Source organism: Mastigoproctus giganteus, chromosome 10 (assembly GCF_048544385.1).
Source record: "Mastigoproctus giganteus isolate SK-2022 chromosome 10, ASM4854438v1, whole genome shotgun sequence".
Lineage (NCBI taxonomy): Eukaryota > Metazoa > Arthropoda > Arachnida > Uropygi > Thelyphonidae > Mastigoproctus > Mastigoproctus giganteus.
The window spans coordinates 14,351,877-14,477,124 of record NC_143584.1 but is presented as its reverse complement, the minus strand read 5'-3'; the positions used below and the strand labels follow the sequence as shown (position 1 = coordinate 14,477,124).

General features: G+C 37.3%; 1 protein-coding gene across 1 annotated transcript; it reads left to right on the top strand.

The window, feature by feature from the left end:
- The first annotated feature begins 18,735 nt into the window (after positions 1-18,735).
- Positions 18,736-122,691, top strand: LOC150078774 (lipid scramblase CLPTM1L). The gene is made up of 16 exons (XM_090382561.1): positions 18,736-18,804; positions 24,931-25,093; positions 38,724-38,824; positions 45,715-45,925; positions 47,671-47,804; positions 55,012-55,084; positions 55,243-55,360; positions 62,354-62,448; positions 69,417-69,605; positions 72,363-72,428; positions 72,544-72,594; positions 76,934-77,016; positions 81,981-82,015; positions 107,232-107,332; positions 116,840-116,955; positions 122,607-122,691. Exons 2-16 carry the CDS (start codon positions 24,941-24,943, stop codon positions 122,689-122,691), a joined length of 1,611 nt encoding a protein of 536 aa, XP_090238687.1. The 5' UTR covers positions 18,736-18,804; positions 24,931-24,940.
- Positions 122,692-125,248: the final 2,557 nt, after the last annotated feature.

The window sequence follows — 125,248 nt, the reverse complement described above, 5'->3', positions numbered from 1 at the left end:
TCAAAATGACTCTTAATTAAACTTGGGCAGAATTAGTTGGTCTCAGTGGAATGGAAAGTATTACGGTGGAATATATTGGTTTTTCATCTGGGAAGATTAAGTAACCTAAAATCGAAGCAACTGTGTTCTCTAGTAGATTTGCCCCCATTGCTGAACGAAAAACCTTAGTTTTTCCGGGGGGGGGGGGGTGATATAAATATTGCTATCTACTCCTGAGACCGACTAACTCAGTCACGGAGTAAAAAAAAAAGCTCATAAAAGTTCCTCACATCATCGACGGGATTCGAACACAGACCTTGCCCACCCAGTGTGGGGACGACTATACCACTGTACTACCTAGGTAGACCATCCCAGACAACTGAGAAGTTCGCGTGTGTTAACCTACAGTAACTAAGGCATTAAAATATCACCGTACTGTGTCTATAATCACGTACTGTGATCACTTTATTCCAAAAGTTCTCGTACAATGTAAGTCCCTATAACAGTTTCATTAGTTGTCCCAGGGCAAGCCTGTAAATATAAGTCATATTTTTCAGTCACCTGTTGCTGGATGAAGAGTATTTTTCGGAGATAAAAATATACGATCCGCCCCAAAGACTGACTAACTCAGCCACGTTGTAAAAAACTAAAAGAAATTCTTCACGTTGAGATAAAGTTCACACCCAAGTCTTTGGCGAACAGCGTGGAAGGAAAGCAGTGCTAACCGCAAGGGTATCTGACAAGTAGAGGATAGGTCATATATCAATTTACTTGGAAATAATTTGTATAATTTAAAATTCGAAGTCAATTTCATTCTGCTATTAAAGTTATATTTGTATGGTTAATGTCAATTAGATGAACAATTTTCGGTAACTTACTTTTTGGTAGTGTTTTATTTATTTATTATTATTAGCCATATGGTGCAAGAAAGCCTGAGGCTTATGCTGCACCAGCCAAAAAAAAAAAAAAAAAAAAAAAAGTTAGCAGCTCCTCCAGGTAAACTTACATGGGCAAGATTCAACTCTGCTTTTGTCTCTATCACAGTACGCAGCTCTGTAAAATAACAAAAAATATCAGTGTTGTGTTTCTGCACTGTATGTCTTCTAATGTTGTTCAGTTGTTTATAGCGACTTTCTTACCAAGATTGCTACTTACCAGTACCAGTCCATTCCACGAGGAAGTGGGCCACAACTGTACCCTCATTGCCTATTATGTGTTAAGAATTCAAAGCGACTAAACCTATGAGGCACCAGTAAATTGTCTCCGTAAATCTGTCGGTTTGCTGAACGAAAAATCCGGTGTAAGTGTTTGTGTACTTTATTTTGCTCGCAAATATGTGTCCACCATGCGAAACTAACAATTCCAAGGTAAACACTGAATCTTAAGACCCAGCTCTGGAAATAACTATTCAAAATGTTCTGTTACTGCGTCCATCCATTGAGAATTTCCAGAAGAGGGTATTTCTAAAAGAATTATACGAGATTTAGCATAAGCATTAGGATCATTGGAAAAGAACTATGGCATTTCAAAAAACCAAAGTGAAATGCTAATAGAGGCATATGATGCAAGAAATCAAGCTTATAGAGCATTAGCCAAAAAAAAAAAAAAGCATTTCCCATTTCACCCATCCATTTGCTCCAAAAGCTTGTCCATTTCTTCCTTAAATTTAAGCTATGAAGTTCCACAACGACAGACAAAAATCTGTTCTAGCAATCAACTATCCGTTAGCTAAAAGGCAAATTTCCGCATGTCTATATTTCAATTGTCTTTCCTCAATTTGTATTTATGCCCCCTGAGATGCGTAGTCTGAGCAAGAGGAAGAATTCCATCAGTATTGAGCTTGCTCAAACCATTCAAAGCCTTATACACCTCAATCAGTGTCACCTCGCAGATGCAAAGTCTCTGGACGCTGCAATTTGCAGAACTTAAGGCTTTCTTGGTAAGAGCAACCCTTTGTTCTTCTCACCAATCTTGTTGCCCTTCTCTGTACTCATTCCAGCAGTTATACATCATTCCTAAAATGAAGCCTCCAGACCTGTATGCAGTACTCAAGGTGTAGACTGACCATTGCCTTATACAAAGGCAAAATCCCGTCCTTAATCCCTGCTAGCAAAGTTTTTGTATATCATCGACCCCATAGCTGCTCTGGCAGCCTGTCTGCATATCTGACTGCACAATTACCCAAAGGTCTTTTTCATTCTCCAATACCCTGAGTGTAGTACCACACAGTGGAACGTTACTGTGAGATCTTGTGTAGTACTTTGCATTCGTCAATGTTAAACCTCAGTTACTACCTCTCAGCCCATCTACACAACTTTTCTGGATACTGTTACAGCCGCGTACTGTTATTATTGTCATTAACAACTCTGCTAACCTTCGTATTGTCTACAAACTTGGACATTAAGCCCAATATACCTTCATCAATATCATTGATGAATACAAAAAACAACAATTTCCTGTTTCTTAGTATTTGGATTTACCCTACTTTAAAACAAATGTTCAGACAGATGACGCTTTTGTTCTACAGTTACTACATTAATAATCATCTTATAATCTGAAAGAACAACGTGATTCATCAATAAAAACACGAATTATATGTCTTTCAAGCAAAATATAATTGCGATATATTTTTTTCTCAATCACCAAACAATTAAACTACACAGATCTCTTGTTTAAGAGCTATTTACTTTTTACTAAAGTGGCCACTTTCGTTAAAACTTTTGATCTTCTTCCTTTTTTTTTTTTAAATAGATCTCTAAATTAAATTTTTCAAGAAAATTTTGTCGAAAATTGATTACTCAATGTTCTTTAAACTTTTACTTGTTTTTCTCTGTGATCCACTTTGAAATTTGTAAAAAATAAGCTTCAGTAGGATTCCATCAGTAAATAAGAGTTTACGCTCATCGTTAATTCTTTACGAACGACGATGCCGATATTTTTCTACTTATTCCTACAGTGCTTTCCTTCCATTTCTTCTCTTCCATTTGAACCCTTTAAAGCACTCTATAAAGACCTGTTATTTATCTTTAGTGGGATTCTTTAATTATCAATAGCAGGCAGTGTTCTTCGCTTTGCTTTTCCCTTTGACCAATGAGAAATTAGTGGTATAGTAGTAATATTTACGGTAAGGCGCCACCGGTGGTTTCCCACAATGAGAAATTGTACCGTTTTCACTTGCCACAGGCGCCGCCTAAAATAGGAGCTGCTCGATGCGCTACTGCATGTACACCGCCCTAGCATTAATATCTGGACCTCCTTCCATGGATGGGGAAACAGGTCCTATGCATGCAACACTTAACAGAACCTGCTCTACACTGATGAGCCAAAACATTATGACCAGCGAGTCGTTATGCAAATCGAAGCTACTGCAGGTGAACTGAGGCGCGTGCGAGGGTCGGGTCAATGCATAAAAAACACCTGATACTGAGCTCTGTTAATCGGTGTTACTCTTGTTCTTCAGATGAGAAAGACAGCGTACTTAAGCGAGTTTGACAAAGGCCAAATTTTAATGGGCAGAAGACTGGCTCAGAGCATATCCGAAATGGCACGGCTGGTGGGATGCTCATGGTCAGCCATGGTTTGTACCTACCGAAAGTGGTCCGAAGAGGGAAAAGCCACGAACCGCCGGCGAGGTGTTGGACGACCAGGGCTCATTGATGCTCGACATGAGTGAAGGGTCTCCCGGATGGTACATGGCAACAGATTGTGGCGCAACTTTCCAGTAATTGGAAGGCTGGTGACGGGAGTAATGTGCCACAACACACAGTACATCGAATCCTACGGAAAATGGGGCTGCATAGCGTAGGCCGCTCCGAGTGCCCATGCTAACCCCAGTTCACCGGCGACAGCACCTACAATGGATACGCGAGCATCGAAACTGGACCTTGAGTGATTGGAAGAAGGTCGTCTGGTCCTATGAATCACGTTTCCTGTTGCACCATGTGGACGGCCGGGAACGTGTGCGTCGTTTACCTGTAATGCCACCTGGATGCACTGTGGGAAATAAACAAGCCGGTGGCAGTGGTGTCATGCTTTGGGGGTGTTTGCTGGGATACCCTGGGTCCAGTAATCCATGTGCCGAGCACTCTGACGTCTACTACCTATCTAAACATCATCATCAGCGTATAGCTCCTCGCAAGCTTCTAAATTATTCTAAAAAAAGCTAATAACTTTTTTTTTTAGGTTTAGCCACTGAAATCCCAGGAAAGTAGGCGGCAGGACCCACCAGTGTATATACGTAACACCCGGCCGGCCTCCCCGTGGCGAGGTAGGTAACTTCGGGTCACATTATGGGCCCAGCGGCTAACAGGACGGATGAACAATGGCACAACATTCTACATACCACATAACTCATGTACTTTTAAATCTCTGGTTTGTCCAATACAGTGTACATACGCGGAGATGGGAAAAATCCCAGAACCCGTTAGACCAAATATACCTATACCTATATAAACATCACTGCTGAGTAGCATTAGCATTAGCATTAGTAGAGGCATTTGATGCAAGAAAGCAAGCTTATGCAGCATCAGCCAAAAAAAAAAAAAAAAAAAAAACACCCACTTCCACTTCACCCCTCTGTTTGTTCAAAATACCTGTCCAGCTGAGCCTTAAACTTATTTAGGCTATCAACCTCCACCACAAGGGATGGAAGTCTGTTCCACCAACCAACCACCCGCTGGCTAAAGGCAAATTTCCGCACGTCTATCCTACATCTGTCTTTCCTCAATTTGAATTTATGCCCTCTCAGGTGATTTTTCTGAGCTAGAGGAAGAATTCCATCAGCATTGAGCATGCTTAAACCATTCAAGGCTTTATACACCTCTATCAGATCACCTCGCTGGTGCCTAGTCTCCAGACACTGTAATTTGCAAAACTTAAGCCTTTCTTCGTAAGAGTACCCCTTTGTTCTGACGGCACTGACAAAGGGACCCTTTGTCAGTGCCGTCTTTCAGCAGGATAAAGTGCCATGCAACACCGCCCGGATTTTTCGAGACTGGTTCGCAGAACATGAGGAAGACTTCCAGGTATTGCCCTGGCCTCCAAATTCCCCAAGATATTAATCCCATCGAGCCTCTGTGGTTTGTGTTGGAACAGCAACTCCGATCTGGGGCGTCTCAACCAAGGACCTTACAGGAGTTAAAGTATCTGCTGGTTATGTGTTGGTACCAGGTACCACAAGACACATTTAGAAATCTTGTAGAGTTCATACCTCGCCGGGAACGAGCTGTTTTGGCTGCTAGTGGAGGACCGACATCATATTAGGTAGGTGGTCATAATGTTTTGGCTCATCGGTGTAAATATGTACATTGAGCTTCAAATAGACAATTACAAAAGTGGGCATGCAAGATGACACGTTCAACAGAATTAACAAGACGACGTGGAATTATAGTAGGATGCCACATAAGCAAGCGTTCTGTACGAGACATCGCATTCACTCTAGGGATCCCTAGGTCAAATGGTGTCATATGCAAAAGGCAGAGGAATGGGACTGATTCTGCCAAAAAATTGCCTAGTAAACCCTGAAAACTAACAGAACGGGACAAGAGAATTCTGCGAAGAGCTGTGCCCTCAAATCGTAATTTGCCATTGTCTCCAGTCAGACAAACTCTCTGTGAGAGTATTGGGACTAATGTCAGCACTAGTACAATATGAAGGACACTCCATGATATGGGTTACAGTGGTCATGCAGCTGTTCACAAGCCATCGATCACCTCAACAAATGCTAGATACTGATGATTAACATGGTATAAGGAGCGCGAATCCTGGACTGCAGAACGATGAAGTTTGCTGGCGACAGAGTCACGGTATGGGACCCCTTTCATGGTTTGCCTTGGACCCATTATTGGTTATCGACAAAACTATGAATGCTATGCAATACCAGGACAATCTGGACAATTATGCACTTCCAACGTTATAGCAATACTTCGGGGAAGGCTAATACTTGTATCCCATGTCCTCAAACCATACCTGTGGTTTGAGGACATGGGTGTGGAAAAGATGGATTGGCCAGCCCAGAGTGGTGATCTCAACCCTATCGAGCATCTTTGGAATGTATTGGATCATTGGGTACGTGCACGTTGAGATCACGCAAATAACAGGGCCGAACTGGTGGCTGCATTAAAGGCCGAATGGAGGAACATATCACCTGACAGTTTTAAAAGCTGGTTGAGAGTGTGCCGCCAAGATTGAAGGCCGTCACATAAGCAAAAGGTTTGAGCACAAAATATTAAATGACCAATAAAAACTCTTCTTTTTTTTTGTCTAAAGGCAGGTGTCTGGATATTAATGGCAGGGCCGTGTATACGCATGTTAAGATACGATTTGAATTATGCCCCATGACAAGGTTTTGTCTCAGGCGCCACAAACGCTAGCGCCATTTCTGATTGCCGAAAATCATAATAAACCTTTCTTACAATACGTAAGTTACCAATATATAAGTCACCAAGTTGAATTAACTTCTTTAATGTTTGCTATCTTTAACTAGAGAAAAGTCCTTTTACTCCAATTGTTAAAATACTCAATTTTGTAACTTTAATGTGACCAAGTAGCTTTTCACTATTTTTCATATTGGAGCACCGAATCCATAAATTACTAGCGTTTTATTTTCAACAACCGGCAACCAAATGAAGCATAGCTTCATTTTCTAGTGTTTCCACATTAACAATACGTGACACTATATCTAAACATGCTCTTCTAGTCAACACTAAATTTCTATTAGTGCTGATAAATTGTAATCTATGTCCTTAACAATAAAATTAAGTTTCTCTATATAATTTTAAATATATTACGCATATAGATACCAACAGTTCCTATCCACAAAAGTGGGGTAGTAGAGGATACATGTGGATGGGTCCTAACAAATGAAAGTATATACATCCATAAAATGGGCCCTTGATCTTACAGAAACAAATGAAGAAAGAGTTGCAATTATGTATTGACTTAATAATAGTACATCACAGTGACTAAGTCATTAGTTCTCATGTATATAGTTGAAAGGTCGCAATGCAATTTAATTTAATTATTATCTGTAGTAACAATATTTATGTTCATTGACTGAAGTGATCTTCGTCCCGAGAAAAGTTTAAATACAAAGACATCCGGAGATTGAAAGAATTCCAGCCAGGAAGAAAACAAGTTTCGTTTCTGTTAAAAATGTCGTTAACATGTTGTTAACGTTTCTATTGAAAAATTTTTAACAGAAGAAAACTGCGTGTAACGGAAGTCATTATAGAGTTCGTGTTGGTATTGGATATATCTCCAAGGGAATCATCAAGAAAGAGAAGAATGATGATATCCAGCTCAGGACCCTGGGTGTGCCAAGCCCATATTCACCAGATGTGAGTACCTGGAGTTTGGGGCCACCACCCTATATGTGGGAACAATGTTCCATTGTTGCGCGGATTGGCGATTTGCACAAGATGAACAAAAGAGAAAACACAGTTTTTTAGATGCAGAGGAAGCAATATTTGTAATGTGATTATGACAGGAGATATTAGAAGTTAGAGTAATCCCCAATAGAGATATCTCATCTTGCCTAGAAATCGGAGTGTTATCGAAGATAAGGATGGGAACAGAAGAATACTTTTTGCGAGATATAATACAGGACTGAGTTTTAGAATAATTGAAATGAACTAAGTTATTTTTTCCTCACTGGAGAATTACCTGGAGCTCTTCATTTAAGGAATTGCTAGTGGATATTCGAGAAGCTGAAGCTGTTTGTAGAGGACAAGGTTTCTCAAACTGGAAGGTGGAATGCAATGCGCTATCATCAGCAGAACTATGAATACGATTTTCAGTCAATGGAAGCAGGTCATTAATGTACAAGAGGAAAAGAGTGGGAGAAAGTACTGAATCTTGGGGTATGCCAGCATTAGTGGAGAAGTTAGAAGCAGTGTTGAATTCAGGGGGATGACCGGGGGTGAGTAAAATCCCCCCTCCCGGTGAAAAATGGTAATTTTTATATTATAAAACACGAATTCAATAAATTTATATCAAATAAACAACACAAAAATCACATCAATTAAGTGTGGTGGTACTTGTTAGTGGTAGACGCGAAAATAAATCAGTAAAATTCAAGATACGAAATTTTCAAAATAATTAAATGGAAAATATTTTTGGCTGCACAAATTGTAACTAAATGCCACTGTTTCAAGTGTCCGCATTTTCGTTTTATGGTTTTCAGGTTTCTTTTATTTTCACACAAATGACTTTTTCTTTGTTTGTATATCTCAAACAAGATCGCAGGGGTCGCGAATAGGTTCTCCTGAATTCTCCTAACTCCCCTGAAAGGGGAGTCTGCAGCAACTAATTCAATCGTCGGCAATTTCTGTTTATGGTTTTCACATTCCTTTTTTTTTTTTTTTTTTTTTCACAGCAAGAGTATACTTGTGGCTAATTCTTCTTTTGTGTACCGCAAACGAGACGGTTTGGTCGCAGCCTATAAACAATACATTTTATAACCTTTTTATTATATATGCATTTGTACTGTAATATTGCATGAGTGCATGAAGAGAAGCTGAGGACTCGAATGAGTTATCAGATTGATTAATAAATGATTGACACACATGCAAAGAAAAAGCAAAGAAAAATAACATTATTACAATACAGTACTTGCATGTTTGATTATAATTTGTATAATTTTTTTTTTTTGAAAATTTTAATCGGTGATTTTCATATTAAACTGTGATTATTGTCAGTAATGTGGATTTTGTGAACAGGCTATTAGTATTTAGATGTTAAATGATATTTCCTTTTGTTTCCTATTTTGTTTTCTCTTATTCTCTTATTATAACATCATAAATATAGATAGGCATAATCTGTATATTTTTATTTATGCATATATATACAGGATGTTTCAAAAATGATGGTCAAAAATTTAAAGGTGTAAAGAACGAAAACTATTATTTTTAGGCCATCGAATAATGAAATTCATCTGCCGTGAAGTGTATCTTATGTCTGTTAATTGCGTGTGTTCTGTGGTCGATTTGTCTATTTTGCTTGACGAAAAACCCCAGTTTCTGTGGTGGGAAAACCTTGCTATCTATGCCTGAGACCGACTAACTCAGCCAGGGAGTGAAAAAAGCCCATTAAAGTTCCCGCGTCATCGACGGGATTCGAACCCGGGCCTTTTCCACCCGGTGTGCGGAGGATGGTGACGATACCACTGTGCTACCCACGCAGACGGGTGGGTAGCACAGTGGTACGTATCAACCAGAGCAACGTATCAACTCTGTGGTACGTATCAACACCAGAGCAACGTATCAACTCTGTGGTACTACACTGACAGTGGTAGAGAATGAAAGGGACCTGGGGTTGGTTGTGCAGGCAGATATGAAGTTTTCTAAGCAGTGCAGACGGGCTGCAAGAGTAGCTCATGGTGTATTGTCAATGATATATAGGAATTTTTCTAGAAGGGACAGGGAGGTGATTTTTCCCTTGTATAAGGCAATGGTCAGACCACACCTAGAGTACGGTATACAGGCATGGCGGCCTCATTTCAAGAAGGATGTAGAGCTGCTGGAACGAGTACAGAGAAGGGCAACAAGAGTAGTGAATGGAACAAAGGGGGTGCTCTTAAGAAGAGAGGCTTAAGTTTTGCAAATTACAGTGTCTGGAGTCTAGGCACCAGCGAGGTGATCTGATAGAGGTGTATAAAGCCTTGAATGGTTTGAGCATGCTCAATGCTGATGGGATTCTGCCTTTTGCTCACAATAATCACCCGAGAGGGTATAAATTCAAATTGAGGAAAGACAGATGTAGGATAGACGTGCGGAAATTTGCCTTTAGCCAGCGGGTGGTTGGTTGGTGGAACAGACTTCCATCCCTTGTCGTGGAAGTTGATAGCCTAAATAAGTTTAATGCTCAGCTGGACAGGTATTTCGAACGAACAGAGGGGTGAAGTGGAGGTGGTTATTTTTTATTTATTTATTTTATTTTATTTATTTATTTTTTTTTTTTTGGCTGATGCTGCATAAGCATGCTTTCTTGCATCAAATGCCTCTACTAATGCTAATGCTAAAGAAAGAAGTCAGTCTCAGTAGTCTTCTCCGTTCTGTGCTAGCATAAGTCTTAAAACTCTTCTTCAGGTGGTTCTTTTCTAGTTGCTGAAAACTTCTAATTATTCTCTTTTTTCGGAGAATCCTAACTTGTGTATAATTTGAAATTCCAATGACAGTCCATAGGTAAGAAAATGGAGTATTTTCACTTACAAAAGTTCTCATTTTGAAAAACACGTTTCATTAAGTTCCTGTAGGTTTCAAATGTATGTATGCGTAGTTCATAACTATATGGTCATAGATCTCGATGTCACTTAAGACCACAGAAGGTATAACTGCATAAGTTTCAGAAGAAGTTATGGTTGTAAACTATGTTTCCATCTAGTTCCTTAGTTTTTAATTTCAGGTATCACGCCCCAGAACCAATCAACATTCTTTTGAGAATCCTGTTAACACCTGAGGGTCCCTGTATATCCTCCCATTACAGTTCTATCGAAGCATCCGATCTGCGACTTCCAACCAGCTGAGAACCTAAACGAATAATCTTAGTATAGTTTCTTTAATAATTCATCTGTACATCCTACATCTGATTTCCTCGAGGGTAAAGGGATCTTATTTTTAGTTTTCTTTTAAAAACAGTCACTGAAAATGTCTGTAAAGCATTAAAATTCCTACTGCTTTCGACCAAGGGACATACGTTATCTTCTGTCAGATCCGATCCACTGCTAAACAACTCTAAACGTGCCTGAAGATACTGCGGGCAGTCAAATAAAACATGAGACCAAGTTTCCACACCCCCACAAGCGCAGTAAGGGTCTGGCTCAAGTCCACGTTCACATGACTTGGCCCCCTGAGGGAGCCATGGCCCGTTAATAAGTACGTTGTATTCATCGAAGGAGCAACCCAAGGATTTATTTCCTTGGCCGCAGTAAAGTCCACTTTGGCTATAAATTGCCTCGTAACTATTCCATGTTCGCTGGCATTCCACCAATCCTGCCACACAAATGTCAGATGTTCCCACAATCTTTTCTTCTCTTGTTTGACCTCGTTCACTCAATCAGATGTTATTCCCATTAGTTCAGAAGCGAAACCTTTCCTAAGCCGACCTGTCATCCCCTTGAATACGATATACAGATCCAGGGGAATGGTTCCTGCTAAGACTTGTAATGCGTTGTTTGATACAGTTCTAGGGGAATTTAAAACAGATAATAACATGGATCTTTGAAGAGAAATAAGTTTAATTTTCATTTTAACCGTTATGACTCTATGATACCAAATGGTTGCCACATATGAGACTATTGGCAGAAATATTGTTTTATAATATAAAAACAAGATCCTTTTACTAAGTCCCCATTCTTTCATTGATATTCTTATTATTGAGGCAGTAAAGTTCCTTATTTTATCTCTAAATTTATATACATGTGGCAGAAATCTTAATTTATCATCGATTAGGATGCCTAAATATTTGTTTTGGGATACATATATGGATTTGAGAGTAGTCTATCAAGATCTTAGGAAGTCGATTATAGTTAAAATGAGCTTTGATGGTCATAAATTTGGTCTTTGTTAGTGGTATTTTTAGTTTGTTAAGTTTGGTCCATACAAATAGATCATTTAATATAATTTGCATGTTTTCCTCGAGTATCCTTCTCGAACGGCCCTTAACAGTAATTACTAAGTCGTCGGCGTAAACGATTTTCATAGCCTCCTCGTGGTATTTTGTCATCCACTGATCTAAGACTGCGTTCCAGAGAGAGGCCCCAGTACCGACCCCTAAGGGCATCCTCTTGAAACGGTCGCTGAATACACTAGGTGTTTTGCACAAATTCTAATGGATCTGTCTTGGAAGTAGGACCTGATGATTCTATAAGTAGAGTTGTCACATCTTCCCAAGCGCAGTGACACAAGGGCACTCTCCCACCATACCTTGTCAAAAGCCCCCTCAAAGTCAATAAACACTGCCAACACGTACTTAGCTTGGGAGTTTTCTACATAGTTTTTGGGGTTGGCAATGGCACCTTCTGTTGAAGAACCTTTTTTTAAACCCGAACTGATTAATTGAACATAGATGGTTATTCTGTAACATTTTTGTTTTCTTGGAGAGATCAGCCTTTCAAAAAGTTTCCTGTGAAAAGTACAAACAAAAATAAGCAAAAAAGTCCCAATGAACATCGGGCCTCAAATGAACCGTTTTCGAGATATGCACATTTTCTGTTACGATCCGCCACTGACCATGGGCGCACTAGTTTAGCAAAAAGCTGTGAATCCTTTGCTAAGGGTGGTTTTATTAAACATAAGATAATAGCATTAGCATTTCTAGAGGCACATGATGCCAGAAAGCAAGCTTATGCAGCATCAGCCAAAAAAAAAAAAAAAAAAAAAACACGCTCCCATTTCACCCCTCCGTTCGTTTCAAGTACCTGTCCAGCTCAGCCATAAATTTATTTAGGCTATCAACTTCCACAACAAAGGATGGAAGTCTGTTCCACCAACCAACTACCCACTGGCTAAAGGCAAATTTCCGCACATCTATCCTACATCTGTCTTTCCTCAATTTGAATTTATGCCCTCTCAGGTGATTATTCTGAGCAAGAGGAAGTATCCCATCAGCACTGAGCATGCTCAAACCGATCAAGGCTTTATACACCTCAATCAGATCACCTCGCAAGTGCCTAGTCTCCAGACACTGTAATTTGCAAAATTTAAGCCTTTCTTCGTAAGAGCAACCCTTTGTTCCATTCACTAATCTTGTTGCCCTTCTCTGCACATTCTCTCCAACAGCTCTACATCCTTCTTAAAATGAGGCCTCCAGACCTGTATACAGTACTCAAGGGGATTATCACCTCCTTATCCCTGCTAGAAAAATTTCTGCATATCATTGACAAGACACCATGAGCTACTCTTGCAGACCGTCTGCACTGCTAAGAAAACTTCATATCTGCCTGCACAAATACCCCCAGGTCCTGCACAAATACCACTATCAGTGTAGTACCTGGACAGCTTCAATGAATACAGTGCGCTCGCCAAATTTGCACAAGACTTATTTGCAAGAAGGAGAACACAAATTGCAATCAATAATGCACGCCGTTAGCCCAAAGCTCCCTGCACATGAGCATCCAAACTGAACCAGACTATGGCCGTTTTGGTGGGACCTCACTCTCTCTCCTAGGATTGAACATCCATCGCAAATGATAGACGATCCGACACCATATATGCGGACTCCTACTAGACAATGATCTCTCTCTGGACGGGACTCTTTCTCACATGTGCGACGCAACGACTGGACCACATGACCACAGCAACTCTGCTGCAGCACGTCGCCTGGCGTTCTGAACTGGGCACCTTTTCCCAGTTCACTTTTAAAACCCTATCCCTAGGCAGGGAAGGGGAAGAGATGGGCCTCTGTCTCATCCCCTCCCCTGCCCCCCTTTTCTCCCTGGTGGGGCTTGCTCCACTGACACTCCTGGGATCGCCTTCTCTTTCGTTCCCATACTTCTACCTGTTCCCCCCAATCTTCAGTCTTCCCCCACTCTACCTTTACCGACCGTGAATGTCCCACTGCAAGCTACTAAACTTCAATGTGGAAAATTAAACATAACCTTCATTTAAAACATATCTCGGCCTTATCTAAACCTCTAGTGTCTACCCCATTTTTTTTTTTTTTTTTTTTTTACATAGGCCCTAGCCACTGAAATCTCAGGAAATTAGGTGGCAGGGCTTGCCAGAGTAAATAATGTAATACTGGTGTACCTGATTTGCCTCCACGGGGCCAAGTGTGGGCAACGTTGGGCCTCAGTAGGGGTCCAGCGGCTAAATGACCAGATGAACAACGGTACACGACAGTACACATGTACAAAATCCATACACTTTTAAATCTCTGGCCTCAACAGTGTTCTGTTTCACATGACAATGTATACTACGCGGAGATGGGGGAAAACCCCTGGTGCCGTTTGACACGAATACACTTTACACTTTATCAGTGTAGTACCACAGAGTTGAAACGTCACTCTGGGGTTGCTGCTTCCCATATGTAGTACTTTACATTTGTCAATGTTAAATTTCATTTGCCACCTCTCAGCCCATCTGCTCAACTTTTCTAGATCCTGTTGCACCAGCGTACAGTCATTAGTGTCCTTAACAACCCTGCCAACCTTTGTATTGTCTCTCTGCCAATTTGGACATTAAGCTTGATATACCATCATCAATATCATTTATAAATACAGAAAACAACAATGGACCCAACACTGAATCCTGAGGGACTCCATTAATAACATTATTCCATGATGAGCAGTGTCCATTGGTTACCACTCTCTGTCTTCTTTCACTCAGCCATCCCTTTATCCATAGCAGCAATTTGCGTCCAATGCCACACTGCTCCAATTTGTGCAGCAGTCTTCCATGGTCAACAGTAGCAAAAGCCTTTCTAAGATCCAAATATATGATATCAAAGTTATTCCCTGCATCCAGTTCCTTTGTGACCACATCATAGTATCCAATCAAATCTGTCAGGCAAGACTTTCCCTTAACAAAACCATGCTGTGTCCCAGCTATAACTGAAGTCTTGTCTAGATGATCCTGCAGTGCTTCTTTAACCAGTGCCTCCATTAATTTTCCTGGAACAGAAGTTAAACTAACAGGTCTATAATTATTTGTATTGCCCTTTGATCCTCCTTTGTGAATCGGGGTCACATTTGCACATTTCCAGTCCATGAGTACCTCCCCTGAGTCCAAAGAAGCTCTCATAATTATGGCTAAAGGTTTGCTTACTTCCTTTGCTATAACTGGATAAATCCGTCCACCCCGGATGCCTTTTTTATGTTTATTTTCAACAATTTCTCCTCCACTTTCCTCTCAGTTATTAGAAAATCATCCAGCTCACTGCCAGAATTTAACTGACCTCTGGCTTTCCCCTCCCTGAATAACTCCTCATGGGTGAATGTAGATGCAAAATACTCATTTAGTTTGTTAGCCACCTGAGGAGGATCATCAACAGTTGAACTATCAATATCCAGTGGACCAATCTGATTCATCCCTTTCCTTCTAGAGTTTACATAGGTAAAGAACTCCTTGTTGTTTTTCTTTGCATCTTTTGCCAAGGATTACTCGTAATCTGCCTTTGCCTGCCTAGGCAAATACACATTTAAAATTTTGGTTTCAACACCACAGGATTTTACGGATGTTACATGTTATAGGATATTACAAAAGGTGTTCAAAATGCTGTCCTTGCATCTGTACGCCGCTTTTTAGTCTTCTCTGCATTGAGTTGAGAATCCTTTCAGGCTTTTCCAGGTCATTTCTGATTTGCTGAAAGGCTCCTTCAACCCGACGCTGCAATTCCTCAAATATGTTAATGTCAGAAGTGTACACCAAGCTTTTTACATGACCCCAGATACAAAAATCCATAGGATTTAAGTATTGTGATCTGGGAGGCCACATTACAGGCCTACCTCTACCACCTATCCACCGTTGACTATACCTTCTGGTTATATACCGAGTCACAACTCGAGCAAAATGTGCTATCATGCATAAACCACATGTTCTGGTGTTGCTGAAGTGGAACATTCTGCAGGAACTGAAGGTACAGCTTTCCTGTTAGCATGTTTGGCATAAAATGTGGTCCAATCAGACGGTGTCCTATTAGTCCTGCCCAGACATTCAATGAGAAACGTTGCTAATGTCGTGACTTCTGAATTGCAGTAGGGTTTTCGTCGGACCAAACGTGACAGTTATGAAAATTAATAATACTATCACGAGTAAACCCAGCTTCGTCAGTGAACAAAATGTTGTTTAAAAATTGAGGGTTCAGAACGTACGTTGTTGAATCCACTGGCAGAAGTTCACTGTGGAAGGGTAGTCTGTGTTGCTGAGACCTTGTGCAAGCTGGATATGGTAGGGAAACAGTAATTGGCGATGTAAAGTTCGCCACACACTGTTATGGCTCAGTACACGCTCTTGCAGAGCAACCCTCGTTGAAATTCCTGGATTTTGTTCTATTCTTTGTAACAGTCTGTGCGGTAGCACAGTGGTATCGTCACCGTCCTCGCCACACCGAATGGAAAAGGCCCGAGTTCGAATCCCGTCGATGACTCGAGGAACTGTAATGGGCTTTTTCACTCCATGGCTGAGTTAGTCGGTCTCAGGCGTAGATAGCAAAGTTTTTTCCACAGAAACGGGTTTTTCGTCCAGCATACAGACAAATCGACCAAAGAACACACGCAATGAACAGACATAAGACACAAGGCGGCAGATGAATTTAATTATTCGAGTGGCCTAAATATAATAGTTTAGTTTGTTATTCTTTCTAACAGTCTGTTCGGATAGCACAGTGGTGACGGTGACGATACCACTGTGCTACCCATTAGAGTTACTCGATGCCTTGAGCAACTCTAATGGGCATTTTTCACTCCGTGGCTGAGTTAGTCGGTCTCAGGGGTAGATAGCAATGTTTTTACCCGAGAAAGTGGAGTTTTTTTTCGTCCAGCGAAAAAGGCAAATCGACAAGAGAACACATGCAATTTACAGACATAATATATACATGGGTATATATAAGAAATTACGGGTGGCCGTAATATAATAATTTGTATTTTAATGTTTGTATTCGTTCTAACACCCTTTCCTCAACATCAGGTATTATGCGTCTGGGCCTACTTGCTCGTACTCCATGTGTGAAGCGCCCATGCTCTCTAAGGCGTTGATGTACCCTGATGAATGTGAGCCTGTTGGGCTTCTTTCGGCGGGATAATGCTTCTTGGTACAAACGTGGAGCGTCGAGTGTACTGCCGTTGGCTTTACCATACATGAAGTGCATGTCCGCATACTCTTCGATGCTGTAACCTTTTTCCATGTTGACTGTCCTTTGACAAGTACTAGTATGCCTGCTACGTCTCAGAGTGTTGAGAGAGGGGAAAGGGAGAGAATGAGCATAACCTAACCTAAACAAACAAGTCAGTGGTGGATCCCAACTCTGTACAGTTCACCTTGTCTGTGGCGAATCCCAACTAGAAATGTACAATATCTCGAAAACTATTCACTTAAGGACCCATGTTTACTAGGCTTTTTTTTAGCATATTGTAGTCTGTACGGTTGACTTTTAAATTATTGACCATCACTTTTGAAACACTCTGTATATGCATATTGTGCATAAATTTATATTTATATTTATTTATATTTAAAATTTATATTTATGCATGTTTTAAATTTATATTTATGCATAATTATAAATATACAGATTTGTTTGTAACATTTACCCCTGGATTTGGTGAGTATGGGCTTGGCACACCCAGTATTCTGAGCTGTATATTGTCATTCTTCTCTTTCTTGGTGATTCCCCTCTCTCTCTCTCTCTCTCTCTCTCTCTCTCTCTCTCTCTCTCTCTCTCTCTCTCTCCCCCAGGGAAATCAAATTTTTTTTGGCTGGTGTAGCATAAGTCTCAGGCTTCCTTGCACCATATGGCTAATAATAATAATAATAATAATAATAATAATAATAATAATAATAATGTCTGGTGGTACTGTTGGTCGAGTTCCTCGACCGACAATAACACTAAACATAACAACAACCATCCTTGGTAGCAATACCCGTCACGAGGTGGAACCCCCGATTAGGGAGTAATAATAATAATAATAATAATAATAATAATAATAATAATAATAATAATAATAATAACGTACTTATGTTGTAAATTTTAAATAATAATAAAAAAAATACTACATGTACCCCTGAAGTTTACATCATCCCCCATGAAAACGCTCTGGATTCAACACTGGTTAGAAGACCGGGAGCCATCTACCATTATTTGCAGTGAGCGGTCAGAGATAAAACTGGAAGTGAATGCCCAATTCCAAAAAGCAGTTGGAAAACTATAAGATGGTGCGTTAGAAGAACTTTATTCTTCATTATTTAGAAGAACTTTATTCCAACATTAATTAGAAGAACTTTATGTCAAACACGATCGAAAGCCTTTGGAATATCAAGAGCTTCACCAAATGCTTCAGTTTCACCAAACTTTTCCATGGAATTTGTCCATAGATAGGTAACATAAGGCAGAATATCACCAATAGATCAATACTGTACTGACGGAATCCATACTGGCGATCGTCGAGAAGATGAAAAGTTTTTAGATAGTTTGAGAGTTGCTGGTTAATTGATTTCTCCATTACTTTAGAATGAGTATGAGGTGCAAGGAAACGTAAGGCTCGTGTTACGAAGTTATACTTCATTGTGAAATTATACTTCTTAACTGGGTTGTCACAATTGCAACTCAAGTGTACCTACCCACCGATGATAGGCCAAACAGCCTTGAAATGGTCGTCTGAGTATCAGCCGAGAATAAATAACAATAGTCACTCCACTGGTGAAGCGTTACTTATACGAGTTAGTGCAATATCAGGCAGCTAGTTGGGAAAGTATTCAAAATATGAGATATGATAAAAACGATGCCATTTTACCAATTTGGTAATGCACTAACCTTTTCGTTGTTTTGTACAATTTTAATATGGTCAGGTGGCGTTGTTCTTCAATAAACAGGTGTTATGTTGTGGTTTGAGAACCGGTGTTCTATTTTCAAAACACGATGGAAAGTTTTGTTTTTATTTTATATTGATAATAATTGATGGTATCTTATTGTGGATACCGCATAGCAATAAGACGAATACATAAAAAATAATTGGTTTGAATGAAAATTCTCCTAAATCATTCATAACTTTGAATATTCTAGCCAAAAATATTGAAATATTGTAATAAGCAAATTTGTCGAAAGGGAACAGAAATATTCTTGGAAAAAAAAAAAAAAAAAAGAAAGAAAAAGAGGCGTTTAAGTGTCGGAAGAAAGGTATTTATATATATTTTATTCTAAAATTCTCATTTTAAAAAGAATCGTAATTCCGGCCAGCCAACAGTACTGTAGCTGTAACGCCCCTTGTTGTATTGTAGTAAATTGATAATTATCCAGGCCATAGCATAAATCATCTAGAGTAGCTGTTTATCTGATTAAACTTAACCTTTTTGTATCCATATGTCATAGCCTTGGGCAAAGGGTTTTTCAGACATATGCTAAGATCATGTGTGGCGAAATGCAGAACGTGAAGCGTTTGCGTCTATTCATAACAGCCTTCTTGGCAGTGAAAAAAACCAAAAAAACCCCTCTTCTCTCTCTGCACAATATTATTATTATTAGCCATATGGTGCAAAGAAGCCTGAGGCTTATGCTGCACCAGCTAAAACAAAAAAAAAAAAAAAAAAAATTCCGAGTTACCCTGAGAGAGAGAGAGAGAGAGAGAGAGAGAGTGCCAGAAGTAGAAAGAAATCACCAAGAAAGGGAAGAATGATAATATCCAGCTCAGAACCCTGGGTCTGCCAAGCCCATACTCGCCAGATGTGAGCCCCTGGGGTTATATATTTACTAACAAAAATAAAAGGCTGGCATTTCATCCATTTTCTAGAAATATGTTAATTTTTGTTGTACAAGTGGCTGGAGAGGGGGGGGGGTCGTGGCATGTAAATTTGCCACTTGAGACAAAAAAACAATAAATTAATAAAAACTAAATAATAATACAAAAGAAGAAATGAAATGCACCTAATTAAGTAGGCTTCCATAAAAGTGATATTGCCTGTTACTGGATATTGTGCTTCACGAAGTATTTTGTATTCCGAAATCCAACAGTTGTCTCGCTTTTATAGCCAAGTATATGGTCTCAAAGGGATATGGGGTGTGCTGCCAGCTTGTTAACAAGGAGGCTTGCTCAAGAAGAATTTCAGCTAAGGGTCATCTGTGGTTAAAATAGTCTGTTAAATTTTATCATACTAATTTTTTAAACAAGGGGTGCAGATAATCTCAAAAATTTAACAAGGGGAATTTGTGAGCCTCTTGTTAAATTTTTGGTACATCCTTGCATAGGAATTCTAACTAGAATCAACCTTTTCTGAGGTTTCTTCTAATATCAGGGTCTTGTTTATTGGCTTTGATAAAGCTGGTTTTGTAGTTACTTTTCTTCAGGTATCTTAATTTTGGGTGCTTTCTGAGTGTCTTTTCCACAGTATGATAAGTAATCATCAGCTTATTTATTTCATTTTTATATTCTGAGACAACCAAGAAGCTAGAGGAGCTTTGATTTGAGTGAGCTGCCATAGATGACCTCTCATCCAGAGTTCCCCGTACAGATTTAAGTATACCATATTCTGGTTCCAGGTTTTGTTGTAATTTCTCTGTATTTCAGAATGGTAGAGAAAAAAATAAATTCCATTCACCTCAAAATGGAAATTGTGAGGTGAATTTAACTTACAAAACTATTTAATACTTGTCAGTGTTCTCCCCAGAAAATTTTGCCAGCCAGGCATTATGAAGTAGCTAGGTGGGGAAGTATAATACTTTGCAATATTATAAAATTTTCTTATTTATAAATGTGACTTAAGTGATCCAGAGCAAAAATTAATTGCATAATTTAACAAATGATAATTTGTGCAACAAACATCTAAAAAATTTAATATTGGCTTGTGTTATATTTTTTAACTGAAAAATGAAAATTTCAACACATACACAAACACACTAAATCTAACAAATAAGGTACTTTTTGTTTAAAAAGTAGAATATTTTAATAACAAATTAAAAAAAAAACAATTTTATTAGAATTCAATGTAAAAAAATAATAATGAAAAATGTTTAAATCCTTATAGTAATTTTAACTTAAGATTAACATTTTATATATTAATTCTTCTCTTCTTCTTAGAAGCTCAGTTCTCTGTAGCTTTTTTATAATCAAAGTTTATTGGATTTGGACCTTCTAGTGAAATTATCATCAGATTATTTAGTGTACTCTGCTTCATGTGATTCCTTAAACAGATTTTAATTCATTTTAGAGTGGAAAATCCTCTTTCACATTCAGCAGTGCTTATAGGTATAGCCAGTCCAATGGCAGCTAGTTTTGCTAAATTTGGGAACGATTCTTGAGCTCATTGTTGAAAATTTAAGCATTATTTGTTTCGTTTCTAGATTTTTGTATGGCTCTCCTTTAAACAATTTTGATTCAACTCCCCATTCTAGTTTACTATTTTCGTAGTTTAAAATTGCAGGACTTCCATTTTTAGAATAATGCTCAAAAAGAATCTCAGAAGTCTAATTTTGATCATGGCTTTCTGGATTGATAATAAAAACTCTTGAAAAACAGGAAATGATTGGGATATCTGGAAATCTTGCTTCAGGTGGGTAATAACTGTGTCTATGTATTTATCATAGATTATAGTGGCGCCTCCGTAGCCAGGTGGGAAGGAGCAGCAGTGCGTAGCACACGCTTCTTGATTAGACCGGGGTTCGAGCCCGTCACCACCAAATACGGAGGATGCGGAAAGGTCAGGGAATGACCACCGCATATTCCCGGAGCAATATGGCCTTAGTTGCTAATGCTCCTAAAAACCAAATAACAATAACAATAGATTATAGTCTTAAAAGTGATAGCATTAGCATCTGAACAATCGATACAAAGGTCTGAATATTCACCTGCAAGATGTAGATGGAGATTTTTAAAATGATTAGCAGGGGGTGTCTTTCAATATTCCATAATGCTTAGTTTTGTGGCTTCTAAGATCGGGTCTGTTTCTGTTAAATTAACATCTTGCCTTTGGCAAACTTCAGACAATTTAGACAAATGAGGTAGCACATCTGAAATCATCATAAGTGAAGCTACAAAATTGTATGTTGTCATATATCTGTATTAAACCTTAAAACCTTCAGCTGTGATGTCATTTCATTCAGTGGCTTCTCTTTTGAGTGCAGCAATGACACTCACCAAGGATTCTCTTAAAGACTGTACAGCAAAGTAAACAGACAGCCACCTAGTGTCACTAGCCATTTTAAGTTTAATCTGAGGAATGTTCATTTTACTTTGGATTTTAGTTAAACCAGCCATCCTAATGGATGAATTTTGGAAGAAGAAAAACAGTTGTCTTAAGATATCATTAAATTTTATCAAATAAGGCACCTCAGCAGCTGCTTGGGCACTAGCAAGAACCAGGCAGTGGTTAATACAATGGCCGTTGACTATGAGTCCATCTGTTTCTTCTTTTAGTAGTTTTGCTACTCCTTTGTGCTTTTCAATCATGATCGCTGCTCCATGAGATCCTAGACCCACAAAGTTAGAAGTTTTCAACCCTATATTACCAAGTGTTGCAATAATTTTGTTAGTTATAGTTTCAGCTTTGCCATCAATGATATTATAAGGTGATATAAAACTAACACTAATCTCTTTTTTAAGTTGACAAACATATTTAATGTATATAATAAGCTTCAAAACTGAGATGTCTGTCGTTTCATCGCACAGAACACGAAATAATCTGCAGAATGCACATTTTTTAGTATTTCACATCTAATTTCTGAAGCTAAAATGTCAAGAAATTCTTGCATTATTCTTTCCAAAGTGTAATGTGCATTCTTTCCAATATCAAGATGGTTTAGCATTAGTAGAGGCATATGATGCAAGAAAGCAAGCTTATTCAGCATCAGCCAAAAAAAAAAAAAAAAAACACACCACTCCCATTTCACCCCTCCGTTCGCTCGAAATACCTGTCCAGTTGAGCCTTAAATTTGTTTAGGCTATCAACTTCAACAAGTGATGGAAGTCGGTTCCACCAACCAACCACCCGCTGGCCAAAGGCAAATTTCCGCACATCTATCTGACATCCGTCCTTCCTCAATTTGAATTTATGCCCTCTGAGCTGATTATTCTGAGCAAGATGAAGAATCCCATTGGCATTGAGCATGCCCAAACCATTCAAAGCCTTATACACCTCTATCAGATCACCTCGCCGGTGCCTAGTCTCCAGACTCTGTAATTTGCAAAACTTAAGCCTTTCTTCGTAAGAGCAACCCTTTGTTCCATTCACTAATCTTAAGTATGTACAACCCATAGCCTTACAATACTTGAGCAGTTTTTGCTACACTGTAGTGTGTGGTAGTTAATTTTTTGCCAACCAATACATAGATCTTAAAGCTCCCACAAAAGCATCTTTGTGCAAGTTATTCAAAACTGAAATCGATCGTTCAATTTGTCATAACCCAGATTCTTCAAGTACATGTTCTTGAATTATATCTGAACAGGAATCAGTGTGTAACTTGCTTTGTTCATGGTCAATTAAACTTTATTTTTGAAGTCTTTTACATGGTATAGTCACTCTTTCCGTCACGCGGAACACATTATTCCATTACCTTTACCACTAACCAATTAAATGTTTGAAGCCAGTCTGTTTATGCTGGCGCATTATAGCCATAGAAGCTGATGCACCAGTAAAATATCCAATCAACCAACCAACTGTTTACGCCTGATAAGCAGTGTTGTTTTTGTTATTTTATTTTTCTTAAAGAAACTTAAGAGCATTGTTTTTTTGATTTAACTTCTTACTCATTATGGATTCTTATTTTATTTTATTGCAATATATATTATTATATTTGTGCACCTGTGCAGAGACCAAGACAAACAATGCATCTAATAGTTCACAGAATTTAACGTGGTGTTACTAGCATGCAGAATTATAATACTTAGCTTGTCGTAGAGGTGTCTACAGAGTGAATGAATCGATACACTGAGTTGACTCAGAAAGTGTCCGAAAGATTTGAATAACAAAAGTGAATCTGAGTCAACTAAGTGAATCGCAAAATTCAACCAATGTATCAGTGCTATCAACCGACTGGCATCTGATAGCTCAACATAAAGTACATGACAATATTCTTGGTAATCTCTTAAATTTTAGCCGGGCAGTCAGTTAAATTCATTGGGTGGTGCATCCATTCAATGGGTGCATCACCTGGAGAGAACTACTTGCATCAAGTACCACAATGTTTTGAACTGTAGCTTTGATAAGGCTCTAAACTAGAAATATTTGAAATCTATAGCAGTAAATATTTATCACAAAAGAAAGTCCTTGGAATAATTTTTTAAAAAGTAAATAACATTTAAAAAGTAATTTTTAGTCAAAGTAATCTAAAAAAAATTGTGTATTTTCCTAATAATTTGCATTTTCCTAATTATAACGTTTTCCCAATAAATTTGTTTAGTAAAGTAATTTTAGTTACCAATTAATCTAAAAAAATTTATATTTTACATGTACAAAATTTACAGCATTGCTTCCACACCCCTCCTAACAAATTATCTTTGGGTAAAAGATTTTGAAAAGGTGGCAGTTCTGCCCTTCATAGTGTGTAAAGTTACAGTTTACATAGCATTGAGTTTTTGTGTTTTGTTTGTTTCCAAGTGAAAAACTCCAAGTAACCGGATGGGGTAAGCGAAACAATTTGTAATCTGTATCTGAGATTGACTAATGCTTTATGGGAAAAGTTTTGAAGTGTTGAGTGAAATAAACAAATGGTCACTTGTATCCCTCAGCGTTTCATATCTGAGAGTAAATCTTATAGCTTTTTTGCATGGAAAACACAATCCTCACTAGCATACCATGTTTGAAGTTTTCATGATCAAACAGTAATTATATAATCTATGAAATAATTAATTTTTTTGTTTATATTCTGGAATAGTCGCATGTAGCCAGAGGAGTTTATGATGTAGAGAATATGACATTACCATATTTAGTGGTTGAGTAGGCTGAAACCACTATATTATTATATTCCCATGCTAACTGTTGGCTACATCAGGCCTACATACCTGCCACCTTCTTATAATGGAATAGTTGTCCATCATTTTGTACTATAAGAAATCTTTTTAGCCATGTGTGTTTTGGCCATCACTTGGATACGTTAGAAATGTTATAAGTTATATTATTCAGGAATTATACCAAATTTAGTAATTATTTTTGTTTTTATTCCCCTCAAAAAACATATTTTATTGTTCAAGTGCTATTTAAAGTACAGTTAGTTTAAAGGCTGTTTTTAAAAGTTGGATGGGAAGGTATAAAGAAATAAGTATTATGATTTGAGAACTAGATTAAAGTTATATGAAGTTATTATTATTCATTTTAGGTGATTGAAAATGAGGCCATCTTTCACACTTCTTATTAGTGGCATCTTTGTGGCATATATCCTACATAGTATTTGGAGTATTTACCAGTTATATAATCCAAGTCCATGCCCTCCTGATAAATCATGTATTAGACCTTCTTGGAAGGAGACATCCAAGTTTCAGGTATTTTTGATATAATTGATATCAATAAAATCTGTTTTAACAATATTGGCATTTTATTTATCCATGCTTTTTAAAAAAAGTATAAAGCAATTATAATTTAATAAAGTATATGTTTTATTTGATTACTGTATTTACTCAAATGCAAGAAAGAAGATTTATGAATATCATTGATTGCAATCTTATATTTACGAATACAGTGGACCCCTGCTTTATGATATTAATCCATTACAGAGACACCATCGTATTGTGAAAATATCGTAAAGCGAACCCAGTAACACATTGTTTTTTGGTAATTCATTCCAAGATCTAGGAAGTTGAAATTTTCTTCTTACTGCGCTCTTTAGGGGCCATATTATTAATTTACACAATGTTGTATGTACACGAATTCAATACAGTAAATTTATGTCAAATAAGCACAACACAAAAAAGACAGTCGTAAGCCCATCGTTTACGATGTAGGTACCAACATGATCACTGGTTAGTAGAATCAGCCACTTTGTAGAATCAAATTCAAATCATTAAAATGCACTACACTTTCATTATTGTCATATGTTTGGTTATAAGAATCAGTTTTAAATGCGTTTGTGATATTTTTATAAAGCACATTTTTGGAGATCACTACCATAAAACAATAAAAATAATTTTCAGTTTCTGGTTTATTGGGCTTTTCTGTTAGTGCAATCTATTATAAATGGGTAGTAAACTCGATCATATTGCATTTGCAATAATAGTGATAGCTGGAATTGTGTGGGTTTTTGCATTATTGTGGTGAAATGTATTTTTCCTTCCATGAAATCTTCAATCATATAAAAAACATAAATAAATTTTCAAAATCTTCTCTTAATTTTTGTTACCTGTTAACTTACAAACTTGTTGCGTCGTATCCGACCTGTGCATGTTGTGTTAGTTGTAGTTTGTGCATGCTATGTTCTCTGTTATTGATTGCTTATCTTTTTTACTGTTTTAAATTTTAAACCCAAAAAAATTATCAGTGAACACAAATATCAATTAGTTAGTATGTATATATTTTGCTGTATTAATTAAGCTATGTACTACATAAGCATAAATTTATTTTTATTTTGCTAACCTGTGGGTTAGCAAAATAAAAATAAAATAAAATAAAATATTCTTCCAATTTTCACACATCATTTAATTTTGTTAATTGGTAAGGTAATAAAGTGTAAATTTGTGTTTTATATCTTTACTTTTATAGCCTGTGGATGATATTCCTCCTATTTTCGCTTATTAGTGAAATTTAATAGAATTAAAATTCAATTCGCAAACATGATCACAATGACCGGCTCTTGTGCGTATCATAATAGTGAGCGATATTTTATTATGGACTGTCCATCATAAAGTGATTTGATCGTGCAATGAACCAATAATAAAGTGAGGGTCCACTGTATAAGATTTCATTCAATCTTATGGTAGCTTAAAGAGGAGGATGCTCTAATGGCATAATAATTCATTCATTTAAATGTTAAAAAAATTCAATTAATGACTTTTTAATATTATAGCAGGCATATTAATGTACAAAGTTCACTGTTATTTTTTTTTTTTTTTGTAAGAAGAGGTTAAAAATAGTTTAAATCGTGCAGTTTGCAGTGATGCCATCTGTTATTATTTGTTTATTTATTTGAACTTCAGCAAAACTTTTGATTCTGTCTTGCACCAGATGATACTGTATAGGCTGGAACTTAGATAAATGGCTGTACAGCATTATTATTATAATTTTAATGATTCTAGAGCCTGTTGTGCATATGCATTCATGTATTTGTATGTAGAAGTGTGTGTTCACAAGCTGATGAACCTGGAATAACTTGTGGGAGAACCCTACATCTTCCACCTGAGGTCAACTAGTTACAGCCTTAATTGAAGAAGATTTTAGCAGTTCCTGCAGTTGTTGACAGGAATTAATCCCAGACCTCTCCAAATGAATGGCAGATGGTGATGTATCGTTCTGACTAAGCTAACATAGAGGGTTGGATTAATGGTTGCCCTTCAGAAGTGAATTAACCAGGTTGCGATTAATGGTTACCCTTCGGATTGGGTGGGAAGTGGGATTTCTCAAGGATCATCAGTGCTAGGGATGCTAATCTTTCTGATTTTCTTAAATATATTGATGAAGGAATACAGAACATGATATAAAAATTTGCAGTTAAAATTGAGTGAGTGGTTAATGACCAGTTAATGAGAGAGAGAGAGAGAATTTGTAGTTTATAATCTAGACAGACATGAAGTTTTCAGTTGTTTCATGAAGTTGCAATGATGACAACCCAGTTGTTATCGTTGCAACACCAGGGTGCCTGCTCACCCACCGAAGAAGAACCAATAAGCTCTCAAACGGTGCCATCTGTGTGGTGGTATCTGCTGAGAATAAGTAACAGTAGTCTTCTCTATTAGGGAAGGCATTACTTATTCAAGGTAGTGTAATACCATGGCAACTCATTGTGAAGGCATTCACAGCATGAGACACTTAAATGATGCCAATTTTGTAACTACTTAGTAGTTGATTATGTATAAACATGATGCTGTAGCACAAACCTATACACTGATGAGACAAAACATTATGACCAGCGAGTTGTTATGCAAATCGAAGCAACTGCAGGTGAACTATGGCACGTGCACGGGTCAGGACACGGTATAAAAAACACCTGATACCGAGTTCCATTAATCAGTGTTACTCTTGTTTTTCAAGTTTGGAAAAGGCCAAATTGTAATGGCCAGATGACTGGGTCAGAGCATATCCGAAACGGCACAGCTGGTAGGGTGCTCATGGTCAGCCGTGGTTAGTACCTACCGAAAGTGGTCTGAGGAGGGGGAACCCACAAACCGCTGGTGAGGTGTTGGATGACCACGGCTCATTGATGCTCGATGTGAGCTAAGGCTCTCCTGGATGGTATGTGGCAACAGAAGGGCGACTGTGGCACAACTAGCCGGTAATTAGAATGCTGGTGACAGGACTAATGTGTCACAACACACAGTACATCAAACCCTGCTGAAAATGGGGCTGCGTAGCCGCAGGCCGCTCCGAGTGCTCATGCTAACCATGATTCACCAGCGACAGCACCTGCAATGGGCACGCGAGCATTGAAACTGGATCTTGAGTGATTGGAAGAAGATCGTCTGATCCGATGAATCACGTTTCCTGTTGCACCATGTGTATGGGTATGTGTACGTTGTTTACCTGGGGAAGTGATGGCACCTGGATGCACCGTGGGACGAAAACAAGCCGGTGGCAGCAGTGTCATGCTTGGGTGATGTTCTGCTGGGATACCCTGGGTCCAGTCATCCATGTGCTGGGCACTCTGACATCTACTACCTACATAAACATCATTGCTGACCAGGTACACCCTTTCATGGCAACTGTCTTCCCCTATGGCAGTGCCATCTTTCAGCAGGATGATGCGCCATGCCACACTGCCCAGATTGTTTGAAACTGGTTCATGGAACATCAGGAAGATTTCCAGGTATTGCCCTGGCCTTCAAATTCCCCAGACATCAATCCCATCGAGCATCTGTGGTTTGTGTTGGAACAGCAACTCTGATCTGCGGCGTCTCAACCATGGACCTTACAGGAGTTAAAGGATCTGCTGATTACGTGTTGGTACCAGATACCACAAGACATATTTAGAAATCTTGTAGTGTCCATGCCTCGCTGGGTATGAGCTGTTTTGGCTGCACGTGGAGGACCAACATCATATTAGGTAGGTGGTCATAATGTTTTGGCTCATCGGTGTACGTTAGTTAACTTTTTCTTAACCTGAGGCTATTGCCCTAAACAAATCATGTAGCTTTGGTGTAATTTAATAATTTTAAGTTCTTATATAATAACTTTATTTACCTATCTGTATAAATCTGTGATTTTATATATTAATATTGTTCCTCTAGCAGTGTTTCTTCTATATTATTTTGTTATTAAATAAGAGAAGTTTATTTATTTTACACTAAATATCTATACATATAACCAATGATACTTTTTACGTATCATTGGTAACGTTTCAACTCAATAAAACAATGATCAAAATACAGTTGAATCTCTATATAATGAAATTAATTGTTTGCTTGCAAAAATTCATTAATTAAACAGAAATTTCAGTATAAAGAAATATGACTTTTCAACAATTAAAAATAATTCAAATTTCAGAAATACAGTACAAGATTTGAAATAAACCAGAAATAAGTGGGAATAAATAAATTTTTAACATTTTAAAACAATTTATTAATACATACATAAATGATTTTTTACATACAGAAACAATTTTTTTCATAGTGCATGATGTGCACAATATTACTACACTTAAGAATTATTATTTTGCAAAATATTTGGCTATCTTTTGTTGTACACTGGATTTTAGCATACACCAATCATTAAAAAAATTTCGTATTTGTTTTAACACTCAAATATGTATATGTTCAGGAACATTTTCTTTGCACTGAAGGCTTCAACGAAGTTTCAAAAGCTGTCAACATTTCATGTTTAGAAGGGCTGATATCTTTGTTGATGTCATTTTCTTCATCTTGTCATCGATATTGTCCCTAGTTCTTTAAACTAGTCCTTAAATTTGAAATAAAATTTTTTTTAAACTGTCCAAAATGTCAGTCACTCGGATATTCAACTACTGTGACCATGTAAACAGAAATAGGGGAAATTTACCGCAAGGTGTGGATGATTCACTTCCGTGAAACAATAGATGACCTGTTGTCGGGTTAAAGGAAACCTCTCTCTCTCTCTCTCTCTTGTTTAGAAGGGCTGATATCTTTGTTGATGTCATTTTCTTCATCTTGTCATTGATATTGTCCCTAGTTCTTTAAACTAGTCCTTAAATTTGAAATAAAATTTTTTTTAAACTGTCCAAAATGTCAGTCACTCGGATATTCAACTACTGTGACCATGTAAACAGAAATAGGGGAAATTTACCGCAAGGTGTGGGTGATTCACTTCCGTGAAACAACAGATGACCAGTTGTCGGGTTAAAGGAAACCTCTCTCTCTCTCTCTCTCTCTCTCTCTCTCTCTCTCTCTCTCTCTCTCTCTCTCTCTCTCTCTCTCTCTCTCTCCCCCCCCCTGAATCTCTGACAGGGTGCTCACAGTAGAAGGTTAACCAAAGCCTATTGTCCGTATGTGGAATATGCCTTGATCTGCTCACTGGCTATGGATACACAGAAAGTAGTTGACCAGCCTGACTTCTTGGTAGGGTGTGACAGATAATTGGATAGATTTTAAGGTATCACTGAGTTGCAGATGGTAATCTCTTTAGTTCTTAATTCGTGCTAAGCAACAGCACTATTGCCTAAATTGTTTGCAGGCCGGAGATGTGAATAATGCTTACCCAGTTAAGTCTTTTGTAATCCATTCGTTATTATGGAAAATTTCCTTCATTTTACAGAAACTATTATAAATGTAATTACGAAGGGGAATTCAAAAAAATTTGCTATAAAGAAGTTCGTTAAAATGAGGCCAGACTGTACTTATTGTTATTTGTTATGATTTTACCAATTATCAAAAAAAGCCACTTAACCACGAATTTGCCAAGGGTACCAAAAACTTAGCTACGTCTCTGGTCATGTGGATGCAGGCCATCTACTATATTAACTGAAGCTGTTCTGGTCTGCCATTTGGAACCCTGGTTTCAGAAGCCCTTAAAAAAAAAAACTGCATGAAAAGGAGAAAAATTGGTAGAAGGAAAGGAGAGTGTTTTCTTGGCATTAGAGGTCTGCACAGGCACGGGTTTGGCCCTCAGGCCAGGTTTGGGCCTTGTAACACAAATCATAATCAGACTTGAATCAGACCGAGTAACACAGATAACGTTCAGGTACAGTTGAGTTAAAATTTTATGAAATGTTATAAGTATTTCGGGCTTCCCCAAGCCATTTTATAAATGAAAGAAAAAGTTATTTGTATCAGCAAGTAGGTCAAATAGAGAAAGCAGGGAACATATAGTTATCTGGCATTGTTTGTGTTTCAATTGAGGACAAAATATGTGAACTATAGGTTTTATTTTATTGTATTTACTAAAAAAATTATAAAAGTAATTTGAATTATATTTTCTTTTTAATTATTGTTATTATTGCTCCTTGAAAAGAGTTAACATGACTTTAAAAAGTTGTATTTCGGTAAGTAAATATTTTTGAACCTATGATCATACGAACCTTTTTCTTTATTTTGGGCTGCAGAATATGCTGCCAAAGTTTGTCGATGGGTTGAAGAAACACTGTGTGTAACCATGTGTGCACACGTGATTATGTATACAACACCAATAAATGTTGATTATTTGTGGAAGGTTAACTGGTTTCAGCTATTTCATTATTGTGAGTATTGTTGTGTTGAACATCAAAGGTCCAGTTCTATAGAATTGATAGAACGTATGTACCATTGTACTGCCATTCAAAATATTGTTTGCATCATTAAAGGTTTTCAGCATGACCAACAGCAGATTTATCAGTAGCTAAATGTCTGTTTTTCTTGTTGAAGTAGGCATGTATGTGATGATTTTTTGGAAGTACAACCAGTGGTAGATTTTAATAATGAATAAGCAGGTGCCTACTCTGCCTATTGACAATGAAATTCAGAGTAGGAAGTGTGATGTCAGATTTTTGTTATTGTCAGGGAGTAAAGAAAGTTTTCCCAATAAGATATTTGCAAATGTTATTCTAATGTTTGAACCCACACAAAGTGGCCTTGATATGATAAAAACAAATATTTTATTTGTTTTTATCATATCAAGATAAAAATTAGATATGATAAAAACAAATGTGACTTCAATGGCAAGCAAAAGTGTCCTCCTTAGCAGCTTACTTCTCACCACGTTACTATATTCCACTTGTTTGGAGAGGTCCGTATTTGATTCCCCCCCGTTTCATAATTTTGTTGGTGACTGGAAGGATTTCTAAAGTCTAATTGAATTAAGGCTGTAGCTAGCTGATCTATGGTTTAGGGAGTGGGGTTATTCTGTATTTTTCAGCCTGCATAAACAACATACAAATCAGCCTGTGAACATACTTATACAAACAAAATGTACATTGTGGATATGAGTGACATATTCCAGTGCCATTAGAATAATTTGAGTAGCAAGAAAAAGTCAATATAGTAACTACAGATGAAAGATTTGCCTCGTTGGTAAAGCTCTTTTACCAAAACAACAGTAACATCTTGGCTACACTTTGGAAGTTGTTTGTTTGTCATTTGGTTTTTAGGAGCATTAGCAAATAGCTAATCAAGAAGCATGTGCTACGCACTGCTGCTCCTGCCCACCTGGCTACAGAGGCGCCACTTTGGAAGTAATGCGTTTAAAGAACTTAAGAGGAGGATTCCATTTCCAAGATTGAGTATATATTTTGGGTATTACCCAGCTGCAATAGCTGTTGTTAACAAAATCATTGTTCCTGTGACTCATGATGGCACAAGAAATGTACCGTTGTCTGCTAATGTCAGGGTAGAATTATGATAACTAGATGTTCCATGGGTGTAAGGTGTTTTGGTCTCTTCTACAGTGGCTTCCTTGCAAGATTGATGTGCTGTAACAGTTAATTGTGATCCAATACAATACACTCATTTTGCATTTAGGATTGAAGTGGATGATGTGGGATTAGCATTAGCAGAGGCATATGATGCAAGAAAGCAAGCTTATGCAGCATCAGCCAAAAAAAAAAAAAAAAAAAAAAAAAAAAAAACACTCCGATTTCACCCCTCTGTTCGTTCCAAATACCTGTCCAGCTCAGCTTTAAATTTATTTAGGCCGGTGTTTCCCAACATGGGTCCCACGCCCCACATGGGGGAAATTTGATTGTTCAGGGGGGCAATTCAAAAATATGATGGGCAAGAAAAATGGCTGCTTAAAATTGATGAAAGATGAGAATGCAGAAATGCGTCTTGTGCTTTGTGTTATTCATAGGGAAAACTTGGTAGCTAAAAATATTTCGCCTGTTCTTCATAAAGTACTAAAATCAGTTATAAAGTGTGTCAGTGCTATTAAAGCTAATGCCAAATGTGAGCGTCTCTTCAAGCTTTTTTGTGAAGAACAAAATGCAGACCATGTGAGACTTACTTCACCCTGAAGTAAGGTGGCTCTCGAAAGGGAACTGCTTGAAAAGATTTATGGAACTATTTGATACTATTAATGACTTTTTAAGTGACAAACCTGAAATGAAGCATCTGTTAACGGTCGATGGTAAAGCATTTGTAGTTATTTAGCCGATATCTTTGAAAAACTAAATATATTAAATAAACAACTTCGAGGAACAAATAAAACTCTTGTCGATGCAAAAGCGAAGATATTTGGTTTCATTACATTTATTGAATTATGTCAAAAATATATTTGTAACAAAAAGTTTGAACAGTTTCGTTGGCTGCAAAAATGTGAAGTGGCTGATACCGCTGTACTTGTTATTGTCGATCATCTGAAAATTTAAAAGAAAGGTTTTCTGATTTAAAACAAATTGATTTTCCAACCTGGATGATGCAACCAATGTTAGTGGATTTGTCTGATGTATCAACGCAGTACCAAGAAGAACTCTCAGAAATGCAAAATGATGAGTCAGTTAAAACTTTATTCAATATAAAAGGAGCAATGGCATGGCTTTGGGATGAAACAGAAATTAAATACCCAAATTCAACCAACTTTGCAAGAGAGCTATTGTTACCTTTTTCCATCTTCATATTTAGCTGAATGTGGATTTAGTGCCATAAATGATTTGTTACTAAAGAAAAGAAATCGACTGGATATCACAAAACGGGGAGACTTGAGACTGAAGCTGACTAAATTGGAGCCCAATATAAAATCTCTCTGCGGCAAGCATCAAGCTCCACTCATCTAGAAGTGACCTTCACATGGAATGTTGAAATTATTAAACAATTAAATAATAATTACTAAAAATTAAAATATTATAGAAAAATCTTTCATATAAATTATTTTGTACTTGAATTTTAGTTGTCTATTATATGTTGTGAAAATTTACTTGCTGTTTTTTTCTTAATAATTTCCTAATGATTTCTTCCTAAAACCTAAGTCTTGTGTCCTGAACAAGTTGTAATTAAGCTTCATTTAGGGAATAATTCAATTTTTGAATATAAAAAATATGTATATCGGTGTTTCCCAACGTTACATAGGGGGCATCAGAATTTTAAAAAGACTTAGGTGGGGCACGGTAAAAAAAAGGTTGGGAAACACTGATTTAGGCTATCAACTTCCACAACAAAAGATGAAAGTCTGTTCCACTAATCAACCACCTGACCTGCTGGCTAAAGGCAAACTTCCACACATCTATCCTACATTCCTACAACTGTCTTTCCTCAATTTGAATTTATGCCCTCTCAGGTGATTATTCTGAGCAAGAGGAAGAATCCCATCAGCATTGAGCATGCTCAAACCATTCAAGTCTTTATACACCTCAGTCAGATCACCTCGCAGGTGCCTAGTCTCCTGACACTGTAATTTACAAAATTTAAGCCTTTCTTCGTAAGAGCAACCCTTTGTTCCATTCACTAATCTTGTTGCCCTTCTCTGTACTCGTTCCAACAGCTCTACTTCCTTCTTAAAATGAAGCCTCCAGACCTGTATACAGTACTCAAGGTGCGGCCTGACCATTGCCTTATACAAGGGGATAATCACCTCCTTATCCCTGCTAGAAAAATTCCTGTATATCATTGACAAGACACAATGATCTACTCTTGCAGATGGTCTGCACTGCTCAGAAAACTTCATATCTGCCTGCACAATTACCCCTAGGTCCTTTTCATTCTCTACCACTGTTAGTGTAGTACCACAAAGTTGATACGTTACTCTGGGGTTACTGTTTCTCATATGTAGTACTTTACATTTGTCAATGTTAAACTAGAATTAGACATCTTTATAAACAGATGAGACTCATTTCTGTCTAACTGGCTGTGTGAATATCCATAATTATTGAGTATGGGAGTACATTTTCTTGGTGTGTTATTGCTGGAGTTCTGCAATGCCCATTGTTGTTGTTGTTTAATGTGAGTTCATAACACACTTCACAATCAGACTGTCCTTTAAAGAGATTTGAGCATGTGGTCCTGAAACTTGTAACTTTTCAAGTGAACGTTGCTGTGATCTCTAATAGAATATTAATCCTAACCTTTGAGAGAGAGAGACTGAGAGGATGTTTGAACACAACTGCTTTTAATATTGCCCAGCTTGAGAAACATTTTTAACCACATTTGGTGATAACATTAGTAGAGGCATATGATGCAAGAAAGCAAGCTTATACAGCATCAGCCAACAAAAAAAAACAACCCTTCCCATTTCACCCATCCCTTCGCTCCAGATGCTTGTCTAGTTCTGCCTTGAATTTATTTAAGCTGTCAACTTCTACAATGACAGATAGAAGTTTGTTCAAGCAAACAACCACCTGCTGGCTAAAGGTAAATTTCTGCACATCTGTTTTACAACTGTCTTTCCTCAATTTGAATTTATGTCCCCTCAGGCAATTAATCTGGGTAAGAGGTAGAATCCCATCAGCATTGAGCATGCTCAAACTATTCAAGGTCTTATACACCTCAATCAGATCACCTCGCAGGTGTCTAGTGTCCAGACACTGTAATTTGCAAAACTTAAACCTTTCTTCATAAGAGCAACCCCTTGTTTCATTCACTAATCTTGTTGCTCTTCTCTCCTTCCTAAAACGAGGCCTCCAGACCTGTATACAGTACTCAAGGTGTGGCCTTACCATTGCCTTATACAAGGGGATAATCGCCTCCTTATCCCTGCTATAAAAATCCCTGTATATCATTGACAAGACACCATGAGCTACTCTTACAGACCATCTGCACTGCTCAGAAAACTTCATATCTGACTGCGCAATTACCCCCAGGTTTTTTTCATTCTCTACCACCCTGAGTGTAGTAACACACAGTTGATACGTTACTCTGGGTTACTGCTTCCCATATGCAGTATTTTACATTTGTCAATGTTAAACTTCAGTTGCCATCTCTCAGCCCATCTGCTCAACTTTTCTAGATCCTGTTGCAGTAGCATACTGTCATTAGTGTCATTAACAACCCTGCCAACTTCGTTGGCTACATCATTTCTTCAATTTTTACATGCTCGGCTGCTTTGCTCTATAGACCTTACTCTTGGTGATTTCTTCTTTTGAGAATATCTCAAGAATGGGTTTATCAAGTCAGTATTCAATCTTCTGGCTGAATATTACCTTGATAAAAGCCATCATACTCGATCTCTGCCCTGAATATTGGTAGTGTTGATAGTATGTGCCCGCATTCCATTGATATCCATCTTTTGATGTGATTGCCATTTATAGTATTAATGTCTTACACACAGAGCAGTTTTATCTTTAAAATCTGTAGCTTCCTCATATACTGTATTGTAACTTGATTAAATAAATTGTCATGTCAGTTGTTGGTCTGCATGTAATGCAAATGCACTCTGGTATTACTTTTTTTTTGTGTATGCCTTTACTGTGAGGTTGATCTGATTGAGGTGTTTAAGCTCAATGCTGATGGCATTCTTCCTTTTGCTCAGACTACACACATGAAGAGGACATAAATTCAAATTGAAAAAGGATGGTTGCAGGACAGATGTGCAGAGGTTTGCCTTCAGCCAGCGGGTGGTTAATTGTTTGAACAAACTTCCATCTGTTGTTGTGGAAGTGGGTAGTGTGAGAAATTCAAAGAAGAACTTGACAGATTATTGGAGGGGATGGACAGGTGATGTGGGAGTTTTTTTTTTTTTTTGGCTGATTCTATATAATTTTGCCTTTTTGTATCATATGCTGCTGCTCTTACTGCTACTACTAATAATAATCTAGAACTGTTTCAAATTTCATCTCAGATGTGCCGTGGTATACCATCTGCAGACTTTCAAAATGAGCACTCGAACTATAACTAACCTCTATATATGGCTGCCTCACTGTAGCAATCATATGGTATTCAAAATGGAAACATTAAAGGTATGGTGCTGGGTGGCCAAGGATTTAAGTCCATCTGACTACAACAAATAGATGGGAGTGGATTTTCTTTTGAATTTGGTAGGTAGTGTATCTTGGCTAGAATCTGTGTGCCCAGTGAATATAGCATAAGAGGGATTGAGGCCAAAAGTAAGTTATTGTATCCAACAGCACAGCACTGGAAGAGCCTCGTTTTATGTAAACATCTTCATTTTCTTTTAGCCAGTGAGTTGTTGATAGCTGGAACAAGTTGCCCTTGCAGGTAGTTGAGGCTGACAGTTTGAATAAATTCAAAGGTCTACTAGATACTTACCTGTGTGAGTAGGGAAGTATATAATTTGTGTTTTCTTATCTACTTGGTTGGGGTTTTTTTTTTTTTTTTTTTTTTTTGCCAGTGCAGTGAAAGCCTATGGTTTCTTTGTACTATATGACAAATACTATTACTCTTGCTGGTATTACTATCTTCTCAAATATCTACCAACAGTTTTTTTAAATTCTGATCTCTGGGTAATCTCCAATAAGGTGAAGAGAACTTAGATAATTTTGATCCTTTTAAAACCTAGTCCTGTCTTATTTCTTGCGGAAAAAAAAAAAAAAAAAAACACCAAAAATAATGATCTGCTGCTGCAATGCACATCTTCAACAACACTCATATTTCGACCAACATGTTTCTTTACTGGAGATAAGATAAATATGCAACTTTTACTTTCAGCCAAAGAGTAATTGATTGTTGAAATAGACTGCCACCTTGTGTTGTGCAAGTGGCTAGTTAAATGAATTGAAAGAAGAATTAGACCTTATTAGAGAGGATGAACAGATGAGTAGGCAGTATGTTTTTTTTTTCACTGGTGTTGTATAAGCGCACTTCCTTTCATTGTTTGCTGCTTCTGCTACTACTACTGCTACTACTAATAATAACAACCCTGACTTATAAAATTTTTTGGAATGAACATATCTCAAATAGTGCTTCTTCACTCTACTAAATCAGTTTGAATGTATGTATCAGCTAGCCAGCATCTATTTAGCTATCTCAAATTAAATAATTTATCCTCCTCTCTCTCTCTCTCTCTCTTACCATTGCCTTACTTCTCTCTCTCTCTCTCTCTCTGTAGATAATTCCATGGCTGCTGGACTCACATCTGTAATTTCCCCATTCTCTTTCAAACCACATGCATGTGGTTTGAAGGAAGTAGGGAATGTACATGGGCCTTGGCCTCTCAGCATCCATTGGTTGTACAGAATTAGCTTTTCCTCATTTATTTCTTTTACTTCCATTCTCTGGAACAACCTTCCTTTACATGTATTTCTTGAAATTACAATGTACAGAAATTCAAATTAATGTCAAAAGATATCTTCTCTATTCTCAGCCTTCAACCATGCATAGTACTAAGTACTGTTGGTTATAATACCTTTCGAGTTAAAAAAAAAAAAAAAAATATATATATATATATATATATATATATATATATATATATAGAAGCTAGCCAGCTTCTATTTAACTATATGAGCTAGCCAGCTCATATTCAACTGCTACTTAAAAAATGTGGCTACCTGTGATATGAATTTGACAAAGAAATGAAATTAATGCATTTATTTTGTATTTACTTCTTGAATTGTTTTAGGTAGGCTTAATATATAATTGACTTAATTAAATAGGCTGTTTTTAATGCAAACATTTTAACTTTTTATTTTAAAATTTTCAGCTAATCATTTGTACTTCAATAAAAGCTCATATTCATTCATTATCAGATGTCAATCCAATATGGAAAGAAGATAATTTTGATGTGTTTAATCCTACAGATATGTAAGCTATTTTCTTTTGTTACGATGATTATATTACTCATTGTATGGGTTTTGATTTTATGTATATATATTTTTATTTTATTCTAATAAAAAAATGTCTTAGATATTGATTTGCTCAATTTTTGTTTCTCTGATTTTCTTTATAGAACATTATCTAGCAAACTGCAGAAGAATGAAGCACTTTCTCTAGTGCAGAGAGCAACTCCTTTAACCTTTCAAAATTATTCACTTTTTGTGGTCACTTTGATAAATAATTTCTGTTGCTGATTTCTTTTTGATACATACAAAGGGGTACTGGGTAGAAGATAAGAAGCCTATATGAGCAGCACAGAGTGGGAGCCAAATGAGTTCCTCAGGCCTAAAGAGTTGCTCCTACTATAGAAAGTTTTTTTTTAAAGATTATGCACAGATATGACAACTTGTAGTTCTCCACTAGTATTTTTACTCTGTATTAGCACTTGATTGTTTTATGGAACATTATACTGCCAAGTGAGCACATTTTCTTCTATTAATCACAAATTAGAAATAAAAAAAAAAAACCCAAAAAAAAACTGATCTTATACCTATGCAATACTTTAGTGAATTTTCATAACCTAACCTGTTACACTTTCATTATCATATCTTAGGTTAGGGTAAATAATGATAAGGGAAGGGGATACACGCAATATAAACAACTCAAGCAGGAAGAAACATAAATAGTTCCTTCATGCTTGAGTAAGAGGTGCATAAGGCCTTGAATGGATTGAGCAAGCTCAATGCTAATGGGATTCTTCCTCTTGCTCAGATTACTCACCTGAGGAGACAAATTAAAATTGAGGAAGGACAATTGTAGAATAGATGTGTGGAAATTTGCCTTTAGCCAGCAGGTGGTTGATAGTTGGAACACACTTCCATCTGTTTCACCATGCCACCATCTACAAATGGTGAATAATCACAGTATGGTACTGCAACATGGTGAATAATCACAGTATGGTACTGTAACAATATCTAGAAAAATTAGACATAGGTTGAGAAATGCCATTTGAAGTTCAACATGACAAGTACAAGATACTGTATGTGTGCAGCAGTAATCCTACATTAATGTATCAACTGTGTGATTCTACATTCAGGGTAGTGCAGAATGAAAAAGACCTGGGGATAATTGTGTAGTTAGATGTGATGTTCTTGGAGCAGTGCAGATAGGACACTAGGACAGCTCATGGGGTATTTTCAGTGATATTCAGAAACTTTGCTAGTGGGATAAGCAGGTGATTATCTGATTGTTCAAGGCAATAGTTAGATGACATATTGAATACTGCACATAGTTGTGGAAGTCTCATTTTATGATGTTGATCTGCTGGAATGGGTGTAGAGAAAGGCAGTCAGATTGGTGAGTGGAACACTAGGGTGCTCTTACCAAGGATGACTTCAGTTCTGCAAATTGCAGGCCCTTACAAGTTGGTCTGATTGAAGTGTTTAAGGCTTTGACCACCAGCACTGTGCCTGCTCAGTGCTGGTGGCATTCTTCTCACTATGACTACACACAAGGGTGCATAAATTCAAACTTTGGAAGGATGGTTGCTGAATTGATGTATGGAAGTTTGCGTTCGGCCAGCAGGTGGTTGATAGTTGGAACAAACTTCCATCTGTTGTGTGGAAGTTAGTTTGAATGAATTGAAATAAGAACTAGACCGACTATTGGTGGGAATGGACAAGTGATGTGAATTTTTTTTTTTTTTTTTTTTGCTGATGCTGTATAAACTTGCTTTCTTGCATCATTTGCCACTACTAATACTAAGCATAAATTGGAGAACCAGGAAACTTTGTTAAATTCAAAAGGCAATCTTTGTTTTAATGTGTTCCTTCCTGTTTATGTTGTCTATTCTTAGTTTTTTTCTAACACTGAAAAAGTAAAAATTATAGCAGAATGTCTGGGGTGTTTATTTGATACACTTAATGGCCAAACTAACATTTTGTGACATTGTGTTATTTAAATTATTGGCTTGATACGAGGTGCTACCCAAATGTTCCTGAAATTTGAATGTTGCATGGGAACTACGTCTAGTACGGACTTGTGGTGCTAGGTAACACTGCATGCATTGATTTGTTAATCAGTGTGCCACATGGTGTTAGGCTGGATAGAGTTATTGACTATTTATGTGCAGTTCTTTGACGGCGTATTTCATGTAGTTTGCGATTGTTGTGATGGCTGATCTGAGAGAGCAACATGCTTGCATAAAGTTTTGTTTCCTTCTTAATGATACAGCCGCAGAAACCCATAAGAAGTTGAAACAAGGTTTTTGTGACAATGCTTTAGGCCAGACGCAGACCTACTACTGGTTTAACCATTTTAAAAACCGTCAAATGTTGGTTGATGATGATGATTGCTCTGGGTGTCCATCATCAAGTACCACTCCGGAAAATGTCGCAAAAATTCTGGTGGCGATCCGTGAAGACCACAGGTGGGCCATCCACAACATTTGTGGCATTGTAGGACTATTGAACAGCACGTGTCAACGGATTTTGTCAGATGAGTTGAACATGAGAAGGATTGCGGCCAGGTTTGTGCCACGGTTACTGAGTGAAGACCAAAAGCAGCATAGGATGGAAGTTAGCAGAGATCTTCAAGAATGGGCCAGGAGTGATCAAAATTTCCTTTCTATGGTTGTCACTGGTGATGAGAGTTGGATATAACCCAGAAACCAAGCAACGATCATCTCAGTGGAAGAGTCCATCTTCTCCCTGACCGAAGAAAGCCTGACAAGTGAAGAGTGATGTGAAGTCCATGCTGATCTATTTTTTGGACATTGATGGGATTATCCATAAAGAATTCATCCCTCCTGGCCAGATTGTCAATGCAAAGTTTTACTGCAACATCTTGAGGCAGTTAAGGGAAGCCGTCAGGAGGTGTCCAGAGAAGTGGCACACAAAGCCGTCCAGAGAAGTGGCACACAAAGAACTTGGTCCTTCATCATGATAATGTGCTGGCTCACACATCTCTTGCTGTGGTGCAGTTTTTGGCATCAAACAACATGACAATTGCCCCCTCCCCCCCTTATTCACCAGACTTAGCTCCCTGGGACTTCTTCCCAAGAATGAAAATCAAGCTGAAGGGTCAAAGATTTGACAGCATAGAGGATGTCCAAACCGAATCTCAGGCGGTGCTGAATGCTAGGATGAAGGACTTTCAGGACGCATTCAAATCATGGGAGAAGTGCTGGGATCAGTGTTTGTTTTAAGGTGACTACTTTGAAAGTGATGATGGTGAATAAGACCCAGGGTGAGTCTAATTTATTTTATAAATACATTTCGGGAACTTTTGTGTAGCACCTCATATTTAAAAAGCAAGCCATTATAGATGTTTAAATTGACTTTATTTTGAAGTTATAATAAATACTTTCAGGTATTATGCACTAAATATTTTTTTGCAAACCCAGGCATAGGATTGATTTGCTTTATCATGCTACAGTTTCCCCTCGATTTGGTGGACCTCAATTTCTCGGATTTCGGATTTTCTGGACAAAATTCTGGATAATTGAAATTCCACTATACCGCCATTTTCCAGACTCTGACCGTAATTCACGGGATGTCTGCCAGTTAGCATGCACAGTAGCAATATTGTTTTTGTTGCGCCTGACTGTGAACGTGAGGACAGTACACTTTGTATCAACATTTATCCATTGTTAGTATTATTTCAAATAATTTTTGTGACCAGCAATGTCTTAAAAAAAAAAAAAGTGTTAAAAGAAAGAATGTACATTTGAGTGTTGGTCAAAAGCTTGAGCTGATTAAAAAGCTTGAGAGTGGTGCCTCGGTAGCCAGTGTTTGTGAGCAGTATGGAGTTAAAAAGCAAACTGTTTCCGATATTTGCAAGGCTAAAGGAAAGCTCCAAAGATTTGTATTAAAGTATAATTGAAGGTATGGATTTTGTGAGTGACAGAAAGCACATGAAAGTAAACAAAGATAAAGATCTAGAAGAAGCTGTTTACTAATGGTACATGCAAGAGCGATCATGTGGAGTGAATGTTACTGGTACTACCTTACCAAAAAAAAAAAAAAAACGATTATATAAGGCCACCTGAATATTTAAATTCATCTGCCGTACTGTGTGTCTTATGTCTGTTAATTGCGTGTGTTCTATGGTCGATTTGTCTGTTTCGTGACAAAAAACCCCGGGCCTTTTCCAACTGATCTGGGGAGGATGGCGATGATACTACTGTGCTATCCGTGCATATGAGGTGTTACCTTGTGCACTGCAGCTGAGAAACTGGCTAAACATATGGGCATTAACAATTTCAAAGATAGTGATGGGTGGCTGTGGCGTTTTAGAAATCGCTGTGGCATGTGTAACAGGAAAGAGCATGGTGAAGCTTGGTCTGCTGCAACACAGTCAGTTGACTCTTTCTGACTCCACCTCAATGAACTGATAAAAAAAGAGGGCCCGCTCTCATCCCAGGTGTATAATGTGGATACAAGACTGGATTATTCTGGTGGTCCCTACCAAAAAAATATTCAAGCCTTCAGAAACAAAGACAAAACTCCTGGAAAGAAAATGAGCAAGGAGCGTTTTTCAGCTTTATACTATGCAAGTGCTGATGGCCTCCATCTTCTTAACCTGGCTGTCGTAGGCAAATCACCATGACCATGTGTTTTGAAAGATTACATGACACAGTTGCCTGTTATCTACTATCATTCAAAGAAGGCATGGTTCAATGCCAGCATATTTTCTGACTGGTTTTTCAAGCATTTTGTCCCCAAAGTACGTCGATATCAGCAAGAGGTCTTAAAGGTGGCTCCCAATGATGTTAAAGGCTGAGAAATTAGTCAGCAGTGATGGCAAGATCCATACCATGTTTCTTCCTCCTAATACAATGTCTCTGATACAACCCATGGATCAAGGAGTTATAATTTCATGCAAGAGGCTCTACCAGTGACAGTACCTGAATGAAGTTTTGGTCATCATTGAGGAGGAAGAAGACTTAACTGAAGACACAGGAGGCCAGCATACTCTGGAAAACATAAAAAAATTATAACATCAAGTCAGCAATTTACAACTTTTCTGACTCTTGGAATGACATAAAAAGCCACCACACTGGCTCATAGCTGAAAGAAGTTGCTTTTTGACAGTGACCCTGACATTGATTTTGAAGGGTTTGAGCCTGCTGACTTCCACTAAATGCTACGCCGTGCAGGAGAGAGAGAGAGAGAGATATAACAGTGGAGGATATAACTGAATGGCTAGAGGAAAGTGACGTAGATCCAGGCTACCAGATCTTGACACCAGAGGAGATTACTGATGAAGTGAGAGCAGGTGATTGAGGGGAGGCATCCAGTGATGAAGAAGAGGAAGAAATTATTAACAAACCAAAAAGGACAGCAGTACAAGAGGCACTTGATCTTGTCATTCAGTATGTTAGCCTCTCAGACAACAGTGAAAGCCAGCCCCACTACCACCATTTAAGTACTTTGAGAGAGGCTGTGATAAGGGAAGTAAACAGATGAAAAACTGGACACATTGTTCAAACCTGTTGCTGCTCCTGCCCCATCTTCATCCCAGCCTGCCTTATCATCACAGCAGGCCACTTCAGTGGAGCTAGGGAGATCCACTGACACAATAAATTATTCTGAATCACACTATACGATCGTGGCACAACAAACTCAGTTCTATCTCATTCAAGCTAAGAGAAAATAGTTTTTGTTGCATTATTTATTTATTTTTATATATTGTACTGCTTACATAATTTATAATTAATGTATCTGCATTGTGTGTACACTACCTATTATATTAATCATGTTTATTATGGGTACTATACAGTTAAATGTTTCGTTAAATATTCATTCGGAAAATTCGGACTCCTGGGTTTTTCACCCCCCCCCCCGTTAGTCCGTGAAATCGAGGGTCATCTGTATATCATCCTGATCTATGTATGATATGCCATTTTCCAGTCTAATTGAGTTTCTTTTAGTAGAGTATTTTGTATAACTAATTTAAATCTTAGTTTTCTTAAAATAAGGATGATAGCCAAAATTGTGCTGTTCCGTAATGCATGAAAAGCTTCATGAAGTGGTCAAGGAAATAAGTATTTATTTGCTGTAAAGAAATTATTATACCATTTAAGTATCTCTTTAATTCAGCACTTTACCTTGTTTTGTGTTTAACCTCAAACATTTTTATTAGAATGGCAATTAGATCTGTGTGTCATCTGATGGCACACAGGAAGATTTTTTTTTGTGGTGTGTCAGTGTATATGATATTTTCAAAATTTTCCCTATATTATATTTCGGTTACATGCATGAAGATTTCTAGAGCAAATGTGGCACTTATAAGGAAAAAGGTCTGATTTATATTTTTGATTATAGTACTTTCCTTTATCATTTTTCTTATTAGTGAAAAAGCTTAACTTCTAAAGTGAAATATAAAGTTGATGTATTATTTAAATAAGCATTAAATAAGAATTAAATAAGCAGTGAAAGAAATTATAAATAATATGAATTATTATTAAGTGTTATAACCCTATAGTTCAACTCTAGAATGTGTAATGTATGACAGATGATGTAACCACATTTAAATTCATTTTCTTTTTCTTGTTGTCTGTGAATTTGAGTGAATACCATGAAGTAAAATAGGAATATTTAAATTAAAATCATTCATATCACTGAAGATTAGTCAGAAACGGTAATCACAATTGCATTGATTAATCTGCAATGCAGTATTATTGATATCGCTTGAAAAATGAAGACTTTTATGGCTAAATAGGTTTATTGTTCGCCATCCTGTGTTTTAATCACATTGATGGTAAAAATTTATTGAAACATGTCAATAAATAGTTCATTTTCTTAATAATGAGTAAATTTTCATGTTTTTATTTCCATTTATATTAAATTTTGTTAAGAATATTTTAATTTCTTTAGTGACTTGACCATCTCATTACCTCAGAGAACATTGAGAAATGGATCTTTATACATGCATGCTTTCCTTACTCGGCGACCAGGAGGTCCACGATCTCTTTCAGATGTGTTTGCAGATAACCATCTAACGTCATATGAAAGTACTACTTTAACAAAATATATGGTTCCCAGAACTGATGTCATTAATCTTTTAAGTAAAAATAAAGCACTCCAAGTAAGTAAAAATTATATTCTTTTTTGTACATTGAGCATCATAATATCATAAAGCAAAAGCCATTCATTGAAGCCCAGATTATTTGGTGAAAGTTTAGATCCACAGATATTGAAATAGCTCAATTATTGTTGTTGAAAAATAAACACTAATTTACCTCAAAATAAATGTGGCAAATTAACCATCTAGCTGCTGCATCCCTAAAAGTTATACTGGTAGTCACATTTGAGTCCTCCATGATACCATGGAAAATTTTAAAATAAAGGCAATCAGCAGTTTAAAATTGGGTGCTTCTTAATATATTCATTATCTTGACAGTTGTGAAGTCATTTAAGCAGTGTGGCATCAGTAATTCCTTAGATGGCATAGAAGATGATATTCTGTTTGATGAGAATGACAGCTCACTATCAGAAAGCAGTAGTGATGAATTTCCAGGTTTTGAAGATGAATAAAAACTTGCTTTTTTCTTTTATTGCCCTATTTTCTTATTGTTCTTTACAGATGAATTAGAATAATATTTTTTTATATGAATTTTGAGATGATTAAAATATTTTGGGTTCACCTTAGTATTTATGGTATTATGTAATAAATAGTGTAATAAAATGTTTTTGTTTAAAAATAATTATAAGTAATGTGGTATGAGCAATAAAATAAATTTGTTATTTTTTTCCTAAATAATCTTTGCTAAATTATGGGTGTATCTTATTAGGTAGGAAATATGGTATATAGCGCAGCGGTGTATTTGGCTGGAATGCACCGGAATGATGTTCCAGTACTTTTTTTTTCTAAATGTCATAATAGAAAATCATTAAATATACTTTAATATTATAAAACAGTGGCATACTCAAAGGGAGAAATAATATTGATTTTACCCATCGCTACTAAAAATATATATTAATAGTAATCTTTAAAATTAATAGATTTCTTTAAAAATTTATTTAAAAACAAAAATATAACTTTTGCAATGAAATTTGAACGTTTCTTACTAAAGTACAATGTGTTAGATAAAGACATACAATGAATGAGATATACTGTGATGTGTGTGAACACATTACAGTATATCTCATTAAATCATTTGAAGAATATACATCACTGTGTAAATTAAGGAATTCATTTAATGGACCAATTTGGAATAATGCAATGCTATAATTAATACATAATGTTGTAGCTCTTATCCTGAGAATTAGTCTATCAGTGGCTCCACTATATCAGAGGTGTATTGATAAAAAAAATAGTATCAGAATGCTTGTTCTCCAGAAGACTATATGATCATGCCACATCGAATGTACAGTAACTGAATCAGACTTCAGACTCACGGTTCATAGAACAACCAGTTCTAGCATTCAGCAATACACCTCTGATATAGTGGAGCCACTGATAGATTAATTCTCAGGATAGAGCTACAACATTATGTATTAATTATAGCATTGCATTATTCCAAATTGGTCCATTAAATGAATTCCTTAATTTACACAGTGATGTATGTTCTTCAAATGAAGGCATTGTTCTTTGAAGACGACAGCAACCTCTATTTTTATATTCTGTTGACCTGAAATGATTTATGACTCTTTAAACTTTTATTATATTGAAAGCATCTTTGTTTGATTTGGTTTTGTTCATACTTAGGCTGTGATCATATGAAGCTACTTTGTTCATTATATTAATAGTATCATAAACTTTTTCATAAATTATTGCTAATGATTTGGTTAATATGATTTTCTAAATTAATACTTTTTTTTTTTTTTTAGAATGAATCTAAACAAGATGATGCAGACAAGAAACCTATAACACATTGGAAACCTAGGCTGGCTATTCATGTGATGTCAGAACCTATGTCTTTATTCATGAAAGGAATCCCAAGTGAGATAACGCCATATCTGAAGTAAGTAAGCTAACTATACAAAAAAATTCTTCTCATTTAGAGTAAAAAAACTTAATTACATTTTTAAAAAATGTTTTCTAGTTGTTTCATGAAGAAATTGGTGAAGATATTTTAATATTCTTCTTTAATATAAAATTTTTGTAACTGTTTTTCAGTGCTGTAATATAAATTTCACAAAAAGTTATATAACACTTAAGGTAATATTTAATTATAATACAGAAACTCCCTGACTTATGTAAGGCTTGCGTTCCGTGGAATGCTACGCAAGTCGGATTTTACGTAAGTTGGGGAATTTCCCCCATGCTTGTGCATCACTCGCAACTGTGCTGAATTGATTGAATCAAAAAAGAAATGTTCGACAAACATGTAAATAGAATTATTTATTGTATTTATTCAATTTTTTATCTCATGCACAGGAAAAATTACAAAAGCGTGCAATTTAAAAAAATTTCAAAATTATAAAATTACAAAAAAAAAGAGAGGAGACAGGCATAACATCAGTAAGTTTTACCTCTCGAGCATTGTTGCCAGAATCAACATCTTCAGCTGATAAGTACGCCGCTGCGGAGGTTCAGGGCTGTGGAGATTGGGAAGGGGTCGGCCGCTCAACCTTACGAAAGAACATATTAATGGATGACTGGACAGTGGCTTTTTTCTTTTCATCGTAGATTTCTTTGTAGCAAGCAAACATATCATTCACCCCTTTGTTAACTTTTAAGTATCGTTCACTGTCAGATTCCATATTCTCAAACCTCGCCATTGCCGATACAATTTCATAAAATGCCTTTGCCATCTCTCTGGTGATGAAACATCTCAACTCCTCATTTCGTTCATCTTGAGCTTTGTCAGCATTTTCTTCTTTCACAATCACTGCCTGCAAGTCAATAAGTTCTCCGTTAGATAATTCCTTCTCTTCTTCCTCTATTAAATCCTCCACGTCTTTGGCATCAACCTCCGACTGAAGTAGCTCTGCAACCTTTACAATCTTATCTGTAACTTCTTCAATGATTCGTCTTTTTCAAATCCTTCAAAGCTTTTTACGTGCCGTGGGCATATTTTCTTCCATGCGCCATTTAAACAACTTTTAGTAATTTTCGACCAGGAAATTACTTATTATATTAATTATTAATAATGTGCCATTTCAATTATCAATGTTTAAGATGGCATGGCAAATATTGTAAGATTTCCAAAAGTCCCTTAACGTAAAATTTTTCTCATTGTCTACTGCAGACAATGGCTGAGCAAATGTGTATAAATAGTATGCTTTTAAATTTGAAATAACACCCTGATCCCTAGGTTGGATGAGTGAAGTTGTGTTTGGTGGTAGAAATATGACTCTCGCGTTCGAATTGAAATCATCTAGGTCTTTATTTTGGTGACGCTTAGATGGTGCTGAAATGTGAGGCTCTCATCCCACGTTTAGCCTAAGTCCTTATGTGAGATGACGTTTGCTACAGGTTCCCCTGCGACACACATTTGTATATTGTTCCTTAAACTTTTGTTTGTAAAGGTCATTTGGACTGATTTAGCATGATTAAGTTCTAGACTGAATGGGTCTAGATACATTTCTAGTTGTATTTTTTGATTGGCCAGTTTATTGATGGTAGCTGCTTGATTAGGATTAGTTGATGTTATGTAGAATTTAATGTCGTCCGCATAAGACAGAAAGTCCTGTTGTGATGCAAGGAAGGGTTCAAGGGCTGCAGCAAACAGTAAGGGGGAAAGGATCCCTCCCTGTGGTACTCCTCTAGTGACCAGGCACCTATATTCATAGTTTTGATGAGTGATTAAAAGCTGTCTATGTTTTAGAAGTGCTTGTAAAATTCATAGAGCTTTACCAGTCATGTTGAAATAGTTTTCCAAAATATGTATTAATGCATCAATACTGACATGGTCATATGTTGCTTTTACATCGAAGAAGATGACATCAAATTGTGCTCGGCCGGCCGCTGAGGGTTCTTTGTATTCTGTAAGTGTGTCAAGCAGGTTGGTACTAATAGACCTGCCTTTGATTACTGTGTGGAGGTAGGGAGGCCTGTGGTTGAAGCAGTGTTCTGTAAGTGTTGGCTTAATGACCTTCTCGAAGAGTTTTAGGAATCCACAGCTGATGGCGACCAGCCTGTAGTCCTTCGGTCCCTTCAGATGCTTATGTTTTGGCACTGGGCGCACAAAGTACATGTTCCAGATTTCTTGGGGGATCTGTGCTAAGTGATGATTTGATTGAAAATATGCACCAGAATATCAACAATGTAAATGCTGCATATTTGCACAATGAACAGTGTAAACCTGTCTGGACCTACTAGTGACTTCAGCAGTAGCTTCTTTATGATCTCGATCAGTTGGTCTCTCGAGATAGCAAAATTCGAGAATACAGGGTAGCTCGTGGGTCCTACCACTGGAAAGATGGACTGATTATGCTGCTAATTGGGCTGCTAAAGGTCAGTTTTGCCCATTTCATGAAGGTCTTCTCTTCCATTGTAGACTGATTTGGTGTAAACGCACGTATTCTTTTTGACTGTCGCATCCTGTCGATAATCAGCTTCCTGTGAGCCATTCTTTTTTGTTTTAAAAATAAAACTCTTTCTCTTTTATATGTGATGAGATCTTGTTGATTATTCATCCTTTGCCATCGTTGGTAGGCCTTTTTCTTGCAATGAAAAGCAAGTTTGATGTCTGAATTGAACCATGGGGATGTTCTCGATGTTATCTGAACTTCTTTTGATGCCCCAGCCAGTGCTTTATGGAATATGGCTACACCCCCCCCCCCCCACCTCTCCTGGAGCCTCTCGAATTTACTAGAGCATTGTACTCATGGGTTTGGCGATAATTTTCAGCTGGTTCCCCTCAAGGAGCCATGTTTTGGTAATACAAATTACATCAGACCGCCATGTTTCGGTAATACAAGTTGGTGTCTGAGATCAGTGGTTTCCATTAAGGTCTTCTTTTGCTCTTGCAGTACATTCTTTGCAAGGTGTGGATAGTCATTCCATGTGGAGTGCTTTATTCTGTCACATTACATTTTCAGCTGTAGTTGAAATGCAATGTGTGACAGAAATGCCCAGAAAGCATCTGTGACCAGATGCTTTCTGGGTATTTTTCTATTCCTTAACCCTTTACATGTGGGTGACAAGCTTACTTGTCACCCAGATGTGACAAGTAAGCTTGCCACATATTGGTGAGTCCTCACAATGAATTTTCAATAGCTGTAGGCTCTGTGGAGTGAGATTTTTTTATGAATTTTGCACATTAATCTTTAAAATTAAAATTTTTTGTTAATTTGACTTCATTGCCCAACAGTAGAGTAAATTTATCAAAAATCAAATCAGAATTTTAAAAATAGGTAAAAAAAATTATAAATTTCATCCATGATTACTTTTTTATTCTTTATATCTATTTACTTATTACTCAATTTGGTTTTATAAAATTTTGGATCTGAATTCCTAGAAATTCTTCAATTTCAGCTTTTGTAAGACAAAATTAGACAGTGGTGGCCGACAAGTGTAATTCTTCATTTCAATTTTAGAGTTATTTGCTTCTATAGCTGATATAGGCCAAAGGTAGCCTTACTTTGTATTTTTTTTTTTTTTTTTTATTTGTAATTAAAAGTCATTTTTGCAACCACCTGTATAGATGAATACTTTGTCACATAGTGTATGTTATTAGCATTAGTAGAGCCATATGATGCAAGAAAGCAAGCTTATATAGTATCAGCCAAAAAAAAAAAAAAAAAAACCTTCCCGTTTCACCTATCCATTCACTCTAGAAGTTTGTCCAGTTCAGCCTTGAATTTATTTAAGCTGTCAATTTCCACAACAACAATTGCTAGAAGCTTGTTCCAGCAATTTGAATTTGTGCCCCCTCAGGTACGGAATCTGAGCAAGAGGAAGAATCCCACCAGCATTGAGCTTGCTCAAACCATTCAAGGCCTGATACACCTCAATCACCATGCACGTGCCCAGACTCTGCAATTTGCAGACCTTAACCTTTCTTGATAACAGCAACCGTTTGTTCCATTCACTAATCTTGTTGCCCTTCTCTGTACTTGTTCCAGCTGCTCTGCATCTTTCCTAAAATGAGGCCTCCAGACCTGTATGCTGTACTTAAGGTGTGGCCTGACCATTGCTTTATAAAAGGATATAATTGCCTCCTTATCCCTGCTAGAAAAATTCCTATATATCATTGATAAGACCCCATGAGCCTTTTTGTACTGCTCAGAAAACTTCATATCTGACTGCACAATTACCCTCAGGTCTTTTTCATTCTCCACTACCCTGAGTGTAGTACCATACAGTATGTTATTCTGGGATTACTGTTACCCATATGTAGCACTTTGCATTTGTCAATGTTAAACTTCAGTCACCACCTCTCAGCCTATCTGCTCAACTTTTCCAGATCCTGTTGCAGTAGCATACTGTCCTTACTGTCATTAACAATCCGACCAACCTTCGTATCATCTGCAAACTTGGACATTAAGCCTGATATACTTTTATCAATATCATTGATAAATACAGAAAATAGCAATGGGGGCACCACTAATAACAGTCCATAAAGAGCAATGTCCATTGATTACCACTCTCTGTCTTCTCCCATTCAACCATCCTTTTATCCATAGCAGCAACTTTCTCTTAATGCCATACTGCTCCAACTTGGACAGTAGTCTTCCATGTGCAACAGTATCAAACGCTTTCCTAAAATCCAAGTATATGATATCAAAATTATTTTTTGCATTCAGTTCCTTTGTGACCACATCGTAGTATCCTATCAAATTGGTCAGACAAGACCAATTCCCCTTAACAAACCCATGCTGTCTGAACTATAACTGCAGTTTTGTCTAGATGATCCTATGGTGCTTCTTTAACCAGTGACTCCATTATTTTCTCAGGAGCAGCAGTTAAACTAACAGGCCAGTAATTACTCTTGTCACCTTTCAATCCACCTTTGTGAATTGTCAATCCTCCTGTCTGTGTGGACCCCCCCCCTGAGTCCAAGGATGCCCTCATAATCATGGCTAAGGGCCTGCTTACTTGAATTTAACTGGATAGATCTCATCCACCCCGGGTGCCTTCCTTATGTTTAACTTCAATTTCTTCTCCACTTTGCTCTCAGTTATTACAAAATCCTTTAGCTTCCCATTACAGTTTGATAAACTTCTGGCATTCTCCTCCCTTAATAACTCCTCATATGTGAATATAGATGCAAAATACTCATTCAGTTTGTCAGCTACCTCAGCAGGATAATCAACAATCGAACCATTGATATCGTGGACCAATCTGATTCATCCCTTTCTTTCTAGAGTTTACATAAGTAAAGACTCTTTGCTGTTTTTCTTTGCATCCTTTGCCAAAGATTTCTCGTAATCTGCCTTTGCCTGCTTAACCTCCTTTGTGACTTGATTACAGACCAGCTTATATCTATCATAGGCTTTCGTGTCACTCATTAATTTATATGTATCCCATGTCTATCTTCTCAGTAAAGCTGAATTATATTCCTATAATGAATCCTAAGAACAGTGGCCTCTTTCAATTTGTAAAGAATTTTTATTACATGGGAATGATTATTATTTTTTTTTTCATAAAAGGTAGTTTTTCTGAACAGGCATATGTCCTGAATGAATAGCAACAGGTTTAGATGGGCTTTATTTTATTTTATGTTTTAATGATTGTGACTAATTTCTTGTTATGCAAAAAACAATGCGAAACTTCTCTAACAGTGATATTCTTTTGAATAAAAAATAAAAGCAAATCATATTTTTGCTCCCTAGAAAAAATGAGCAGAAACTGGGAGATTGTGTTGACCATTATATCAATGCATTTCGTCAGGTGAAGAACCCACCGGTGGGTTGCTGCAGTTTTTGATAACACTGTCTCTATTTATTCATTACTACACAATACAAAACAATACAGGGAAATTCTGCAATATTATTTTACTTTCTATGCATTTTGAGGAAATTGATCACGACAAAAACATCAAATATGCAATACATGTGAGGACACCAGTTAGTTGAATTAGCCATTATATCAGTGGCAATTCATATGGTAGCATGACCCACTGACAGGTTGCTGTGGTTAACACTTATTTATTAAATAAATTGGCACTAATTAAGTGGAAAATTACTCTAACTCTCATTTTAAAGAGTCAAATACATTGAAAGGGGAAAAAAATTTCCTGCCAGGATCCACGAATTTTGTAAAAATGCAGCCACCTGTAAGGATAAATATGTGATTTACAGGCCAGTGTGGACATGTTATAGTAATGTCCGCGTAAATTTTAATATACTTCTTGTTGTGGTTTTGACTTTCAATATACATCATCAATAGAATTTAAGTATAGCCGTAGAAAAATCAGATAAGTATTTTCTTATAGCTAATGCATTTGTTCATGTAAATAAAATCAATGTATAGAAAAATATTGAAACCTGCACAAAGTGCATAATGTGTACACTTGTATAAAAAATATTGGTACATCTGCTCAAAGATTTATTGTGAAGGTGTGCACTGGCACAAAAAAAGTAGGTTAGATGTATGATATATGTACAGAATATAATGACATGATGCAGGATAGATGTACGAAAGTTTGCCTTCAGCCAGTGTTAGTCGATTGTTGGAACAAACTTCTTTCTGTTGTGGAAGTGAGCAGTTTGAATAAATTAGGAAGGACTAGATAAATTATTGGAGGGGGATGCATAATTATGTGGGAAGTTGGTTTTTTTGGCTAATTGCCATAGGCTTGCCATTACTAATATTGATGCTAATACGAAGTACACCAGTATGCCTTCGATTTTAATATGTTATAATAATGAATGATATTACAAAATGCACAATTAAAAATTTTTTTGCTTATTTTAAAAGTATGAAAATAGCACATAAAAGTGCTATATGGTTGCATTTAAATTTTTCTATGTATTTGCAGGAGAGTTATTCATATTTTGAGGCTAGTTATTCATATTTTGTCTGGAATGAATTAAGAATATGTTATTTGCAAAATCCAAATAGTAAAAGGATGGATAAATAAGAGCTTGCTGTATTAATTTTATATCAAGAGTCATAACCTTATTAGGTAATGAATTGATTGGGTTAGTAAAAATATTCCTCCATTGTATGCAAACATTAAATGTATTGTGAATGCTTGTAGACTCAGATTTGTGCAGTTCTTTTTGGATTGTACTAGTAAAACAGTTTTTTTTTTTTTTTTTTTTTTTCTTTCCCAGGTTAAACAGCAGGAAAGAATATCTTCCAATAGTGTTTATAAGTAGCCTGGGTTTCAGACTGAGGGATCTTGTAGTATGTTTGCATTTTTCACTAATAAAACTGTTAATTCAAATCTTGCATTCAAATTTTCTTGCTGGTATTTTAAAGGATCAACAAATATCTTTTTATACTTCAGTATTTAAATAAAATTGACATTAAGAAGTGTTTAATTAAAACATGTTTTATTATAGCCAGTAAACAGAAGTTATCCCACCATGCCACTGACTGTTGCTTATACTCCTATTACATTTGGGAGACTTCGTTTAATGGTGATGGTACAACATTCCATGAAAATGTTACAAGAAATGGGTTGGTATTTTATCTTAATATGAAATATTTTAAGTATTGAATTGTTCACAGATTTATTTATATTCTGTTTCTCTTATGACTGTTATTTATCAGCAATGTCATCAAACAGAAGGAAATTAAATTATCTATTTAATTTTAGTAATTAAATGTTGGGTTCCATTATTGTTAAATATTCTGTTTTGGTACTTTGTCTCTGACTATACTTAAAAAAAAAAAAAAAAAAATTGGCACCTGCTATAATAATTATTAAAATTTTATTTTAGCTTGATTGAACTTTATCCAATATCTATCACAAAAAAAAAAAATAAATTTAGACCTCTACAAATTTAATCTTCATATTTTTATGTTCCTCTAATGTGTGAATGAATAAAACATACACAGCATTTTAATAACCTTCAAACTTCTCTTAGCATTAGCATCATCATTAGTAGAGGCATATGATGCAAGAAAGCAAGCTTATGCAGCATCAGCCAAAAAAAAAAAAAAAACCCTCTCCCATTGCACTCCTCCATTCGTTCCAAATGCCTGTCCAGCTCAGCCTTAAATTTATTTAGGCTATTAGCTTCCACAAGAAAAAATGGAAGCCTGTTCCACCAATCAACTACCCGCTGGCTAAAGATAAATTTCTGCACATCTATTCTGTAACTATTTCCTCAATTTGAAACTGAGGAAAATATTTAGTATGAGCAAGAAGAAGAATCCCATCAACATTCAGCTTGCTCAACCCATTCAAGGCCTTATACACCTCAATCAGATCACCTCGCAGGTGCCTACTCTCCAGGAGCTGCAATTTGCAGAACTTAAGCCTTTCTTGGTAAGACCACCCCTTTGTTCCCCTCACCAATCTTGTTGCCCTTCTTTGTACTCGTTCTAGCAACTCCACATCCTTCCTAAAATGAGGCCACCAGACTTGTACACACTACTCTAGGTGCGGCCTGACCATTGCCTTGTATAACGGGATAATCACCTCCCTGTCCCTGCTAGAAAAATTCCTATATATCATTGACAAGACTACACGACCTGCCCTGACAGCCCATCTGCACTGCTCAGCGAACTTCATATTTGACTGCACAATTACCCCCACGTCTTTTTCACTTTCCACTTCCCTGAGTGTAGTACCACAGAATTGGTACATTTCTCTTTGGTTATCGCTACCCATATGCAGTACTTTGCACCACTTCCCTGAGTGTAGTACCACAGAATTGGTACATTTCTCTTTGGTTATCGCTACCCATATGCAGTACTTTGAATCTATCAATGTTAAACTTCAGTTGCCACTTCTCAGCCCATTTTCCCAACTTATCTAGATCCAGTTGGAGTAGCATACTGTCTTTACTGCTGTTAACAACTCTGCCAACCTTTGTATAATCTGCAAACTTGGACATTAAACCTGATATACCTTCATCAATATCATTGATAAATATATACAAAACAACAATGGGCCCAACACCGAACCCTGGGAAACTCCACTAACAACATTTGTCCATGAAGAGCAGTGTCCATTGATTACCACTCTCTGTTGTCTCCCACTCAACCATCCCTTTATCCATTGTAGCAACTTACCCTTAATGCCATACCTCTCCAGTTTGTACAGCAGTCTTCCATGTGCAGCAGTATCAAAAGCTTTCCTGAAATCCAAGTATATGATATCAAAATTATTTTTGGCATTCAGTTCCTTTGTGACCACATCATAATATCCAATCAGATTGATCAGACAAAACCTCCCTTTAACAAACCCATGCTGTGTCTTACCTATTACTGCAGTCTTGTCTAGATGATCCTGCAATGCTTCTTTAACCAGTGATTCCATTATTTTCCCTGGAACACAAGTTAAACTAACAGGTCTGTAGTTACTTGTGCCACCTTTTGAACCCCCTTTGTGAATTGGTGATACATTTGCACACCTCCAGTCCATGGGGACCTCCCCTGAGTCCAAGAAAGCTCTCATAATTATGGCTAAGGGTTTGCTTACTTCCTTTTCTGCCTCCTTTAATATAACTGGATAGATCCCATCCACCCCAGGTGCCTTCCTTATGTTTAACTTCAACAATTTCTCCTCCACTTTGCTCTCAGTTATTACAAAATCACTTAGCTCCCTGTTAGCATTTGATAAACTTCTGGCACTCTCCTTATTGAATGACTCCTCATGTGTGAATGTAGATGCAAAATACTCATTCAGTTTATCAGCTACCTAAGCATGATCATCAATAGTCAACCCATCTATGTTAAGTACAGTAATACCCCGACTTACGCTACCCCGACTTACGCGAACTCGGAGTTACGCGGTTCTTGATTTTTTTCGTTTGGCAACGCTGCCGCCCACTATCTTCAAGGTCGTTTTTCATATGTTATCGATATACGGTGCGACGGCGGAGAATGAGAGCGAAAGATGAACAAAATTCAACTTTGTTGCTTTTATGTTTTTTATATCAGTGAAGGGGAAACACATTTCACCATAATAACGTAAAAACCAACACAATTCCAGCTATCGGTATAATCGCAAATGCAATTAGATCGAGTTTACTACCAGTTTATAACAGATTTCACTATCAGAAACGCAACTGGATTTTTATTGTTTTATGGTAGTAACCCCTAGAAATGTGAGGTGTTAATAGTGTATCTCTGCCTTTATGGTGTTGTTATTCAGTTGCTACATGCGCGCAGCTTTGTTTATGCGTATCAAGCGTGCCTCCTCGTTTTGTAATTGTGCTTTATTCCCTAAAAATGAGTAAAATACTTAATTAAAAGGTGTGAAAAGGAAGCGTCCTGGTGAAGACACTGCAGATTCAGAGAGAAAAAGAAAAGCAATTATCGATAAACAGAGGCGGACTGGGTCAAAAATTCTTACCCGAGAAAATTTATAGTGGCCTCATACTATGGTTTATGACCAAAATCACACTGGCCCATCGGGGTTTCCCCGGTAAGGCTTATGGCCAGTCCACCTCTGTCGATAGAGAAAAAATATGAAATTGTGAAACGCTTTGATGGCCTAAATGAAGCAACGGCGAAAAGCACCTGACAATTGCAAACTTGACAGGCTGAAAATTGAAAAGGGCTCAATTGTAAAGGGCTTAAAAATTTTAGAAAACATAGACTCCAACGAAGAACGCGTTATAGCTACAAAGCAAGGAATAAAAAAAATTATTAGCTTGCTACAAAGAAATTCTGCGTGAAAAAAAGAACGCGCTGTGTCGTCAGACGAATTTGTTAGATTTTATGAAGCCATCGACATCGAAATAACTTTTTTACGTAAGTCATTTGTTTTTTTTAATACATATTTTTATTAATATGTATAAAGAACTGCAATTTTATTAATATTTTTCTTCTAAAGTAGTGTTTTTGTTAGTCCTTGGTCCCAATTAAGCAAAATTTATATGTATTTATATGCAAAGTTGTACCCCGACTTACGCGATTTTCGTCGGTCCCACCTATCGCGTAACTTCGAGGTATTACTGTAGTCCAATCTGATTCATCCCTTTCCTTCTAGAGTTTACATAAGTAAAGAACTCTTTGCTGTTTTTCTTTGCATCCTTTGCCAAAGATTTCTCATAAACTGCCTTTGCCTGCCGAACCTCCTTTTTGACTTGATTACAGACTAGTTTATACCTGCCATAGGCTTCTCTGTCACCTGATACTTTATATGCATCCCATACATTCTTCTTCTCTGCCATGAGCCTCATTAATCCATCTGACATTTATTTAGGCCTAAACCTTGAACAGTATTTCTTAGTTGGAATGAAAAGACTAGTAGCCTCCAAAATTAAGCCCCTGAAGGCTTCCCATTTAGAATTCAACATTTCATTGGTATCATCATCAGTTGATCCCACTGTACAGAATTTAAAAACTATCTGAGACCACTGTAGTCACCTTTATGAAAGCAAAAACCCTTCCCTTTAGCCTTGATGGTAGTTACATCTTTAAATAATTCCCACATCAGAACATTGTGATCACTATCACCCAGTGGTTCCTTTATCTGCAGATTCTTAATGCATGAATAATCACTGCTGATAATCAGATCAAGAGTATTACTCCCTCTGGTTGCCTCTCGAACAAGTTGCTGTAGAAAACAGTCATCCAATAAATCCACAAAAGTCTTGCTAGTGTGGGAGTGACCAACCCACAAGTTTCAGTCAATATCTAGAAAGTTAAAATCCCCCATTATAAGACATTCTGATTTACTGGCCCACTCTATTTCTCTGCACAATTGCTCTTTATACTTATCAGATTCATTAGGCCTATAACACCACCTACTCTCATTTTCCCTTTGCCAGTGCTTATTTCACACCAAACAGACTCAACACTGCATTGTCCACCAACATCAATTGGATGCATTTTCTTTCTTAGATTTTGTGGGTTTCTTAACTAACAGCATAACTCCTCCTCCCTTCCTGTACATATTGTACTCCCCAAATTCCAATTCTGCACTGTTTATATCTGTGTGACACTACATCTCTGATATCCCAACAATATCTGCCTTTGATGTCTTGACTAGCACTTCAAGCTCATGAAATTTATTAACTATACTCCTAGCATTGGTGTACATGCAAGTATACATGCACCTGTTCCTACTCTTAGTTACCCTAACACGCCCATGTATTTACTTGTTCCTCTATGACTCCCAGCAGTCCTGGAAATCTCCATTACCTTGCTTTCCAGGCTGCTGCTCAGTCTAATAGAAGCAGTGCAAGAATCACTTTTCCCTCTGCCTGCAGCCACTGTTAACCTTTTAGTCTGTGTATCCCCCCAAGCTACCAGTTTTCCGACCCACCTAACATTGCCTCGATAGCATCAGCAAATATTCTTTCACCCTTTCTATTTAAGTGTACCCCATCCCTGTAGAAGCAGTCTCTCCTGTCAACAAGCACAGACCAGACTGAAAAAAATTCTATCCCTTGAGCCTTGCACAATCTCTCCAGGGCCAAATTGATTGACAAAGCTCTTATCATATACTCCCTCCTATCATGTCTGGGCAGAATTGCAGACACTTTCACATTCAACCCTAACTCATGATTTTTTTTCAACATTGACCTGTACTTGTTGAGTAAATCTGCAGATCTCTTATTCTTAATGTCATTGGTTTCAACATGTACAACAACATCGCCTTTTATGCCCTTAAAAAAAGATGATATCTGCTTTACAACATCATCAACTTTTGCCCCTGGCAGACATACCCTGGTCCTGTTCCACCTATCCTTCTTGCATAGTATATTCCCTGTCTCCCTGACAATAGTCACCAACAATAACTAGTTCCTTTGGGACCAGCGCATTCTGCCTTGGAGATTGCCTCTGTTTTGCCTGATGCACAGGAGTGAGCTCTGTCATTGAGCTGGGCAGCTGAGAGCTTGATGGGCTCTTCTTATTAATTTCTTCGAGGGCATTTAGCCTACACTTCAAGCTCTCATAGACGCCTATCAGAATGCTGAGTTGAATGCCTAATTTCTCGACACTCTAGACACCTAGCACACACAAAGGCATCCTCCTTGGCTAGATCATGTCCTGTTTTAGAAAGGTCGGCAAACATTTCACATTTTGCACATTTTTTGAGACTGATGCGTTGGAAAATTGCCCCCTTCGTTTCTCCCGCGAGTCACAGCACTCTCGCTAGTCTGTGATCTTTGCTTCGCAGCTCTAGTCTGGGTCATGATTTCCATTTAAATACAATTTAATTAACAATGAATTTTAATAAGCTTAATATTCTTTTTGATTAATTGATAATACTATAATAAGCTGACAGATTCCTAATACAGTGCTTCGTATTACGCTATCTAGTTTTCCTTTATACCTTACACTATCAGTTCAAGATATATGTATGTTAAGCTATTTCTTATTGACTACAATATGGCGGCTAGTTCAACAATATTGGTGCCAACACCTGGAGTCGTAACTTCCAAAAATCGCTGGTTAAATTCAAAATAAGAAGCTAACGAACGCTACTAAATCTATTTAATATCTGTGGAAAACACAATGTACTATGTTAATTAATGAAGAATACGGTAAAAATTTAAAAATACTTATCCCTTTACAGCAGCCAAAAATCCAACGACTGTTCTCTTCCACGACTCTAGTGCCATTCCCTTACTGCTGAGTTCAGAGGTTATTGAAATGCTGTAATTTTTTTTTTCCTCATTTACTGAAGTCTCCTGGTAGAACTGGTCCCTGATGAACAAACTCTTGCTTTATATAACTTTGGGAATTTGTGTTGTCCGGAATTTAATTTTATCGGTTTTATTAAGGCTTTATATATTATTTATGGCTTTTGCACTAATCAGAATTTCCTGAGAAAATGACAATACATGTCTTAACAAGTCGATATTATCTTCTGTTAGTAGTTTTTCATTTTTGTGTAATCTATTTTATTTTACACATTTTCACACTCATAAAATGCACTTGGTAGCAGAAGCAGCAAGGTGGTCTCAGCAAGTGTGTCCTTTCATTGGTGCTTTCCAAAATATTCCTTAAGATCATTGCACTGCAATGTAAAAAATATATATCAAAAACAATGTTTTTTATGCCCCACCCATAAAACATTATGATTGAAAATGGATTCAGTGCTTATCCAATTTGTTGACCAGTTTTGATATTAAATTATTCATTATCTTGGTCTTTGTTTTTTATGTTTGGAGTTTTATAGATTTCTCTTTTTAATCTTCCCATCTGTCTATATCTCTCATCTTTCTTTTCCTTCTTTCTCAATAGATAATGTTCTATCTCATTATAACTGAATTCTAGTGTATTAGTGGATGTCAAGGTTATTATTGGTAACTCCACTATAGTTTCACAGGTTCCAACAAGTACTGAAATTAATGTTTCCGAAAATTAGAAGGTATATCAGCAATTCTTCACCTTCATAAACTTTTTGTTTATCATCTTTTTTTTGATTTATCTGTCAACACCGTAATGTGTATCACATATTGCTTGCTAATTTTGGATATATTTTTTTATATTTCTGCCATTTGTGAAGATTTAAATTGAATTAATATTATTAAATTTTAGGTTTCACTGAAAAGGATACTGATGAAGTAAAAGGAATTTTCTTTGATACCAGCATCTACTTACTCTTGTTGACTTTCTTTGTTTCTGCTTTCCATGTAAGTTTGTTTCTGAATCAGCAGTTTATATTTATAAAATTCCATGATAGTAATGTTTTTTTGTTTTTTTTAAAGGAGAAAAGTGATATACTATTCCAGATTGTAACACCGTATGTGATACACATACGGTGTTAACAATAAATAAAAAAACAATAAATAAATTGAGAATTTAAAAGCAAAGAATTTAATCTGTTAGTTTTTTACTGTGTGTGAGTCTCTATACTATACTTCTAGGAGTCTTAGCAATAAAATGGTATTGATTAATTGATTCAAGTTTTAATGTTATTAAATAAGTAAATTTTATATTGTTCATATATTCAACAGTAATATTTTTATTATCTCTGTGTTAACTTTTATTATTTAACAAAGTGGCTTCACTATTTTACAGGAATAAATAAATATTTGCACATCTTTATGCACAAATATATGACATTAAATTTAAAGTAGGGATCTATACCGAAATATGCCTATTAATTATGGAATTGCAGTCAGTACAGTTATTGTGCAGTTAGATATGTAATTTTCTGAGCAGTGCAGACAGGCTGTAAGAGCAGATCATTGGGTCTTGTCAATGCTATACAGGAATTTTGCTAACAGGGATAAGGAGGTGATTATTCCTTTGTATAAGGCAATGGTGGCTACACCTTGAGTACTGCATATAGGTCTGGAGGCCTCATTTTAGGAAGAATATAGAGCTTCTGGAACAAGTACAGAGAAAGGAAATGAGATTTGTGATGGGAACAAAGGGTTGCCTTACCAAGGAAGGCTTAAGTTCTGCAAATTGCGGCATCTGGAGACTAGGCACCTGCGAGGTGATCTGATTGAGGTGTATAAGGCTAGAATGGTTTGAGGAAAGACAGTTGTAGAATAGATGTGTTTAAATTTGCCCTTAGTCAGCAAGTGCTGATTGCTGGAACAAACTTCCATCTGTCTTGGAAGTTGATAGTTTAAATAAATTCAAGGAAGAACTGAACAAACTTTTGGAATGAATGGATGGGTGAAATGGGACATTTTTGCTTGGCTGATGCTGTATAAGTTTGCTTTCTAGTATCATATGCCTCTATTAATGCTAATGCAGCACAAAATTAACAGGTGTATATAAAGAAAACTTTTTGTCATGTAAAAAGAACAGGAAAAGGTATTCTGTTGCCTCTGGAAATTGGGAATATCTCCAATTACTCTAAGCATTACAACAATACTTTGGTTTATGCTTATGAATATTTAATTCAAGAATATATTTAAATTGTTTGATTATTTATAAATGGTATTAAGTAAGGTAAGTAAGGTGCAGCCATTATCAACCCACTGCAGGATGGAAGCCTCCTCAACAATTCATGCTGAGGGAAATGGACCATAATCTGCCACGCTGGTCCAGTGCGGGTTGGCAGATCGACCGTATTCAGTAGTCAGGGGCTTGAACCCAGGTCTACTCAAAGAGTGTGTGCTACTGCACTCCCGCTCCTGTCCACTCGGCTACGGAGGCCGTTATAAATGGTATTACTTGCCATTAACAGGTTTCATGGTTTCTTGAGAGTCATTTGAATATTCAGTGTGACATGATTAAAGCACAGTATTTTTATGGTTAGTGTAGAGTGTATAAAAATGCTGAAATAAAAATAAAAATGCTGAAACACCATGCTTCAGAGAAAATTATTAGTTTATTAGATATGACTATATAATATCGGTGTGTAGATACACCATAGACAACTCTTAAAAAACTACAAAGTAGTTGTTGTGGGCATCATTTGCTCTTTCTCATATTGTGCTCTGCCGTCATGATGAGTTGCCATGATATTGCACTACCTCAAATAAGTAACGCTTCACTAATAGAGAAGACTATTGTTACTTATTCTCAGTGAGTACCACCACCCAGACATGTTTCAAGGCTATTGGCCTGTCATCAGTGGGTGGGCAGGTATCCTAGTATTGCAGTCATGACGACCCAGTTGTGAAGATAATCACACAATATGAGAGATGCCAAAAGGTGTATAAGACAATACAGTAAACCCCCGCTATTCGCGGGGGTTACGTTCCTGAGAAATTCCGCGAATACTGAAAACGCGAATACTGAGTTATGGCGCCCATGGTAATTAAAGGGTTCCGTTCCAAAGTATGAAATATATAACAAAAATTAGTCTAAAATTTTGTCTGTACGTATTATGTGTATTTACCTACATAATATGACTATGTACATAGACAAACGTAGAGAGTAAGTACATAAAAAAAAAAAAAAAAAAGCATAAGGCATCGAAATGAAAATAAGAAACAATTTATTAAATGTAATACTGTACATATTTATTAGACATTTTAAAGAAACCTTTCAAAAACATATCAAGAACATGGGTTGCTGGGCGAAAAATAACCATATCGATTTTTAAATCTTTTAAACCAGACTTTGCTGGCTAAAAAACTTATCCCGCCAGTGCTATCACCAGTTTCACTAAAGTGTAGTGTTGATAAAGGTGTTTTGCCTTTTCACGAATGATAAGTTTGAGTTTGGTCTTCTATCCACAGATTTAAAGCCTTTTCCATTTTTTCTAATTTCACATCACGAGTTATAGAGCAAATTTTTGATGCAATTAGCGCGTTTTCACGGACACTACGGCGGATTTTTTCTTCCGATTTCTTGATTGATCGTACCGTTGACTCATTGATTTTATAATGTTTTGCCACTGAGGAGACACTTTCACCATTAGAAATTTTGTCTAACAATTCAATTTTACTCGCTAATGTCATCACCTTCTTTGATCTTTTCACAGTTCCCTTTTTATTCGCGGCCATATTTTTGTAGGATTAGAAAAGAACTTGTCCACAATAAAATCACTTTCTTTTAACACGCTCGAAAAAGTCTGTTTACATCAACACACTGCAAAATGGTAGATTTTTCACTTTTGTAAACGTATCAATTAAAAGCAAGAGATGAAACCTTCTATGACAAGCGCATTACACACACTGAACAAGGATTAGCTTGAAACATCCGCGCTCGCGATTTTGTCACCCCCCACCCATTGAAGCGCAGGACACTTCCTTTTTACACCTTTTAAGTTATTTTTACTCATTTTTAGAGAATAAAGCACAATTACAAAATGAGGAGGCACACTTGATACACATAAAGCTGTGAGCGTGTAGCAAAACGAATAAACAACACCATAAAGGCAGAGACAACTCTATTAACACCTCACTAGCTCACATTTTACATTTCTGGGGGTTACTACCATAAAACAATAAAAACAATTTCCAGTTGCGTTCCTGCTAGTGGAATCTGTTATAAACTGGTAGTGAACTCTATCTAATTGCATTTGCGATAATACCGATAGCTGTAATTGTGTTGGTTTTTAAGTTATTATGGTGAAATGTGTTTCCCCTTCACTGCTATAAAAAAATAAATACATTTTCAGAATCTTCTCTTCATTTCTATCGTGTTGCGTTCAGTTGGGGTGATTCCGCGTTCGACTGCCATTTCTTGTAAACACAAAGGCGAATCGTGCATATGCGAATTCAGTTCGTGTTATATACAATATCGTTCCCCTAAATTGTGTAAGATTGAATTAGTGTAGTGTAAACACGTGTTATAAGACGACTGACTGTACTACTCTGTGGACTGGGCAAAATGATTTTAGCCACACCCATGTTTTTTTCATGGCGGAAAATGTTCCGGCGCTTTAAAATTCACATTTTTTTAGGTTTAAATCAGCGACCGCGAATACGCGAAACCGCGAATACAGATACCGCGAATAGCGGGGGTTTACTGTATTTAAAATAATTAAATGCACAAGGCATAATACATTAAGAGTTTAATATCTATATAATATCGGTGTGTAGATACACCATAGACAACTCTTAAAAAACTAAAAAGTAGTTGTTGTGGGCATCATTTGCTCTTTCTCATAAATGATGCCCACAACAACTACTTTGTAGTTTTTTAAGAGTTGTCTATGGTGTATCTACACACCGATATTATATAGATATTAAACTCTTAATGTATTATGCCTTGTGCATTTAATTATTTTAAATATTGTTTTAAAAATTAGATATTACATAAAATTCAGCAACATGGCCTTAGTTGCCAATGCTCCTAAAACCTAACAACAACAATATAAAATTCAAATATAAGTCCCAATTTTTGTTTAACTATAGAAAACCTGCCAGGTTTTGATCAAGATTTGAATTCACTCTGGAATTCACCTTCAAATCTAAAAATAGAAAGGAAAGGAGATCTCTTTCCTTCAAATTTGATGGTTTCCACTCCTGATCTCTCGCATCCATTAATATTAGTACTAGCAAGGAAGCCACAGGCTTTGCTGCACCAGAAAAAAAAAAAAATAAAAAATAAATAAATACAGTTGAACGTTGATTATCCAAACCACCACTGCCCCAAAATAAAATTACAGTATCTACTTTTAGTGCACTGGTTGTTATGCTGAAATATTGTTCCTGCTGCTTAACGAATTTGTTTCCGATTATTTATTCGAAGATATATATATATATATATATATATATGCAGTATAGCGTAGAAATAGTCTTAATTTGTCATTATAGGAGTTAAAAATCAAATGTTGGCTTTAGCTACTGTGTGGACCCAGGAGTCTCCCTTGATCTTGTGCATCATTGTCTGTTGTACTGTTGCCTATCTGAAAAAGGAATATCATGAACTTTGGGGTGCAGCCAAATTTTTTTTTTTTTTTTTTTTTGATTTGGTAGTTGTTGGCGCATCGGCTTCTGTGGCCATATTGCACCTCCCAAGGTTTTTGCAGTACTTTGATCCAAGCCCGAGGCGGGAATCGAACCCGCGACCTTTGGGTTGCCGGGCAGGTACTTTACCCACTCGGCTAGCCCGGTCGGCTATGCAGCCAAATAGATGGTCACACATGTGTAGGATTTGAATGAAGACGTAGGTGAGATTGTAACTTTATTTCAAGGGATTCCCGGGTTTTCCAAGTGTGAGCAAGATGACGCAGAAGCATGGTTAAACAACGATGCTGATGATCCTGGTTATCGTATTTTAACCAAAGAAGAAATTGTTGCATTAGTCCGGGATGAAGAACGTGCGTGATAACCAAGGTGATTTTGATGACAAAGAGGAAATAGGCCCACTCACATGGAGGCCTTCACTGTGCTAGAAACTGCAATGGCATGGTGTGAGCAACAGTCTGAATGCAGTTCTACAGAGACACTGCTTTAGAGAGGATGAGACCTCATCATGAAAAAAAGACAATCTCACATGGTTCAAATAAAAATTCAGTATTACATATTTTAAAAAATAAACCTTCCCAAGAGTCATTATACTCTTGTGTGCAATTACTTGAGTTTTTTTTATTTCTGTTTATGAAAAAAAAAAGTGTGATCTATAGTTGAAACCATGAAAAACAATTAGGTTAGTTCAAAATAAATATAATATATATTGTTTCTTCAAAATGTTTTGGTTATTATTTAAAAATCATTTCCTAAATCAATTACTTTTTATAATACTTCATTTTTCAAAATACAGTAGTAATAACTGTGCATACAATAATTTAATTGTAGGCCTAATTACACTTTATTTCGTATAAACTGGGTATCTCATGTATGTTTGATTATCTGAACTATTTGATTAACCGAACCACCTTGGTTCCAATTAGTTCAGTTAATTGATGTTCTACTGTAATAAAAATAAATTTCTTGTATTTCCTTCTCATATCTAGCTATTTTTTTTTTTTAATTAACCCAAGCTATCAGGCTTCAACTTGTTCCAATAGTTAACATCACACTGGCTAAAAAAGAAGTTTAAATTATTTCCTACATCCAGCTCACTGGCTAAAAAAAGTTTAAATTATTTCCTACATCCAGCTCATGTTTAACTAACCTGTCAAAATCAGATTAGTTAAAATGATTTTCTCTTCAAAAAAACCATGTCCCTCTCTAACTAGCAGTTTCCCTGAACCATTAAGGTCTTCATAATGATATTGGCAAAGACCTTTGCACCAGCTTTGTTCAAATGTGTCCTATCTTAACAAAACTGATTCCTTCTGTCTACTAGGAAGCCATGCAATTTGCCAATCCAGGAGAATGTGGCTTAGACATCAGTAACCCTATCTACATGTACCATCCAGTGCCATGTGAGATTTTCTGTGGCACAGCGGTGGTATGATCTTACCATTATTCATTATCCCAATGCTTGCTTCTTCACCTGTCCCATGCTAAACAAGTTTGTCAGAATGTGTTAAACATCAAATGCAAGTGTACTCACCAGAGTCAAACTGATGCTGGTAGGTATAAATGTCATTTGTCTTTTAAGTAGTAGATTTTATCAAGTCCAAAAAGATAATTAGTGGCATGTATGAAGATTTTTATAGTTGTAATGAACAAAAATGGCACTTGCAAGGAAAAGGTTGCCAGTCTCTGATGTGGAGACTATGTATCCTCCCCAGATATTTTTAAATCCAAAAATCAGCAACTGGGAGGTGAGAGATACTTTGATTCCAGGGAATGCAGTGCTAATAGTTATTTTGATTAAATTTACATCAAGGGCTTCGTTTAGATTCAAAATGTTGGATCTGATTTTTACTAAATGAAACATTTTACCAAGGGATCTTTTTAACTTTAAACGTATTTAGAAATTATTCAAACCAATTTAGAAAAGGATATTTGATATTAAATTTACCTCTTTTTCTGATTAATATTCTGTCTTCAGAATGTTAATTGAAAGTCAATTTATAATAAATATTGTTTTGCTATAACATTAAAAATTAGTATAATTTATATAACATTAAAATTATAATAGATATTAAACTTATAACATTCAATTTATTTTAATCTAAACATATAGAAGCTTTGTCTAAAATTTATCCTTTTTGTGCATTTTAATGTATAGAAGAATAGAAAAATTGTTGATTATATGACATTTCTGTTAATATGTTCATGATTTAAAACCAGATATTTTAAAATAAAATTTGTTTGCAGTTCTTTACTTTTCTCTTTATTTTTTTCAGCTGCTCTTTGATGTTCTTGCTTTTAAAAATGATATCAGTTTCTGGAGACGCAGAAAAACTATGATAGGACTCTCATTTCGTGGCATAGTTTGGCGTTGTGTGAGTCAAGCAATTGTATTTCTCTATTTGTTGGATCAAGAGACTAGTTTGCTTGTGCTTATTCCATCAGGAATTGCTGCTGTTATTGAGGTAATGTACTTGAATTTAAATATTTAGTGTTTTAAGGGTTTTAGTATGTTTAGTTATTGGTGCTAGATAGAGCTTCCTAAGAATTGCAGTGAGGAGTTTAAAAAATCTCAAATTTCATTTAACAGAACATGATTTGCTTTTCTAATGAAATTGAACAGATAAGCACTGTGAGAATTCAAATCAACTTATATGAATATGGCACATTTGAAATAATGATACAGATTCCTCATTACTTAAGTTGCCATATTAGAAATTATAACACTTTACTCTATTTTGCCTTAAAAATTTAATGCTGCATAAGTAAGAATAGTGACCTATCTTAATGTGAGGAATCCTTATGTGTCTCTTCAGTCAGGGTTTTATTAGGCAATCTCCGAGGTGGGGAGAGGAGGTGACCACCCCCAGTGAGTTGTGTGGACTTTTCAGCCCATATGTCATATGTTCAGAAGTCAATTTGCATAATATGCAAATTAACTTGTGAATACATAAGCCAGTAAGATGCTGACACACCGTAAAACCCAACTAGCATTTTGAAGTGTCATGTACTTATGTGATATTTCAAAATGCTATTCTGTAGAACTGTGTGCGGCAAAAGCTGTAAATAAAACTTAGTGGTACTGCTTCATTCTTTATGTAGTACATGTTTTTTTTTCTAGAGCTTTTTCCAGATGAAAATTTGCAGAATGTTTTGAAATATTGCATACTCTTCTGTGTTTTTATATGCATTTTACTAGCATAATATCAAATTTTTAATAAATTTTATATAAGAAAATAAGAAATCATTTTCAAAAAATTATTAGCTTGACTCCCATGTTAGAAGCATTATTCATGCTAATCATCAAATGAAAATTGAAGACATAGCCTCTTAATTGCAAATAGAGTAGTGCAACCATTATATTTGATATTTTAAATGTGAAGAGATTATGCAGCTTCTTGTTTTCAGCATCAGATCACATGGAACAAAAGTTTGTCTTTCAAAAAGAACAGTAAATTTGTGATATGATCAGGATTTCTAAAAATAATAGTGATAAGAGTTTAAAATTTGTGGACAAAATATAAATTCTGTGAAGGGAAGCCCTCCTTGTCTCCCAGGAAGAAAAAAGTTTGAATTTACAGGCATAAAAGTGAAGTTATGCTTGAATTATTTTTTGACCATAAAAGCATAATTCGTTATGAGTTTATACTAGGTCATACCATTTATAAGAACACATGCTTAGAAATCAGTAAGCACTTGAAAAATATAATCACAAGAAGGGACTTGATCTGTGGGAAATTACTTCATGATAATGTTCTTGCCTGTCAGCAACAGTAGTTTCTGATTATCTTTCCAAAAACTTTACTATAAAACCAAGAGCAACTCGGGCTCACTATATCCTGTGTTTAAATTCAGATTAAAAATTTTGTAAGAGTTACCTCAATCTTTCGTCCATAGGATTGCTTCTTTCCCAAACTCTCTACTCCGAACTTTTACGCACAGTTTAAAATGATTAACTGAATAATTTCATTAAAATTAAAAATTAAATGCATTTAATTCTCTAAGCCCATGACTAACCAGATATCCCCAGGATCACAGATGTAGGCCTTGACCTGATCCCAGACCTATCCAAATACACCACATAACCTCGAGAAATTGAAGACATTATGTCAAAATTTTAAATTTCTTAAAAGTAAACGCTGTTAAAATTTATGACTGATCTACTAAAATACGATGATGAATGTAAAAACTACTTTCCTTCCTTAAGGGACAAAACTTTTCGACTCGCTGTCATGATCACAGGTAGGATACTGTGAATTAACCCCCCACCCCATTAAATTTTTATGTCAAAATTTAAAATTTTGACATAATGTCTTCAATTTTTCGAGTTTACATGGTGTATTGGATAGGTCTGGGGTTGGGTTGGGGCCTTCAGCTGTGATCCTGGGAGGTGTCTGGTTAGTCATGGGCTTAGAGAATTGAATGCATTTAATTTTTAATTTTTTATTTGTATTTTAAAGAAAGTTTATAATTTTAAACGTGCGTAAAAGTTCGGAGTTGAGAGTTTGGAAAAGAAGTGATTCTATGGATGCTTGAGGTAACTCTTATGTAATTTTTAATCTTTCCAAATATTGTATAACTCTCTTATGACAACATCCTCTTTATTCACCAGACCTTACACCACTATTTTTTTTTTTTTTTTTTTTTTTTATTATTATTTGTTTTTTCTCCCCCAAACTACAGAGCTCAATTAAAGGGGAGCAGAAGTTATGGCAACTACAATAAACACAGTCAAGAAGATTTTGTGAAATTCTATAATTTTGAAAAAAAATGTGAATAGCCATGGTCATTATTTTGACAAATTTAATATGTTATCATCTGTAAATGTTATATTTATTTAAACAACTGGAGACTGAATTAACAAAAATTCTTTCCTGAAACTTTTTTATCCTACTTTAATAATAAGCTTTGCTATGAATCTTAATGATCCTACTTTTTAAGACACTCCACAGAGCTCTCTGCTCTCAGGACAGCGGTGAGCCCCCGCTGTACCCATATGTTCAAAAAACTCACTGTTCAAGCCAATACACCAGAAATTCACAAGAAAGGGTTAGTATTTACAAACTGTACTCTTTTATCTATATTTTGCCTTACTTTGTACATTTTGTGAAGTTTTCTGTTCAATCTTCCATTAAATTTAATATTTCAAACTGTTTCTTTTTTTAAGTTTGAAAACCTGAAAATAATAAAAAAATATTCTAACTGATTTATTATTATTCTAGCTATGGAAAGTATCAAAAGCATTGAAATTAGACATTAAATTGGACCGGTGGAGGCCAAGAATAGAGGTAATTTTGAAGGAAACATTTCTTTTTAATATTGAACTTTCAAAATTTTGTTTATTTTCATCTAGTAATAAATGTAATTTTCTTTTTGTTTATTTTATTCTTTTCTTAAATACAGTTTGGAACTGTTAGTGAAGAAGAAAAAGAAACTGATCAATATGATTCTCAAGTAAGTATTTTTATTTCATGTTTAAAGTATTGCAAATAATACTAAGTGTTCTGTAAATAGCTAAACTCTCATAAAGTGGTAACTGGATTAAATAAGAATAGGAAGCATTTAATATAACTTATATTAATCTTTATAGATTTGATAATAGAGATCTATTAAGTGCTCGATAATTCCTATATTCTATTATATCATGAAACAACAGGGATTACCTTTATTTTAGATATAGGAAGCTTCTTTTCCAATGCACTCTCCTAGTCCAACGCGCTAATAATTCTTTGGGAAGGTGATATCAATTTTACAAAACATGTGGGACATCTTCCCCACTTTCAGAACCGTAGTGTTCAGACCCCTCGGTCTCAACATTGAGCGCTCAAGACTTCTGTCTTCAAACACCATACCTCTGGCAGCAAGGAAACCATTACGTGGATTGACATAAAATTAAATTTTTAGAAGGTCTAAACCGCTTAATAAATATGGACTGATTATTTTCTTCGGTCCTGTAGCTTGACATTAGAATTAAATTTAGGGGTCTAAAAAGTTTAATGGATATGGGGGGATTATTCTCTACATTCCTTAAGTCGGACTAGAACTTTTCGGAGCATCATGTTCACAGGAATAGAGCAACTCACAATTAATCCGAAACTTTTCTCTTATGTTGTAGTGTTTGTTCTTCCCGCATGCGTATAAGTGATCAATCGTCGGACAATAGGAATGGTCTATTGATATTGATTGAAGTTTCATGTAGTTTCATCTCTAAGGCTTCCGCAATAAGTAGTTTGTGGTAGTTGTGTTGAATATTTATAATTTTTGTTTCATTAAAGCCAAATGAATGTCGGTCATTTATTGTGTGGAACGAAAGTTCTGATGCATTTGAACAACCCGCCCGCAGAGAAGCTTTGTGTTGTTTTGCTCGAAGCTGTGCCACTCCCATGGTAGATCCTTCATAAACAGTGTCACAATTTTTGCATGGGATGCTGTATACCAGGTCATGCTGTGATTGAAATGTGCTGTTTGAAGGTCAATTTCTGAAGAATGCGTATAATTTGTTCATGGGTTTTGCTATGATTTTCATGTCGGTTCCCTTGCATATTTGGTTAAGTTTATTGTACCAGTACTCGACATATGGAATGGTGATGAAATGTATTTTGGTCTTGTTGGATTTTTGTTTAATGTTTGTTGCGAGGTTGTTGTTATTTATTTTTTCATGGGCTATTGTTTTAACTTTGTTTATATAGGTTAGCAGGTAACACCTTCTAACCTATATAAACAAAGTTTATATAGGTGTATGCTTTGCCTACACCAAAGCTCGCAACAATTGTAAAGCAGTTATTAATCAGTCCAAACTAGAGTTTGAACAGGCTAAGAGTAGAAAACTTGCTTCTTGCCCTAGGTAGCTGAGCATTCTGGTCTCTTGCCAAAGCTATTGGCCACAACTTTTGCCCATCTCTGCTCCCACCTCTGTCCAAACCAGATGGTTCTGTTGTCACTTCAGCCAAGGATAAAGCTGACCTGCTAGCATCCCATTTTTCTTTCAACTCATGTATTAATGATCTTGGTAAAACACCTCCCACCATTCCCAACACGCTCCATTCAATGCCTCCTGTGGTCTTCCGTCAAAAGGATGTCAGAAGGATTTTGACGAATCTTGATGTTAAGAAAGCTCCAGGTCCCAATGGTATTTCTCCACTTGTTCTCAAAACCTGTGCTCCTGAACTTACCCCTATTCTTTGCCACCTTTTTTCACTTTCTTATTCCAAAGGTGTTTTTCCTTCTGCTTGGAAATTTGCTCATATCCAGCCAGTTCCTAAAAAGGGTGACAAATCCCTCCCATCCAATTATCGTCCCATTGCAATTACTTCTACTCTTTCTAAAGTAATGGAGAAATCAATTAACCGCCAACTCTTAAACTACCTAGAAACCTTCCATCTGATCAATGATCGCCTGTATGGATTCTAACAGTGTCGATCCACTGGTGATATTCTCCATTTATGGACTAATTCAATGGAAAGGTTCGGTGAAACACATGTAGTTCCTCTTGACATCTCAAAGGCTTTCGATCGTGTTTGGCCTAAAGGTCTTCTAAACAAGCTTCCATCTTATGGTTTTCCAACTGTTTTTAGTAATTGGTTATCCAGTTTTCTCTCTGTTCGCTCACTGAGGGTGATGGTAGATGGCTCTCTGTCTTCTAACTTCTCCACTAATGCCGGTGTCCCCCAAGGTTCAATTCTTTCCCCCACTCTTTTCCTCTTGTACATTAATGACCTTCTTCCATTGACTGGAAATCCTATCCATAGTTTTGCCGATGATAGCACATTGCATTCCACTTTCCATTTTGAGAAACCTTTTCCTGCTCAATCAGCTTCAACTTCTCGAAAATCTGCTACCAATTCCTTAAATGCCAGTCTTCGGGTAATTCTCCAGTGGGGCAAAGACAACTTAGTTGATTTCAACCCTTCTAAAACTCAGTCTTGTCTTATATCTCGCAAAAAGGATTCTTCTGCTCCTATGCTTATCTTTAATGACACTCCGATTATTAGGCAAAATGATATATCTCTTTTGGGGACTACCCTGACTTCTAATCTCTCTTGGCACAAGCACATTACAAATATTGCTTCCTCTGCATCTAAAAAACTTGGTTTTCTCTTTCGCTCTTGGTGTTACTTTTGTTCCAAACAGCTGCTCACTCTGTATAAATCGCAAATCCGCCCAGCCATGGAATATTGTTCCCACATCTGGGGTGGTGCCCCCAAACCTCTCTCAGGCTTCTTGATTCCCTTTAGAAGAGGGCAGTTAGGTTAATTAATGATTCATCTCTAAGAGTCTCTCCACTTGCTGTCTCATAGATGTACTGTTTCTGCTGCATGCCTCGTCTACAGATATTTCCATGGGCACTGTTCTTCTGAATTGGCTTCTATAATTCCTGCTCTCTCTCTCTTTCAAAACAGTCCAAACACGTACCGCCACCAGCCAACATCCATTTACTGTCCAACTTCAAACTCACAGAACCAACTTTTCATCTTCCTCATTTATTCATTCAACTGCTGTTTTCTAGAACAACCTTCCTTCATATGTATTTCCTGAAAATTACAATCTACAGAAGTTCAAGTCCAATATCAACAAATATCTCATTTTGTCTTCTCAACTCCCAACACAAGCACGGTACTAAGTACTATAGGTTCTAATACCTCTCGTGTTTGGGGTTTTCATAAAAAAAAAAAAAAAATCTATTTGAGAATGTTCTAGTTAATTTGTTTAATTCTGTCGTTAGAGAAATTTGGGTGGAAGAATATTTAAAGGCGTTAAGAAATTGATTCAGCATGACCGATTTTTTGTATGGTTGAGGATGATAACTGTGGAAATTAAAAAGCATCGCCTTATTAGTGGGTTTCTATAGCTGAAATTTAGTTTTTTTTCAATAGCTTGCTTTGGTTAATCTAAAGCAAGCCATTCAATTAAAAATTGACACCCAATCCACCACATTAGAGAATAGACATAACCTAAAATTACAAGCCCTTAGGGGTTTTCCTCATATCAGAGGTCATTATTCGTCACACAGTTGTTTTGAGAATCAGATTGCATACCGAAACACCAAAAATGCAGATAAAAATTCCCACTCCTTTCCCAATAGAAATCTACCACATATTAATGACTTCCGGGTGAACAAACAAACAGACAATGTCTATTTACACACTGGTTCCCATAACGACCCTAATCCATCAGATAATGTAAAGAACTTATCATTAAATTAATGATAATGTAAAGAACTTATCCTTAAATTACAACTCAGTACACCGATAGGTGTACTGAGTTGTAATTTAAGGTCGTCTCACTTCCTATATCTAGAAAAAATTCTGCATATATGTAACAGAAAGAAAAAGTCTGTAACTCACAGGTGAATTGTCAGTGACAAATTTCCTGCCAGTCATGACACCCTGTGACATGTTATACATACATTTTTCAATTGAAGCCATAATTACATTTAAGTAAAGATTTAAATAATGGAAATATCAAAATAAGCACTGATGAATTACCTTTAAAAATGCTCTTATAAATTAAACTAAAATTACAAAAATTATTACAATATAGTGAAGTTTTAAGTTTTCTTTTTAAAAAACCTTAAAGTAAATTGTTTAGAATTGTTTTCAGAATTATTTTTTTAAATACTTGATTATACTTTACTCAGTTCTGAGTATAAAAGAATTAAACCAATATTTTTGGATTTATTTAATTATAGATACACTGAATCTAGAACTTTAATTTTCCATTCTTATTGCAAATAATGATATGTTAATGCAGAAATTAATTTGAAATTAATTTTTTTTTTTAATTTTCCTTTTAGAGTATGAAATATCTTTCCTATGTTTTATATCCACTATGCTTTGGAGGAGCTATTTATTCCCTTATGTATGTTCAACACAAAAGGTATGCACTTTCTTTTGCAGTGAAAAAATTTACATATCTCAATTTCTGAAAATAATTTCTTACAAAATAACTAAAAAACAAATTACAGAATGAATAAATGCAATCAAGTAATACAGAAATCTCATGTACTCAGTGCACGTTTTATTTGGTATATCACAAGGTCACCTGCAAATAGCTGATATATACATATATGTGATATTTACACATGACTTTGGCTGTATATCCCAGGTAAAAGGGAGCATCCACAACAGGTGCAGAAGACATTGTAGATGACAGATTGTGCAAATGATGTGACCTATTATCTTTTAATGTGAAAGTGCTAATATTTTGTCATGGTCAAAATAATGAGGTGTACAAGGATAACAGTAATAACATTGTATAAGTAGTGGCAGACAGGCCTTTTACATCATCATTTTACTATCCAAACTTAAAACTCAAACTAACTTTTCTTCTTCCTCATTTATCCCTTCAACTTCTGTTTTCTGGAACAATCTTGCTTCACATGTTATTTCCTGAAAATTACAATCTGCATAATTCAGCTCTAATATTAACAGGTATTTTCTGGCTTTTCAACCCATGTGTGGCACTAAGTAGGTTCTAATACCTTTCACGCTTAGGGTTTTCAATAAAAAAAAAGGCCAAAAAAGGGAAAATAGATGGAATGAGAAGGAAGGGGATGAAAAAATTGGTCCACTTGATATCAATGGTTCGACTGTTGATGATTCTGCTCAGGTTGCTGACAAACTGAATAAGTATTTTTGTCTACATTCACGAGGAATTCTTTAGGGAAGCGGAGGCCATAAGTTTATCACACTATAACAGGGAGTTAAATGATTTTGTAATAACCGAGAGGAAAGTTGAAGAGAAATTGTTGAAGATAAACTTAAGAAAGGCATTTGGGGCAAATGGATCTATACAATTATGTTAAGGGACAGCGAAGGAAGTAAGAAAACCTGTAGCCATAATTATGAGAGCATCTTTGGATTCAAGAGAGACTGGAGATGTGCAAATGTATCCTCAATTTGCAAAGGAGGGGATCAAAGGGTGACACGAGTAATTACAAACCTTTTAGTTTAACTTCTGTTCTGGGGAAAATAATGGAGTTACTGGTAAAAGAAGTAATTCAGGATCATCTAGACAAGGCTGCAGTTCTACTTCAGACACAGCATGGATTTGTTAAGGGGAAATCTTGTCTAACCAATTCGATTGGATACTATGATGTCGCAAAGGAACTGGATGCAAAAAATAAGTTTGATATCATATACTTGGATTTCAGGAAGTTTTTGATACCACTGTGCCTAAGACTGCTGTACAAATTGGAGCAGTATGGCATTAAGGGCAAGTTGCTACTATGGATAAAGGGATGGTTGAGTGGGAAAAGACAGAGTAGTAATCAATGGACACTGCTTTTTGTGGACTAATGTTATTAGTTGAGCCCCCAGGGTTCAGTGTTGGGTCCATTGTTGTATTCTGTATTTCTTAATGATATTGATGAAGGCTTAATGTCCAAGTTTGCAGATGATACAAAGGTTGTCAGGGTGGCTAATGACAGTAATGACAATATGCTACTGCAACAGGATCTAGGAAAGTTAAGCAGATGGGCTGAGAAATAGCAATTGAAATTTGATATTGATAAATGCATAGTACAGCACATGGGTAGCAGTAACCCCAGAGTAACTTACCAACTGTGCGGTACTACACTCATGGTAGTAGAAAATGAAAAAGACCTGGAGGTAATTGTGCAGTTGAATATGAAGACCTTTGAGCTATGCAGACAAGCTGTCAGGACAGCTCATGAGGTTTTGTCAGATATAAAGGAATCTTGCTAGCAGGTATAACGAGGTGATTATCCCATTGTATAAGGCAATAGTCAGACCACATCTTGAGTACTGCATACAGTCTGGAAGCCTAATTTTAGGAAGGATTTAGGGCTTCTGGAACGAATATAGAGAAGTGCAATGAGATTGATGAGGGAACAAAGATGTGATCTTACCAAGAAAGGCTTTAGTTTTGCAAATGAATGGATTGAGCAAGCTCAACGCTAATGGGATTCTTCCTCAGCATCAGACTACACACACATGAAGGGAGCATAAATTCAAATTGAGATATTTGAATTTATGCCCTGCATATCTATTCTGCAACCATCTCCAATGTTAATTGGAGATGGTTGCAGAATAGATGTGAAGAAGTTTGCCTTAAATGTTGGAAGAAACTTCCATCTGTTGTTGTATAAGTTGATAGCTAAAATAAATTCAAGGAAGAACTAGAGAAACTATTGGAGGGAATAAATAGGTGAAATAGGAAATGTTGTGTCCCCATCCCGTTTTAGCTGATGCTCTACAAGTTTGCCTTCTTGCATCATTTGCTGCTACTATGCTAGTGCTAAAAACAATCAGTGCAACATAAACTGCAGCCAAATGAGTAGTTGCCATCTGAGGAGAGCATAAGATTGAACAGGGCCTAAAACATGTTCAGGCACATTGGCCTGTACCATCCTCGACTCCCGGTGCCCAAGCATATTTGCACATTGCATTTTTCTGTGGGCGCCTCCGTAGCCAGGTGGGAAGGAGCAACAGTGCATAGCACACGCTTCTTGATTAGACCGGGGTTCGAGCCTGTCACCACCAAATACGGAGGATGTGGAAAGGTCAGGGAATGACCACCGCATATCCCGGAGCAATATGGCCTTAGTTGCTAATGCTCCTAAAAACCAAACAACAACAACAGCATTTTTCTGTGCTTCAACAGTAGATGAACCTTGCTATGCACTATTATTTCTGCACACTGCAGGAAGAAATGACACAATCAGCTATGATGCATTAGAACTGGACACTGGCAGACTAAAAAATTTATCTGATTTATCTGTTTCCAACCGCACCATGTTAATTGTGCACACTATGTATGATGGTCGGGAGCATGTGTTGATGGTGATCCATTGTTCTTTATTTCTCATTGGCTAATGCCTGAATGCTAGAACACATTTAAACATTGCTTTAGACCAGGTGTATCCCATCATGGTCCCCATCCCTCCTGCCACTGTTTATAGGAACGTAACTGGTGTGTCACCCCTCTCAGTGGCCACTGCAATCACTGGACCTTGGTTCTGTAGTGTGTGGGATAATAAAAAACCACCCAGAATAATCTGTAGTGGGGGTCATCCATATTAGAGGAACTGCAGTTTAGAATTGCAAGGTGTCATCCTTTGAACACTGACCATTATATATAACCAGAATGCTACTAGAAGTTTGTGGAATCTGTTTGAAGAAGAATTGCTAATACGCATCAGGCAGAAGGTGGAGGTTCTGCACAATATTAGATAGGTGTATCTAATAAAGTAGACACTGTTGTATATACTGGTTCTGTTTGTAAATTATATCCAAAGTAATGGTGTATTTGTGATGCATGTCTTTTGAGTTGAGAAATTAATTCGAAACATGTAGTATATTTTTTTTATTCCTTTCTTTAGTGTATTAATATTTTTACTCTTAATCCTTCAGTAGTCGCTTGACCTTTTGTGACACTTTTTGTCATTTGGTTGACTATTGTCTTCCAGTTAAAATTTATTTTTAAGCTTGTGGATTTTTTATTCTCTTTGTTGTTTTGTAATAGGTGTTCTTATTGATCTGTTCAGAGACAAACTGTTTTTTGGAAGAAAAGGATTACCATAAATAATCATCTAATGTTCAACATTGATAGAATATTTGTATTGAGCATTGAATCAAATATTTTATCACTGATCTTAGAAATATTGATTATTTGTATAGATTATGATTATTCTATCAATCAATAGATTATTATTTATAGAAGGTTCATCATTGAATAATTTGATGTTCAGTCCTAATAGAATATTTAATATTATGTCATATGCATTAAGCATGGAGTAATGATATTAATTTCCATGATACAAGTGCTATATATTTTGAAGAAATATTTATATTAAGAAATAATATTTTATTACAGTAAATATAGCTTAAGCTAGATTAGTTCAGTTCATCTGTGCACTCATTTAAGCAAACGAGGTCACTGCACTGTAAAATCTAAGCAAAAACTGAAATTGTAACAAGGACAGAATAAAATAACTGTGGGAATCATCAGTGAATTGGAATATAGCAATGTGAAATGCAGAGTAGAATTGTAATGTGATTAGTCACATGGATAACTATTGTCTCCAAGGCCAATTTGTGTGCAAATTACTTGTTGTTGTTATTTGGTTTTTAGGAGCATTAGCAACTAAGGCCATATTGCTTCGGGGATATGCGGTGGTTATTCTCTGACCTTTCCGCATCCTCCGTAGTTGGTGGTCATGGGCTCGAACCCCATTCTAATCAAGAAGCGTGTGCTATGCACTGCTGCTCCTGCCCGCCTGGCTACGGAGGCGCCTGCACATTACTTAGAAAACTAACCACCAGCTGACTTTGATTCACACAGAAGCAATAAATTAGCTTAAGATACTGAGAGCTGCACAGCTGCAAGTGCAATTACGATTTATTGGCACTAGTTTAAAATTCCATGGATGATTAATAGCATCCATGTAATTACTGAAGGGTTAAGATACAAAAGTTTTGGACAAAAGTAAAATTTTCTGTCCATGTGTTCATGTTATTTTGTGAAGAGCATATTATTATTTTTTTCCCTTCAAGAGTATTTGTCACTCAGCAGCCTCCTCCAGTCTTTATTGAGACATGTCTGACACCTAAATAGTAATCTGTTTATTCAGGTGTGGAGTGTTGAAGTTGTCTAATTATTCTGCTTCCTCAGTTATTTTCCTGAAGTTTATTAATAACGAATTATAGAATTTCTGTAATATAAATATTTCATAATATATATATAGTTTTTACAAATTGTATTATTATATAACTTTTGGATAAATTATATCAATATATAATTTTTTTACAAATTATATTATTACTATATAATTTTTGTGCAAATTATATTATTATATTATTCTTATACCTGTTTTACAGTTGGTATTCTTGGTGTATACAGAGTCTGGTGAATGGTAAGAAATTCAGTTTAAAATATTAGGAATATAAAAATTAAAAATAGTACAAAATTTATTTATTCATTATTTTAATGATTTCATATATATGTGCATTTTAACAAAATATGTGATCTGCGTAAATCAGTTTGTTCTGATTCAGTAGTTGTGGCAACTAGTTTTTTTACTAATGAAATACACCGAATTAACAAAACTATTCCAAGACAATATATTGATGCTAGACTAAACATTAGTAGGACACTACATTACTTATTGTTTTGGAATTATGTTATTTCCAAGGTATTATTTTTTGTTGTATACTGCATTCTACTGTACGCTGTTCATAAAAATGTTCGCATTTTGTTTAAATACTCAAAATATATACGTATTATGTTACATTTTCTTCCCACTGAAGGCCTCGATGTAAAGTTTCAAATACTGCCAACATTTCTTGTTTGGAAGGTTTAATATTGCCCTTAGTTTCATCCAACTCATCGTCGATATTGTCACTAATTCTTTGAATGCTCTCCAAAATGTTGGAGTCACTCAGATATTCAGCTACTATGACATCATTATCAACTCCTAAAAATTTGTCAAGTACAATTTCTTCACTGATCAAACCTCCCTTGGAATTTTTCCCAAGATTGCTCAATGTCTTGTAGTAGTTCATCCCTCTCATTGCTCTTAATTAGCGTTTTAGCAAAACATGCTTTTGCAAAACAATTCTTAATCCTTGTTTGCTTCACATCTTTACTCCACAATTTCACCAACTCTGATATGCACATCTGCAAATCTATAGGTTGGTTGGTTTCTATTCTCAGTAGAATTTTTTTCAGTATGCGCCTTTGGTAGTGCATTTCAAACTCTTGGCCCATTGGCTGCAGTTTAGATGAGGTATTCGGATGGAAGAAAACAAGCGTCACACTTGTAAGTTTCAAAATTACCGAGTGAAGGTGGGCAGGGCAGTTGTCGACAATCAATGCGATTTTTCTGTTTTCTTTCGTCATCTTTCTGTGGAATTTTAAAATCCACTGTTCAAAAATTTCACTTGTAATCCAAGCTTTTTTGTTGTATTTGTAGTCCAACTCTAGCAGCTTTACTCCTTTGAAACATTGGGATGGTTTACTTTTGCCTATTACCAAAAGCTTCAGTTTTTCATTACCAGCCATATTTGCACCAACCAAGAGTAATTCTCTCCTTACTACTTTTACCACCTAAACATTTATAACCTTTAAAAGTCAGTGTCTTGTTCAGCAAACATTTAAAAAATGGATGTTTCATCAACGTTGAATATGTCTTTTTTAGCTCGTAGTCCTCCATAATTATTTTTCAAAACTGTTTCTTTCCAGTGGGTCGATTGCAACTCGACTTTCATTAGAAATAACTTTTTCGAGTAAGCCATGGTGCTCTTTAAATTTGTCCAGCAAACCAGAACTGGCTTGGAATGTTTTATGCCCCAGAAAAGATGCATACTCCATATCCTTTTCTTTTATTAATGGCCCTGATATCGGCACCTTTTGGTCTCGAATATAAAAAACTGCTTCATCTACATCTTCAGAAAGGCATAATTTTTCACGCTTCTGACTAAGTTCCGTTTCCTCAAATACTTTGAAAATCAAAACATGGTTTTTCAGAATGGTTAACACACTACTGGCAGGAATATCAAATTTTAAAGCAATTTTTTTATTTATTTATTTATTTTTACAGAGAAAGCAGGTTGACCAGAGCCAATGTCTGCATCAGGAATATACCTTAATCTTTGCCAATGGCTGTGGACACATAATTGACCAGCGCAGCTTCTCGGTACTGTGGTGTATAGGTCTTACTTCTTCTTTTTAACCATTGCTGACCCACTGCTGGGCAAAGTACTCTCCCAAAACTTTCCATATCCCGCACCGTGATTGGCCGGAAAACCCTGCAGGAGGAAAATCCTCCTGCAGGGTTTTACGGGAACCAATAAATTATAGAATGTTTTAGCTCTTAATTCGCACTTTCTGCAGCATCAACTTTATTGCCTAAAGGCCAGAGGTGCGAACAGTGTGTACCCAGGCCTCTCGAAATGGACATTTTATGGACATTTTCTTCGTTATACAGAAACTATTTTCAATTGACCAGGGAGAAATCAAAAAAAGTTCACTACATAGAAAAATTCGTTATATGGAAGTTCATTAAAGAGAGGTCCGACTGTATATTATATGAGGTATATAGTATATTAATCATTATATACAGAATTTTATAGGCTAGTGCCATTGCAGTGGCAATATATATATATACTACATCCATGATGTAATATACATACAGTATTATTTATTAAATACAGTCGAACTTGGTTATAACAAGCATCAAGAGACCGACAAAATTTCCTTGTTATAACCATTAGTCACTATATCAGTGATGAGTTAAATCTAGCTCGTACTTTTTTTAAATTCTCAATGACTTGATAAAAAGATAGATTCAAAAAAACAAAAGAAATATTAGAGAGAGAGAGAAAAATAATATTTGTATATTCCTACATATTATTTGGGGCTTAGAGGGGAACAGGCATTCTGCATGTTATAAGACACTCAGTCTAAAACATTGATGGATCCAATATGTTTCTATTTCAGAAGATTGTAAGATCGCTCATTGGTGAAGACAGGATATTAGAGCTGGAAAAGGAATTAGAAAATGTGAATTGGAATATTATCGGTTTGGCTGAAACAAGAAGAAATGAATCACTTATAAGTTTATCAAGTGGAAATCTGCTGTACACCAATGGAAACAGTGAAAGGAGGGAAGGTGGAGTGGGCTTTCTGGTCCATAAAGATATAAAAAACAACATTTTGGAATTCAAAAGTACATCACCAAGGGTGTCAAGACTACTACTCAGAATTTCTAAGAGGTATAAGCTAAAGGTTATAATGATTTATGCACCAACATCGAGCCATAATGATGAAGAGGTTGAAGAAATGTACACAGAAATTGAGAGTCTTTTAGATGAACAGAAAACCCACTACACTATTATTATGGGGGACTTCAATGCTAAGGTTGGAAAAAGACAAAACAGCGCAGAATGGGGAACTATAGGAAATTTTGGAATTGGTAAAAGAAATGAAAGAGGCGAAAGACTTGTGGAATTTGCAGAATCTCGAGGAATGTCAGTAATGAACACTTTTTTTCAAGAAAAGGGGGAACAGAAAGTGGACATGGAAGAGCCCAAATGGATTAACAACTAATGAAATCGACTTCATCCTCACTAACAGAAGATATATCATGAATGATGTTACCATCCTGAACAAGGTAAATGTTGGAAGTGATCACAGAATGGTAAGATGCGCACTTGATATAGATGTAAGAAAAGAAAGGAAAAAAACTGACTTGAGTAAATAATACAAAGGCCTTTGAGATAACAGAAGAGGAGAAAAGCAGTATGTACCGTAACTTAAGAACAAGTTTGAGCTTCTGCAGTCTGCTCAGGACCAAGATATCAGTGAGGAATATTACAACTTTCTGAAAGTGATAAAGCCCAAGAAACCTATAGGTAAAAAGAAATCCAAAGAAGAAAAAATTAGTCAAGAAACACTGGTCATGATGAACCGAAGACAACAAATGAAGAGCAAGAAAAACACTGACAAGGAGAAAATTGAGTATACTGAGTTATGCAAAACCATTAGAAAGAGACTTAGAGAGGACATAAGAAAACTTAACAGAAGAAAAGTAGGATAAGCATTAAGGGAAAACAAAGGATTTAAATCAGCAGCCATGATCAGTAATACAGAAAGACAAATGATACTGAAACTGAAGAATAGCGATGGTGTACTTATAAATAGCAAAGAAGGCATAATTCAAATAGCAGAAGGCTACTATAATGAGTTATACAAGGAGCGAGGGAATGATGCCAGCAGTGGGGAAGATGGATTGCAAATTAGTAACACATACCCGATATCCTTCCTGATGAGGTAGAACATGCATTGAAGAAAATGAAGAATCAGAAAGCCCCGTAGGAAGATGAAGTTACTGTAGAGTTGTTAAAATTGGAAAGAAGAGACATGACACAAAAACTGGCAAAACTCTTCACAAAATGTATTAGAAAAGGTGTTGATGCCTAAGGAGTAGAATAATGCAATCATAGTTTTGCTGCATAAGAAAGGAGATAAATCAGAAATTGGAAATTATAGACCAATTAGCTTGTTATCCCACATCTACAAGTTGTTCCCAAGGGTCATTACTAACAGATTAGAAAGAATACTTGATGAGAATCAACTAAAAGAACAAGCTGACTTTAGGACAGGATTCTCAACTATGGATTACCTTCACGTAAAGTCACAGCTAATGGAAAAGCAAATGAATATCAAACACCATTATGCCTGGCATTTGTGGATTATGAAAAGGCATTTGACTCCATACAGCATAAGGCAATGTTTCGAGCACTGGAAAGACAAGGCATAGATACCCCATATATTATGATTTTGAAGAAAATATATGAGAATGCTACCTCCTTTATTAGACTTCACAAAGACAGTAGTAAATTTAAAATTGAGAAAGGAGTTCGACAAGGAGACATAATATCTCCAAAGCTGTTTACATCTGCCCTTGAGGAAGCTTTCAGAAGATTAGACTGGTCGCAGAATGAGTCAATGTGAATGGAGAGTACCTGAACCATTTACGATTTGCGGATGACATTGTGGTCATAAGCCACGATCCCAAAGAATTAGAGGAAAATCTTAAATCAGTTATACTGAGTTAGTAAGGATTTTCTGCTAAAGATGAATATGGCTAAAACAAAAGTAATGAAAACAAGTATGCCACAGAAAGGGATATAATGATTGAAGGAGCAGTAATTGAAAAGGTGGAGTCATTTACTTATATGGGACAATTCATTAGGATACATGGCTGGAAGTCAAGAGAAGAATAAATTTTGGATGGATAGCATTCAGGAAATATAGTTACATACTGAGGAGCAATATCCCAATTTGTCTGAAATGTAAAATAATGAACCAATGTATGCCAGTGTATGCTCCCCACCATGACTTATGGAAGTAAAACTTGGGCACTTGCCAAAAGATTGGAAGAGAAGCTGAGAACTACACACGAAGAATGGAATGAATTATATTGGGAATCAGACTGTTAGATAAGAAGAGAAACGCATGGATTAGGCAGCAAACTCAAGTAAAGGACATTCTTATCAAAACTAAAGAACTAAAATGGCCTTGGGCAGGACACATAGCTCGAAGACATGATGACAGATGGACTAATCAAATAACAGAATGGTACCCAAGAGGAGCTAGAAGAAAATTTGGAAGACAACAACGGAGATGGACAGATGAAATTCATGAGTTTGTGGGTAGTAAATGGATGGCCATTGCACAAAACAGAAGGAACTGGAAAGTTGCTGGAGAGGCATTCATCCTGCAGTGGATTGAAAATGGCTGATGATGATGACATATTATTTGTATTAATATGCTTGTATTAAATTTTTAGATCAATCCAGCTTGCTGTTTTTACATACAAAATCATTACATCCAAATTGTTTAGCAGACTTTTCTGTTTGAGGCTTCAAGATCGGATCCTCTATTGAAAATCCAGCACTTCTTTGTGTAGTGAACCATTGAAGCACTGCTTCATCGACATTTGTAACGTTGCACTTTCTAAATATTTTTTTTTTTTTCGGTTATGTTCTTTTCCAGTGCCAATATGTAAACATGTTTATTCTTCCACAACGTTGATACCGTTGAAGGGGACAAAGAAAACTTTTTACATACTTGAACATTTTTTGCAACAAGTTCTACTTCATGAATAATTTTGACTTTTTTGTGAATTGAGAGACTTTTTTTTGTTGGTAGACATGTTTCCAAAGAAAGGATTCATTTCTAACTGATTTTACTTTAAAATGACAGTAAAGTGAAGAGAGAAACAAAGTCTGCATGCAAAGTTCTTAGAAGTCCCAAAATAAATTTAGGGTTCAGGGAATACAAGACAGTCTGTAAATAGGGTAATGTGACAAGCAGAACGCCAATGCACTGTTGTATAGCACTCCTCCCTGAAAAGACAAGGTCATAAACTAGCCACTAATCTGATGCAGGTGGTCATAAAAGCTAAGTCGCCCTTTTCATTTTTGTCTATTCCAAGAATTGGGTTTTTTTGATTACCAAGCAAGTAAAAATGTTTGCATAGTTACCAAAATTTGTATGGTATATCTGTGTAGTACATTCATTATAACAGTAAGTGATTGTATGGGAATACTTGTAAATTAAAATAATTATGGCTTTTTGCTCATTACAGCCATGATCTCATAATTTCTGTGCTCATTATAACCAAGTTCGACTGTATATGTATTAGTTTATGGGGAAGAGTATCACAAAAGACATACCTAGATAAATCTATGGAGAATGATTAGGTAAAGTATGTTATATAGACACATAAGATAATATACAGAAACTTATCACTGTATACCAATTTGGGTGAATTCTTCTGCTGTGAACCACCCAAATTGAAAGCAAAATCAACAATAAGGGGTTCTTTGTTTCTGTAATGATCAAAATGCACTGTACCAAAATCAATTTTGAGATTATATAACAAATAATAGAATTTAGGATTATATAAAATATAATAGAAATTTAAAATTTATATAATGCGTAGTACAAACTGATCACCATTGACCCAACAAATAATGAAGGCTATAAAGTTAAAAACTAAAGAAAAAAAGAAAGCATGTGGTATAAGCGGACTTACCACGACCAAGCAAAAGAACATGTGGACCTTACTATAGCCAAAAAAGAAATGGAGTTATGTATAATATATGGCCCTTTAGTGAGTTTAATGCATAACAACCTGGGGTGGATGGGATCTATCCAGTTATATTAAAGGAGGCGACAAAGCAACTAAGCAAACCCTTAGCCATAATTAAGAGAGCATCCTTGGACTCAGGGAGGTCCCCACGGACTGGAGATGTGCAAATGTATCCCCAATTCGAAGGGTGACACGAGTTTTTTTTTTTTTTTTTTTTATGAAAACCCCAAACACGAAAGGTATCAAAACCTATAGTACTTAGTACCGTGCATGGGTTGAAGGAAAAGTATGGGGGAGGGGGATGCCGGAAACTTTGCTCTAGAGACTAAACATGGGTTTCACCACTTCAAGCCTCCAATAAGCAAAGTGAGTAATTACAGACCGGTTAGTTTAACTTCTGTTCCGGGTAAAATAATGGAGTCACTGGTTAAAGATGCATTGCAGGATCATCTAGACAAGACTGCAGCAATAATTCAGACACAGCATGGGTTTGTTAAGGGAAAGTCTTGTCTGACAAATTTGATAGGATATTATGATGTGGTTACAAAGGAACTGGATGCAAAAAATAATTTTGATATCATATATTTGGATTTCAGGAAAGCTTTTGACACTGTTGCGCATGGAAGACTATTGTACAAATTGGAGCAGAATGGTATTAAGGGTAAGTTACTACAATGGATAAAAGGTTGGTTGAGTGGGAAAAGACAGAGGGTGGTAATTAATGGGTGCTGCTCTTTGTGGACTAATGTTATTAGTGGAATCCCACAGGGTTCGGTGTTGGGTCCTCTGTTGTTTTGTATATTTATCAATGATATTGATGAAGGCTTAGTATCAGGTTTAGTGTCGAAGTTTGCAGATGATACAAAGGTTGGCAGGGTTGTTAATGACAGTAATGGCAGTGTGCTACTGCAACAGGATCTAGATAATTTGGGCAGATGGGCTAAGAAGTGGCAACTGAAGTTTAACCTTGACAAATGCAAAGTACTGCATATGGGTAGAAGTAACCCCAGAGAAACGTACCAACTGTGTGGTACTACACTTAAGGTGGTAGAAAATGAAAAAGATCTGGGAGTAATTGTGCAGTCGGATATGAAGTTTTATGAGCAATGCAGACAGGCTGCCAGGGCAGGTCATGGGGTTTTGTCAATGATATATAGGAATTTTGCTAGCAGGGTAAAGGAGGTGATTGTCCCACTGTATAAGGCAATGGTCAGGCCACGCCTTGAGTACTGTGTGCAGGTCTGGAGGCCTCATTTTAGGAAGGATGTAGATTTGCTTGAATGTGTACAAAGAAGGGCAACAAGATTGGTGAAGGGAATGAAGCGATCCTCTTACCAAGAGAGGCTTAAGTTCTGCATATTGCAGTGGCTGGAGACTAGGCACCTGTGCGGTGAGGTGTATAAGGCCTTGAATGGGTTGAGCACTCTGAATTCTGATGGGATCCTTCCACTTGTTCAGATTACGAACCTAAGGGGACATAAATTCAAATTAAGAAAAGACATATGTAGAATAGATGTGCGGAAATTTGCCTTTAGCCAGCTTTTTACTACAATAATTGTTTCCATAAATGGAAACAATTATTGTAGTAAAAATGTTCAGAGTGTTATCCCTGAGTTATTTCTAAATCTGCTATTGTTTCCAATATATGTTTTTCAAAGAAAAAATATTAAAAATTATGTACTCCGTTTTTAGATCTAGTGGCCTAGTTTTGATGAATTTTCAATCTGAAACTTACTTAAAATTCAACAGTACAAAACCTGTTTAAAGAGTTTGATGTGAGACCCAAAAAAGCAGCATTTTTTTTCTGAAGTTTAAAAATGGTGGCTTTCAATCTGCTTTACATTTTGTTTCCATAACTGAGATTTAAAGTTATTTTGATTTTTGATTTTTTTATCTTTTATAGATATTGTACCTTGGTTTATCCTTTTTAATAAATCAGTTCATTTCTTATATCTATTTGTCTAATATTCGATTGAAAAATTTAAATATTTTGTTAATCTGTAAAATTTTTAAGGGCAAAGGCCTCATGCTACGAGGTAGAATGACTAACATGTAGGTTAGTGCAAAAGCATCATTTTAACCTAGCCATCTACCAAAGTAGTTAAATTAATTTATTAAATTGGCATCATTTTGGTTATATCTCATATTGTGAATGCCTTCACAATGAGTTGCCATGGTATTGTACTACCTTGAATAAATAACACTTCACCAGTGGAGAAGACTACTGTTATTTATTCTCACCGGATACCACCACCTAGACGAGCCCGTTTCAAAGCTTGTTGGCTTCTCTTCGGTGGGTGGGCAGGTACCCTACTGTTGCAATGGTGACAACCCAGTTATAAACTATAACTTCACAATATGAGAGATGTTACATGGTATGCAGCGATATAACCAAAATGATGCCAATTTAATTAATTAATTTAACTACTTTGGTAGATGGCTACGTTAAAATGATGCTTAAAATTTGCACTAAACTACATGTTAGTCATTCTACCTCATAGCATGAGGCCTTTGCCCTTAAATATTTTATAGTCTATATCACTGCACACCATCAGGCATCTCTCATATTGTGAAGTTATACTTCATAACTGGGTTGTCATTATTGCAACAGCAGGGTACCTGCCCATCCACTGAAGAGAAGCCAACAGGCTTTGAAACGGGGCCAATCTGGGTGGTGATATCTGCTGAGAATAAATAACAGTAGTCTTCTCCACTGGTGAAGTGTTATTTATTCGAGTAGTACAATACCAAAGCATTCGTTGTGAAGGCATTTACAATATGAGATATAACCAAAATGATGCCCATTAGCATTAGTAGAGGCATATGATGCAAGAAAGCAAGCTTATGCAGCATTAGCCAAGAAAAAAAAAAAAAAAAAAAAAAAAAACCCGCTCCCATTTCACCCCTCCGTTCATTCCAAATACCTGTCCAGCTCAGCCTTAAATTTATATAGGCTATCAACTTCCACAGCAAAGGATGGAAGTCTGTTCCACCAACCAACTACCCGCTGGCTAAAGGCAAACTTCTGCACATCTATCCTACATCTGTCTTTCCTCAATTTGAATTTATGCCCTCTCAGGCGATTATTCTCAGCAAGAGGAAGAATTTCATCAGCATTGAAAATGCTCAAACCATTCAAGACTTTATACACCTCAATCAGATCACCTCACAGGTGCCCAGTCTCCAGACGATATAATTTACAAAATTTAAGCCTTTCTTCGTAAGAGCAACCCTTTGTTCCATTCACTAATCTTCTTGCCCTTCTCCGTACTTGTTCTAACAGCTCTACATCCATCTGAAGAGGCCTCCAGACCTGTATACAGTACTCAAGGTGTGGTCTGACCATTGCCTTATACAAGGGGATAATCACCTCCTTATCCCTGCTAGAAAAATTCCTATGAGCTACTCTTGAAGACTGTCTGCACTGCTCAGAAAACTTCATATCTGCGTGCACAATTACCCCAGGTCCTTTTCGTTCTCTACTGTCAGTCTCCACCACAGAGTTGATACATCACTCTGGGGTTACTGCTTCCCATATGTAGTACTTTACATTTGTCAATGTTAAACTTCATTTGCCACCTCTCAGCCGATATGCTCAACTTTTCTAGATCCTGTTGCAGGAGGCGCCTCCGTAGCCAGGTGGGAAGGAGCAGCAGTGCGTAGCACATGCTTCTTGATTAGACTGGGGTTCGAGCCCGTCACCACCAAATATGGAGGATGCAGAAAGATCAGGGAATGACTACCGCATATCCCGGAGCAATATGGTCTTATTGCTAATGCTCCTAAAAACCAAATAACAAACAAACAAACAGCAGTGTACTGTCATTAGTGTCCTTAACAACAATGCCAAACTTTGTATCATCTGCAAACTTGGACATTACGCTTGATATACCATCATCAATATCATTTATAAATACAGAAAACAACAATGGACCCAACACTGAACCCTGAGGGACTCCACTAATAACATTAGTCCACGATGAGCATTGTCCATTGATTACCACTCTCTGTCTTCTCCACTCAACCATCCCTTTATCCATAGCAGCAATTTGCTTCCAATGCCACACTGCTCCAATTTGTTCAGCAGTTTTTCATGTGCAACAGAATCAAAAGTCTTTCTAAGATCCAAATATATGATATCAAAGTTATTCCCTGCATCCAGTTCCTTTGTGACCACATCATAGTATCCAATCAAATTGGTCAGGCAAGACTTTCCCTTAACAAAACCATGCTGTGTCCGAGCTATAACTGAAGTCTTGTCTAGATGATCCTGCAGTGCTTCTTTAACCAGTGCCTCCATTAATTTTCCTGGAACAGAAGTTAAACTCAGGTCTATAATTACTTGTGTCGCCCTTTGATTCTCCTTTGTGAATTGGGGTCACATTTGCACATCTCCAGTCCATGGGTACCTCCCATGAGTCCAAAAAAGCTCTCATAATTATGGCTAAGGGTTTGCTTACTTCCTTTGCTGCCTCCTTTAATATAACTGGATAGATCCCATCCACTCCAGGTGCCTTTTTTATGCTTATCTTCAGCAATTTTTCCTCCACTTTCCTCTCAGTTATTACAAAATCATCTAGCTCACTGTCAGAGTTTAACTCACCTCTGGCATTCCCCTTCCTGAATAACTCCTCATGGGTGAATGTAGATGCAAAATACTTATTTAGTTTGTGAGCAGGATCATCAAAAGTTGAACCATCAATATCCAATGGACTAATATGATTCATCCCTTTCCTTGTAGAGTTTACATAGGTAAAGAACTCTTTGTTGTTTTTCTTTGCATCCTTTGCCTGCCTAATCTCTTTTGTGACTTGGTTACAGACCAGCTTATATCTATCATAGGCTTCCATGTCACCCATTAATTTATATGTATCCCAGGCATTTTTCTTCTCTGCTATATGTCTCGTTAGTTCATCTGACATCCATTTAGGCCTAAACCTTGAACAATATTTCTTAGTTGGTATGTAAGGCCTTGTAGCTTCCAAGATAAATTCTTTAAATGCCATTTTGAATTTGCTGTTGGTAACATCATCTGTTGGTCCCACCGTATAGAATTTAAATGCTGTCTCAGACCACCATAGTCACCTTTACGAAAGCAAAAACCCATCCCTTTACCCCTGATGGTAGTTACCTCTTTGAGTAAATCCCACTTCAGTACACTGTGATCGCTGCCACCTAGTGGTTCCTTTATCTGCAGATTCTTAATGCATGAAGAATCACTACTGATAATCAGATCAAGAGTATTACTCCCTCTAGTTGCCTCCTGAACCTAGTTGCCTCCTGAACATGCTGATGTAGAAAACAATCATCCAATAAATCCACAAAAGCCTTACTAGTGTGTGAGTGACCAACCCACCAATTCCAGTCAATATCTGGGAAATTAAAATCCCCATTATAAGACTTTACTGACCCACTTTATTTCCCTGTACAGTTTCTTATTATACTCGTCAGAGTCATTAGGCCTATAACACACTCCTACCCTCAATTTTGATCTCCCAATGCTTATGTCACACCAAACTGACTTGACACTGCACTGTCCAGCGATGTCGACTGGCCTCACTTCCTTGGATTTTATGTGTTTCTTAACTAATAACATAACCCCTCCTCCCTTCCTATCCTGCCTATACTTTCTGTACACATTATACTCCCCAAATTTCAGTTCCTCATTCCTTATATCTGTGTGACACCACGTCTCTGATATCCGAACAATATCTGCCTTTGATGTTTTGAGCAATACCTCAAATTCATCAAATTTATTTACCAAACTCCTAGCATTCATATACATGCATCTGTTCCTATTCTTAGCTACCCTAACACAACCCATGTGTTTACTTGTACCGCAATGACTCCCAGCAGTCTCTGAAATACCCTCATCTTGTTTTCCAGGCTGCTGCTCATTCCAATAGAAGCAGTGCAAGAATCACTTTCACCTCTGCCAGTGGCTACTGTTAATCTATTAGTCCTTGTATCCCCCCCCTCGACGTGGGCACCTGTACGTGGTGAGGGGACCTCCCAGTGACGCTGCTGGACTTCCAGACTAGTATCACTGGGATCCAACGCCCACAGCCCAGGTTCGAGGCTTACATCAATGGAATCCGGCGTGTTTGCCGTGCGCTGCGACCCGTGGAAATTCGGAAAGGGGGATCCTGGTGGCTGAGGGGCCCAGCTTCAATACACCACTTTGGCCCCTGCTTTGACAAGACGGGTGGTCCTGGAAGGCCCGGCTAGGATCAATCGGCTAGTAGGCTCGCCTGCGAGGGTCAACCGTGTCAATGCCACTCCCCTACCCTCATGGTCCGAGGGACAGAATTCAGGCTGGCGGCGGTGCGGGTATAGTGTCTGGGTAGCCCTGGCGTTCCATTCCCGAGCACATTTATTGCATGCCGGGTAGTGGGCGTTCCTTTGGGCTCTGTGGTGGGTGGGGAGCCCGGGCACTGAACAATTTAAAAAACTTCATGAATCCTGATAAACATATTCCTTCAGGGGCCCCAACCCGGTCCCTATCTGAAAATATTGACGGAGAGGCAGATAGCATTATTGCTACAAAGAGGCAGCGAACCGAACTACCATCAGGGCCTGTCCCAAGATTCTTAATAATGCATTCCACCAACGAAACACCGATTGGTAAAATGTCACCCTTTTTTATACAAAAAGGGTTGGATGGGTTAGCAGGTACACCCAAGTCAGTTAAGAGGCTCCGTTCTGGGGACCTCTTGATTGAAACAAAAAATGACAGGCAGTCTGAACATCTACTCCGAGTAACATCAATCGGAGGAATACCCATAACAGTGACACCACACAGAACACTAAATTCATCGAGAGGTGTCATTTCGGAGTGGGACCTTCTCGACGTCACCGAGGAGGAAATCTGCTCCGAATTAAAACCGCAGGGAGTTACTGCCGTCAAGAGAATCACTGCGTGAAGGGATGGAAAAATTGTTAAAACCAGGAGTGTTATCCTGACTTTTAACTCTCCCAAACCTCCTGATGAGATTAAAGCTGGCTACATCAACTGTCCAGTGCGTCCATATGTTCCAAACCCTTTACGGTGTTTTAAATTCCAGAAATACGGACATTCTCAAATGGCCTGCCGTGGAGTCCTTGCATGCGCTCGATGTGGTGCAAAGGACCACGAAACAACAGCATGTTCAGCCACGAAACCCACCTGCATTGACTGTGAAGGCGAACACCCGGCCTACTCACGAGCATGCCAGAGGTGGAAAGAAGAAAAAGAAATTCAACGGCTGAAGGCAGAGCTAAACATATCGTACCAGGAGGCAAGGAAAGCAGTGAAACCTCTTAACATCAAAAAACCTACCTACGCCCAGAAGGTAGCAGGGAGGTGTTCGATTGGGACTCAGACGGACATGTCCGTCCCTCCAAAAGAATCATTTACTCCCATTGCACGTTATCTTTTAAGCTCCCAAAAACCTGCACAGAAGGACCAATCAGCTGCCACTCCTATATCGGTACCTCCTAATGCTCCACAAATAACAAAAGCAAATGCAAAATAAAAGAATAAGAAAGGTGAAATACCACCTAGTACCCAAGAAAACATGGATGTCGAGCAGAAGGAGGTACAAGAAGACTCAGTTTTGGAGCTCTTTGCTGAGGAGGAAATGGACACTGGACAGCGTCCATACTTCCCCAGGAAGGAAAAGGCCAGAACTGAAAAAGGTAAGCCCTCAGCACTTTGGAAGCTGCCTGATGGACCCACCAAGCCAAAATAATGGCTAAATTCCTACAGTGGAACTGTCGTGGAGTCCAGCAAAATACTGATGACATCAAGGCACTCCTGCAAAAGCACAAACCAGCTTGCTTTTGCATACAGGAGACTTATTTAAAGGCAAATGGCGACCCCACTATGCATAACATTACCATCATTCGTAAGGATTGAATTGTGGATGGTCCTGCTCACGGAGGAGTCGCAATCCTCATCGGCAACCAGATCCCATTTCAGCCTTTGCAGCTTACAACTAGCATTGAGGCTGTAGCAATTCGCCTTTCAGTGGGGTTCTTATTAACTGTCTGCTCTGTCTATTTGCCACCTAGGATAGACATCCTCCAGACAGACCTTAATGATGTTATCAAGCAATTGCCTTCCTCATGTTTAATTCTTGGGGATTTCAATGGACATAACACTCTGTGGGGTAGTACTAACACCAATGGAAGGGGACGAGTCATAGAGCATATGCTCACTGACAATGACCTCTCCCTCTTAAATGTGGGAAAAAACACCTTCTTCCACATGCCTTCCCGTACATTCTCTGCCATTGATCTTTCTATCTGCTCCCCTTCTCTCCTTCCTTCACTTACTTGGGAGGTAGAAGAAAATCCATATGGAAGCGATCACTTCCCCGTGATAACAACCCTAACTAATGGTAGACCCTGTCTGCCATTTAGTTTACCGCAGTGGAAGATTGATCAGGCTGACTGGAATGCCTTTCAATATCTGGCAAACTTTGACATTGCTACAGTCAGTCAGGAGCCAATCAATGAAGCAGTCATGTATGTCACAGAAACGATTGTCCAAGCAGCTGCAATTGCAATCCCAAAATCATTCAGCCAGTTCCCACTATTTCCCAAACCTTGGTGGAATTCAGAATGCACGGCAGCAAAAAAAGCACAAAACAAAGCGTGGGGGATATTCCGCCGATATCCCACCACTGAAAATTTAATATCATTCAAACGTGCACGTGAAAAAGCACGTTATGTACGACATCAGAGCCAAAGGAAATCTTGGATTCGTTTTACATCTTCCATAACTCAGGCTGCTAGCTCAAAAGTAGTCTGGGATAAGATCCGGAAAATGAAGGGAAAATATCCACCATGCCCTTCAGTGATCCTCGAGCAGAACGGATGTCCAATTGCAGATCGAACTGCAGTTGCAAATAGTCTAGGGGAAACATTTGCAAAAATCTCTGCAACAACATCTTTTCCCGCAGAGTTTTTGGCCCTGAAAAAGAAAATTGAGAAAAACCCACCGAACTTCTCTTCAAAAGGTTTTGAATCGTATAACAAGCCCTTTTTACAGGAAGAGTTAAATGCAGCACTCGCTCTCACGCATGCAAGTGCTGTGGGGCCCGATGACATCCACTACGAAATGCTAAAACACCTCTCACCACAATCTAAGGATCACCTTTTAATTCTGTTTAACAGAATTTTTATTCACAAACAATTTCCGGATTCCTGGCAAAGGACTATTGTCCTTGCTTTCCCAAAACCAGGAAAAGACCCTAGCAATCCAAGTAACTATCGTCCTATTGCTCTGACAAGCTCTTTGTGCAAAGTCCTGGAAAGAATGGTTAATGCACGCCTCGTATGGTATTTAGAAACAAATGGTCTGCTTTCCAGGACACAGTGCGGCTTCCGAAGAAATCAATCCACTCTGGATCATTTAATCCGATTGGAAACGTCCATTCGTGATGCTTTTATTAAATCCGAGCATTTGGTAGCAGTTTTCTTTGATATTGAAAAAGCGTACGACACAGCCTGGCGATTTGGGATTTTAAAAGACCTCTATAACTTTGGTCTTAGAGGTAACCTTCCTCTTTTTATTAAAAACTTTCTTTCGAATCGCCAGTTTCAAATCCTTTTAGGATCCACCCTCTCTCGAGTTTTCTCTCAGGAAGAGGGAGTCCCACAAGGATCCTTTCTAAGTGTCACGCTTTTCGCAATCAAAATAAACTATCGCAGAACAACTTCCACCCACTGTAAACAATGCTCTCTATGTTGATGACTTTGCTATATTTTGTCATTCATGAAATATGAGGCCGACCGGGCTAGCCGAGTGGGTAAAGTACCTGCCTGGCAACCCAAAGGTCGCGGGTTCGATTCCCGCCTCGGGCTTGGATCAAAGTACTGCAAAAACCTTGGGAGGTGCAATATGGCCACAGAAGCCGATGCGCCAACAACTACCAAATCAAAAAAAAAAAAAAAAAAAAAAAAAAAATGCAATATGAGGGTCATTGAAAGGCAACTGCAGAAAACCATTGACCATCTTACAGCTTGGTCTTTGGCTAATGGGTTCAGATTTTCATCACAGAAGACTGTTTGTGTACACTTCTGTCGCAAACGTAATCTTCATCCTGATCCAGAATTAAGGCTTGGGCAAAATAACATCTCAGTTGTAGCAGAATTCAAATTCCTTGGACTTATTTTCGACAAAAAGCTGACATTCTTACAACATATTCGTCAGCTGAGGACAAGATGTGTCAAAGGGCTTAACATCCTTCGTGCCCTTTCGTCAACCTCATGGGGCGCAGATTGTGCTACCCTTCTTCGTCTCTACCGGGCACTTGTCCGTTCCAAACTCGACTATGGGTCTCAGGTCTATGGTTCTGCTAGAGATAGTGCACTTTGGTGGTTAGATCCAATCCACCATCAAGCCATCCGGACAGCCACTGGAGCATTTCGCACATCTCCTGTCCAAAGCCTTTACGTTGAAGCAAATGAACCATCTCTGTCTCTTCGACGTAAGCAGTTGTCCTTACAGTACGCCTTCAAATTAAAATCCCTGCCCGATCATCCCACGTGGCCATCCGTTTTTGAGCCACGCTGGGAAAACCTCTACAACACCCGTCGGACTGCCAACAAACCTTTTGGTATTCGCATTCAAGGGCTGCTGAATGAGCTGAACTTGACGGTAGACAACGTTGCCCAGTCACCAAGGCAATTCTTTCCACCCTGGCATGCTCATTTTCCAACTTGCGACTTCTCCCTTAAGATCTGGGAGAAGGCTACTACACCGCCATCTGTCTACCAGCAACTCTTTGCATCACATAGACAGCAGTATTCTGACTTTCTGCCAATCTATACAGATGGCTTAAAGTTAGAATGTCATGTGGGATCTGCTGTTGTGTTCCCTCACAAAACATTATCCTATAAGATCCCACAAGAAACTAGCATTTATACTGCAGAGTTGCATGCAATACAAACAGCCCTAGATCACATTAAAAATTGCGACTACCAGAGGTATATGATTTATTGCGATTCATCGAGCGTGTTACAGGCTCTGGTATCGGTGGGTTTTAACCCTCATCCGATCCTGTCCAGGATCCGGCAGATTCTTTTTTCTCTCAAGAAATTAGAATTCGATATTCGCTTTTGCTGGATCCCAAGCCACATTGGGATCCGGGGAAATGAATCGGCCAATGTCGCTGCCAAATCAGCCATTTCCCTGGATAATCATTGCCTGTCAGTCCCCTATACAGACTACAGGCAAATAATACGTTCTAAACTGCTTTCCCAATGGCAAGATTCTTGGCATGGACAGGCCACAAATAAATACATCACATCAAGCCTGTAATTATGCAATGGCAGTCCAGTCTACGCAGGGTCCAAAGAGAGGAAGTTGTTCTTGCTCGGCTCCGCATAGGTCATAGTCATCTAACCCATTCCTACTTGCTGAGGGCGGATGACCCACCTATGTGTGAGATGTGTAATGTTATTTTAACCGTCCGTCATATTTTAATAGAATGTCCTGTTTTTATAGAAGCACGACGCTTGTATTTTACCGCTTTTAATAATTTGACTGAGCCATTTACACTCAGTCAGATTATAGGTGACAGACACAATATGTCTGACGTTTTTAACTTTTTACAATTTATTAATTTTTATACAAAGATCTAAGTTTTATGCTTTTACTTTTATACCTTTTTAACACAATAATTGTTTGACGTGGTAGCCTTGGCTACCAAAATGTTTAATAGCATTTTAAAATTTGACTTGGCGCATTATGGCCTTAGCTGCCAATGCGCCATAAAAAACCAAATCAAATCAAATCAAACCTTGTATCCCCTCAAGTTAGCAGTTTTCCTACCCACCTAACACTGCCTCGATAGCATCAGCAAATATTCTTGCACCCTTTCTATTAAGTGTATCTCATCCCTGTAGAAGCAGTCTCTCCTGTTAACAAGTACAGACCAGGCTGGAAAAAATTCTACCCCTTGAGCCTTGCACAATCTTTCTTGCACCGAATTGATCGACAAGGCTCTCATCATATACTCTCTCCTGTTGTGTTTGGGCAGAATTGCAGACACTTTCAAATTCAACCCTAATTCAGGGCTTTTTTTCAACAGTGACCTGTACTTGTTAAGTAATTCTGCCTGTCTCTTACTCTTAATATCATTAGTGCCAACGTGTACAACAATATCACCTTTTGTACCCTTTAAAGATGATATCTGCTCTACAACATCATCAACCTTTGCCCCTGGCAGTCCCCTCGACGTGGGCACCTGTACGTGGTGAGGGGACCTCCCAGTGACGCTGCTGGACTTCCAGACTAGCATCACTGGGATCTAACGCCCATACCTTGGTTCCAGGGTTACATCTTTGGAATCCGGCGTGTGCAGCCGTGCGCCGCGACCCGTGGAAGCGGAAAGGGGGATCCTGGTGGTTGAGGGGCCCAGCCTTAATACACCACTTTGGCCCCTGCTTCGACGAGACGGGTGGTCCCGGACCGGCCCGACTGGGATCAATCGGCGGGTGGTATTACACTGCTAGGGTCAACTGCGTTCCAATAAGTCTCCCTCCCTTTGGTCCTGGGACGGGATAAAGACCTATTGGAAACGTGGGTATGGTGTTCTAAGCGAACTCGGCGTCCCATTCGTGTACGCAGTACCTGCTAGTTCACGAGTGGGCGCCCCCTCGTAGGGCTCCGTGGTGGGTGAGGTACTTAGGCATCAGACACTTTTTCTTTACTCTTATGAGTAATTTAAATTCTATTTCTTCTGGGGCCCCAACAAGGCCCCTACCTAACCGAGACGAAACCACAGAAAATACTTGTGCAAAAAGAGCCAGAACTGAGGATACACCACCATCTGTCACACCGCTTTTCCTCATTCTCCATTCCACCGGAGAGCAGGCACTCGGGAAAATGTCACCCTTTTTCATCCAGAAAGGATTAGAAGGGTTGACAGGATCCCCAAAATCTGTCAAAAGGCTACGTTCTGGAGACATTTTAGTTGAGGCTGCAAGCCAAAAACATGCACAGCAACTACTGAAAGCCACATCTTTAGGGGGATTACCGATCATCGTTACTCCCCATAAAACCTTGAATTTCTCACGCGGTGTCATATCAGAGTGGGATCTTCTTCATGTTTCTGAAGAAGAGATCTGCTCTGAACTTAAAGAGCAAGGAGTGACGGCTGTCAAAAGAATATCGATGCGGAAGGATGGGAATCTCGTCCCTACCCGAGTTCTCATCGTAACGTTTAACACCCCACGGCCTCCAAGTTCCATAAAAGCAGGCTATTTAAACTGCCCAGTGAGGGTTTATATCCCCAACCCACTGAGGTGCTTTAAATGCCAAAAGTATGGCCACTCTCAAACAGCTTGTCGTGGCAACCCCGCCTGTGCTCGCTGTGGTGCTAAAGACCATGAGAGCAAGGAATGTTTAGCTTCTAAGCCAAGTTGTACAAACTGCCAAGGGGAACACCCTGCATACTCTCGAGCATGCCAGCGGTGGAAAGAGGAGAAGGAAATTCAGAAACTAAAAACAGAGCTAAACATCTCCTATCAGGAGGCCAGAAGACGCATCCAACCTATAAATAGCGCCAAGCCCTCATATGCCCAGAAAGCTTCTGGGAAAAGTACCATTGGTACTCAGACTGATATGAGTATTCCACCAAGGGAGTCTTTTACCCCCATTGCGCGCTATTTATTAAGTTCCGAAAAGCCCACCCAAAAATCACAGTCAGCCGCCACTGCTATATCCGTACCTCCTACTGCTCCACCACTTCCAAAACAGAGTACTAAAGAAACCAAGAAGAAAGGGGAGCAGACATCTACAATTCAAGAGACAATGGATGTCGAAAATAAGGAGGTACAGGACGACCCTGTCCTGGAACTCTTTGCGAAAGACGAAGAAGAAATGGATACAGGCCAACGTCCAGTCTTTCCAAAGAGAGATAAACCCAGGACTGAGAAAATGAAGCCCTCAGCCCTTCGGAAGCCACCAGACGGACCCAGTAAATCAAAATAATGGGTACATTTAAATTTCTCCAATGGAATTGCCGTGGATTTCGTAGAAATAGAGATGACATCAAGGCCCTCCTGAGTAAGCATGAACCAACTTGCTTTTGCTTACAGGAGACATATTTAACGGCAAATGAAGATCCTTACTTACGTAACTGCTCAGTTATTCGCAGAGACAGAGCTGGGGATGGACCTGCCCACGGAGGAGTTTCTATCCTTGTGGGTAACCACACCCCCTTTCAAGCTGTGATTCTTACCACTAATCTAGAGGCTGTAGCAGTTCGTCTTACAGTAGGGTTCCTACTAACTGTTTGCTCCATTTATTTGCCACCTGGGAACGACACCGCCCAGGCAGACCTTGATGATCTCATTAAGCAACTGCCACCCCCTTTCCTACTATTAGGGGATTTTAATGGACATAATCCGCTGTGGGGTAGTTCTGACATCAACAGAAGGGGTCGGATTATCGAGCGATTGCTTGAAAACAATGATCTGGCCCTTCTAAATGTGGGATCTAACACCTTTTTCCACACGGCTACCCGTACATTTACTGCTATTGATCTTTCCATCTGCTCCTCTTCCCTCCTGCCTCTGAGTACTTGGGAGGTTGAAGATAACCTTTATGGTAGTGATCACTTCCCCGTGTTATCCACCATTTCAAATGGGAGACAATGTCACCAGTCGAGGATACCACGTTGGAAGATCGATCATGCCGACTGGAATGCCTTTCGTCATCTGGCAACGTTTAATACCACCATAGTCAGCCAGGAGCCAATTAATGAGGCAGTAAAAAACGTCACAGAAAGTATAGTCCAGGCAGCAGCAGTTGCAATTCCCAGGACATCGTCCCGTTTTCCACGTTTTCCAAAACCATGGTGGAATGGAGAATGCACAGCGGCTAGGAAGGCTCAAAACAAAGCATGGGGATTTTTCCGCCGTTACCCCACCACAGATAATTTAATAGCCTTTAAACGTGCACGTGCCAAAGCACGGTACATTAGACGTCAGAGCCAAAAGGAATCTTGGATCAAATTTACATCTTCCCTTACAAGGGCCGCCAATCCCAAAGCCATCTGGGACAAAGTTCGGAAAATGAAGGGCAAATACAACTCACACCCTTCATCGATCCTGGAACATAATGGATGTACAATTGCAGATCTAACTGCAATTGCAAATACTCTAGGGGAGACATTTGCTAAAGTGTCTTCAGAAACAGCTTACCCCCCAGAGTTCCTCGCACACAAGCAGAGAGCAGAAAAACATCACCTAAAGCTGTCCTCTAACAATCGCGAGGAATACAATCAGCCCTTTACACAGTGGGAGCTGAAAGCAGCACTCTTACTCTCCAAGGCGAGTGCTGTTGGGCCAGACGACATCCATTATGAGATGATTAAACATCTTTCATCGGAATCCATGGATCGTTTGCTCTGTCTCTATAATAGAATCTATATTGAAGAGACATTTCCGGACTCGTGGCATGTGGCAACTATCCTTCCCTTTCCGAAACCAGGAAAGGATCCAAAAACACCAAACAATTACCGTCCTATTGCTCTGACGAGCTGCTTGTGCAAGATTCTGGAAAGAATGGTCAATGCTCGTCTCTTGTGGTATTTAGAAGCTAATGACCTCCTTTCCAGGATACAGTGTGGCTTCCGAAGGAATCGGTCAACACTTGACCATTTAATCCGCTTGGAAACATCTATACGTGATGCTTTCCTAAAACGTGAGCACCAGGTGTCAGTTTTCTTTGATATGGAAAAAGCGTATGACACGGCTTGGAGATATGGAATTTTAAAAGATATATATAACTTTGGTCTTAGAGGACACATTGCCCTCTTTATCAAAAACTTCCTTACAGACCGGTCTTTCCAAGTTCGTGTGGGATCCACCCTCTCCCGACCATTCTGCCAAGACGAGGGAGTTCCACAGGGATCAGTTTTAAGCGTTACGCTTTTTGCAATCAAAGTTAACTCTATAACCGAACAACTTCCTCCTACCGTAAACGGTGCCCTCTTTGTAGATGACTTTAGCATCTTTTTGCAGTCATGCAATATGAGGGTCATCGAAAGACAATTGCAGCATGCCATAGACCACGTCAACTCTTGGGCAGTGACTAATGGTTTTAGGTTCTCGCCACAGAAGACCGTTTGCGTACACTTTTGTCGCAAACGGAACCTTCACCCTGAACCAGAACTTAAACTCGGACAAGACATCATTCCAGTAGCACCTGAGACAAAATTCTTAGGGCTCATTTTCGACAAGAAGTTGACATTTTTACCTTACATTCGTCAACTTCGGACAAGGTGCACAAGAGGGCTGAATCTCCTACGCTCTATTTCCTCCAATAAATGGGGAGCAGACCGCTCCACTTTGCTCAGCCTCTATCGTGCACTTGTCCGATCTAAACTAGACTATGGGTCCCAAGTGTACACATCGGCTAGAAACAGCGTACTTAGATGGCTGGACCCAGTCCACCACCAAGCCATCCGAATTGCTACTGGAGCATTTAGAACATCCCCTGTCCAGAGTTTATATGTTGAAGCATCTGAACCACCACTGTCATTGCGACAAAAGCAATTGTCTTTAAAATATACTGTTAAATTAAAATCCCTGCCAGACAACCCTACGTGGACGTCCGTTTTCAAGCCACAATGGGAAAACTTATATAACACTCGTCAGACTGCCAATCGGCCTTTTGGTATCCGTGTCCAAGATCTGCTCAGAGAGCTCGACATCACGGTAGACAATGTTGCCCAATCACCAAGGCAATCACTTCCACCCTGGCATGCTCGCATTCCATCATGCGACTTCTCCCTTAAAAATTGGGGAAAGTCCACAACTCCATCTTCTGTCTACCACCAACTCTACGCTGCCCACCGGACCGAATATTCCGACTTCTTGCCTATCTTCACTGATGGCTCGAAGTCGGAGTTGTCTGTTGGATGTGCTGCTATCTTTCCAGGTCTTTCTATATCTGGAAAGATTCCCCAACAATGCAGCATATATACAGCTGAGTTGTATGCTATAGAGTTAGCCTTGGACCACATTAAAACCCATAGGTACCAAAAGTGTATGGTGTACACTGATTCTCTAAGTACACTGCAGGCTTTATCGGGTATGAGGTATAATCCTCATCCATTTGTGACCCGGATTCAGCAGACGTTGCATTCCTTGTTTGAGTGTTCATTTGACATTCGTTTCTGCTGGATTCCAAGCCACATTGGGATAGTGGGAAATGAACTGGCAGATGCTGCGGCCAGGTCACCCGAACCCCAAAACAGTTATTGCCTGTTAGTCCCCTATACAGACTACAGGCAGTTAATACACGATAAATTACTGTCCCAATGGCAACAATCCTGGCATGAGCAAGTCACAAACAAGCTCTATCAGATAAAGCCTGTAATCGGACATTGGCAGTCTAGTCTGCGCAGGAATCGCAGAGAGGAAGTTGTATTAGCTCGGCTCCGCATAGGACACAGTCATCTTACACATGCTTTTTTGCTGAGGGCAGATGACTGTCCTATGTGTGAGAATTGTGACACCTATTTAAGTATACGCCACATTTTAACCGAGTGTCCACGTTTCAGACACGAACGTGATTTTTATTTTACCGCTTTTAGTCCTCTGGCTGAGCCTTATACACTCAGTCAGATTTTATCCGACAATGACAATGTGTCTGCTGTTTTTAACTTTTTAAAATCAGTAAACCTTTTTAATCGAATTTAAAATTCATTTAGCATCCCTTTGTTCATATGTTTTGTACTGTTACTCCTTTTATATCTCGACATGGTGGCCTAACTACTTAGGTCACTGAATATTTTCACTTTTTATATATGACCGGTATTTGGCGCATTATAGCCTCAGTTGCTGATGCGCCAATAAACCCCAAACCAAACCAAACCAAGCCCCTGGCAGACATACCCTGGTCCTGTTCCACTTATCCTTTTTACATAGCATGTGACCTGTTTCCCTGACAATAGAGTCACCAACAACTACTAATTAATTTAACTACTTTGGTAGATGGCTACGTTAAAATGATGCTTTTGCACTAACCTACATATTTTGTTTATATAAATTCTGTAATATTTTCTAATATTCTGTCAGTATTAATTTTTACCTTAATAATTGTTGCTACAGAATCCACTTTAAATACTTCATCCAAGGCTATTAAGACTCAGATGGAAATGGCAATTCCTGTATAAGTCATGAGATAATTTTTTGTATTTATTCCAATTATGTGTTCCAAGGTCAATATAGTAAATAATCCTAGTCCAACTGACAATTCTTTTCTTTATTCCCTGTGTAAGGAGTATACTGATTTCAACCTGACCACAGTTATTATTTGAGATTAAGAATTATTCACTTCTATATTTTTCTTGCATTTTCTAAAAAATTAAGACTTAATCCAACATTGAATACATATATGACTTTATTTTTTCATTATGTTCTGACTGATGCTCTTTTAAATTTGATATTTGTATTTATTTTGTAGGTGTTTATGCATTTGGCTTCATCTTTATGTTGCCACAATTATTTGTTAATTACAAGCTCAAATCAGTAGCTCATCTTCCATGGAGAGCATTTATGTACAAGGTGAGACAGTTTATATAGTTGGACAATTCTTCTTTTCATCTAATTTTGTAATATAAAATGAATTTAGACTTATAGTACACACTTATTATGTGTATCAGAATATAACAAGCATTTAACATAGCAGAAGCTATATGGCCTTAGAAATAAACTGAGTAAATCTACTAACTACCAAAACATAAGTTTGAATTTATTGTTAAGGCCATACAACTTCTGTATTAAATGCTTAGTTTTAGCTTTTTTATACTGTATGGAAACTCACACTGAACTTCATTATTTACAAGTAATCATAAATGCGCTAATTGAATATCCCCCAATATAGGAGGGTTAGAGAGATGTCTTTGCTACCTCTATAATCCTCCTGCAGCTGGAAGAAATGGTATACAAGATACTGCTAACTGTGTAGCACAAAAAGTTTTCTCTATTCAATAGACTTCTAGAATTTTTAAAAGAAAAACTGTAGGAGAATGTTATCTTAGAAAGAATTATGTTATTTCAGAGTGAACAGAATGGTTTTCCAGTAAAGTAGAAGAAAAGGGGTGGGGTCAAAATGACATCCACATGGATGCTAGTAGTGGGTAATAAGAGACCACTGTCTCATATTTTAAACAAATAACAAAATAGGCTTTTGGTGATATCATTTGCTTAAAAGTAGCACATTTATGAGGTGACTCATGAATATTAAAAGTTGTTCTGTTGTGAATATATCAAAAGGACCATAGCATTTATTTAACGTATACTGGTCTCAAAACATGGAGGTTTTGAGACAGACAAAGTACAAGAATGTCAATTTATGTCCTCTGACAATATAGTGTGTTGGCTCCTTGTCACATGTTTGTTAAGGTCTACATTAAAATTCCTCTGGAGAGTGAAGGAATTTCTAAAGACCTTTTCAGTCAAGGCAATAAGCCAATCTCAGGTTGAGGGAATAGGGTCCCCCCCCTCGTGAGTTACCTGAATTTTTCAGTCCACACAATATGCAAATTGGTCTATGAATACATGCTTATATAGACATAATACACAATAAAGTCTATGAAGCTGCATAATCTGTGAAGTGGTACACTATAAGCAGAGTAATCAGTGTGGCAAGGAATTTCTAAAAACAGACAACCAACCAATCAGTTTATTTTTATAGTTTGATGGAGTGAGATTATATTTCCTTAGTACTTTTTTTTTTTTTTTTTTCATTTTATTTTTGTTTTAGAAATGATTTAAATGGAATTCTAAGTTTCATTGCATTTTCAAATGCTTAATTACATCATTTATTGATTGAAAAAAAAAAAAAAAAAAACTTCCTTGCATTCACGTGTGTAAACAGTTGGCTTATTTACAAAACTATTTTAAAAAAAGACTACAAAATACGTTTTTTTCCAGGGGATAAATAATCAGTTACAACCAGTTACAATAGAGTAACAACCAAAACAATAATCGGTTACAACAGAGTAACAACCAAAACAGAACAGCATGTTCCTCATAATAAAAAAAATAATAGTAAAATAAATAAAACTACCCATTACACCTATCCATTCCCCGACAATAATTTACCTAGTTCTTCCTTGAATTTATTTAAGATATCAACTTCCACAACAACAGATGGAAGTTAGTTCCAGCAATCAACCACTCGCTGGCTAAAGGCAAACATAACATCCACACATCTATTTTGCAACTTCCCTTCCTCAATTTGAATTTATGTTCCCTCGTGTGTGTAGTCTGAGCAAGAGGAAGAACCCCATCAGCATTGAGCTTGCTCAATCCATTCAAAGCCTTAAACACATCAATCATATTACCTCACAGGTGCCTACTCTACAGACACTGCAATTTGCAGAACTGAACAGGCTTTACATACCAACTAAGAAATATTGTTCAAGGTTTAGGCCTAAATTGATGTCAGATGAACTAATGAGACATATGGTAGAGAAGAAAAATGCATGGGGTACATATATATAAATCGACCTTCAAACACCACATTCCAATCACAGCATGACCTCGTATACAGCATCCCATGCAAAAATTGCGATGCTGTTTATGTAGGATCTATCATTAGTGGCACAGCTTCGAGCAAAACAACACGAAGCTTCTGTGCGGGCGGGTCATTCAAATGTATCGGAACTTTCGTTCCACGCAATAAATGAACGACATTCATTCAGCTTTAATGAAACAAAAATTATAAATATTCAACACAACTATCACAAACTACTTATTGCAGAAACCTTAGAGATGAAACTACACGAAACTTCAATCAATATCCGTAGGCCATTCCTATTGTCTGACGATTGGTCACTTATACACATGCGTGAAGAACAAACACTACAACATAAGACAAAAGTTTCGGATTAATTGTGAGTTACTCAATTCCTGTGAACATGACGCCCGAAAAGTTCTAGTCCGACTTAAGGAATGTAGAGAATAATCCCTCCCCCCATATCCAATTTTATTAGATCCCTAAATTTAACGCTAAAGTTCAGCTATAGGACCAAAAGAAATAAGGTGTCCCACCCGGTTTACAAAATAGATATTGCCATCCTCAAGAATTATTAGTGAGTTGGACTAGGAGAGTTGGAAAAGAAGCTTCCTATATCTAAAATAAAGGTAATCCCTGTTGATTTATAATATAAATTAACACGTGACACAGAAGCCTAGGCAGGCGAACGCAGATTACGAGAAATCTTTGGCAAGGGATGCAAAGGAAAACAGCAAAGAGTTCTTTACTTATTTAAACTCTAGAAGGAAGGGGATGAATCAGATTAGTCCAATTGATATCGATGATTCAACTGTTGATGATCCTGCTCAGGTAGCTAACAAACTAAATGAATATTTTGCATTGAAATTCACACACGAGGAGTTATTCAGCGAGGGGAATGCTAGAGGTGTATTCAACTTTGGAAGTAAGCTAGATAATCTTGTAATAACTGAGAGTAAAGTGGAGGAGAAATTGTTGAAGATAAACACAAGAAAGGCACCTGCGGTGGATGGGATCTATCCAGTTATATTAAAGGAGGAAGCAAAGGAAGTAAGCAAACCCTTAGCCATAATTATGAGAGCTTCCTTGGACTCAGGGGATTTACCCATGGACTGGAGATGTGCAAATGTGACCCCAATTCACAAAGGAGCATCAAAGGCTGACACAAGTAATTATAGACCTGTGAGCTTAACTTCTGTTCCAGGAAAATTAATGGAGGCACTGGTTAAAGAAACACTGCAGTTTCATCTAGACAAGACTTCAGTTATAGCTCGGACACAGCATGGTTTTGTTAAGGGGAAGTTTTGCCTGACCAATTTGATTGGATACTATGATGCAGTCAAAAAAGAACTGGATGCAGGAAATAACTTTGATATTATATACTTGGATCTTAGAAAGGCTTTTGATACTGTTGCACATGGAAGACTGCTGCACAAATTGGAGCAGTGTGGCCTTGGAGGCAAATTGCTGCTATGGATAAAGGGGTGGTTGAGGGGGAGAAGACAGAGTGGTAATCAATGGACACTGCTCATCGTGGACTAATGTTATTAGTGGAGTCCCTCAGGGTTCAGTGTTGGGTCCATTATTGTTTTCTGTATTTATAAATAATATTGATCATGGTATATCAAGCTTAATGTCCAAGTTTGCAGACGATACAAAGGTTGGCAGGGTTGTTAAGGACACTACTGATGCTATGCTGCTGCAACAGGAATGGAAAGGTTGAGCAGATGAGCTGAGAGGTGGCCAATGAAGTTTAACATTGACAAATGTAAAGTACTACATATGGGAAACAGCAACCTCAGAGCAACATATCAACTCTGTGGTACTACACTGACAGTGGTAGAGAATGAAAAGGACCTGGGGGTAATTGTGTAAGCAGATATGAAGTTCTCTGAGCAGTGCAGATGGGCTGCAAAAGTAGCTCATGGTGTCTTGTCAATGATATACAGGAATTTTTCTAGTAGGGATAAGGAGGTGATTATTCCCTTGTATAAGGCAGTGGTCAGGCCACACCTTGTTGTATACAGGTCTGAAGGCCTCATTTCAAGAAGGATGTACAGCTGCTGGAATGAGTACAGAGAAGGGCAACAAGATTAGTGAATGGAACAAAGGGTTGCTCTTACGAAGAAAGGCTTAAGTTTTGCAAATTACAGTGTCTGGAGACTAGGCATCGGCGAGGTGATCTGATAGAGGTGTATAAAGCTTTGAATGGTTTGAGCATGATCAATGCTGATGGGATCCTTCCTCTTGCTCAGAATAATCAACTGAGAGGGCATAAATTCAAATTGAGGAAAGACAGATGTAGGATAGACTACTACTAGCCGGTGGGTAGTTGGCTGGTAGAACAGACTTCCATCCCTTGTTGTGGAAGTTGATATCTTAAATAAATTTAAGGCTCAGCCAGACAGATATTTCGAACGAACGGAGGGGTGAAGTGGAAGGGTTTTTTTTTTTTTGTTGTCTGATGCTGCATAAGCTTGCTTTCTTGCATCATATGCCTCTACTAATGCTAATTTTAAATGCCTTTGTGATATTTTTGTAAAGTACATTTCTGGAGGTCACGACCATAAAACAATAAAAACAGTTTGCACTTTCCGGTTTATTGGGTTTTTCTGTCAGTGCAAGCAGTTATAAATCGGTAGTAAACTCGATGTTATTGCATTTGTGAAAATACCGATGGCTTGAATTGTGTGGGTTTTTACGTTATTTATGGTGAAATGTGTTTGCCCTTTACTGAAACCTTCAATCGTATAGAAAAAATAAATAAATTTTCAGAATCTTCTCTTCATTCCTTTTTTTTTTAAGCTTCGTAAACTTGTTACTCCATGTGAATTGTGTTTGTTGCAATTTGTGTGCTGTAAAAAAATGCTTATGCATGCAATCGTGAAATTTATAATTAAAATAGATTATCTTGGAAACAAATCCCTCTTGAAACATTTCTGAAGAAGATGACTCCTTGTGCAACAAACCAACGAGTGCCGAGCCAATAATGAGTGTGCATTTAGTCGATGATAATGAAGAATAAACATTCTTTAACATTTGTAAGTCGTAAATAATTTCTCTATTATTATAATTTGCTTGATTTTACAGGCTACATTTTAATTTCTTTGGATAAATCAATCATTTTTTAAACATAAACTAATTAACTAACTAATTTCATTGTTGAGAACGTAACCACTATTTTTAACCTTATGTCTATGTGAAATAAATTCCTGTTTTACGAGTTTTTGCTTTATGAGTGCACGATAGGAACGGATTAACTCGTAAAGTCGAGAACTACCTGTATATCATTGACCCCATTAGCTGTCCTGGCAGCATATCTGCTCTGCTTGGAGAACTTCATATCTGACTGCACAATTACCCCCAGATCTTCTTCATTTTGAACTACTCTGAGGGGAGTACCACACATTTAGTACATTACTCTGGGGTTAGTGCTACTATGCAGTAATTTGCATTTGTCAATGTTAAACTTCAGTTGCCATTTCTTAGCCCACCTGCTTAACTTTTCTAGATCCCATTGCAGTAGCATACTGTCATTAACCACCCTGTCAACTTTTGTATCATGCACAAACTTAGACATTAAAGGCATATCAGGCTTATCAGTATCATTGATAAATATAGAAAACAACAATGGGCCCAACACCAAACCATGGGGACTCCACTAATAATGTTGTTAGCCCAGAAAGTGCAATGTCCATTGACTTTGTCTTCTTGCACTCAACCAACCCCTTATCCATAGCAGCAACTTGCCCTTAATGCCACACTGCTCCAATTTGGTCCATTCTTTTATGTGCAACAGTATTCAAAAACCTTCTTGAAATCCAAGTATATGACATCAAAATTATTTTTTGCATCCAGTTCCTCTGTGGCATCATAGTATCCAATCAAATTGGTTAGACAAGATTTACCCTTAAAAAATCCATTCTGTGTCTGTAGTATAACTGTAGTCTTGTCTAGATGATCCTGTGTTACTTTAACCAGTGACCCCATAAATTTTCTCTGGAACAGAAAGCTAAACTAATCGGCCTGTAATTACTCATATCACCCATTGATCTCCGTTTGTGAATTGGGGATACATTTCCACATCTTCAGTCCTTAGGGACTTCCTGTGAATCCAAGAATGCTCTCATAATTATGACCAAGGGTTTGCTTACTTCCTTTACTGCCTCCCTTAATATAACTGGATAGATCCCATCCAACCCAGTGCTGTTCTTATGCTTAACTTCAACAATTTCTCGTCCACTTCCCTCTCAGTTATTACAAAATCACTTAGCTCCCTATTAGAGTTTGATAAACTTCTGGCCTTCCCTTCTTTACAGAATTCCTCATGTGTGAATGTAGATGCAAAATTCTCATTCACTTTGTCAGCTGAGTAGGATCATCAACAGTCAAACCATGAATATTAAGTGGACCAATCTGATTCATCCTCTTCCTTCCAGAGTTTACATAAGTAAAGTTTTTGCTGTTTTTTTTTTGCATCCTTCGCCAAAGATTTCTCGTAATCTGCCTTTGCTTTTATAACCTCCTTTATGACTTGATTACAGACCTTGAACAGTATTTCTTAGTTGGAATGAAAAGTCTAATAGCTTCAATGGTTAATTCCTTGAATTGGCTGATGGTAATATCATCAGTTGTCCCCACTGTATAGAATTTAAAATCTATCTGAGAATACTGCAATCGGTCATCTTTACGAAAGCAAAAACCCTTTCCTTTACCCTTGATGTTAGTTACATCTTTAAGTAAATCCCACATAAATACACTGTGATCACTGCCACCTAGTGGTTCTTTTATCTGTAGTTTCTCAATGCACGAATAATCGCTGCTGACAATCAGATAAATTATTCAATTCAATCAATTATTCGATATCAATTAAGAGGGTATTATTCCCTCTTGTTGCCTCTTTAACATGCTGCTGTAGAAAATGGTGTTCAGTAAATATTCTTGCACCCTTTCTATTTAAGTATAGAATTTAAATTCCATTCGCTTAAATTTATTCAGTCCCACATACTTAATTTTATCAACCATTAAGTATATCCATTAAACGTCCATGAAGGATATGCATGTATTGGTCACGTACAACGTTTTGTATTTGAGAGGTTGTCCACTGAGAAATTGTGGTCAACAAGACAGCATATGTTTGTCAAACATCACTGTGTATGCCTTGGTTATTAGCATTTCTTTCTAGGTTCTTTTTAGTATACAGTATATTATATTTTGTTTTCATTGTATGTAATATTGATTTTTTAACTTGTGTAGTGCATTTTAATTTGATAAATCAGTTTTATTAAACACTGTGGTCGGACAGTTACAGAAATGTTACATAAGGTTCTTTCGATGATATGTGTCACTGATGTATATATATTGTTGAAAAGTCCCAAGAGGAAATTGTCATTTTTTTCCTGGAAATTTTTAATGACATGGACATAAAATAGGTGAAACTTACCTAGCAAAGTTAAGGGATCACAGCATACGATGTTTGTGTAAATATGATAACATATGTACCTCATTAGTGTAGTTGAAGCTAAGTTCTGATCAGCATATATCAAAAACGGTCAAAGCAATTCCAGAGTGAATGGTAATTTCATCTTTATTGGAATATGACACATCAGAAACAAAGTATGATAAGTTTGTACAAAGTACAGTAAGAACAGTTTTTGCCAAACTGTGGATGATATCTTATGTCTTATATGCATGGATGATGACTTTAATATATATGATGTATGGTTCCCAGCAACTATTAGACATTTTTCACACCTGTGATGCTTTGATAAAAATCAAGGTATTGATGATTTGCTGTGGAATCAGTTGTCATTCTGGTCTAAGTGCTGTTTTCAGCACTAACACTCTTGTGTAATTAAGTTTTGCTGGACATTCCAGATGAGCTGCATTATATCTTCCCAGGGTGTCCCAGATATGCTTGATGGAATTCAGGTTGGGATAGCATCCTGGTCCACAAGGATGATATTATCATCTTCCAACATATTGCTGACCAGCAGTGCCCTCTGGGTTTCAGGTTGTGCCCTCCATCAGAATGAACTCTTCACTTACAGCATAGGCATAAGAAAAGACCATGAGTTGCAGGATCTCATCTGTGTACCTGCATGCAATCAGGTTTCTGTATTCCTGTATGTATGCAGGCTTATTCCAGATTCTTTCGCACAATATCAGAATCCAATGAGAATTTGACTGCGGGCTGTATGTGGACACATCTCTGAAGAGTATGCACACACACACACACACACTACACTCTTCTGACTGTACAATGTTGAGCACTCACTGAAACACATACCATAGGTCTTCTCTTATCTACAGATGATTTTGGGTTTACACCCATTTCTCTGTTGCTACTGCAAAGCATCTAAATAACTGGGTAGTGTTTAAGCAGCATCAGTTGTGATGGACAGGGAGGGGGGGGGGAGAGAGAGAGAGAGAGAGAGAGAGAGAGAGAGAGAGAGAGAGAGCGAGCGAGCGAGCGAGCTTGCATCAGTGTTGTTGATGGTCTGTGACTCTGACCTGGATGTCTATGAATAGTCTGGGTTTCTTGGAACTGATATACACAACCTGCTTTGTTATGACTCACCAGGCCATGCTGCAGTTTAGCATTGTGATGGTTCCAAAGTCTCTTAGTGACTGTGGAACCATCAGATGGATTTTTAGATGCTTTGGTACAATAATCAATAGGTATGTCATCTTTTGCAGTTATAGTTCACATAAAATGAGTGTGTAACATGGTCAAGTATTTTTTAATAAAATGGTTATGTGCCCAAATATTTTTCAGTGAACTTAGTAATTTACCTCTGCACATCAGTCTGTGAATGTTCTGTCATTGCAGCGACAATGGGATATTGATACAGTAGATTGTTCAATGATATTATAATTGTTTTGAATAGTGTAGAACATCTGATTATATCATCTGTCAGTTATTTTCACTGATTAATTTAGGAAAGAAATGAATACTGAAATGCAGCCCACTTCAGTGATGAAAAATTGGTGAAGCAAATAACCCTCATGGGTTGCACAATTGGTAGAATTGCCGTCCTTCCCACACTGGATGACAAAGACCTTAGTTCGAATCCCGTTGATGATGTGATAAATTTTTATGGGCTATTTTCACAATGTAGCTGAGTCAGTCTTAGGCAAGGGTAGCATAATTTTCTCTCTCAGAAACTTGGGTTTTTTGTCTAGGCAAACAAAAAATCTACCACAGAGCACACAATTTATAGAGAGTATATTTGGTGCAATATGGCCTTAGTCACTGATGTGCCTAAAACCCAACAACAAACAAACTACAAACAAGCAAGCAAACAACAAAATAAATAACAAGGCTCTTATTAAGAAATAGAGGGTTTCCATTCCATAACTGCTCCAGGATTAAAAGTGGAAATTTAAATTATTACAAATTTAAATTGGGATATTTTAAGGATTATTTGATAAAATATGGATCTTACATTCCTTTTGGCTGGTAAAGTAAGTCGGCAATATATACCAAATCAAAATTAATATTTGATGTGTGATGTATAGTAGCTGTAACTTTGACTTTACTTTCACAGGCATTCAACACCTTCATTGATGATCTTTTTGCATTCATTATTACCATGCCAACTGCACACCGAGTAGCCTGTTTCCGCGATGATGTTGTGTTTCTCATCTATATGTACCAGAGATGGTAAGTTAACAGTTGTTTATTCTGTAGTTTAGACACTGCTAAATAATATTTTTAATCATAGATTCTGTGTTGTATGGGATTTCATTTGTATGGCTATATTTGATTTTTTGGCTGACTGTGAGTGGCTCAATTACATGCAAAATTAGTTGAGTAAAACAATTTTATGTTTTTTATTTATCAAATCAAATTAATTGTACAAATCTACTGCAAAAAGAATTTCTTTAATCCATTTTTCTTTCTTTTATCCTTGTGATATCAAACTAACATATTATTCATAAGCCTCAAGTGGGTATCTCAAATACTCTGTAGTTTCCATATTTAATTTGGTCCTCATTTTAAGGTATACATAATTCTTAAGATAACACAACTGAGAAATCAGTTCTTCAATAAATTATTTCTTATATAAGTTTCTGGTAGTACAGCTGTGTTTAATCGTGGTCAGTACAAATGCTCTGCAATTCAGGTATAAAGTCAGGTACCACTATATAAACAGTAATGACATAATGTGACCATTGTCTGATCACCCTGTTCATCAAAGAAGTAGGGATCAATCCCTATTTCTTTGATGAACTTGATGACTGAATATGCAGAGGTTTCTAATGCACTTGCTGAGAATTTTCCAATAGCCAGAATGGATAGTTTACCTGAAATATTTTGATTCTGATGATTTTGATTCCTGCACTGATAAGCCAGGCGGACAGGAGCAGCAGTGCGTAGCACACGCTTCTTGATTAGACCGGTGTTCGAGCCCGTGACCACCAAATACAGAGGATGTGGAAAGGTCAGGGAATGACCACTGCATATCCCCGGAGCAATATGGCCTTAGTTGCAAATGCTCCTAAAAACCAAAATAACAACAACCTGCACTGACAACCCCAACAAGCATGTTTTTTCACTTTTTTTTGTTTATTTAAACAAAAGGTGAAATACTATTTCACTCATTTCTGCTTAAAATGCATTTCACCATTTATAAAAAAATGAGTAGTGTAAGTTTGACCATTTTCATAAAGAATTTTGTTACAATATTCCACCAGCATTGTTCTTTAGCTTCAAAGCATTGCATGATTTTTAGCTGTGGGGGAAACAAATTTATATGGCATGCTGTATATGGTGAGAATTAACTAGTCTGGACTGACAACTTATATGAGGTGCATTCAAGTTATAAGGTCTCTAAATTTATTTCTCACAAAATAATCGAAGTATATGTGCAGGCCTGCTTGTAGTCTAACTGCCAATTACTTGTGAATGTTTTCAGAAGATGGCAGCATAATGCAGTATGTTACATTGATTGCAGCAATCTAAACAGGATAGTATGTTTTTAATACGTAATGGTGCCTTTCGCTTATCAAGGGCAACGTGTTGTTATCCAATTTTTGCATCTTACCAGGAAAAGTCCATTTGAAATTTATTGGGAAATGTCCCGTATAGGCTTTATGAATGTAAAAAATGTTCATAGCTGGCCATTTAAGTTTTGTGAAGGATGGGAGTCCTGCAAGAACAAAGCACGTGAACCAAGATGTCAAACCAGTCATATTGAGGCCAACGTCTGCCAGATTGAGGAAATGGCTTTGGGTGACAGAGGATGAAATTGCAACAGCTACAGCCATTTCTGTTGGATTTGTGCATACCATATTCTTTGATGATCTTTGAATGAACAAGGTGTCAACTTACGTGGAGCAGTAATCACTTGAGATGCTGCAATGAATGGATCTTTCTTTTCCTTGATTTCATGATGGATGAGATATGGGTTCCGCTCTTCAACCCAGAAATGAAACGTCAGTTTGCCCAGTGGAAGGACACTGATTCACCCCCCCCCCTCCCAAAAGTTATGTGTTGCTGCAAGTGCAGAGAAAATGGTTGTTGCTTTCTTGGATATTGATGGAATAATCCTTCCACATTGTGTACCCAAGGGCACTACAGGGACAGGAAACTCATATGAAGTAGTTCTGAAGAAAATGTTCCTCCCAGCATTTCAGAAAAAAAAAGATAAATACATTTTGGTAGCAGTAATCCCAAAATAATATACCATTTGGGTGGTGCCACGCTCAAGATAGTGGAGAATGAAAATAGCCATAGAACTAGTTGTACATTATAATAATAATAGCTATTATACTAATGACTCTCAGGCATAGCTTATATCTGTGCAAGTGTATTATATCTGTAGAAGACAGACATATTATGTTGTCTGTGTCATTTTTTTTTTTTTTTTTATGTAAACACCAAACACGAGAGGTATTAGAACCTATAGTACTTATTACTGTACTTGGGTTGGAGGTTGAGAAGACAAAAGAAGATATTTGTTGACATTGGACTTGAACTTCTATAGACTGTAATTTTCAGGAAATATGTATGAAGCTGATTTGCATGTTGTGTGGACTGAAATATCTGGAATAACTTGTGGGGAGAACCCCTGCTTCCTCCCCTGTTATTGATTAACTACTGTCTCAACTGAAGAGGGCCGACCGGGCTAGCCGAGTGGGTAAAGTACCTGCCCGGCAACCCAAAGGTCGCGGGTTCGATTCCCGCCTCGGGCTTGGATCAAAGTACTGCAAAAACCTTTGGAGGTGCAATATGGCCACAGAAGCCGATGCGCCAACAACTACCAAATCAAAAAAAAAAAACCTGAAGAGGACTTCAGAAATTCTTCCAGTCATAAACAGGAATCAAACCCAAACATCTCAAAACGAGTGACAGTGGCTTGAAACCACTCTATTGTGGAGGACAGGAGTAGTCATACAGTTTGACATGAAGTTCTCTGAGCAGTGCAGACAGGGCCCTGCAGTTCATGGTATTCTGTCAATGACATACATGGATATGCTCATAAAGAGAGGATTGAGTTGCATTTTGAGGAAACTTTTGTATTTTGTAGACGGATGTGATCTGTTGGAATGAGTGCAGAGAAGAGCAATAAGATTAGTCTGGTACTAACAGGTATGCTTAACAAGAAAGACTAGAGTTCTGTAAAATGCAGTGTATGGAAACTAGGTGCCTACAAGCAGACCAGATTGAAATGTGGATTGAGTAAATTAAACGCTGAATGCATTCATAATCTTTCTTGGATGACATACAAGGGAACATAAATTTAAATTAGAAAAAGATGGTTGCAGGATAAATATGTTCAATTTGTTTTTAGCCTGAGTAATCAATTGTTAGAATAAGCTTCTATCTGATGTTGTTGGATAAATTTAGAGGATTGGATAAATTAAGCTTGCTTCCTTGTATCATATTGCACTGCTAATATAAATCAGTTATTTTAACATTATAATGGATGCTAGTATGAATGATAGATCACAAAACAACAGCTGATCGTAGCCATCAATTCTCTACCTGCCTCGTCAACCACCGGTGATGATGGAGTTCCCCAATTCATGCTCAAATGCCTAAGTCTGTACATTATTCAGCCACTTCTAATTATCTTCAACCAGTTACTCTCGAACTAGATTTTCCCACAGCAGTGAAAAAACTATCTCGTCAAGCCTTTAGCTAAAGTTCAGTCGCCATCGCAACCTAAACACTACCGACCCATCTCCAACTCCTCCAGCCTACTGAAGCTCCTGGAGAAGGCCTTATTCCCCATCCTCACTAAGCAGATCTTGCCCAGTAATCCAGACCAAGTTCACTACTCCCTTCCAAACAGATCAACGATCACCAATCTGTTGTCTGTGTCATTTTTATCTTGTCAGCATTTGAGGAAAGGCAAGAACTAGCTGTTACTTACTTAGACATTGAGGCCGCGTTTGATGCCATCCAAGTAAACCAACTTCTCACTCTCCTGGAATGCCACTTCCAGATTACAGAGAACATACTATGCTTTCTCTCCTCTCTTCTGCATGACAGAGTTATAAAGCTTCATACAAGAGATCGCACCCTTACAAGATCTGTCACTGCAGGAGTCCCAAAAGGAGGGGTCCTTTCGGGCCTTCTGTTTTCATCTATTATCTCCCCACTTGTAGCACATTCTCGGTGTCTACTGAGCTATTCAGATGATATCAAGATACTCACTCCCATCATCCCCAGCCAAGACCCAGATCTGGTAAAAGCGGAAATTAACAAGACTCTCACTGCAGTCACATCTTACCCCTGGCAGTTTGGGCTCAAGATCAATCCTGCTAAGTCCGAATTCATGGTGTATTCATTGTAGCAAACTCCTTTGTCTCTCTCCAGCCTTCAGTTGGCAACACCCTCATCCCAGTTGTGTCCAGCCATTGTGATCTAGGCATTGTATTCGACTCCAAACTTCAATTTAACACCCACATAGACATGCTCCTCACACGTGCTTCAAGACTCCGGTGGATAGCAAAACAACATCTCCTACATATTACTGATAAAAAGACAACTGTGAAGTGCCTAAGATTTCTGATTTTAAACCTGTTTCCTTAATCAGTGACCTGGTTCCATTGATAAAAGAATTTAAGTAGCACTGACCTTGTTCCACTGTCCTTTGATAAACTTTGCTCTTCATATCTAGGGAGATCCTTCATGCCACTGTAGTGGTTCTGAATCCAATTGGAGCTTGGAGGAATTCTTAAAAGCTTTTTCAGTCAGGTTGTAGCCAATCTCAGGTAGAGAGAGTAAGGTTCCCTTGAGGTGTTTCTCTGTTTTTAAGCCTGCACAACATTTATGCAGACATAATACATTTGTGCCATATTGCACTGTAATATTAACATTTAGGTCTTCTCAATTTCCCACAAAAAAAAAAAAAAAAAGCTTAACTAAAAGTCTTTGACTCTGAAATATTTAGTTTCTACTGCATTCCTATGCAAAAATTTCTATGGACAATGCATTTCTAAGCTGGTATCTTTCTTCCAAGTATTTTGAACATGTGCATACATTATCTAGGTGATGCGCATGTTAAAAGTAGTTTGAACATGTGCATCACCTAGATAATGTATACACTGAACTGAAAACACTGAACTAAGCTTTCTCCTTCATTTAGTACCTCTTTCTGTTCTGTGGAAAAGAGAGAGAGAGAGAGAGAGAGAATGAATTTTCGGTAAGGTAGAGAAAGCCAACACGAGAACCACAGGAAACTTACTGGCAAGCTGGTTTTCCGCTACCACAGTTTCTCCCTGCATTCTTGGTAAACAGATAGTGAAAACATTCATGAACTCCAATAATCTGCTTTTAATAACGAGAAAAAACTAATCATTACATTGTCTGTCATGCCTATGTGTCAATCAATATATCATTCTTGACTTCTACTGCTGCTACTGATAACATGCACTATCTGTTTACTGAGAATGCAGAGAGAAACTGCGGTAGCGGCAAACCAGTTTGCCGGTATGTTTCCCGAAGTTTGCCATGGTTCTTGTGTTGCCTTTCTTTACCTTAGCCAAATTTTCTTGATTTCTTAAAAATTATGAAATAATAATTTCATAATTATTTACAAAAATTCAAATGAAATACTAAGTTTCTTTTTGCTTCTCTACCAGTAACAGTACTAGACTATTATAGGTTTTGACTCCATGATATTAAAAAACATAGAAAGGTAATGAAAATTGTTTTTCAGAATATGAATGTGGAAATATCTGGTAGGGAAGCATTACAGTTTATTCACATTTGGTACTGAAAACTTGTGTTAATTGTCTCAGATAGTATTTTTTTCCATTAACAATATTAAAAACTGGCTTTACTATTACTTTTCATTACAGGTTATATCCTGTGGATAGGACCAGAGTTAATGAATTTGGAGAATCTTACGAAGTGACTGAAAAGACGAAGAGCAAGCAAGATTGAAATTTTTATTGGAAATATTGCACCAAAGCAGTTGGCAGTTGTCTTCTGAATGTATCCAAGATACCGAAGGAAATGTATAGACATTTCATTGTCACAGGTTGATGCCTTTCTTGAGTTCACCTTTTTTTTTTTGTAATTTTATTCATGTTCTTGAGAACATCAGTGGTAAAAATGGGTAATTTTTTTCAAAATACCAAACTGTCTTCATTTTAGTGTGCTGTGATTTCAAACTGAAAAACATTCAGAACTACAGGAGACAGTAAAATAAAGATAATTATGAATGCTTTTAAGAATATTAATAATTAATTGTCAAAATCTATATTTGAGATATCTGGTGCAGAATGCACTATAATTTACATTTGGCCACAAGGATCTGGAATCATTCTGGACCAAATTCTCCTCCCTACCAAATGATAGATGTTCACGTGCTGGCTTACTTTATGTAAGCTGAATGCTTTTCAGTTTGTTTAAAGTCGAAGTGCAACATACGTACAAACAAAATAAAACAAAAAACTGACTGAAGTAATTAGTAATATTGAATTTTTGACCTGCTCCCATAGAATTGTTCTCCATTCTATTGCTGATTCTATAGGATATCATAGCTGTTTCTCTGAAGTAACAAAAATATTTCTGGTTTTTTTTTTTTTTTTTTTTTTTTTTTTGGAATCAAAAGTTTTTAAGTTAAAAGTTTTTTTGCAATGCAATCAGTTCAAGAAAATTAACTGTTAAGATATATATAGATGTGAAAGATAGGTAAATCTGGAGTAATTTGAGGAAATTAAATTATATCAAAAATTATCAAAGTATGCTACTCACCAGTAATCAAAGTAGTACTAATATTTTTTAAGATGAAGTAATGAAAATAATCATTTTGAGTATTAATGACTGAGCTAAGTAGTGTTTCAAGAGTTGCTGCTATGTATATGCCATAAAACCTAAAGGAATTCCTTTTTAACAGTTATATTTCCTCGGTGTTCTGCATATAAGTATTAACTATAAATGATAAATCTTCAGCTCATTTCTAGACTGTCCTGCTGTTTGTAAATATGGTCTTTATAAATCCCTTGTGATCCTCTTTCCTTGTATTTAACATAATATCTGAAGTTTTTGAGGTATTATCCTATCCCTGTTACTTTTTTTGGGATAGTATATTTCTTTATAACTCTTATTTGGTTTTTATAAAGGAATGAGTTTAGAGTAGTCACATGGATGACTTTGACTGGGGCAAATGTTTTTATGTCATTTATCTAACTTGTACATATACTGAGGGGGAGGCATTGGTGGTAAATATGTCTAGAAATAAATTATTTTTACTTTTATGAATAAAGCTGGTCCTTTCTACAAGATATCTTTAAATGAATAAACAATATAAACTTTTATTTAGCAAAATTCTAGTTTAAATAATTTAACCAGCAGTTTAATTTATCTCTATCAATGAAAACTGAAACCTTATAATTGAAATTAATGATTAAAAAATTTCCTGCTTTGATTGTCCGTTATAAGGATTGGATAGGGGGGAAAGTTAGGATGGATTGTTCATTGAAAAAATTAGAGGAGGAAATACAATAAATAAGACTATGTATGTTAAACTGTGATATTTTTCAATGAAATGCAAGAAATTACTGTTAGTAGGATCTTCAGCAGAGCTTTAAATGATTATTTAAAGCAAAGTTTGTTTATTAATATCAGAAATGACACATTTTTTTATGGCTTATAACCTGTTTTATCATTTCACAAAAAAAGAATTTGTAGCATTACAAAAACTGTCAGAAAAATTATTATCCAAAACAAAAATTTAAACAGTTTGCATGCAGCTACAATCATTGATCTTATTTAATGGGAAGCTTTCTGAAACAATATATTTTGAATTCATAGGCTGAAAGTGGATTTACTGTGTTCTGTTATAAAAGGTGTCTTCTTGGTAGCTTAGTTGGGACAGTACATTGCTGTCTGCTACCCACTGGAGTGTTCTGGATTCTTTCCATCGACAGCTGGAGGAATTTATAAATGCTGAAGTTAGCTGATCTCAGGTAGAGGGAATAGTGTTTTCTCTGCAAGTTATTCCACATTTTTCAACCCAGAAATGTACACTTTGTCAAATGGACATGAGCAACAAGCTCCAGTGTAATTAGAATAATAATTTGAATTTGTCATTGGTAGAAGATGTCTGAAAAACTGCTGGATCTGCATGTATAGCTACTGAATCTCATCATGCTCCTGTCAATTCATGTAACAGTTCAAGTATGATCATGATATGGTGCTCTTTAAATAACTACATTGCTGGTTCAGTAAAAGGCATTCCTTTGTATTATGAACTAGTGAGGTTTGCTCAAAAGTAATCAAAGTAATTTTATTAAAAATAAAGCAGGAATTAATTAAAACCATTGCATAGCCTGCAAAAACTAGTGAAAATATCAGAAACTTTTTCTGTGATTAAATTTAGCTTAAAGGCCTTGTAATCCTTGGGTATATATGCCAAAAAAGCTGTCAGAATGTGACACCATTCTTATTAAAATGCAGCTACCATTGTGAGGTGGCCCAAGGCAGACCACAAGGA

Coding starts and splice junctions, on each gene's coding strand:
- LOC150078774 (XM_090382561.1), top strand. CDS start 24,941: ATGAGGCCATCTTTCACACTTCTTATTAGTGGCATCTTTGTGGCATAT. Junction 47,805..55,011: donor GAGATAACGCCATATCTGAA/GTAAGTAAGCTA, acceptor TTTCTTTCCCAG/GTTAAACAGCAGGAAAGAAT. Junction 72,595..76,933: donor CTGATCAATATGATTCTCAA/GTAAGTATTTTT, acceptor TTTTCCTTTTAG/AGTATGAAATATCTTTCCTA.